The sequence below is a fragment of the Sabethes cyaneus genome, chromosome 2 (assembly GCF_943734655.1).
Source record: "Sabethes cyaneus chromosome 2, idSabCyanKW18_F2, whole genome shotgun sequence".
NCBI classification, from domain to species: domain Eukaryota; kingdom Metazoa; phylum Arthropoda; class Insecta; order Diptera; family Culicidae; genus Sabethes; species Sabethes cyaneus.
The window spans coordinates 163,307,660-163,431,087 of NC_071354.1; the positions used below are offsets into that span (position 1 = coordinate 163,307,660).

General features: G+C 38.4%; 8 protein-coding genes across 10 annotated transcripts; 4 read left to right on the forward strand and 4 right to left on the reverse strand.

The window, feature by feature from the left end:
• Nucleotides 1–205: 205 nt before the first annotated feature.
• Nucleotides 206–3,833, reverse strand: LOC128734268 (DDB1- and CUL4-associated factor 8). Its single transcript, XM_053828352.1, has 8 exons — nucleotides 3,422–3,833; nucleotides 2,668–3,091; nucleotides 2,385–2,614; nucleotides 1,906–2,293; nucleotides 1,519–1,845; nucleotides 1,306–1,451; nucleotides 1,006–1,249; nucleotides 206–948 (listed from the first exon to the last, which is right to left on the reverse strand). Exons 1-8 carry the CDS (start codon nucleotides 3,583–3,585, stop codon nucleotides 673–675), a joined length of 2,199 nt encoding a protein of 732 aa, XP_053684327.1. The 5' UTR covers nucleotides 3,586–3,833; the 3' UTR covers nucleotides 206–672.
• A 2,791-nt stretch (nucleotides 3,834–6,624) lies between these two features.
• On the reverse strand, nucleotides 6,625–7,989 carry LOC128737334 (uncharacterized). Of its 2 annotated transcripts, none has more exons than XM_053831952.1 (2): nucleotides 7,901–7,989; nucleotides 6,625–7,842 (listed from the first exon to the last, which is right to left on the reverse strand). In XM_053831952.1, the coding sequence occupies exon 2, from the start codon at nucleotides 7,800–7,802 to the stop codon at nucleotides 6,651–6,653; it is 1,152 nt and encodes a 383-aa protein (XP_053687927.1). In that variant the 5' UTR covers nucleotides 7,803–7,842; nucleotides 7,901–7,989; the 3' UTR covers nucleotides 6,625–6,650. The 2 variants fall into 2 exon arrangements, with proteins under 2 accessions (XP_053687927.1, XP_053687926.1); XM_053831951.1 differs by having other exon boundaries at nucleotides 6,625–7,900; nucleotides 7,952–7,971.
• Nucleotides 7,990–11,560: 3,571 nt separating this feature from the next.
• LOC128734538 (uncharacterized) lies at nucleotides 11,561–15,798 on the forward strand. The gene is made up of 5 exons (XM_053828788.1): nucleotides 11,561–11,665; nucleotides 11,838–11,924; nucleotides 12,312–12,421; nucleotides 14,669–14,763; nucleotides 14,909–15,798. The coding sequence occupies exons 1-5, from the start codon at nucleotides 11,633–11,635 to the stop codon at nucleotides 15,736–15,738; spliced, it is 1,155 nt and encodes a 384-aa protein (XP_053684763.1). The 5' UTR covers nucleotides 11,561–11,632; the 3' UTR covers nucleotides 15,739–15,798.
• On the reverse strand, nucleotides 15,775–18,423 carry LOC128734539 (copper chaperone for superoxide dismutase). Its single transcript, XM_053828789.1, has 3 exons — nucleotides 18,275–18,423; nucleotides 18,029–18,218; nucleotides 15,775–16,316 (listed from the first exon to the last, which is right to left on the reverse strand). The coding sequence occupies exons 1-3, from the start codon at nucleotides 18,320–18,322 to the stop codon at nucleotides 15,844–15,846; spliced, it is 711 nt and encodes a 236-aa protein (XP_053684764.1). The 5' UTR covers nucleotides 18,323–18,423; the 3' UTR covers nucleotides 15,775–15,843.
• A 3,274-nt stretch (nucleotides 18,424–21,697) lies between these two features.
• LOC128736278 (uncharacterized) lies at nucleotides 21,698–30,278 on the forward strand. Its single transcript, XM_053830751.1, has 5 exons — nucleotides 21,698–21,794; nucleotides 24,103–24,821; nucleotides 24,878–25,506; nucleotides 25,564–25,676; nucleotides 29,298–30,278. The coding sequence occupies exons 1-5, from the start codon at nucleotides 21,698–21,700 to the stop codon at nucleotides 29,528–29,530; spliced, it is 1,791 nt and encodes a 596-aa protein (XP_053686726.1). The 3' UTR covers nucleotides 29,531–30,278.
• A 9,271-nt stretch (nucleotides 30,279–39,549) lies between these two features.
• LOC128734667 (uncharacterized) lies at nucleotides 39,550–48,736 on the reverse strand. The gene is made up of 3 exons (XM_053828963.1): nucleotides 48,569–48,736; nucleotides 47,826–47,984; nucleotides 39,550–42,138 (listed from the first exon to the last, which is right to left on the reverse strand). The coding sequence occupies exon 3, from the start codon at nucleotides 42,123–42,125 to the stop codon at nucleotides 41,049–41,051; it is 1,077 nt and encodes a 358-aa protein (XP_053684938.1). The 5' UTR covers nucleotides 42,126–42,138; nucleotides 47,826–47,984; nucleotides 48,569–48,736; the 3' UTR covers nucleotides 39,550–41,048.
• Nucleotides 48,737–53,975: 5,239 nt separating this feature from the next.
• On the forward strand, nucleotides 53,976–54,772 carry LOC128734671 (nucleoside diphosphate kinase). The gene is made up of 2 exons (XM_053828968.1): nucleotides 53,976–54,189; nucleotides 54,342–54,772. Exons 1-2 carry the CDS (start codon nucleotides 54,016–54,018, stop codon nucleotides 54,672–54,674), a joined length of 507 nt encoding a protein of 168 aa, XP_053684943.1. The 5' UTR covers nucleotides 53,976–54,015; the 3' UTR covers nucleotides 54,675–54,772.
• A 5,956-nt stretch (nucleotides 54,773–60,728) lies between these two features.
• LOC128738187 (UDP-N-acetylglucosamine--peptide N-acetylglucosaminyltransferase 110 kDa subunit) lies at nucleotides 60,729–120,042 on the forward strand. Of its 2 annotated transcripts, none has more exons than XM_053833122.1 (8): nucleotides 60,729–60,900; nucleotides 69,087–69,336; nucleotides 75,721–75,931; nucleotides 76,335–76,518; nucleotides 76,588–76,656; nucleotides 87,513–87,709; nucleotides 116,695–118,797; nucleotides 118,923–120,042. In XM_053833122.1, the coding sequence occupies exons 1-8, from the start codon at nucleotides 60,796–60,798 to the stop codon at nucleotides 119,191–119,193; spliced, it is 3,390 nt and encodes a 1,129-aa protein (XP_053689097.1). In that variant the 5' UTR covers nucleotides 60,729–60,795; the 3' UTR covers nucleotides 119,194–120,042. The 2 variants fall into 2 exon arrangements, with proteins under 2 accessions (XP_053689097.1, XP_053689098.1); XM_053833123.1 differs by lacking the exon at nucleotides 60,729–60,900 and adding an exon at nucleotides 68,796–69,003.
• The last annotated feature ends 3,386 nt before the right edge of the window (nucleotides 120,043–123,428 follow it).

A 123,428-nucleotide genomic window follows, 5' to 3' on the forward strand; every position in this document is an offset into this window, starting at 1 on the left:
TTGCCAAAATCGAGGCACGCCAAAATCGAACCATGCCAAATTCGAAATCCCACTGTACAACTAGGAGGTAAGGATGGAGTTTGTGGGATAAGAGGCTGAGAACCACTGTAGGGTCATTCCGAAGGTACGCGTGGTTAAAAAGATTTTCAGTTTGTTTCAATAAAAAAATTATAAAATAAATTTGACATGTTTTTACATTATGGGTATTTATTTTGCATTGAATCAAATTTATTTGTATCGAAACTACTTCCCTACATCGCCAAATCACAGAATTTGATTATTTCTGAAGAAAATAGCTTCATTTGTATTATCGTGCTATTTCTGACTACTAAATTCATTTTTGTTCAGAATTGATTCTTTCAGAAACTCACAAATAGTATCGATTTGCCCGCTTTTAGAGTTACGCAAATATCTACGAATACATTTGAATTTAGCTTGTAACAATGTAAATTAAAATGAATATCTGTTTAGATAAAACTAACAACTTACAATGTTTTGAAGGGATGGGAAACAACAAAAAAAAGTATGGTGCACCAAAATGAGCAATTCTAATGAAAAGACGATCCTTCCTAACGAGCTTCTTCTGAAGCTCTGCGAATCTTATTAAAATCACATTGTTTCACATTACAATCGCCTTCGTAAAAGCCAGAATCCGCCGATTAGTTTTCGAACTTATGATGGGTTGCATCGCAAAACCACTTCCTCACTATTTGTACGCCGTCGGGAGCGAGGCTCTCCACCACCAGCGCTACCAGCGCCATCCGCTTGATCTTCGCTGTCCGAGGATGTTTGGTGTTGAAAACGACCAATCCCTGAGGCTAAACCTTGACGAAACATAAGAAAATCCAGAATCCGGTCATCGCTAAGCGATCGACTAGATTGTCGAATCCGTAAATTTTTTTGAACGCATTTTTTAAGCGCTTCCCGTGAAAAAACCGGTGGGTCCTTCTGCAATTGAAGCTTGTGGTAATGATTGCGTAATACAGTTCATATACTCTTACTTACCTCGTCGTCGGAACCTTTGGGTACCCATATTTTAACGTCATGGTCTAACCCTGATGTAGCCATAATAGGAAATTCTGGATGAGGCTCTAAGCAATTTACAACGCCGGCATGATCGCCCTTCATCCAGTTAACGATTATTTCGGTTTCTTTATCCCAGAAAAATATATTTCCACAGTCACTGCCACTGACTATAAATTCTGAATTTGGTCCAAAGAAATTTACTCCTTTGATTGTTTTGCGATTACTGCCGAAAAAAAACAGATGTTTTTCTTTTAGGTATCAGTATATGCTGTAACCTACCAGTGTCCAGTATATCTGTGGATATATTTGCCATCTTCGTGTTGCACATTATCGAACAGGAAGACATCTTCATCACTATAACTAGCTAGAATTTCTGTTCCTAGATTATTGTATACGGCACAGGTCACCGTAAATCGTTGTTTGTCCTGAAAAAGAAAAATATTACGAGCATAGTACATTTTCAAGTTATTCAAGATTACGTGCCATACTTACACTTTTAGTATGGTGAGCATAATGGACTTTCATCGGTTTTGAAGTATTACGGCGATCGTACACCCGGACGGACTCATCATTGCCCGAAACACAAAATTCATGATCAAATGGATGCGTAGCGATACTGTAAAGTCGTTGCTTTGTTTTTGTTACCTTTTTGACTACGTTGTCCCGTAGATCAAAGCTTTTCACTAATCCATCCTCACAGGCTGTTAGAAACTCAAACTGAGACCGGGCTGGAATAGCAATCTTATGGATCGGTTGGCTTTGTTTGAACAAAATCGTTCTTTCGATTTCGCCTGCATGGCCAACGCGTGTCAGCCGAACCTGGTACAAAAAACAAACAACATCGTGAACTGTAGACGAACGATCAAAATTATAACTAACCTGACCATCTCTTCCCGTTGAAATTATTTTTATTTCGTTCCGATATCCACTAGCTTCAAAAAATTTGGTTTGAAATATGTTCATTCTGTGTTCGCTTGCGATTGATTGCACCAATTTTCCATTCTGCCAATTCCATAGATTTATTTTTAAATCGTCAGATCCACTAGCCAACAGCGTGCCGGATGAATTAAAATTTAAGCTATTGACACAGCTACCATGTTTACTCAGTTGATGCTGCAGCGTTAATCTTTCAACTATATGCTTCGAACCATAAGCGCGGGACTGAAACTGGTTGGAATTGTACCGCACCCCACCAATGGATGCTTTTTTGTGATACGAAAGGCCAAATGAACGAAGCTGAATCTCACGAAAATAGTTCCAGTTACTTCTGAAAGATTAATTTCCATATAACATATTCTACATTCCGAATAAACCAATTAACAGAAAATACAAATGTGTTTATATAACAAACCACGTACTTCACGTTAGAGGTCTGCATGAATGGAAGGTTTGAGACATCTACGTGCTCATTGGCATTGTTGTCTGACTCATTGTCGGTACTACCATTATCGTCGTCGTCGTCATCGTCATCATCGGAAATCGGCAGAGACGAGTCAGAATCATCTGAGTCTGCTGAGGAAGTATCAGTACTGTTTTCATCGCTGCCATCGTCTTCGTTGTTCTCATTTTCATCATCATCACTCGCATTCTACGTGAAGTGAACGAAATTATTTAGCATATGTCGGACAATGTTCAATTTACCTCATTGTTGATTTCATCTACAAGCCGCCTAACAATTGCTTCAAAATCCTGATTATTTTCTTCTCCATGTTCGTTTGCCGATTCCACAGAATCAGATCTAAGTCTATAGTTTCGACCTCGAAAGCGATTTCTAGGTCGAAGCTCATCAGTGCGAGGTTCAACATTCCCACTTGATACTTCTTCTTCTGACCACGGAGGCATATCGAACATGGTTAACGCAGGAAAGCGTACCTCAGGAGTACTAATAGGATTCTCGATCATTGCTGGCAAATCTTCAACGGTAGACTCGCCGGTCCCGGACGCAACTATGTCATCCTCAACGGTCATGTTAGTCGGTTCGGCCTCCGAACAATTAACACCCTCAGAGACTGTAGCATTGGGAACGTCCTTAACCGGATCTTCTTGCATAGTATCATCGCTTAAACTAAATAGAAAGTGGCTACAATTGTTTGCGCAATAACAGCACAATTTACAGTTTTAGGCAAAGTCAACCGCTTTGATGATTTTAATTTATATTAAACAAGAAATCAGTAATCAGTCCAGTGATATTTTTCAGGAATTTTCTTGCAAATAAATTATGGTCCGAGCTGACAGGGCCAATACAAATTGCGTTGTTAGTTTCAATTAATTTGAAAAACAATTGCAGTGCATTTAGTTTTAATAAGTAGTTACAGGTAGATTCTACCAGGTAAATGCTACGTTCGATTTGTAATACACATTTTTTAAATAGCATAATTGCAAAATGAAACTTTACCTTTCTGATGATTTATCCAACTTCAACTTTGATGACGAAGACAGCTGTTTATCTGATTTGGTTACCGTAGAATCCATTATCATCTCCGTACAATCATGGTCCTCGGACAATTTTGATTTTTTGGCTTGATGATAACATTCTGCTGGTAACTTTTCATCCATCATTCAAATATTCGCACAGGTTTTTCAGTTTTTAAACGAAAGAATTTCCTTAAAGTAAATTTATAACTCAGTTCTCACTGGCCATTGTTTTCTTTACTGACAGCTCATAACAAAAATGGATATCGCCAGCGCACATAACAAATCTAAATCCGGATAAACGAGTAAACTTAGGGGTTAACTGGACAAAATTTTACTGGTGTTACCGGAATACCGAAATTTCTACAATAAATTTAAATATATTTTATTTATATTTAAATATAGATCTAATCTGATTGCTAGAAAAATAATAGAGCTGGAATCACACGGACCGTCAGCAAACATCATCGGCAACGTCTCGTAACGGAACGTCAGCGATGGTTACCGACAGAGCTGCCATAAATACAGATATTTGTGCATGCATAAATTTGGGACCCTACCGTTTTCTCCGGAGTATTTAATTTTCTCGATCTAATCTTTTAAATAACATAAATAGTTTATGGACTACTTTAAAATTCAGGAACATTAGTAGAGCCAGAAATCACAACAACTGAAATAATTGATAGGTCCCAAATTTATGCATGCACAAATATCTGTATTTGTGGCAGCTCTGGTTACCGACTTGGTTACAAAGACTATCCAGCTTTTTACGAGCCATAATGGTGGACGGGTTCGTAATATTTGAACAGCATTTTTGACATTTCCCTAATACATCGCACGTTTTCTTTCCGTACATTCCTTTAGTTTTACGGTGAACGCGCGGAAAGAAAACGTGTGATGTATTAGGGAAATGTCAAAAATGCTGTTAAAATATTACGAACACATGCGCCATTATGGTTCGTAAAAAGCTGGATAGATTACAGAGGCGCCGACCGAGACACTCAAATCCGCTAAATTTTGAAACAAAACAGAGAGTACCATCACTGACGAATTGACATGACACAGAAGAAAATCCTTTAAAAACCATCGTCCTACACATTTTGCTTGCACATGTAAATTTCGCTGAGTGCACTAGCACCCTCTGATGCATGTCGCGGAGTAGCTTGCATTTGCACGGTTTTATGCTGTAGGGTTTTTACATTTGTATGGTTTTAAGCGGGGTACGCTGCTGAAAAGTAATGGGTAAAAAGATAGGACAAGAAATGCTCAAGAAATCGATTTCGTTTACGATTTCTTAAGCAGTACGCACTTCATAAGAAATATTATTTCACGTTCAGATGGCGCAGTTTTACATGCAGGTGAATTAAAACGTCACTTTTCCGTACGGAATAATATCCGGCGCAATTATTACCACAAGAAAAAATGACAGGTGGTTGCTTGCATTGGAGTTGTCAAAATTTCTTCGGTAAATAGCAAGATTTTTTCTTGAGCTGTTTTCTTTTCAGCAGCGTACCCCGCTTTATACTGAAATCTCGAAGCAACACTCGCGCGCCGCGTTGTGGTCATGTTGCGAAACATGCTTTTTTGAAAAATGAGTGGTTTTTGATTGGACGATGGAATTTATGCGAGTGTCTCGTCTGTTTGTCTGTGCTATAGCTATGCTATCTTCAATAATCCATTTAATGTTCGTTGTGGTTTCGATTCCGGCGACTATCCAAATAATATGACAATAACGCCTAGGACACTGGCATTCTATATATATTGATTCTACTACTAAATCCTACCTATTTACAGGTCACGGTGTTCAATACCGGTTCTACGGTTCAATACCGTTATTAAAAAATAAAATAAGTCATTTAAACGGAAAATGCCAGTTGGTTTGTATTTCCATCCTACACCTCTGACCCAATTTTTAAAAAAAAATCGATCGACGAATTTTTGAGTTACGCCCTTTTGAAGTCTTAAAGGGCAAATTGCTCAAAGTAAATGAAAATATTCAATGACACTTCCAAAATAAACGTAAATCACAGCCGGTATTGATTTTTTATGCAACATATGGTGACAATTTTAGGAGTTTTATGCTGTATTGGGACTAACCGGAAATGTTCCGGATTAAGTTATCGCTGTAGAAAATAGCCAGTATCGAACATGAACAAATGCTTACCATGCGACACCTCAAATTACGCCAGAATTAAAAAACTAGACCACTGACAGTTAGATCAACTACCTATAGCACCACGTTGGTTATATCTGGACAAGTTCCGGGGACTTCCGAGAACACCCAGACAAGTGGCCAATTTCGTTCATGAACAAAAACCTATCGTGCGATACCTTAAATGACACTAGAATTCAATAACTGCTATCTAGCTATCTGCTACCTAGGATAAGATTTGGTCATATCTGGACACATTTGAGCGACCCCGGGAACCTCTGGGAAGTCAATAACACAATGTGGTACATTTTTGATAATAAAGACATGTTCGGAATTGGCCATTGTGGTTCTTGGTACTCAATTTGGCTTACTTGGATCTATTTTAAAAGTTTTAGTGTGATTTAAGGTGTCATGATGAGTTTTTGTTCATGTTCGAAATTGGTCATTTCCCAGGGTTTTCCAGAGTCCCCCAAATATGTTCAGGTATGACCAAACTTGAGCCTAGAAAGCAGTTTTGGCTTTCATTGATCTAGTTATTGGATTCTAGTGTGATTTACGATACCGCACGATAAGTTTTTGTTTATGCACAAAACTGGCCACTGGTCTGGGTGTTCCCGGAAGTCCCTGGAACTTGTCCATATATAACCACCGTGGCGTCAGGTAGTGGATCTGACAGTGATCTAATTTTTAAATTCTGGCGTAATTTGAGGTCAAAAAATCAATACCGACTGTGATTTACGTGCATTTTGGAAGTGTCATTGAAGATTTTTATTTACTTTATATGAGCAATTTGGCCTTTAAGACTTCAAAAGGGCGTAACTTAAAAATTCGTCGAGCAATTTTTTTAAAAATTGGTTCAGAGGTGTAGGGTGGCAATACAAACCAACAGGCATTTTCCGTTTAAATGGCCTATTTTATTTTTTTAAAAACGGTATTTTGAACACAGTGCAGGTAGAATCATTTAAGAGTGCGTAGTAAGGCGTGATAAACCAATAAATTCCAAACATATTGACATTGATCTTAAATATCGTTTATTAAGCAATTCAGTATGCACAACTGATTAAAACCCGTATTTGCTTTGGGTTTGCCGTCGACTTTGGCGGTTAGAGGACCACATCGCTTCTAGTTCCTGTGCATTAGCTTGCGCTTTCGTAGCTAGATAGGTAATGTGTGACTTACGCTTACTCGTACAAGTCCAATCTCCTGTTAGATGTCCGGTTGGGACATAGCCAGTTTCTTCCTGCAGTTTGCGACGCAAAAAGTCGTCTTTCGAGGGTACTATGTCGGCGGAATTTATATCAATAATACTAACGTTGTCAGCCCGAGCTCGTTTCGCTTTATTGCCACCAATCAATGTCGCAAGAGCATGTTTATTACCTAGCTGATTACTTTCATATTCGACGGATACCGTTTCTTGCTGAATATCAATTCGACCTGTGTCATGCTCTTGCGGAGTCGGATCATCAAACTTCTTCACTGCTTCAGCCATTTTAGCGGCCTTTTTCGCCACCATTAAAGTAATTTCATTTGCACTTATCTCCGGAAGTTTTTCGTCACTGTTAAATGAGAAGAAATCTGTGTTTTCTTCGTCATCACTGTCTTCACCTACATTACTACTAGTAGATTTTGGTGGATGTTTCATTTTTACCTCTGCGTCGGCATCATTTCCGGCAACACGGCGAGTTCGATTTGCTACTGAATCTGGAACAAGACGATTTACGACGGGCTTGCTGAGAGAAACGGACGTAACATCCACAGACGAAAAAGTTGCAAACTTCGGTTTGGGTAGCATATTGAGGAGACCTGTAGATTTCTTTGGTGCCTGCGCACCAACGAGTTTAGGTTTTCCTTTACTTTTATCCTCATCTATAAAATCACGTAACGATGGTATCGCTATTTGGACTTTACCATTCTGTTTGTTGGCGCGAATTGAATCGAAGGGAGTTGCTGGCGCAGGTTTTGCCTCGGGGATAGCTTTCTTCTGCAGAAATTCATCGTCTTCCTCTTTGATATTCAATTTGTTATAGGCAGTTTTTGGAACAGGCAGAGGAAGGCGTTTAATTTCCTCATTCTCTAGGTCTATATCAGTGTTTAGATAAGGGTCGTCCCGAGCAGTACCTTTATTCAATTCTATATCCGTTGTTTTGGGCTGCTCAACTTCTTCAGACTCGGATCCATCATCACTGCTGTAATCGTAAGCCACTAAAGACATCTTGCACAAATTCTTTATGAACTTGTCATTGACTGCCGAGCTATAATAAAATTATAACTTAGTTCAACGTAGATAATAGGATTTAAGAGTCTGCAAACCTAAAAATAAGCAATTAATTCAGGTCACAATAATCACAATAACAGAAATACCAGGAATAGGACAACAAACATATCAAACACAAAATTAAATGACAACAATTTTAAACGTCACTCAGACGCACACGCACTGACGCAGTTCATATTTTTTCTCGGCAGTGATGCCATATGAACATTATGGAGTAACACGAAAACCGAAAAAACTGCTCGAAAATCGAAATGTGTTGGCTTGGACCAAGGGGCTTCCAACAGCAATGATTACTACGCACCTTTGAAAAAAGTTACTTTTGATTACTTTACTGATTACCTCTGATTACCAGTAATCAAACTCTTGTGATTACTATAAATTAATCATGATTACCAATGATTACTTAAGATTATCATTGATTACTCTAATGATTACCATTGATTACCTAATTAATTCGAAAATGATTACAAAAGTAATCTCTGATTACTACGCACTTACTGGAAACCCTTGGCTTGGACCAATGAGGTTTAAAAAGATGTGGCAGATGAAGACATTTGATGGTATTACACGGTAAAAAATCGTCACGCCCAAATCAAGTGTTCTTGCATTTGAATCAATCTGTTACGCAGCATTGCATATTGAAGTGATTTAGTGTTGATTTTCGAGAGATTTCAATTTTTCGAAGAAGAGATCTTCCATCGAATACTATTCAATGGAAATCACCATCGAATCATAATGCATATCTATTGAATTTGCAACTAATTATTTTTCGCATTTCACAACTGTCAAAAACTCGCGAAGTCTACTTCAGTAATCGAAAAACAAAGTATCCTTTAGTAGGTAATCGAAAAAAAATCATGAACCCAGAAGGTGAAAATATGTTTTCGACTGAAATTAATGCTATTCTGGAGTGTGAGTATAGCTAAATTATGTATGTCGTTAAAATTAATAAACTTTTATCTGTTTTCAGGTTGTTTCTGGTTTCAGGTTGGATTCATTACACCACTACGACAACACTCAACCATATTTGGACATGCCAGCATTAAAACAACAATCCACTTTATTTGTTAACAACTGAGGTTAATTTTTTTTATTTGTATTTTGTTTAAATCAAATAATAAAAAAAAATCAAACATCATTGATTTTAAATCGAATACATTCAATTCATTTGACAGCTCAAAAGTTTAAAACATAGTGCATTGGAAATTGAAGTGATTTTCTATTGATTTCATTTTGCTTTGTGTTGATTCATTTTCAATGGATTTTCGTTTCGAATCGTAATGATAGGCAAGTAGTGCGAATCCAACGGTAAATCACTTTGCTTCAACGTGTTATTTTTTTACCGTGTAGTAGCGAAAAATCAGAAAACGTTCGGACGCGTCGGACAATGGGGTCTGTTTTTGGGAGTTTGACGTCACGCTTCATCGTGATTGGTCGATTTACGATTTCACCCACAGCATGATGAAATTTCTTCATTGCAGTAATACCACTTAACCAACATTGCCACACCTGTATATATCACCTCGGGCTTTGGCTCCCCAGAAGCAGAGCTCAGCGGGGTGCTATCCCTATCCAGCTAACTGGCACCTTTTAGAGTGACTATATACAGAGTGGCGACAATGTCAAAATTGGAATCTTAATTATCTGTCAGTGTCATTCCAATCGAGCAGACGACCTATCCAACGCGTATGCAGGAAAGAGAAAGAAAAACCTTGGAAAAACCGCATTGCATACATTTGGGATGACTTGTCGCCACTCTGTATATAGTCACTCTAGCACCTTTATCTCATTTGCTTTGCGTTGACGAGAGCTAACATCAGGCGGGCTCAGGAGTCGTGGGCCCCACTGACAGCTGAAGAGCTAACTTGTGTGAAGAGTGGCGAATATATGATTTCTCGTTTACGCTGACGCTAACATGTTGGCTTTGAAAACATGGCTGCCTGCCAGCTACTTGTCCCTATCTTAATAACGAACGGTGTTTGACAGTCGACTTAACGAAGGGCGCTATTGCCAAGGGTATGTAATCATGCTATCTCTTTCTCATGTAGGAGTGAAGAGAGCATCTTTCAACTAGTTCGCCGGCAATTAGAGATTCCATTGAATAAAGCGTTAGCTGTCACTCGGACCGAAACGTCAGAAAAAACGGTTACACTGCAATCATATGCAGTTGACGTTCATTTCAAACCCCTGGCTATTGCAGGAAAACAGGGGGCTGATATGACGTCACATTTTCGTTGCTAACATGAAAAGGGCGGCAAACACTAAGCGATTCCACAAAACGAATTTAACTTACCATTTTCACAGTTTCATGTATTTCGCATCAATTGCCTGGCATTGGCTTTGTGATGCTAAAACCTTGGCTAAAATCAAACTAAAACTAACAAAATTTAACAATTTACACATCCGACTCGGTTGTCAGCTTGAGCCCATCTATGAAGCTGTCAGCTTGGGCCCGCTCTTTGTTGGCTACGTTGTTTTTTGTACAGGTTGGTATTGGAAGTGTCATTCCCGTATAGGAAAAGCGCCCGTCTGACAGGTAAATTTGCTGCCAACCTTGTCGAGATGTGCTGAGATGTTGGCAACAAAAACATGGCACCCATCGCAAGCCCCTGGCAGAGCTGCCACAAATACAGATATTTGTGCATACATAAATTTGGGACCCATCAATTCAAACTGAAATACAGTTGATGTGATTTCTGGCTCTACTAATGTTCCCGAGTTTTAAAGTAGTCCATAAACTATTTATGTTATTTAAAAGATTAGATCGAGAAAATTAAATACTCCGGAGAAAACCGTACGGTCCCAAATTTATGCATGCACAAATATCTGTATTTATGGCAGCTCTGCCCATGAAGTAATTTGCTGTTTCGTCACTAACCAGAATGACATTAGCTGAGGATCGGTTATGTAGGAGTGAGAGGGGAGCGAAGAGTGGAGGAGAGGATCCGGGAGTTTGATATTTGATGTTTTTGATATTATTCCTATAGCAAACAGCCTCAGCGAGGGCCTCAGCTAATGTCAAAAAATCTTTATATGTGTGCGTGGTGGAATACTTCATGAAGGATCAAACTAAATAAATATTTATTTATAAATTTTATCGAGCAGTTAAATAACAATATTTTTGCAGAAAAGTTCGGCATCCCTGGAGCATCAACGGAATCAAGAATCAATAAACAACAAAACGAAGGGTCTCTGTAGAGTGACTATATACAGAGTGGCGACAAGTCATCCCAAATGTATGCAATGCGGTTTTTCCAAGGTTTTGCTTTCTCTTTCCTGCATACGCGTTGTGTAGGTCGTCTGCTCGATTGGAATGACACTGACAGATAATTATAATTCCAATTTTGACATTGTCGCCACTCTGTATATAGTCACTCTAGGTCTCTGGTGCTGGTCTCCAGTAATAAATATAGTTACTATATATATAGTTCGGCGGATAGAAAACCAGGCGAATTGGCATCCCTGATTTATGAAATTTAATTTGAAATTATGGTGAAATGTGCAGGTTTTTACGAAAAATAATCACTGGCGGGTGTTGAAAATGACTAGTTCTATGAAAATAAAGTGTGTTTTTTTAACATTATCCCTGCATTTTGGATTTTGAAAAGCTTTTGGCTCCGCTTTTGACGTTTATTTGGCTCCCGATTTTCTATCCGCCGAACTATATATATAGTAACTATAGTAATAAAGAGATAAAGATAAGCTACATATTATGTTTTTTGAAGCCACAGAGCATAAAATTATTGAATGAACACACAAAAACAACAATGATTTATAATAAATTAGAATGTATTTTACAGGTAATTGACATATATCGTTAAACTGCATTGTAGTCAAAGAATCTCAAAACAAAATTATCGTTATACATCGGAATAGTGAATATTTTGAACCAATGCAGCAGTTAATAAAGCCGCAATTAGCATTTTTACATTCAACTTCAACACTTATCTGCAAATCAGGAAATGTTTTTAGGAGACTGTTATAAGGATAGAGAAACTGCATGTGCAGTACGAAGATGAATATCTGATTCAAATACAACATCTTAGTCCGAAGGAAAAAGTAAGTAAAATACGATTTTACGACGTTATGGGTATGGGTTGAATAGAACAAAGATTCCTAATGTAACCATTCAAAAGAAGCAAAGTTTACTTTAAAATTCGAATTTAAATTAACAATCTGTAACAAAAAAATAGTGTCTCAAGCCGATATTGTTAAGTATTTTTAGCACATGTTGGTCCAGGCAATGTCAATAAGTTTTAGTGAATAATTACGAAAAATTCCAAAAAATATAAAACTGATTTTTTGTTCCCTTTTAATTGATCTCAATTAAATGTTTAGTATACTTATACTTATACTAAACTTATATTGATTGGTACTATAAATACATTTAGGAAATTTATCTCATAAAAACTATATGAAATAGATAATATAACTGCACATTTACAGGATGTCCTCAAACAATTTTATAAGCAACATACATGGGGTTTAGGAAGTGCAAAAATACTAGCATTGTACAAAAATGCAGGAATAATTACAGCCACGGAATACGTATTAAGGTAAATCTCAATAAATACCGTCTGCCGAGGTGAGATTGTGCCAAAAAAGTATAGGTTTTGCTTTTGCTTGTTATACACACAATTTAGCGATTAAGTTGATTCAAAGTCTGTCTCTGTCAATATACACTTTAATGTTAAGTTAACTGCCAGAAAGATGGTTCAGTTACAACGTACAATGAACATAGAGATTGCTGATATTTATCTTACGCACACTTCGCCGCGTATACGTATATGCGATTTGTATTCATCGCGAAATTTTTTTTCCATAGCGAAATCGTTCTGCGATGCACACAAACCACCAATACAGTCACACACTAGTAACCCTTATAAATAATATATTGTAATTACTGTGAACTTTGGCACAATCTCACCCCTTCTAGGGGGTGACATATTGTGCCAAAACCATAAAGTTAAATATCTAATAAATAAACAGTATAGTGTATCTATGAACAACACACATGCAGAACAATATGAACTAGTACGTATGGGGTCGACCATGAACCACGTTGGCTATTAGAAATCGGGGGACGACCAAAAACAAACCACCTTACAAATTATAATAAAACGTATGGACGAAAACTACTCGGGGGTCTACAACAATCAATAATAAGTACGCAATATATAGACAGCTACTAAATATATAGTAGCGTCTCCAGGCTTTAGAAAGGGGTAATAAAAGGGACGTATAATCTCAGAAGGCTTATCTATTTGATCATTTAACAAAGTTAATTATTTACTTCATTCAAGATCCTGCAGCTAGAGGACACGCAATCAGCCCCACCTTTATAACTGACACAATATATAAGGTAAAACATATTTGGCTTATATGAAAGTGTTTATTCAGGATCTGAAGGATCTGAAATTTCTAGAAAAAAAGAAAAAAATGAATTTTAATTATTTCGCAGACTTACAATACTGTTTGCTCCTTAAAAGATAATGCAATCTAAATTGTTAAAATTTTGTGTTCCCCAGGAAGCAATGCAAGAGTTTTGATGGACACTGACGTATTCTTGTTGTGTATGTGAATTTTACACACCGAACCGATCGTTATAGTTTGGCACAATCTCACCTCGTGGAGCTCAGAAGTGCAAAATTTAGAAAAAAAAAATCATAGTCAAAAGCCGTCCGACGTTTAAGGGGGGATCCTACTCTGGAAAGTCGGAAAAATCGAATTTTATTTTTAGCATTTTCGAGATGCTTACACCTTCAAAAATGTCATGCCAAGAGGATTTTTTAATATCTGATCTTGGTGAAAACTTACGGCAAATATTGTGAAGTCACCTCAAGCGAAGTCCATCGCTGTACGAAACTTTGAACGCGTTTTCCCCAAAACCATGTTGCTTTAGCTGGCGGTACGAGTATCTAGTGGACCGATTTGGCTGAAATTTTTTTTCAGCATGTAAAAATGAATTATCTAAATTGTTACGATATTGTTTTGATATCTCAATTTTTCAATTGAGCTTTTAATTGGCGATTTTTGATGAAAAAACACCTTTCTTTTGAAAAAATTGTCGCCATATTGGTAATTTTTCGAATTTTCAAAAACTGCTACGAAACAATTTAGGTATTAACCTAAAGCTTCAAAATCATCCTTGAAATCCGTTCTACGATACTCCGTTGGTTCCCGGCACGTACCGCCAGCAAGAAACTATTTTCTAGAGTGCATCCAAGCGCCCACCTGCCACCAGCATAATAATTACTATTCTGGTATCCAAAAAATACAGAATATATCTTCAAATATACCTTAACCAATAATCAAAATACCCCAACACTTAACTATAATTCTAGCATCTGAAAAAAATTTACGAAAATCTATTATTTTTCGGTCTTCCAGAGTAGGGCCCCCCCTTAATAACCTTTCAATACATTAAAAATGAATACTTTATCCATCTTCAGAATAGCAAGTTGATGCAATTTCATGTTTGGGTTCGTTTATATTGGACATTTATTGTCAACGTTTTTTCCCAGTATTTTTAACCCTAAAGTTTGAAACCCTTTTTAAGTCAAACAGTTCGCTAATATTATTTGTGTTCCACTCCACGCCATGAATAAATATTTGAGCCTTCAGTTTGCGTAGATCTAACCTATTTTTATACACAAACATTGTTGGTTTTTGTTGGACAATGTCACCCCGGATGGCGGTCATACAAAAGTCTAATTCAGTACACAACGTAGTTTAAGTCCCCCTAACCAACAAAAGCCTCAACAAACAACTTTCTTTGTACTAATAAAACTGCATTTATTTAGTTTGAGTTCCAGAGAAACAGTACAGCAAGTTATGAACGACTTACTGGAGACTGAACATATATTATTGGCTGAATTGACAATAATTTCTTCTTTAGGTAAGTAAATAATCTTAAAGGCATGATTCAAGATAAACCAGCATTGTATTTAATAATGTTCTGAAAAAGATAGACTAAGCTTTATACATTCTATCATAAAATAGCAAGTATTTGATAAAACTTTTGAAAATAACAATTTTTCTAGATTTTGGTTGCTCGGCAGCAACGCGAGAAATTCTCAAGGACTGTTTCCACTTCGCTTTAGACGACTTACTTGAAAATATCAACGTTATTCCTTGCAATTATTTGCATCGTCTGCGAAACTATCTTCCGGATATAGAACTTAATGCGTTAAGGATCCAACATATACAGTTACTACTAGGCAGAGAATCATTTGTTTCAGCAGAACAAGCTATTGGTATGCAGCAAGACTGGCTGACTGAAATTAATGCGTGCTCCAAAAGCGTTCTATACGAATTGATGTTAGAGATGGTTCAAGATACAACATGTGCCATTGGAAAACTTTTCGATAATATCAAAACTTTGGACAATATCTCATGGAAATATTTTTTGCATCTACTACGTTTGACGTCAATAACGGTTAAAAACGATAAAGTGCAGATACTACGTCTGCGAACAATCATTCGAGAAGTATTTGATCAAGTTGTAAATGAGAGACTGTTCGAAAAGTTTGTGCATTTGATACTAATTGCAAGAGAAATAACCGCAGCTAATGAACATGTGACTGGAGAATATAGCAGTTGGTATAAATCTACCTTGGGGGAAATGAGCTACCGTCTGAGTAAAGAAAACTTCATTCTTGTTATGGAAATGATGACAAAACTAATAACTTTGGAAACGAGTGTAGAATATCTAAAAATTCACATAAAAATTTCCATTTCTTCCCCACCAAAATGTATGGAAATGGTGGTAACTTACAAGCAACTGTGCCGAGCGCAACTGATGAAGCTAAAAAACGAAGCTAGAAATCCGACGGCTAATCAGGAATTCATTGTCATCGTAGATAACGAATAACGATTAGAGTAAGAAAAAAATGTTAGCAATTCACCAATAAAACATAAGATCGTTGTTTAATCCACGACTAATATAACAATTATTTTACTTTTATCTGTTGCTTAATTAAAGTGCTGAGTTTTGTTCCACGCGACGGTTATTTCCAGCTGATGGTCTGTCACGTTCATCCCAAATTGTTACACCGTCACACGCACATATCTTTTTATAATTTTCAAAGATACCGGCCGATCGAGCTATAATTCCGCACGCCAACCTTACATCGTTATGCGTCTTAGCTATTACCACGGATCTTCCAATCAAATCACCTACTGCAATCTTTTCGTTATAAAGCCTTATAGTTGCTCTGCCGTTTTCATCCGACCGAATATCGCTGGAATTATATATTTCGCCCACAGAGGCACATCCTTTCGATAAATCACCACATTCATGTACGTTAAGCTTATATGGCTTATTTTCTTCCAATCCGTCTACTATGCCGTCTACGATAGTTCCCGTATTAGCTGCTGTGCAGAACCGAACTACTCCGCGTATCTTACTATTTTCATTGCCGTAGTTTACGATAGACACTGCGGATTGTCCTAAATAAAAACGATAAAAGTTAGTTTGTGTTGTTTCGTGTAAAGCTTGTAATTTGTAATTTGTTTGTTTATTTGTCACGGTAACCTTTAGTTTACGACTTTATATCAGGTTAAGGAAAACACAAAAACAAAAATAGATACTCGAGATAGATAGAAATCGAACACACAAATTAGTTGTTAATTTCCATTCATGTAAAATTGGGTATGAAATTGGGGAGGCAACAACAAACCGTTCAACATAGCTCTGGCCGTCCCAAAGTGCCTACCTAGCGCCTCCACGCGACCTAACCTGGTAATGCTCCATCTTTGAAATAGAGTAGCCGAGCTAGGAGGTGCGCTGCCGTGTGGCACAGGCTGCCTAATCTTACAAATGTAGTTTAGGCATGCGGAATCACATGAACCATTATTGTATTCATACTGACTTTTTTTTTGTTACAGTTAAGGCGTTTTGGTGTTTGACTGTACTCTGGAACCATCCTTTAACCATAACAAGGAACCATAAGAACTATGGAAAACTCAAGATAAGTACTCTGCTTTCATTTGTGTATTATTGCCAGAGAAAAATTAAACTATTATTATACTGTATATTGTATTGTATATATGTACATATATAATAACAATCAGGGCACTTGTTTGAAGCGGTGCGCTTAGGGAGAGTGGAGCAGCCAACTCTAAGGTTCTAACCTTGGTCCGGTTAACAACATATCATGGATAACGGGCGGGCCCTTCTCCCCACTTGCCGGAACCATTCTGCATTAAGAGGGCTTATTCAACGTTTGGCTCATGGATCTAGTCCCTGGAAGGCGATTCTCAACACCCCTGGTACGTGTAAGTGATGTTGCTTACCGACCAATTTCCCTTTGGCCGTTCCTACAGGATGATGAATATGACCGATCGTTCAATAGGTACAATTCTTTTCGTAATTTGTAATTTGTAATTTATTATCACTAATTTGACGAAAACCTGTCAGCTACATCGCTTTAACTCAAGTCAAGGAAAGTACATTTATAAAATATGGTAAACAAATATTAAATTACAGATTAAAACAAGTATAAAAATATTATTCCTAATTGAGGTGTTTTTTAAATAAGGCTAAGGATGGTAATTGCCTAACGGCCAAAGGTATGCTATTCCACATCGTTTCCCCGCTTATGAGCACGCTTATGTCATGATAGGCCCATTGCTATGAACGGACGTTCCGCTAAAGCAAGTGGTAGTACCCTATATTCATATAGGTATTCATATTAATTTCCATTCATGCAAAATTTAATAATTTCGAGGGCTTGTATGCTTCTCAATAATTGACTGAACAGATGAACCTGAATCGACCTATGTCCATTTGACACTAATTTTTACCTTCAAAAGCTATGGATCAGTATTTCTCATGTAGGAATGATTCAGATTCACATTGTATTTGGGTAAGCGGATTTTCCATGGTACCGATCCTAAATTTTGATACCAATGTTTGGGACATGAAAAATATGAGTTTGACAGCCACTCTTATCCATATAGCTGTGGACGCTTTGCACAATACAAAATTGTAATTGAACATCAAATGAAAAATCTACCGACCTTTTAATCTTTGCTACAAAACTACAAAAGTTCAATTCAATGGACAAAGTAGTCTAAGTCCCCCCTAGCAAAAAAAAAATCTTTGCTAGCAATTAACGTAACGGAATTAAGTTAACAGAGCGGAAAATGTCGCTACTTACCACCAAAGCCTGACAGTACCGCTCGTCTACCAGTAGCTTCGATTCGTCGTTGTATATCAATCCAAGGAAGAACCGTCTCCACTAGTACACTACCTTTCTTTTGATCGATATGCACCTGGCCAACATCCGCGAGTGCTTCGCGTACCTTCTCGACGCATCGATGGTCGACGATTTGCACAGCAAATTCAATCTGTAAGATCTTATTGTTGAGTATCAAAATTATTCAAACACATTTTTTGTGCTTGCCTTTATATCGGTTTTTTTATCCATTCTTATCGGCAAGACATATGTCATCTAAATTTTCAAAGAATCCCGGAAACGCCTAAGATGTTAAAAACACATCACATAACTCATAAAGTGCAATGTTAAACGAGTTAAACCAAAAATATGTGAGATAAGAAATCGTTGAGTGATGCCGGTGGTTAACAAAATTGTGTATGTTTTTGTTTAGGTCGTATAAAAATATAAAAATGATAAAAATACGCGTTTGACAAAAAGGACACAAAGTCAAACCAAGGGGTTTCCAGTAAGACAAATAATTGCGTAGTAATCAGAGATTACTTTTGTAATCTTTATCATAGAGAACAGACTACCAGGTATAATCACAGAGAACAGATTAACAGGCTCGAAGGAAATAATCGATTTTTTGTGTGTAAAATCTGTCGGTGGCGCCCTCCAGAAATAGTTTGCCAAACGCATCAAAAAATATCCATGTACCTTTATCAATATTTCTTTGTGCTGGAGTTACATAGCAGCGATGGCAGCGACATCAAGATTTAGTTTGCCACTTACTGCTCGAGGGGTGCTCTATTGAAGGATTACTCGTAGATTACATAAAAATCTTTTACACATTTTTTGTCGATTACCTGGTAGTCTGTTCTCTGTGGTATAATCGACGAAAAGTGTGTAAAGATTGTATAACAATTCCCGGAAAACTATTCCCCAGAAAATAAAACGCCGAAGCTTTTTTCCTAGAAAACCAAACCCCGGAAAGCACCAATAACCAAAAAACCATTGACCAGAAAGCATTAATCCGCAGAAAATTAATATCTAGAAAGTACTAATTGCCAGAATACTATTCTCCAGAAGAAACTAATCGCCAGAATACTATTTCCCAGAAATAATTATATATTCCTGAAGACGAAATCCGCGAAATAACAGTTACCGTAAGCGCGCCTCATTTAGTTGGAATGAATAACATCTTGACTCTAATGAAGACCCCCAATGAAGGCAGTGTTCGGTTGAATGAAGCTAAGTACAATCCTTTTTAATTCGGAATTTTCCGGATTAGTGAGATCCGAACTATCAAGTCGTCGGATTATTGGGTGTCGGACTAGCGGTATACTGCAGAGTAATACGGGTTATTGGATTTAACTGCTACAGTTGGAAAATTTAAACAGTATGTCATAGAAACCTCCCAGTTGGCTTCGAGGTATGACGCTGGCCTAATAAGCCAGTCATCGAATGTTCGAATCTCGACTGGGAGAGGCTGTTAGAGTCAATAGGATCGTAGCAACTGGCCCTGCAATTGTCCTGCCCTCTAACAGCTGGCTGCGAAGTCTGTCGTTTAAAAAAACAGAAGGTCAAGTTTCGATAACGAAAGCATCTAGGCTTTACTTTGTCATAGAAACCATTCACAACTTTCGGCGTGCTCAGTTGTTGGGTAATTATATGCTGTCCTTACTCGCTACCGCTCGTTCGGACTCAACTAAGGGATAACTCCTACTAGTCAGTAAACCTAGAAAAACGCATGCACCGAAATAGAGGTGATTTCTGCGGGGGGACACACAAAATCTACCCACCATTTCGCGCGCTTAATGGCGGCTAGTGGATACAGTTTTTGACAATTGTTTGTTTTTGGGAACTCCGCTCACGTATGCTTGAAAGTTCTACAATAACAATTAAGGCTGGAAACACAGAGAACAGACTACCAGGTAACTAACAAGAAGTGTGTAAAAGGTTTTCATGTAATCAACAAGTAATCCTTCAATAGAGCACCCCTCGAGCTGTAAGTAGCAAACTAAATCTTGATGTCGCTGCTATCGTTGCTATGTAACTCCAGCACAAAGAAATATTGATAAAGGTACATGGATATTTTTTGATGCGTTTGGCAAACTATTTCTGGAGGGCGCTACCGTCAGATTGTACACACAAAAAATCGATTACTTGCTTCGAGCCTGTTAATCTGTTCTCTGTGACTCCAGCACAAAGAAATATTGATAAAAGTTATTGTCAATTGCAAGGAAAATTGTACCATCCAAAGTGCGATATCGCTCATAAAAGTGCTATTTTGCATTAAATCGTTTCGGTATCTTCGGCGCACTTATTGCTTGGAAGATAACGAAAAAGTGCGCCGAAGATACCGAAACGATTTAATGCAAAATAGCACTTTTATGAGCGATATCGCACTTTGGATGGTACAATTTTCCTTTCAATTGACAATATATGACAAAACAAAACAGCAACATTGCAGTTGACACTCTTTCTCTTTCTCACTCACAGCATTTGCATTGTCGCACTTTTTGTGCCAGTCGCACTTTTAGACTGCGGTATCCAGTAAGGTGCAAAATGCGGGATAATGTTAGGGTATCGCCAGAGTACAAGCGACATGCGACGCGACGCGACATTTGTTGCTCTAGTTATACGCGCAGCCCTTTTTCGCCCAAAGCAGGACTGTGCATTTAGCAACATGAGAGCGAAGTCGTGTCGCGTCGCTGTCGCGTTTACTCTGTACGGGGCCTTACGCGTAACATTACCGCTCAAAGCCCCTCGCCCCAAATTTGCGTAACAGTGTGTAACAGAAATTTAGGAAACCCCTACCCCCTGCTACGTTACGTAATATTCGAACGAGACCTAAAAAGTTAAACATTTCGCGAAATGGTTCACAGCCTTATTTTTCTAATGCATGTACCAATTGGGTAAATACACAAAACTTAGTGTAGATTATGGGTTTCGTGTATTCAGTTATCATCGAGATCGACACGACTGTTGCTGTCAACCACAAACAAAACAGATACAGTTTTTGTGGTTTTCGTCGTATTTTTAAGTATATAAATAAATTATTTAGAAACCAATCAAAATTATCCTTCGATTTACCTTCGTATTGTTTATTAAAAATAGCCAAATAATAAAAGGTTACTAACAACGTGGATCAAATTTGTTTACTGTGCGGCGGACGATTACTGATGTGTTAGCGAATATTTCGAGAAAATTGGAAGTGCTATCTAATTGAATTTCCGTAATATTGCAAATAATCTTAAATTTCCAAGCAATAGTTAAAGTACAACTCAGCAGAAAGGAAGGTAAGTGTTAATTTATTCAAAATGAATATATTAAATGTGTAAAAAGAATAGTCGTATATCAAATTAAATCGTATAAAAATAATAGAACAAGGTACATATACGTAAGCAACCTTGAACGTGTCAGAAAAGGGCAAATGCATACATGGAGATATATTTTTACGACACAGCTTCTTTAAGATTTTGGAGGACGTCGACGCAGTGTAATTAACTTCGTGACTCAAACGTGCAGAATAAAACTCACTTCGGAACAACCTGACTGTTTGAAAATTTATCATTTAACATATTTCTAAAATAGACGTATGTATACTAGAGATTCGAGATTCTAATGGTTGATATTATCGAATAGTGTTTATTTTCTACTTTTATCATGCATACCGATGAGCGCGATTCGGAACGCACTGGACCGGGCGGTAGTAACATGCAGCACGCTACTGCTGGGAATAATGTATCAGGTCACGGTAACGGTTCGTGAACATGATTCATTTTTTATATTCACGTAGAGTTGTTTTGATGCACTTGGTCTTCTATTTCTCGTTCGCCAAATGCTCTTATTTTTCCACCTTATAGGAGGATTTGTTATATAACAAGATTAAATTACAATTTGTATCAACACCTGCAATTTATGTTTATTACTATTGATTATGATGTAGGTATAATACCAGGCATTCATAAGTTATAGTTGATTCATGATTAGAATTCTGATTTTCTTTTCCTTGTTGCACAATACACTCGTCTATCCTATTGATTGTTATCAGTTATCAGATTCAGCTGCATGCTTTATAACTCATATATCTGTAGTGTTCCTAAGAATAAACTTCAAATTTTTTAAATGGAAATAAATAAAATAGTTCATTAAAAAAATGTTTGCTCTAGTTATGTTTCAATTTTTAATAAAACCGTTATGACCCGGCGCACATTGAAATCACGTATTGAATTTAATAGTCTAGGACATAATGGATGTACTGAAATTTGTAGGCCCAAATTTGTTGTAATTTGGGCAACTTGTTCAGAGGCTCATGTTAATTTTTAGCTAAATCGCATATGTCTAATTAGCTGCATATCTACCTTGATGCTCACGTGCTGTGATGTAAAATGTAGGTAAAATAATAACCTTATTTTCACAAGTATCGCAAGATTAAGCTAAAAGTATTTTTTATTAAGAATTTGAAAAGTATTTTATTATGTTAATGGTCGCATCATTGACCAAATCATTAATGCTGCTTATGGGTAATAATTTTATCCATAATTAAGTGTAGAATTTAAACATAGATAGGCAGTTGAAATTAAAATGACCTACAATTGTGTGTGATCCATGATTGTATACTGACTGTAGTTGAAATTTATATAATGAAACTTCAAACATGACCAATCTCTCTGAAAATTTGTGCTGGGCACTATTAAAAATCAAGCATTCACTGAGCTTCTGATGATCGTTTCCATATTTTCTTTGTATCGTGCGTTGTTTAATCTCCGGAGTTGGTTATTGGATCTTTTCGTTGGTTACTAGGATCCCAGTTGGCACCAGCATCTGATAAGGATTTGGTTACTAGAAGGCTAAGGTTCACTAAATGAGAAGCATTGCACCCTGAAGCCAGCTATTCATCAACTCTGGCATTCAAACATATCTGATCTGACCAAGTTGCAAGTATTACAAGTGATTGTCTGAATTTCGACTATTCCACATTGGTTAATAGATCGTCAATCTTGCTCTCCAAAGGTTAATGCATTTATATACTTCTGCTCCAGATAGCTTTCCAGCCAGCATCCATTGAATTTCAAATTTGATTTGAAATTGTGGTCAGAAGCGGGTTGCTAATTCCACCGATGAAATTATTTAGTAGATCATTAAAAGAGAGTAAATTTCCTGAACTGTGAAGTTTTTGTCAGTTCAGATGTCAGGCTGTCAGGTCAGTCAATGTTCACATAACGGACAACGGTGGCCGCATGGTGCTGTTTACACTGATCTCAAGGTAGTATTAGATCGTGTGGACCACGGTATTCTGTTAGGGTAGTTAGAGAATATTGGGGTCTCAGGATTCAGATTTCTTGAATGTTTTCGACGTTTCCTAGAATAGCAAACTTGAATTCCTTTTGTTTTCGCAATTCATAGTCAAGCGCTCTTTTATATTGCCATCTGGATTTCGCTTGTTTTACACCGACGATGTCGAAACATTTATGAATTACTAGATTCGAGATGGTACAAAAATTGATTTCACTGTGTTTCACTAGCTGTAATGGCGTGATGTGATCAACTTGCCTGCTTACCCGTAGTTGACCCTCTAGTACACAGAAGACTCACTGCTTGAGAAATTTTTGCGTGGTGTCTCACCGAGCGATGTTGACATTTCGTTCTTATCTGTTATCATCCAGATATCTTTAACTATTTGTTTACGGTATTCCTTTAACCCACAATTGCGACTGGTAAATGACTATCAAATTTTCACTATCACTAGCGAGCCATCATAAGCTTCATCTTATTTTCTCTCAGAACTTATAGTCTTATAACTTACTTGAAACCGGGCAGTCCACATAAAACCTTCCACAGTTATCTTCGACTTTCATTCAGTTGGTCGAAAACTGCATGAAAATGCATCTCCATCGCAATGTTCCTCAAGTATATGAAATTGAAGGATTAGTGAGATATTTTTTGTCTTCCGAAAGGAAATATCATGAGATAAAAAAGGATTTGAGTATGATTTTTTCACGATTATCTGATCAATGAAAACTATGTCACACACTTGTAATCTACAAATAAGCTATTTAAAATTACAGTTAGATCTCGTGTTCGCTACTGGTTGAACGATATCGTCGATGAGATGCGCAAGAAAAGTCCTGCGTCCGTGCAAAAATGGGTGGACTCAATACAAATTCCGCCAACGGCTGGCACTAGCGTTGATGCCGAACCAGGCCCATCATCTAGCCAGCTAGCAGAGCTGCAGTTATGTGTAGATCGTACGAACCAGGAAGGGTTGGCCGCATCCAGCCTGGAACTAGACAACAGCGAAATCGAAGTTGACATGGAGGCTGCAGCGACCTCCTCTCAAAAGGATTGTGCCACTACTATTGAGCCTCCTGTATCAATCGATGGGAAGTCGAGAACCATAAAAAATCTGCTGTCAATGAAACTTGAGAAATTCAATCGCAGTAATATGAATTTGGAGCAAGAAAATTCATCAATTTCGGATCAAAATAAAATAGCTACAGAAGAAGAACCTCGGAAAAGCACGTCATTAGCATCGATCGGAAAAATCAAGATCAATGAGTTTTATGATAAGCTAAGCATGAACAAGGCAAAGTATAATTTAATTAAGACTAAGAAACTTGATATACGTAATATGATGGGAACGAGTAAAGAGAATCTCACGCATACACTACAAAGGCAGCAACAACCGGAGGAATTACAGTCGGAAGTAAAAGCTAATACAGAGGAAGATGTTGAACACTTACACATAGTTGAAGGCGCCGAAGAATGTAAATTACATCGGTCAGAGGTAAAAGTATATCAGTAATTCTTACCTTTTTGTTATATAAAAGTTTTACCCAACAGGCAAGTGGTAAACTAAGCAGCAGTGATATCTACGAATTCTCCTTTGATGAATCTTTTCCAAAGGATGAGGATATACCAGATCCAAGTGAAGATGAGGAGAAGGAAAACGTCGAAATGCCACCGGATTGCTATGATAATTTTCTGATTCCTCCGAAAAACTGCCACCGAATGGGTATCGGTAGAATCGGTCGCAGCTCCAGTGAAAATCCTCATAGCAATAAGCGCTTCAATTTAATGGAAATTGGACGCAGTTTTAGCGAAATGAATGATGATGACCAATTTGACATCAGTGAAGGTAACAATAGCTGTCCGAACCCGTCGTCCCTAAACACCAGTTCCAGTATCAATAATAGCAATAGTAATATACTTGCAAGATCCGTTCCAGTTAGCCCTATTCCGCACACTTCTAGCAAGCTCAGTATCCACCAGGAAAACTCACTCTCGGAATCCCCACGACGTCGTAGTGCTATGTTGATAAAGGATAGCTCGCTTCAATCTGACTCTAGTCGATGTTCAAGCGTTGAAAGTTTATTGAATGCTCGAAAACCAGATCCGGAAAGAATATTATTAAATCTAGGCTTCGGACCAGCGGCTCACAGTGGAGACGTATTGTCTAAGATTCCTAAAAGGTAAAGTAACCAAATAAAATTTTGATTTTTGTTTTTGTTCAACCCAGAATTCTTTAGGTTTCTTAAGCCATCACAGGTCCGAGGAGTCGACACGGAAGCCTTCTTACGCCAACAACAACTGTCGATGCATATCCATGAAAACAGTGTACTCGGATATCGCGGGCTGGTTGGTAAGTTTATGTCTATCACAATTTCCATCAATGAAACCTAAGACTAAGACTAAGTCATTGGTTGCTAACCACAAGTTACCTATTACACTCATGCTAGAGGAATTGGAATCCTCATTTGGGAAAAGAAAAGTCCTGCATATGTAATTAATACACTGTTTCTCTTGACTTTCTCCGTTCATGCAAAACCACAACCATCTTTGTCAAGCCGACTACGAAAAGTTGCAAATTCTGCAACGCTTTCAATCACGGCCATCGTAAGCTAGAATGTTGTTTCATAGGAAGTTTGTTACAAAGTCGGTCCCTATTACCCGGTAGACTGGTAAACGGTAAATGTTGACGTTATAAAATATGCAATTTAGGTGTACGTTTTTTGTAGCAAAGCAAAACTGATTGTTTGATTGCATGTTTGTTTTTAATTCAGTTAAAACATTATAACGGTAGTGCTAAAATAGGTAGGTTATGCTATAGCAGTAGCGTACAATATTTGTTTGCAAAAATTAGTGATAGTGCATTTCCTTTAAAAATTAGTGTGTTTATGTTTAATTAATTATACTCTGTGTTCAGTGTCCGTGGAAACACTCATCAGTTTGGAATGATGGTTTCACTTCCATTTCTAGTTCGTGCTAACGCAAGAACACTTATCGTTTACATTTTTTTCGTATTGCAAGAAAACCTTGCTGTTTTGCCGTCCTGGTTTCAGGCAAGGTGTTTGTTCCTCAAATGCTATCGGCACGTTTTGAGGCGCTCTCGGGTCCCTTCGAAGTATATCAGTCGAAAACCTGGCCAAAATTTAAAAATCAAAATGTCAATTAACTAGCAGCTATTTATAATTGTTGTATTGTTAGATACTGCATCATATATTGGTCCTTTTGAAAATATCTCGATGGATTACAAAATTGTATAGCTTTTAAAACGTTGTTATAATTTGCAACGCGATTTTTTTGCAAGAGTTCTGACTAACAAACCTAGTTCCTGTTGTGTTTATGGTATATACTAGTAACTGCCGCCTAAAAATTTGAGATTGGATGAGAGCGACGAAAGCAAAAAAACGTAGAAGCTGAGATAAAACGTGCTAGTTGGGGTTTTAAATTAAATAACACAAATGGATCAGAGGTCCGTGTTAAATACGACGGTTTGCAACATCATTAAAGACATCACTGAAAATCCCTCAAAAGCTTCAGAATTACTAAAACGCGTTAACAACTGTACAGTCAAATACTCATCGAAAGCAAATCAGTTTTCATCTATTAAATTCGTCGAAGCTAATCGAAAAAGCAGTACAATATTATAAATACTGCAAGCAAAAACATTTATCCATGTTATTCGTTTTTGAAGAACGTTAGACGAAACTGCTATCCACCAGAAGAATTTTCAGTAACAGATACATATGCTGAGGTGAAGTTGCCATTATTATTTAGATCATACAGCTTCATGGATGTGTAAGTATCTAAATGAAGTATGCTTGCCAGACAACCCGCGAGTTGCGAAAACTACGCGCGCTTACTGTATGAAGGTCTGCCTTCCTCTGTGGAGCTAGATGCTTCGGCCGTCGAAAACGGATGGAGTATGACACACTCGACCGCTTATGAGGCCTGGAAAAACTATCTAAGCATATCCACAAAAGAGAATTTGGCCAAGTATCGGCGAGCGCAGAATGAGTTGACCACGATCCAGAGAAGGAAAAACCGCCATAGGGAGGACAGAGATCGTGAGGAGCTGGAACAACTATTCCGTGTCAATGACACGCGTAAGGTTTACGAAAAGGTAAACCAAACTCGCTAGGGCTACACGTCCAAACCAGATATGTATAGGGACGAGTTAGGGGATCTAATCACAAACGAACGCGAGGTGGTCGATAGGTGTAAGCAATTCTACGACGCGCATCTGAATGAGGGGCTATATTGTTGTAATTACCGCGCCATTACGCTGGTCAACGCCGCCTACAAGGAGCTCTCGCAGATTTTGTTGCGTCGTCTATCCCCAATAGCAAGAGAATTCGTAGGACGGTATCAGGCGGGCTTTATCAAGACAGTATCTGGCGGGGGCCCATGGTACTACGGATCAAATTTTTACTCTCCGACAAATCCTCCAAAAACGTCGGGAGTCGGGAGTACAACGTGCGCACGTATTATATTTTCGTAGGTTTCAGAACAACATGCGATACAGTTGAACGCGAACAGCTATTGCAAATAATGCACGAATACGCTTTTCTGGTCAAACTGACGCTGGTGATGAAAGCTACCCTGGAGCGAGTGATGTGCTACGTGCGCGTTTCGAGTACACTCTCGGGTGCTTTCGAATCGCGCAGAGGATTGCGGCAAGGGATGGACTGTCCTATATGTTACTCAATATCGTTATTGAAGGTGTGATCCGGCGAGTGGGCATCGAAACGAAAGAACCTACTAGAAACCTTGCGACGGCAGAGGCAATCTACGCCAGCCTAAACCCAGAGGTTAAGAGCACAAGGTTACAAATCAATGAGTTGAAAACCAAAAATTTGGTAGAAGGAGGCTCCAGTGAAAGCAACGTTTGCCTCTCATGAACAGCGACTATTGACGGCGATGAACTGGAAATGAGATGAATTCGTACATTTGGGATCTTTGGTCACTGCCTGGTTCGATCAAGGAGCATTCGCCACCGCACAAAACTGACGATGTACAAAACGTTAATCAGACCGGTATAGTCCTCTACGGACTTGAGACAGCAACTTTGTTTACGGAAGACTTACGTGCACTTGCCGTATTTGAACAAAAGGTGTTGCGAATGATTTTTGCCGAAGTAAAAACAGCTAGCGCAGGCACGAAAATTACAAGCTACAGACAGTCTTTGGAATGATATCTATCATATACCTGGCGAAAGTCGGTAGGTTACGATATGCCGACCCCGTCACGAGGATGCCACAATAGTGCAATGAAATTTGTTCCGTTCAAGGACCCCACCGGCATCAGTGGCCCAAAGTGCCAGATAGCTCGAGCAGATCAAAACTTATTGGCGAACGTCGAGGCGCTCAACGAAGTATTCGAAGTGGTGTGAATACGAGTTCTTGATACAGCACTAGCTGTAGTTTTATGCAAGTTTTGTCGTATGCCACGACAGGTTCGTCTTCAAACTCTCAAGTCAATTCTACTAATGCCGAACGAAACGCGAATGACAGCACTGTGTCACGTCACTCGCCTTGCAGAATAGGCCCCAATAGATCGTCAGGTGATTTTGGGATAGCGCCCCGCCTCTATTATTACTTTCGTTTTATCAGTATGATTCTTGAAAAATCTAGCCAACGACACGTTTTCAAATTTTATGACAATCTAACAGACGATTTGCTCATTTTGTTTTGATGCTGCTCATTTTGTTTTGATGTTGCTCATTTGGTTGCTTCACCTCAATTAAGCAGAATTTGGAAAAATATGTATGGGACACATGTAGAGCTTGTTATTATCTGTAATATTTATGAAAATAGAGTACATTTGTGTTGCATATATACGTTCAAACGCTCTTCTAACCAGCTTGTGATTTTGTGGTATTCAGTTTCAAATGCAATGATTGCATCTATCGTTCATGTGCATGCTACAGTTCACGATTTAGAGTTTTACATTACTGAAGGCTTTACATTTTCTCTCTTAGGAAATCCTCACGTCCCTCCTTCAATGATAGTAGCGAAAATAATGGAACGCTTTCAGGAGAACGAGCGCGGTCGGTTAGCCCATGGTAGTAGCTGTAGAAACGCAACTGTCGGAATGTCCATTTCCGCACCAGTCGGACGCATGCCTGAAAGTCATAACTCTTCAGGTCCTCCCTCACCCATTCCAATCCATCGCCACTCTTCTCTTGCCTCCAACGAACGGATAAAGTTCTGAATTGTACAATGACAATCTTGCCGTTTTAATGTTAATCATCCAAATGTGTTGTATTGAAATTTCTGTCCTATAGTTCTATTTGTTTAACTGTCACATATCGAGCTTTAAACCTACTTACAATCAACTCGTCGACAAATTTTTAAACTTTTCTATAATGTTGACATCTATCTACATTCCTATATAAACTTGTTACGCACCTACGTAGTTAATTATCTAATTTTTGATTCTTAGAATTTTACTCAGAAGACAAAAACTCAGTATTCGACATTGTTGAAGATCAGTAAGCATAAGGTACTACAAATATTTTTGATAACGATACTGTAAACATTTTTTCCTATACGTACTTTAAAAAAAACTTAGCGAGCAAAATCTGAATTTCAAATCATACATATCTATACCTGGTACTTTCACTAGTTAAAGATGAGCTGAATGATGCATAAGACTGCCTGCAAAGACAAGATCGTAGAAAACGGCACACCCTTTATTCAGCATAGCTGATTGCCTTATGTGATTGGGAAATAGTTTTTTATACATTTTTCTGCCTTCTCTCTAGTTGGTTCATCTAAATTAGGTAATAAAAAGGGGCCTAAATTGGGAAATGTCTTAGATGCATGATTTTGGGCCTAACACGCCTAAAAATAACTTGGATGACGTTAAAGGAATCTCTATAGGTAAATAAATTGTACAGCTTAAAAGAAGAGACCAACTCAACTGTCGTCGGGAAATACGTCGAAATATAAATCGAATCCTTTTTGACTTAGGAAACTTTCAATCTATATTAATCAAAGCAAGTAATATCACAGCCATTGCAGCCAAAAGAGGAGATCTAGTTCAATATTACTTGATGATCTAATCACCCTATTCACACACTATAATGACGGGTAGGCCTGCAACCACGTAGCACTTATGGAAAAAATCTTAAAATAATAAGTATCATATTTGCGTCTGTAAAGATATGAATGTTCGAAAAAAGTAACACAAAATTACAAGTAACATTCCTAAGGGTACCGCCAGAGTGCAAGCGACATGCGACGCGACGCGACATTCCTTGGTGTAGTTTTACGCGCAGTCCTTTTTCGCTCGAAGCAGGACTGTGCATTTAGCAACATGAGAGCGAAGTCGTGTCGCGTCGCTGTCGCGTTTACTCTGTACGGGGCCTTAGGCTATTCTGGAGGCTCCCGAATTATTCGGGGCAGTAATGAGTAGATGCCTGGAAGCTGGCAACATCCCGGACAGATGGAAGCGACAGAGCCTGGTCCTATTGCCGAAGCCGGGAAAACCTCCGGGTGTCCCCTCGTCATATAGGCCGATCTGTCTGCTCGATTCTGCCGGCAAGGTACTGGAAAGGGTTATCCTTAACAGACTCGTACAGTACACTGAGGGTACAAAGGGTTTGTCAAGGAACCAATTCGGCTTCCGAAAAGGAAAATCTACGGTGGATGCCATCTCGTGTGTCACTAAGACAACCGAGGTGGCGATCCAGCGCAAGAGGACAGGTATTCGCTATTGCGCAGTTGTCACGCTCGACGTGAGAAATGCGTTTAACAGCGCTAGCTGGGACTCCATAGTTAACTCGCTTCGGAACGTCCAAGTGCCGGTATCGCTGTACAGGATCCTGGAAAATTATTTCCAGAATCGTGTGCTATGCTACAACCCGGAGGAGGGTCAGAAGTGCGTTCCAATCACCGCAGGGGTTCCGCAAGGTTCCATACTGGCCCCGGTGTTGTGGAACGTCATGTATGGCGAGGTGTTGAAGCTAAAGTTCCCTGTAGGGGTGGTGATTGTGGGCTTTGCGGATGACATCACCTTGGAAGTCTACGGTGAATCGATCAGAGAGGTCGAGTTGACGGCTGCCCACTCTATAAGCATTGTTGAAGATTGGATGCGATGCAGGAAACTGGACCTAGCGCATCATAAAATGGAGGTTATTGTGGTGACCAATTGTGGTGCGTCAACAGGTGCTACGGCGAAGTCAACTTCCACCTGACGCAAATTTTGTCAGGGCATGGTTATTTTAGACAGTATCTGCACAAGTTTGGGCATGCGGAGTCCCCCGCGTGTCCCGAATGCGTGGACGTTGAGGAAACTGCAGAGCATGCTTTCTTCATATGCCCTCGTTTCGCGGGCGTGAGAAGCAACATGATGGCAGTGCGCGTACAGGACACTACTCCGGATACCTTACTCCAAAGGATGTGTTCTAGCTCGGACGTCTGGGGAGCGGTCAATGCGGCTGCTACCCAGATCGTACTTGAGCTACAAAACCGCTGGAAAGCCGATCAACGGCCAATAAACAGCCTAACTGCCATAGTCCAGTAGTTATCTAAGGGTGGGCGTTAAGCACAGTAGCCCCTCCCTGAAGTAATACCGATAAGGTGGTGTCAGGGGGGATTGAGGCTGGAGACTCGAGTGGGTCTGGATCCTCACGCCGCAGTAGGGGGGTCGGGATACCAAACCCCACTCCCTGAGTTGTCTTCTCAGGTGTCTAATAGCAGATTTCTTTACTCGCTAAAAAAAAGGGGGTTGGGTGGGTCTATAACCAATGTCGCTTATATGATTCCACGGGAATATAAGACACTCTTTCCAGCATAGAATTCCGGTTTCTAGATACATAACTTCGCCGTGCAGACTTATCTTGCGTGATGATTTGTATGCTAGAAGGGCGCATCAAAATCATCTCCGACCTTATATTACTTGGGCTGGTTACCACATCCCTCATCCAGTCTTCGATTCATTCGATACCTGATGCTCCTTCCCCTTTCCAATAATGAAGATATATGGCAATGTAATAAAATATGTGTTATATAAATATACATTGTATGAAGGTATATGGCCAAAAATAGAACCATCTCACCAGCAGTCCTTCGAATGGAATAGAGTTGCATCATTCGAATTTACATGAGTGCTTCCATTATTAATTTATTTTTTTCTTCTGGTATCCATGAGCATTATTTAAACTTTCTTCGGCCAGATTTTTCACTGTACAGTAGGAGGTGCTTGCTTCTTGAACTAAAACGAAACAAATAATTAAAATAACTTATGTTAAGCTTACCTACTAACAATGTCGTGTACCACCCATCATCGCACCTTCTAGCTTGGCTACTCAATAGAGCATTACCGGGTGAGGCCGCGTGGAGGCACTAGGTAGAGGCTTGGGATGGTTGGAGCTATGTTGGACGCTTCCTCATTTGCCTTCCCCATTTCATACCCACGTCAAAACCACCTGTTCTTCCACCAGAACTAGACTTATGCCGAAAAAATAGAAGCAATCGCCTAATGGGCCGAAAATACCCTCCCGTGCCCTATATAGTTTATCTTAGACCTTTGCAACGAAGATTTTCTTTTTTTGCCACTATATGCGCCTATCAAAGTATTGCCAAATTTGCGATGATAACCAATTTAGCGGTTATCGAAGCTAACGTCTTGAATTAGCGGATCAACTGTTAGCGAAGCTAAAATTTCGATTAGTGATGTCCACCGCTGACCTATAGTTTTTGCGTTGACACACCACGTTTCGCCGGCGTATACAACAATAGGAACTTGACGTTTGAGTCGAAAGTTCCGGTTTTGGAATGTAGAGTGATTTAGCATGAGCGCCAAATGTTTCGCAGACCTACAAAGGCACCCCTGACCTTCTTGATCGGAGTAACCATATCAGTATCAGGTCACATCATCGGGCGTTGTCTGGCTACCAAGCTATTGAAAGAGTTCCACCTGCTCGATCTGTTGTTCCGCTATTGTCCGATATTCCGATATTGTCAGTGTTCACTACCATAGACTTAATCAATGTAGCAATTGACTGTGAGGTCTGCTGCCAGGGAGCTCTCGGAGAGGTAATCTAACTTGTTCTGCATATCGATTCGGCGTTGTGCGAGCAAGACAATGTCGTCAGCTAGGTCGAGGTCATTTAGCTGCTCCATCGTTAGAGGATTTCAAGGCAATCCTCGATTTGACTTATGTGCCCTGCATCCAGTCCATCAGAAAATTTGCGATTCCCCATGTATTACTGAAGAATTCATGGATCATCTGGGCTGACAAAGATGAGTCAGCTTTGAATATCTCGGCTGAAATACAGTCTATCCCTGAGGTCACGAATGACCCAAGTTGGTTAAAGTATGACTGTAATCAAAAACACTCCATCAAGAAGACTGGCAACTCTGCCAAAAGCCGAGAAACAGTGACAGCAATGCTATCTGCCGAGTTAAAGTTGAACCAACACATACTAGTGTGTGTAAATTAGAATATGGATGTGCACAAGCTCGTATGCAACGCATTGCCACGCTCGCACACATTTTTTCCCACCAATACATGTATACAAAGCTTCAAGTTTTGTCGGGAAGGGTCCGCCGCTGCTTCTGTTACTCGTCATTTCTTCTTTCTTAATTGGCCTATGACTTATGACAAGGCCTGCGCAGTATAATTTCTCCATCTGTTTCGGTCCATGGCAACTGATCTCCAGTTCGGCGGGCACCCAGTGCTCGCCAGATCTCGCTCCACCTGGTCTTGCCACCTCGCTCGCTGTGCCCCTCTTCGTCTTGTTCCTACCGGATTTGATGCGAAAACCATTTTTGCAGGATAGTTGTCTGGCATTCTAGCAACATGTCCTGCCCAACGTATCCGTCCAGCTTTAACCACTTTCTGAATACTTGGTTCGCCGTAGAGACGCGCGAGCTCGTGGTTCATTCTTCGCCTCCATACACCGTTCTCTTGCACTCCGCCAAAGATGGTTCTTAGCACCCGCCGTTCGAAAACTCCGAGTGCTCGTAGGTCCTCTTTTAGCAGTGTCCACGTTTCGTGCCCGTAGAGGACAACCGGTCTAATTAGCATTTTGTACGGGGGCTCAAATAGTTTGACTGCAAGTGTTTGTGGAGTCCATAGTAGGCCCGACTCCCGCTGATAATACGTCTTTTAATCTCACGGCTGGTATTGTTGTCCTCTGTTGCCAGCGAGCCAGGGTATATAAACTCGTCGACTACCACGAACTCATCCCCGTCGATTACCACGGTACTGCCCAAGCGAGCCCTGTCGCGCTCGGTCCCGCCCGCCAGCATATACTTCGTTTTAGACGTATTTATCTGCAATCCAATCTTCTCTGCTTCGCGTTTCAGTCTGGTGTACTGATCTTTCACCGCCTCAAATGTTCTGCCGACAGCATCCACGTCGTCAGCAAAGCAGATAAATTGAATGGATTTATTGAAAATCGTGCCCCGCATTTCGATCGCCGCTCGCCTTATAACACCTTCAAGCGCAATGTTGAATAGCAGGCAGGAAAGACCATCTCCTTGTCGAAGTCCCCTGCGAGATTCGAATGGGTCCGACAATCCACCCGAGATTCTCACACAGCACTGGATCCCATCCATCGTAGCCATGATAAGTCTAGTAAGCTTACCCGGAAAGTCGTTTTCGTCCAAAATTTTCCATAGCTCTTGTCGGTTTACGCTATCATATGCGGCTTTGAAATCGATGAACAGGTGGTGCGTGGGGACTCGGAATTCGCGGCACTTCTGGAGGATCTGCCGCAGGGTGAAGATTTGGTCTGTTGTAGACCGACCCTCCATGAAGCCGGCCTGGTAACTTCCCACAAATCTATTGGCTATCGGCGATAGTCGATGAAAGAGGACTTGGGACAGCACTTTGTAGGCGGCATTCAGGATAGTGATGGCTCGGTAGTTCTCACAATCCAGCTTATCACCTTTCTTGTAGATAGGGCAGATAACCCCGTCTTTCCACTCCTCCGGCAGTCGTTCCGTATCCCAAATCTTGACAATCAATTGATGCAGACAGCCGGCCAACTTGTCCGGGCCCATTTTAATAAGTTCCGATCCAATGCCATCCTTTCCCGCTGCTTTGTTGTTCTTCAGCTGCTGGATGGCTTCTTTAACTTCCCTTATCGATGGGGGTGGCACATCTTCGTCGCTTGCTGCACCAATGTGGTCACTTCCTCCGCTATCATGGTCTTCCGCCTGCATGCCATTCAGGTGTTCATCGTAGTGCTGCTTCCACCTTTCGATCACCGCACGGTCATCAGTCAAGATACCTTCATCTTTATCTCTGCACATTTCGGCCCGCGGCACGAAGTCTTTGCGAGATCCGTTGAGTCTCTGATAGAACTTCCGTGTGTCGTGAAAGCGGTACAGCTGTTCGAGTTCTTCGCACTCCTTCTCCTCTTGGTGGCGCTTCTTTTCCTTGAAGAGTCGGGTTTGCTGCCTCCGCTTCTGTTTGTATCGCTCCACATTCTGACGGGTGGCTCTACGCAGCATTTGTACCCGCGCTGCGTTCTTCTCATCCAATATCTGCTGGCATTCCTCGTCAAACCATTCGTTACGTCTAGTCGGTGCCACACTGCCTAGGACGTTCTCCGCTACGCTGTTAATGGCTGTTTTCACGGCATTCCAACAGTCTTCAAGAGGGGCTTCATCCAGCTCACCTTCTTCCGGCAGCGCGGTTTCGAGAGATAACGCGTAGTTTTCGGCGACCTCCGGTTGCTTCAGTCGCGCTAGATTATACCGTGGCGGGCGGCGGTATCGTATGTTGTTCACAACAGATAATTTTTGACGTATCCTTACCATCACTAGGTAGTGATCCGAATCAATGTTAGCGCCCGGATAGGTTCTGACGTCGATAATGTCTGAAAAGTGCCGACCATCTATCAGAACGCGGTCGATTTGTGATTCCGTCTGGTTGGGTGATCTCCAGGTGTACCGATGGTAGAGGTTATGCTGGAAGAAGGTACTACGTATGGCCATGTTCTTGGAGGCGGCGAAGTCGACAAGTCTTAGGCCGTTTTCGTTCGTTTGCGGGTTGCGTTTGCGAGCGCTGAACCGTCCAATCACCGGTTTGAATTCCTCCTCCTGACCAACCTGAGCATTACAGTCCCCAATGATAATTTTGACATCATGTCTTGGGCAGCGGTCGTATTCACGCTCCAACTGCGCGTAGAATTCGTCTTTGTCATCATCGGTACTTCCGAGGTGAGGGCTGTGCACGTTAATTATACTTATACAGTCAACTTTCGTTCGTTGGGCTATCTTTAACTGGGCTACGTTTTAATCGGGCTCCCGTTAATTGGGCTATAGCCCATCTAAAACGAAGTCAAACGTCATTTCTGACAGCGTATTTTTTCTTCCGAGGGGCTCTTGAATATAGTTCATTTAAGTGTGGAAAATAATTTATAGAGAAAATATTGAAATTAATTGAATGGAACACAATTGCATCATATCGTTTCTGATCCCTTATGAACTTGACCCTCCTATTTTTAGCATCACGATGAAACAGTTAAATATGCCAATATATATTAACATTGTAGTATGAAATTCAGTTATTATGTTAAACAAGTATGTTAAACAATCTAGAACTAAATTTCAACAATGAAAAAAATGTTCCACTTTGATTCTGTATTTAATATAAGTGTATATTTTTATAAAACTTTCTGCGACGATTTCGACAAAAACAATCAATATATCCCTCGGTTTTGACATCTCAGCCCAATTAACGAAAGTCTTTCACTAAACGGGCTAAGAGCTTAGTGCAATTAGCGAAAGTTGACTGTATTGAAGAATCGGCCCTTGATTCTTAATCTGCACATTCGGGGATTGATCGGCCACCACCCGATCACTCGCTTCTGCATCTCGCCCATCACTATAAAAGCTGTGCCCAGCTCGTGTGTATTGCCGCAGCTCTGGTAGATGGTATGACCATCTCTATACGTACGTACCATCGTTCCTTTCCAGCATACCTCCTGCAGCGCTACTTGCGGCTCTTCACTTCTTTAGAAAGCACGTGGGTACTTCCGAGCAAATTTATTAACCGACAGTTCCATGTTCCTAATTTCCAATCGTTAGTCCGTTTTCGTCGCCTGGGTCTTTGCCGATTGTTCCGATTAGAGTTATTATTATTACTTACGGAGTCCATTACTTTGGTTTTTTAGTGGTTCAGGCTTGCAAAGCCCGCAACCAACCCCACAGTATCGCCGGAGGGCCAACGTAGCTCGAAGGAGCCCTCCTCCCCTGTCAGCATACGACCTTGGTTTCCACCGGGGTTGGTTACCCGATCTCCACCGAGGTTGCTCGTATCCCGGCTGGTACCACGAGGAGGTTGGGGTAGGAGTTGCTAGGTAAGAGGCTGTGAACCACTGTGGGGTCTATTTTATGCCCAGTGCACAAGGCACCGATGGTACGCATTACCAAGCCGTTTACCAGCCTTTACTCGTCATTTATATTTATTTATATTTATATGGGCGCGAGGAAGAGATACCAGTCTTCTTGATGGAATATTTTTGCTATAATCCAGCAAAGAAAAAAAAAAAAGAAACAGTATCCCTGGCGCCCAGGGATGGCACATTCACTTTGACTCAATTCACATTCATTTGTCAGTACCGTCTCAGTTATGCAGGATTTGTAAAAGCTATATATGGGACGATTAAAGAACTAGTTATGAACGTTCATTTAGTAGCGCCGTAACTACAAAAGTACAGCAAAAATTTTTTCAGCAAATTTGTAGATAATAACTAGTTCTATAAATGTCCCATACACTACCATAAGGTCGCCATTCACCGCACAGCTCCATTTACCGCTCATTTCAAACAAAAAATGCTTATATCTTTTTAAAATGGTTCATCATTGTAAAAACGGTTGACAAACAATAATTTTGTATGTTTAATGATACGATAATTAAACATAAATTTCTACTATATTCATAAAAGCTCATTGCCAAAATAAATAATCTTTATAGTGAGGAGCGAAAAACGACATTTTGATCGCGTCTTTATTAAGACCGAGTGCAAATGACTAAATTAATTATTAGCTCAAGCGAACTTGTTGCTTTGGTTATTTAGAAACTATTCTACTTTCTACTAAATAACGTGAAGTAAGTCAACAGTATTTATGTTCTATTCTGCTATAAATGCCAAACCCAATACAAGGGTCAAAACACGGGTTTTATTTATTTGGTAACAGTAAATCATATTTCAAGTGAGCGGTAAAAGGGGTCATAAGATTGCACTACTTTTTTTAAAAGTCACTATTATAAAATATTCAGAAACCAAGAAAGTTTTTCTAATAAACACAATTATTTTCCCTATCTTATGACGCAAATTGGGTTTCGAAGGGCCTCAATTTAGATTTGCTAAGGACAAACTAACTTAGAATCGTTTTTAAATGAGCGGTGAATAGCGACCATACGGTACTTTGTCAAATTTTGCTTGGCTGAGACGGTACTATCAAATGAATGTGAATTTAGTCAAAGTGATCGTGCCATCGCTGCTGGCGCCTACAAGCTTGTTTAACAGTCCTCTTCAGTTCACCGTATCGTTGACAGCCAGCTGTGTTAGTCACTCTGGTACATGATCAATGTGGTTTTCTGTTCGACCGTCGCGTAAAGCCCATCAATGACCATGTTGTTATTACCGCATAACTCTGAAAACAGCTCTTCGTTTTTACTCATCTGTCCTAGGCCATGGTGTCCCATGACTCGTTCAAGGTCCTCGTTGTTTGGGCAAAACTTCGCGTTGAAGTCGCCAAAGTAGATCTTACTGTTCCCGTTCCGCTTCGGGATTTTCTCAACCACTGTCTGAAACTGTCTTTCTCCTGCAGGTCGGCAGCATCTTATGGCGCATAGCGCTGCACTCGATTGCAGTAAGCTTTTTAACCCGTGTGCTAAATCCCGCAACGATTTTTCTTTTGTCTATAGGTTCCCACTCCATCAGGGCCGCATGTGCCCCGGGGAAGTAGGAATGCAATTCCTCTCCCTTGAGTTGTATTTTCATCTCGTATGCCAGAGTAGAGCAAGACTTGCCAAGACAATAGGCCGTACGTATGAATAAAACAGTTTGTTTTGCTTTTCCCGTTTAAATCGTATGGGAGCATTTGCTCTAACTCTTTTATTCATACGACCTAATGTCTAGATTTCGCCAGTATATTTTGTTTAAAAAAAATCCGGTTTACACTTCTACACCGGGTAGTGACTTACCTAGTTAGGATTTTCAATTAATAAGCATATACTAATGTTTTAGTGAAACACTTTTTATTGTAAAATATTTCAATTCAACACGCGTCGGTTATGATGTATTTCGCCTGCATATTGTTTTCATGCTCATCTCACCTTCTGCAATATAATGAAACATTTATTGGTTGTAATTTCGACTACATAGCGCAGTGCTATCGAATCAATAATTGCAAATCGATTCATTACAACACTATTCCTGCCATTCCTTGCCCAATTTACAAACCGTAAAAATTAGTATTATTTTTTTCTAGTTTTTTTTACTATTTATCGATCGTTTTTAATTTTCGATATTTTTGTGTTTTGGAATTACTCTATACATGTTATTATGCTAATTCATTGAGATTTTCTCTTGATCCTTACTATTTTTTTTCAATCTGATTCGTTATATTTTCTACCAAATAACCTAAGGTTATTAGGTCAAATTTTTCCACAAATACACTCGTTCTTTAGAAGGGAAATGAGCTCTTAGCCTATAAAGGAAAATAAAATACGAATTAAAAACATAAAATGGTTTCTTCTGACTAATATAACCATACAAAAGAACAAACCAAAAGTTTGAACACAAAAATTTCAAGCACGGTTTACTATCCTACGCAATGAGAATTGATAGTATAACTTAATGAGAATATTAGTCACGAATCTGTCAACATCTAGCTGGTTTAATAGAATACATGTATGTAGTACGAACATCAATACTTAATACCGGCACAAATATTCAATTTTATTTTATAAATCGTGCCGTATCTATTAGCATCACTTAAGAGACAGAAATCTCCTAACGAATATGGAAAATATGCCCTTTTTCGTAAATTCACAACTCCAAGAATTGTACATCGATGTAGCAAAGACCATGTATTTATTTCATGGTTTCTAAAACAATGTATGATATAATAGACGGAAGTCTATTGGGTAACCCGCGATTATTTTATTCAAAATGATTTATTAAATAAGTGCTTAAACCAATCAATATGAATTGAATATGTATATCGCCCTTTTGGTTCCCATTCAAGATTACATACAAAACAATCTTATTATGATTGAAATAAATACAGAAATAGTACTACACAATTGTGTACGGTGCTATAGGAGAACTGGAAAAAGCTTTCGTAGTTGCGCTACATTAAATTTCAATCAATTGCCGAAATTCCGCAAAAATGATACTCTTGTGATTGGGTTCGAATTTTCAATCTTATAGTGAGGTCATATTTTATATTTCTAGCATATCGTTTGATAAATGATTTTATGCTCCGATAAAAAATATACTAATTGAGGTTTAGAATAAAAATTTGCCTGTTAAAAATATTATAAATTTTCAACATTACACAGAAATATTAGAACACGCCGCCTATTTATACAGTTTCGCATATAAAAAAGTTCGACGAATTATGTTGGAATGCTGCACGTGTCGATATTATTCCAAAAATAGCAACGAGAATTTTTTTCAACGTGAATAAAACAACAAAACAAACTGCATATTGCTCTAATAGCCTCACCCTTAAAGTTTGTTGTAGACTGAATTTTAAATATACATCATCTCTGCCATGCTTGACATTTTCTTCGGAATATGTACCAGCGTTTCGAAGTAGCTGGCCATTTCATCGATGGTGATATCACATGGCATAGCACTGTTGAGACGAGCTTGCGTTGAACATGAAGCGGACGAAGACGAAGGAGAAGAAGACTGCGGAGATTGTTGCTGGCTGGTCGGGTTTGGCTGTTGCTGCTGTAATTGAGCTCCGGTTAGCGTTTGGACGACCGTTCCGGGATGACCCGCTCCCAAAGGACCAAATGGTGCCATGCTACTGGTGCTGCTGCTATCCGACTCTAGCGACGAGGTACTGTTCGATCGTTTCAGTTGTCGTACTCGATTACTTCGACGGGCCACTGCGGTTCTATTGTGCTGAAAAGTGGAAAAATCTGGTGGTTGCCGTAGAGCTTTGAAACTGCTCTGCGAAAAATTCGGACTTTCCAACGTCTTGCTGGCCGACGAAGAGGACAGCGTTAGTTCACTGCATTGAGTTACTAGTAACCTGAAATCTAGGATATCGTCACTGGAACTGTTATTGAAGCATTTTGTGAGATTGTTCTCTGATAGTGATGGTTTTAACAAATTTGGCGTGGCTTGAAAACCATTCGTTGTTATATGCTGCTGTTGGTTAATCATGTCCTTTGTTGGTTGTACCATATTTCGGTGAACGCATTTTCCAATGTTTTTCAACAGTGATTCCCGAACAATAATTTTCTTTTCACCTCTGGCTTTATGCTTGAAGGGAGTCGGGTTGAGAATACCGTGCTGCAGATTCATGCTACTGTTTTGCTTACTGCCCACCCCGTTTACTTTACCGAGATTATTCATAGATGGAACCGACATAGCAAGCATTCTTTCTGCACCGCATTCACAGTGGGTGCCAAAAATTTCTTTAACAGTTGCTTCGTTCTTTCGAATATTTTCCAGTGCAGAAGAACATATTTTAAACGGATTTGCCCCGGTAGTAGCGGTGGTCGACACTGTCACTGACTCTGACGAGAATGAAGTTAGTATCTGTAACTTTTTTATTGTTTCATCGAAACTTGGATCCTCAAAACTCGTTGCCATGCTTTTGACGTTTCTAAAAAATGAAAGAAAATGTTAAAATTAAACTAGAACAAAGGGTTCGTTCAACTCTTTCTTCAATTTTACAAACGCAAACATTATGAGAACCTGAAGCATTAAGTAATTTACAATGCTTGAGTCTTGATGATATGAATGCACTGGATCCAATTTTATGTTCACTAACTTCGTTGGGTATGAAATGGAGAGAGTTACCTAGAAGGAGCACCAAATATAGATCTAGCTCACTCAAGCCTCTACCTAGCACCTTCTCGAAGATGTAAGTCAAACGATAATGATCATATTTTCGTGGATTTCAGGGAAGCGTACGATACAGTTGAACGCGAACAGCTTTGGCAGATAATGCACAAATTCAGTTGTTTCTCTGGCAAACTGACGCATCTGATCAAAGCTACCCTGGAGCGAGTGATGTGCACGTGCGCGTTTCGGGGGCATTCTCGAGTTCTTTCAAATCGTGCAGAGGGTTGCGGCAAGGGGATGGACTGTCCTGTGTGTCATTCAATATCGCTGTTGAAGATGTGAATGCGATCATTCTTCAGCAAGAGTAACTAACTCCTAGCCCACGCAGAGGCAATTTATGCCAGACTAAAAACGGAGGTTAGGAAGATTGGGTTTAAAATCAATGCGTCGAAAACCAAATATATGGTAGGAAAAGGCTATAGAGAAAGCAATGTTTGCCTCTAACGGACGGTGACTATTGATGGCGATAAACTAGAAGTGGTTGATGAATTCGTATATTTGGGATCTCTGGTCACCGCCGACAATAATACTAGTAAGGAGATTCAACGACGCATTCAAGCTGGAAGTCGGGCTTACTTATTCCTCCGCAAGACACTGCGATCAAGGAGCTTGCGCTGCCACACAAAGTACATGGTGTACAAAACGCTAATCGGACCGGTAGTCCTCTACGGACTTGAGACAGTAACTTAGCTTACGCAAGACATACGTGCCCGTGCCTTTTTTGAACGAAAGGTGTTGCGGACTATTCTTGGCGGAGTACAAGCGGATAGCGGGGAGTGGCATAGGCGTATGCATCACGAGTTGCAGGCACTACTTGAAGAGATTCGCATCGCACACCTGGTGAAAGTTGGGAAACTACGGTGGCTGGCCACATCGTGGAGATGCCGGATGTCTGTGGGGTGAAATCTTTCTCTTCGAGAACCCCACCGACACCAGGAATAGAGGGGCCCAACGCGCTAGATGGCTCGACCAGTTTGAAGACGACTTACAACTGTCGAGAGGCGCAACGAATTAGCGACGAGTAGCACTGGGCCGAGTACAGTGAAGAGGAATTCTTGATACGGTAAGAGCCACCCCGCCGCTCGGCTGGTAAAAGTGGAGGAACCTTTTTGATGTCATTGAAACAACTGCGAGAGAGATTGTAAGCGCGATTCGTAGAAAAGAGCGAAACAGCTGGTTTAATGACGAATGCCAGAGAGTGACAGATAAGGAATTTTTCCATGCCTGTGATGTGCAATGATGCCTGCAATCTGCTTACTGATAAAACGGCAGTAGCAGTTAGGCGGAAGGAGCGCCTCCAGACATTGTTGAATAGAAAGATAAACAAGATCAGCAAGAACAGAATAAGTATGGTGAGCAATGACCAACCTGTGGAGCCAGCAGGCAGGGACGTTAAATGTACTGGTTGGTGACAAAAATTTGTTTTTCTCTTGCTACCAGTCTTGCGACATGTTACTGGTACACAAGCACTGAAAAGAAATGCAAAAACAACGAAAACATCTTTTGCTCTACGTGTATTTTCGGTATGGGGGGACAAATGATGTTAGTCTTGGTGACACTTTTTTGTATTCTCTTTTGCTGTCACGCACGTAAGCCAAACATACAGCTTTTTCCCAGCGGGGTGCTATCCCTATCTTAACGAACGGTGTTTGACAGTCGACTTAACGAAGGGCGCTATTGCAGGAAAAGCGCCCGTCTGACAGGTAAATTTGCTGCCAATCCTTGTCGAGATGTGCTGAGATGTTGGCAACAAAAACATGGCACCCATCGCAAGCCCCTGCTTTTTCCCAAACAACTCGGTTTTAAATAAGAAGGTTCCCATGCACCTTATTCTCTATCTATCTCTATACTATTTCAACTGTAACTGTCAGAAAAAAGCGGCAAATGCATGTCATTTCTACACAACGTTTTGATGAATGGTCAGCTCACGTACGAAAATGTTTGCTTATTATCATGTACGTATTCGGGCTAGTCTCGAAACTTGCAAGAGATAGGCACTGCCGATACAGAAACAGTGCTGAGCGATGGTACTGGTTAAGAGTCTAACATGGCATTGTATGCTGGTAAATGTATAGAAAAAGTGTAACCGTTTCGGTCCCTACCAGCAACATAGGAGGAGGTTGAGAAGTCAATCAGGGAGCTGAAAAACGACAAGGCTGCTGGGAAGGACGATATCCTAGATGAACTTCGAAAAACGGGAAGCGAGAAGCTGTACGAAGCAATCCAGGACCTTGGAGGAAGAACAAATGCCGGAGAAGTAGTTAAGTGGAGTTTAATAACTATCGAGCCATTAAATTGCAGATCCTGTTCTATAAAAGACTGAGACCATTAGTGGAGTCCTTCGTCGGCGAGTACCAAGCTTGTTTTCATCAGGGTCGCTCTACGACGGATCAGATGTTTACTCTGCGTTAGTCACTACACAAGCTCCAGAAGTACAGCTTGCATACTCATAATCTATTTGTGGACTTTAAGGCGGCGTACGATTCAGTCAAACGAAATGAGCTGTGGCAGATAATGCTAGAACATGATTTTTTGACGAAACTAGTTACGCTGATTCGTGCAACACTGGATGTGTCAAAATCATGCGTCAGAATAGCGGGTGAGACTTCAGCCGCTTTTATGAAGTTGGATTGACTGAAGCAAGGGGATGCACTCTAACCTTCTATTCAACATTACTTTGAAAAGTTCAATACCAGGTGCAAACTATAGATACACTCAACCCCCGCTAATATGAAAAACATCTCGTTCAGATCAGGCGAATTCATTTTTACGGCGACAACGATGTAAAGACCCAAACAGAATGCTGCGTCAACGCATCCGTCAGCGTCAATTTGATAGTAAATCCATGGGAAAACTGTCAGAATAATGCTGGCGGACGCGTTGGCGCAGCATTCTGTTTGGCCCTTAAGACGCGAAGCGGAACAACGAATTGGAGCCACAATTGATCAAATCTCGATAAACATCTGAAAATGGCCAATTAACCAAATGTGAGCGTCACGTCAATTTCCGGCGAAAGTCGCAAGTTGGAGCTACTAGTCATCCTCGTCGATGCCGTTTGATTAGCCAAATGTGAGCGAACCAAGTTCTGGAAAAGCATTGGAGAATGAACTCTCATTCGGTTTGTTTACATTTTTGGTTATTGACTCGAGAAATTAGGGTTGAAGATTTTTTTAATACGGATATTTATTGTCAATTTCCCACCCTTTCGTACGCGATGAATTATAACCGTCGCGGGGGCAAATATCGTTTATTTTGTCACGTAAATCAATAGCTTACGTGCTAGACAAGCATAATATATACTCATAACTTACATACAGCCAAGCAGATTCTTTCTGCGATGATTTCAAGCTATCAACAAAGTGAGCAGCGCGTTTTGTTTCCAAAGAAACGGGCAATACTACTCGACACCTTTTAACATATTCTTATATCAAATAGGGTAACCAACCTATTTTGGACCCCATCAGCAGCAGTACATAATTTGGATTTGATTTTGCTGTAAGTAGCCAAATTGATTGTATATCATTCCCCCGAAAACCATTCCCCAGAAAGCACCATTTCCCAGAAAATCATTCCCCGAATGTACCACTTTCCAGAATGTACCATTCCTCAGAAAGACACTCCCCAGAACGAACCATTGCCTAGAAAATTATTCTCCAGAACGCTATTCCCCAGAAAGAAAGTTTGAAAGCTTACAATTGGAACCAAAATTAGAAAAAGAAGAATATGTATATTTCACCGTGTCCCCAATACCCCAAACTCCACATACTCGAATGTAACACCAGCGGATTGAAGTGTCTATAACAGCGGCTTTGCCGATTAATAATTTCGGACGGTAAATTATTGCAAGGGGTATGGCTAAAGGATTGTAACTAGAGGCCAATAAACCTAGAAAAATGAATTTTAGACGAGGTATTTAAGTCGGCCTCGTCGTTCGGATTAAACTAAGTGATAACACCTACCAGTCAGTAAGCCTAGGAAAATGCATGCTCCTAAACAGAGGTGGTTTCTGCGGGAGGGCTGCTCTAATGTATTTAGAATAAGCAAGAAGCATAGATCGGGATATGGTGATAAATTTTTCAAGTTGTGCCAAGGCAAACTACACAGGGCCAATCGTATGGACCACCTCTATACATTTCGAAGCTTCCGGTAAAGTTTATGCGGAGCCCAAATTAGGTGCGTATTTTCAAGAAGGGGACCGACTAATGTACAATACAGTAGAGATGGTCGGGTATGAAAATTTGAATACCCGGACCCGACCCGTACCCGATCAAGAAAAAAATTAAAAACCCGTACCCGACCCGAACCCGCAAATTTATTATTTTTGATACCCGAACCCGACCGCAACCCGTCGGGTACGTGACGCGCCCGGGTACCCGACCATCTTTAGTGTTAAATGTGATCAATAGAGATACCCGACCCGAGCCGTACCCTGTTTCAAAAACAAAAATTAAGGACCCGTACCCGACCCGAACCCGCAAATCATTTTTTTTTTAATACCCGAACCCGACCCGAACCCGGCGGGTGCGGGTTTCGGGCAAATTTTTCGCTACCCGACCATCTCTACAATACAGTGCTGGTCTTTAAAATCTCGTTGAATTTTCGCCTTCGAACCGCTAGAATCACAGTCGAGCTAAGTAGTGCAGGGGCGTGAAATTGCCAAAATTTTGCGGACTAAACATCCATGAACGGCGACAATTTGGAGCCAGCCAGTATACCGAAAATAACAGCTAATATTAGTTAAATTATAGCTAAAAGGCTGTGTTTAACTGCTTTCTAATTAGTTTCAGTTGTCTTAAAATGATTCAACCTTTAAGTAGGCACCAGAACCAAAAGTACCAAAACTAATGAGTGGGACATGGACAATGTATGTAGATTGACAGCCACACCACCCCGCGGAAGTAGTGTTATTAGATCTACTCATACTCGGCCTAGTGACGTCCGCCCGAATGATCTATCATAACTTTCTAAGAAGTGGCGTATTCTAGGTCAAAATTTTCAAAGAAATGGTAGGTTCTGGGAACTGGCTTTCTGAGGAATGGTGTTTTCGGGATGACTTTCTGGGGAATGGTTTTCTGGGGAACGGCGTATTCTGGGAAACAATTTTCTGGGGAAAGAGTCATTCTGGGATTTGGAATTCTGGCGAATGGTTTTCGGGGGAATGGCATACAATCGGCCAAATTATGTACGGCTGCTGTTGGGTCCAAAATACGTTGGTTACCCTAAACTGTACACAATCAGCGTTCAACTTTTAAACAAAAATATCAAACGTTTACCATTAGTTTCGTTGATCATCAAATCGAAAGATTCATGATCAATAAAGAATATGTGTCTAGGTTCATGGAGGTATAAATAAACGGTAGTGTCATAATAAAACAGAAAAACATATCCATTTTGGTGAGGAAAGAGTTCACGGATTTGGCAAAAATGATATTGGGTATTACTTACCTTTTGCTATTAACTTGTTTTTGAAAGTCCACTACGCTGCTGGTTGCTTATCTAGCTCGTATAGCTGGGATCTAACAAATGGAAAGAACTAAATAATTTTCAATTGTCCCTTCACATCTCATCGGTGGTAAAGAATTAATTCATCAATTTTTTCGATCTCTGAAAATAAAAAAAAAACGTCTTTTTTCATAACAGATATTTTCAAAACACTGAGAAACAAGACATTGCACGGGAACTTTCCAGAAAGAGACAACAACAAAACAAAATATAATATGGCGTTTTAGAATGCGAAACTTTCCATATTCTAAAAGCTCTCTATAAACACAACCTGAATGAATATATATAGGTATATGTAAGAATTTAATAAGCGGAAGTGTCCTTCAAATTAACTCAGCTACAAGGACCTTTAGCTGTAAAAACTTTACGATAGATACCGTTATTCTAACGTGGTGTCACCTTTTAACAAAATGATAATGTATGATTGTATATATGCAAGGTAGCTCACACACTCTCGAGTATGATTTTGCGTATTTACATTATTTTTTCACATTTCACAACCTATTATCTGGAATAGCAAAATTCATTCAAAGCAACTTCACAAGAATCTCAAATACTGAATATAAAATCAGATAATCTTTTGTGTCATTGATGATTAATCTGCACAATAAAAGTTTTGATTGGTTTCCAAATATCAATACCAAATATTCTAGGTTATATAATTGCCCAAATATAAGAAAATTTACCTCGCTTTGATGATTCTGCTGCTTCCAACAGTTTTCAGTTGTCACAATGTTGAAGTTTATCGCACTAATAATTATTAATTTTTGCTGCAAACTTAAGCCAGGCGCACACCAATAAAATCTACCATATTTACCATGATCAATATTAAGTTATTAACAGCACAACATTTTTTCATTACATTATACCTACGTAGCAAAGAGAACAAAAACAAAACATGGCATTCACACAATCAAGATTATTTATTCATGCAATGATGCCATACATATTATATTTCTGAAAATTATCTGCAACTGCTCGAAAACCGAAAAAATCCCGGATACACCCCTGTTTTGTTTTTTAACCAAGGGGTGTCCAACAGCAATGATTACTACGCACCTTAGAAAAAAGTTACTTTTGACTACTTAACTGATTAGGGTAACCAACGTATTTTGGACCCCCTCAACAGCTGTACATAATTTGGACACTTACAGCAAAATCAAATGGAAGTGTCCAAATTATGTACAGCTGCTGATGGGGCCCATAATAGGTTGGTTGGCTACCAGTAATCAATCTCTTGTGATTACAAAAAATAATCATGATTTCTTAAGATTATCATTGATTACAATACTGATTACATTTGATTACCTAATTAATCCGTAAATAATTACTAAAGTAATCTCTATTTGATGTTTTTGATATTATTCCTACTGCAAACAGCCTCAGCGAGGGCACCAGCTAATGTCAAAAAATCTTTATATGTGTGCGTGGTGGAATACTTCATAGAGCTTTCCAGTTATGTGTGTGTTGGTGCTTGAAAATGAGGCAAACAACAACAGTAAACAAAAGAGATGCATCCTTTTGTCATCAAGATACAAAATGATTTTCGTCCTCCGCTGGCTTAAATGCCAGCAAGTTTTCAAACTGTGTGCTTGGTTATTTTTTGCTTTTGCTTGAGTGCTACCTAAAGCGCCGGGGTATGCTGAAAAGAAAACAGCTCAAGAAAAAATCTTGCTATTTACCGAAGAAGTTTTGACAACTCCAATACAAGCAATCACCTGTCATTTTTTCTTGTGTTAATAATTGCACCGAATATTATTCCGTTCGGAAAAGTGACGTTTTAATTCACTTGCGTGTAAAACTGCGCCATCTGGACGTAAAATAATATTTCTTATAAGGTGCGTACTGCTTAAGAAATCGTAAAAGAAATCGATTTCTTAAGCATTTCTTGTCCCATCTTTTTATTTATTACTTTTCAGCAGCGTACCCCGAAAGAAAACGAAAGCGAAAGAAAACAGCTCAAGAAAAAATCTTGCTATTTACCAAGCAATTTCTTTACTTTGGATTGAAATTGGGTATTTGAGCGGTATATAAATTTTCACATATTATGGTAACATACGATGTCACTGTATTGTCACATGAAGACTTTTTCAAATTTGACGAGTGAAAGTAATAAAAAAAGCATTTTTTTTAATTTAAAATTTTTTTTGAGCTAAGACCATAGCTTAACTTTTCTTCTCAGCTCACCTCAGACAACACAGTGAATAGATAAACTATGGTCATCGGACGATACAGGTTTCATATGGGAGCTGTCAAAAGTTCGGTCAAAATGAAGAGCTCTATCAGAAAGATAGAAGAGAGGGAGAGAACCTCTGACATCATTTCAATCAATCAGCTTCCCAAGCAGCACCATTTGTTGCATGAAGGGTTACGCAACTCTAATTGAAACATTCAAATATGGTAAAAGTTCGCATCAGTTACCTTTATCGAACTGTTAAGTGATTGAAAAAGCGCAAGAGGTGGAGCCTATATGCAACCAATTGTTACACAGATGTTTTATGGAACATCAATGCGCGTTATCTATCCATTCGCGACTACGATACTAAAAGAGATTTTAAGCCTGTTCGCACTCCCACGAAATCCTATGCCGCGTTGTCAAAACTTGCGTGAAAACATAAACAAAAATACTTCCTTCTCTTTTTTTCTCGCACAAAAACCAATGCGCGTTATCTAAATACAATACAATACCTGTATTCGCGACTACGATACTAAAAGAGATTTTATGCCTGTTCGCACTCACGAAATCCTATGTCGCGTTGTCAAAACTTGCGACTACGATACTAAAAGAGATTTTAAGCCTGTTCGCACTCCCACGAAATCCTATGCCGCGTTGTCAAAACTTGCGTGAAAACAAAAACAAAAATACTTTCTTCTCTTTTTTCCTCGCACAAAAACCAAACAATTATGAGCAACTTCATCACGAATTATGTTTAGCGGGAACCGGGATTTCCTCTCAGGGCTCCAAGACGAAAATTATTTATATTAATATTCTTAATGCGACTTTAGTTTTTTGGGCCTATTATGAGCTAATCTCCATGCCATTCAAAATTTATCGTGCAAAATATAATTTTGCTTTGTATTATTTGATGCGCCTCGTGAAAGTTATTAATTTATTTATTTTCAAGTTTAAAGAATTAACCCAGCCAGATTAAGAATTCGTTTACGATGGAAAAATGCGGTGTAAAATCGAACTAGATACTGCAATCAAATAATATTTTAGTAAATGCCATGGATTCCTGATGAATGTTCGTGTAATTTTTGTGGAAATAAAAACATTCCTTCGTTGAAAAATATTTTTTCATAAAAATATGGCAGAATATGATGTTACATTGGTTGTATTTGTTTGGTTACATTTTATTTAACAATATGCCGTAATCAACATGATGCAACATCATGTGACATTATTGTTTAGCAATGGCATTATAATAACACGATGTTGCGATGAAGTTTCATGTTACTAGATATAGACTAATATATTTGTGACAGCCAGTATAAGTATTGGATAACCTGAATCCAACATATTAATAACATGAAGTTGCTTATTTGTTGCGTGTTTCAATACTGTAACCGGTGAAGTTTTTTGCAATTTAAACAAGACTTAATAACCACATGGAAGATGTTGCAAGTGCTGCTTGGGTTGGTTGATATCTGTCAAACAGCAAGTCATTCTATTTTTGATTGTTTTTAATTTTTTCATTAAATATTGACTTTATTGAAATAAAAAAAGAACTGTTAGATTCAGAAAACGACGGGCTATCAAATGAGGTGATAAAACCCACTTTTTTGGAGAAATTAAAATACCCAATTGAGGCACAGAGAACAGACTACCAGGTAATTGACAAAAAGTGTGTAAAAGGTTTTTATGTAATCTACGAGTAATCCTTCAATAGAGCACACCTCGAGCAGTAAGTGGCAAACTAAATCTTGATGTCGCTGCTAATGTAACTCCATCAGCACAAAGAAATCCCGTGGACCCCCGTTCGTTTGACCGTTTTTAATCTGAACGCTTTCTAATTTGAACCCCGTTGGTTTGCACGATGTGCAAATTAAAAATGGTTCAAATATCATTCTCAACATGGCATCATTTCTCGCGTCACTTTTGATTTCGTCCATTGTAACAATTCCACCATATTGAGAAAAACGAGATCGAAGTTCTACGAATTGAACTTTAAACTGTTTCAAAATGAAATAATTTTCAGTCATTCACTCAACGTGGTTGAAGAATAATAACATTCAATATTTAACGGAGATTTGAAAAATCTAATAAAACTAAGCAGTTTTAGTTTATTATGGAAAAAGTTACATTGGACTGTTTACCATCTCATGCTGTACTTTGGACGTTTTTATTTTTCCAGACTATTGCACATAAATTAAGCGAGATCACCGTAAAATACGTGCGTTGCCGTGCTACGCTATTTTCGAGGCTATTTTTCAATATTAGGCCGCTTGTTTCACTTAAAATGCATAAATAATGCGAAAAAAAACTTTCACTTGCTAAACGTCCAACGTACAGATTGGGTTTGTTTTGATTTTTTTTTGCACTTTGGACATGAGATGAGAACGACCGAAGTAACAGTCAGTCATCCGTAATTCGAATGTGCACATTGGACATTTTGATAATGCTAATTTTTTAACCTCAAAATAATTCTATTTGGGCAGGGGTTTTTGTATAACATAGAGTTTAAAAAGAGCAATAATTTGTTATGATAAACCGGATTTGTTTACATTTGTTACATTGGACGAAATGAAAAGTGACGCGAGATCTGCTTTTGCAGACAATGCACATAAACACGATTTGTTTGTACTGATCTAGCATGTTTAATCAGTTTCACACTCCGTTTCCCAACAATTACGATAGAAATTCGATCGGAGAATGAAATATTCGCTGCTTGCCCCGGCCAACTGAATCAAACCACCAAAACAATAACAAAGAGCAGGGCGGCCAGTTCATATGAATTTCAGCATATTTAGGGCGGCCAGTTGTTCAAATTAAAAAGTTACCCCGTTAGTTTGCATGAGGAATCGTTCAAACGAACGGGGGTCCACTGTATTGATAAAGGTATACATGAGTATGTTTTGATGCGTTTGGCAAACTATTTCTGGAGGGCACTACCGACAGATTTGAACACAAAAAATCGATTACACTCAACCCCCGCTAATATGAAAAACACCCCGTTCAGATCAGGCGAATTCATTTTTAATCTGAATATTTGGTAACTCTATTCATTTTCGCATACGCGCAAGGCGCGCAGCCTATGTCCTTGTTGTTTTGATTTAACGAAAACAAACGTTTTGAAAACATGTCGAATATGCGCGAATTCTGAACATCCAGATTGTACAAGAGGAAATTTGCTCGATAAATGGTCTATTTTGGGTGTTGGAGAGAGATAAGTTGCATATGAGCTATATTGCCAAAGCTGCTGAGCAAGAGGAAACGTATTAAGTTTTTTTTTGCTATTTTTCAATTTGCCCGGTCAACTTAACCATCAATTGTGTATGACGCTTGATCAGTTTTTAATGTGAACGCCTTCATACCAACGGGGTTCAGATTAAAAATGTTCAGATTAAGGAAGGTCATTCCAGCGGGGGTACACGGTACTTTCTTCGAGCCTGTTAATCTGTTCTCTGTGATTGAGGATTTTCACAAGGATTTCCACTTTTCACAGTTAGAGTGACTATATACAGAGTGGCGACATGTCATCCCATATGCATATGCAATGCGAATTTTCTTTCTCTTTCCTGCATACGCGTTGGATAGGTCGTTTGCTCGACTGGCCTTGCCAGCGTTGCTGATATTGTTCAGGGTTTTGCGTGAGAAAAAAAGAAAGGGAAGTATTTTTGCTTTTGTCAATACTCACGCGTTGACAGTTCGGCAAGAGATTTCCTGTAAGTGCGAACAGCCTACGAAATCTCTTTCAAGGCTGGCAAGGTCAATTGAAATGACACTGACAGATAATTATCATTCCAATTTTGACATTGTCGCCACTCTATTTCTATATATAGTTACTCTATTCACAGTGTATTTTAAGTTTTCGAGCAGTTTTACAGATAAGTTTAAAAAGTATATGGCATCCCTGGTCAATCGAGTTCCGATTCCGAACCATAGCCAAACATTCCGCGTCGTGCATTTTATATGATCGGTTCGATTCTTGCATTTTTCTCTTTATTTTCAACAGCCATGGCCGCCAACAAAGAACGTACTTTTATCATGGTTAAGCCAGATGGTGTTCAGCGTGGACTTGTTGGCAAAATCATTAAACGTTTTGAGCAAAAAGGTTTCAAACTTGTAGCTCTTAAGTTCATGTGGGTAAGTATATTGATTTTTAATTTGTCATTCACGCTTCCGAAATAAGGTTAAACAACGTGACCTAACCCGCAAACGTGACGAAAACGCAGGCCGCGTGCTTTAAGAAACAACACTCATTAAATTAAATTTTATTTTTTGTTTTCGATTTTCAGGCAGATAAGGCCTTACTGGAGAAGCATTACGCTGATCTGTCAGCTCGCCCATTCTTCCCTGGACTGGTCAATTACATGAACTCCGGACCAGTGGTTCCAATGGTATGGGAAGGACTGAATGTAGTCAAAACAGGGCGACAAATTTTGGGTGCAACCAATCCAGCAGACTCTGCTCCTGGAACGTTTCGGGGAGATCTGTGCATTCAGGTTGGACGCAACATTATTCACGGATCGGATGCTGTTGAATCCGCGAACAAGGAAATCGCCTTGTGGTTTACCGAAAAGGAGCTAGTAGCATGGACCCCTGCCAACGAAGGATGGGTATATGAATAAGCAGTTAGGCGATTTTTGAATTTAAGTAAAAACCGCGAAACTAAGATACTGTTGAAAAAATAAATGAAAGAAGCAAGATTCTTTAAACAGAAAGTTGTTCACTTAGAGAAAAGTATCTTGTCCTTGGTAGAGGTTATTTATGTGTATCGAGTTACCGGTACATAAAAGGCAAATGAGGAAATTATTGATTTTATGTCATGTTTGAATACTAATACAGTCAGTCCACAATTGTGGGTCATTTTAGCTCTAGCTGCTGATTAGTGTTTAAATATCACCTAATGATTGATCAAATTATTAGTGCTACCTACTTATGAGTAACAATTTTATCGATCACTTCGTATAATATTCACGCATTAGTCAGCAGAAACAGCTAAAATGACCCATAATTGTGTGTAACCCATGATTGTGGACTGACTGTAGTTTTCAAATAACGGTTCGAAAATTTCGTCATTTACATAATAGATTTAATTTTGTCAAAATCGGAAATCTGTATTCTTTTTTTTAATCAAATTAACAAAAACCTGGAATGACCATAAAGTCTCGAAAGCTATCAGCCTTACTTTCAATTCCGACAAATCAAGTTTTTAATCAACAGTGAATGATATTCCGATACCGTAAATAAGCTTTAATTATAAATTGTATGTGGTGTGGTGGAGACAGCAGTGACGTGAGGAACTGTTGACCGATGAATAGAAATAAAAAAAATATTCTACCAAGCATATGCACTTTAGTAAAGCAGAATTAGTTCATATCATAATTTTGCTGACGGGAAACTCGAAGTGAATAGCTTAAAAATCATCAACCCATTATTAGCGTATGGAATTTTTCATATAACTTCAATACATCGGGTCATAATGAAAAAATTTGTACAGATGGTCAGATTTTCTGTTACTGTACTGGGTACAAGAACACCTCTGAAGATAGCGTGAGTTTTTGCGCAACGTACCCATTTCTACAATCGTAAGGACCTAGGACTAGGTAAGGACATGGCCAGGTGTATGGTGTATTTACGGGTACATCATATCAGCCATCATGTGTACGGTTGTCTATGCTATGCTATGCTACGGTCAGATTTTCTGTTTGAATAGAAAAGACAAATTAATGGGACATCCTTGGCAATATCAGATAAAAAAACCAACAACGGTCTTCAGTAGAAATACTCAGAGGTGAGAGATGCCATATTTTCTAAAAAAAATGTCTGGAACTGCTCGAAAACCGAAAAAATCGAGCAGTTTTCCGGCTACTCGAATTTTCTGGTTTGAAAATAATCTGCGAAAATCTGCACACTTTTTTAGGAAGTCTGTGAAAGTTTAAAGAGTTTCGAACAAAAATCTGCACCAAAACAATAAAAGTCAGAAAAACTGCAAATATCTGCAAATTTATAATGATCTGCAAGACCGTTCCAAAAATCTGGAATTTGCAGACAAATCTGCAAGTCTGGTATCCCTGCTTTGCATTGAAAGTTGGATTTTGAGCATCCTTGTTCAGTCACACATTTTGTAGGTGAGAAAAGTTGCCAAAATTTCGTGGTAAAAACCCATGAATCTTGGTTGATTCCTATTTGAATTCTAATGCTTACGTAGAGTTGTTATCGACGCTACGAATAATATAAAAATAGTTTCTAAATACATAATTCCGCGCATAATTCATAATTTGAACAAATATGCAGCATATATGAAATAAATGAAAAATTAAATACTATTTGCTTTTCCTACAACTGGTACTGGCGCCACTGCTAAATCAAATGTCAGCTCAGATGGGAGAGTTTAGAGTGACTATATACAGAGTGGCGCCAAGTCATCCCAAATGTATGCAATGCGGTTTATCCTAGGTTTTTCTTTCTCTTTCCTGCATACGCGTTGGATAGGTTGTCTGCTCGATTGGAATGACACTGACAGATAATTATCATTCCAATTTTGACATTGTCGCCACTCTGTATATAGTCACTCTAGGAGAGTTGTATTGATGGGAAATGCCGATCAAAATCCATAACGATTATTGATAAAGTTTTCTTATCGTTAATAATTAATAACGATAATATGACAGTATTGTATGTATAAGTATGTATAAGCAAAAATACGTAAGAAATAGAACAAAAATGTTAAAATAATAACAAGTCAAGAAGAAGATTTCATTTTAAACCCTCCAATTTTCGATACTTTTCCGTGACGATAAAGTTTGATGGTATTATCGATATAAGATTACTAGCGATATTATCAGCAGCACACTTTTCGTCACAGTTTTGAAGGTTGCACTTATTGGCTGAAAGTAACGAGCAACCGTTGACTGGAAAATATAACGCGGTATCGCTTTCAGTGTTGCTGAAACTCATTAGTGGGAATACGCCAATAAGTTATTATTTCCGAATTTTAATTTCTTTTGTTTTCTTTAGTTCAATGCTTGGTTTTATATTAGTTTTGTTTGTACACGAATTTTAATATTCAAAATAAAATGCAAAACATGATTTTGGTCGCATTAACTATGGCGTATTTGGGAGCTGATTTTCGGCAAACGAAGTTATTTTTAAAACAATATGTACAGGCAACAGTGGTGCAGAGTGTACAAAGAATAGGGTAACCAATGTATTTTGGACCCCCTCAACTGCTGTACATAATTTGGACACTTACAGCAAAATCAAATGGAAGTGTCCAAATTATGTACAGCTGCTGAAGGGGTCCAAAATAGGTTGGTTACCCTATTCAATGGGGATGGCGGTCATAATGAAAAGAAGAGTAAGAAGCCAGATGGCACGTCCTGTCCTAGGTGTTTCTGAACGGTCGTAAAATCCTCCTGCTGCGGTGGTGGTAACGCGCTCAGGAGATAACCTCAAAATTAAAATTTAGGTTTTCTGGTTTGTGGTTCGACAAAACATCAGTTTTGTAACGTGTTTGTGGTGAAAAATAAATGATTTGGTAAATTTTCAAATACCTAATTACTATAATAAATCATGCGGTTATCTTTTGATGGTTTGGTTCAGCTGTCAAGATAACCGCAATGTGAGGATTTTTTTTGCAATTTGCAATATATACTTATAACACTGACCGTCTCAATGACCGTCTATGCGTGTTGAGAATTAAGGGCAAATTCTTCAACTACAGTCTGATAAATGTGTACAGTATAATCAATATATATAGAATGCCAGTGTCGCTGCAGTGCGCGTGGTAAACATCACACATGTTCAGATAATGTATTTACATTATATATATGCATATGTGTGTGTGCCTGAGATTCATCAAAAGGGGAATCTCATTGTCAAACTTTGACAACCAGTTTAAAATTTCAAATATGGCTGCCAAGTAATGTGATTGGAAACTTCGCTTGCTTCAAATTTCTGAAAAAACGGCGCAAAAGGGCGCAGTTGTGGGATTCAATAGAGGTTTTCCGTCAAAATTTTTTTTTCCACTAAATGTTCGGTTTTGACTCTTAGAAATTATACCCATATAAAACTTTCTTTATTAAAACCTCTAACTACTGTAAAAATGAAAAACTAAAATACGTATATTTCAACCCGTCACTTCTCGGATGTATTACATGCCTTTTTGTACCAGTGTCCTCTATTTTCATCACTTCGAAACCATTTATGCCACTCTTTACTCTTGTGGCAAGCAACGCACGAAACGAAAAAGAAGGTAATCATTAGCTTCATTCGTTTTGTCCTTTTCACTCAACCGCTGATACACATATATATGTCAATATCTGTTGTGCAATGCTGCCAGAAAATCTGAAAATTTTAATAAACAGTGCAGCCGAAACGAATTTTTTAAAACTCAACATTCGTGATTTGGTGAAAAGAAACTCACCATTCTTGCAATTTACATTGTTTGAAAAATCGTAGTAAATTCTAGAGTCAACGAAAAAAATATATTTTTGCACCATTATCACTCGTATTGGGAGTACTTTCGAGAAAAAATAAGAAAAGAAGGGGTATGATCTGACGGAAAACCTCTATTATCGAGGAATAGAGGTTTTCCGTCAGATCATACCCCTTCTTTTCTTATTTTTTCTCGAAAGTACTCCCAATACGAGTGATAATGGTGCAAAAATATATTTTTTTCGTTGACTCTAGAATTTACTACGATTTTTCAAACAATGTAAATTGCAAGAATGGTGAGTTTCTTTTCACCAAATCACGAATGTTGAGTTTTAAAAAATTCGTTTCGGCTGCACTGTTTATTAAAATTTTCAGATTTTCTGGCAGCATTGCACAACAGATATTGACATATGTGTATCAGCGGTTGAGTGAAAAGGACAAAACGAATGAAGCTAATGATTACCTTCTTTTTCGTTTCGTGCGTTGCTTGCCACAAGACTAAAGAGTGGCATAAATGGTTTCGAAGTGGTGAAAATAGAGGACACTGGTACAAAAAGGCATGTAATACATCCGAGAAGTGACGGGTTGAAATATACGTATTTTAGTTTTTCATTTTTACAGTAGTTAGAGGTTTTAATAAAGAAAGTTTTATATGGGTATAATTTCTAAGAGTCAAAACCGAACATTTAGTGGAAAAAAAAATTTTGACGGAAAACCTCTATTACTCTCCGCAATTCTGCATACAAAATTCTCTCCCGCATCCTGTTTCTCAGACTGAGGCCGTTACAGGAAACCTTTGTTGGCGAATACCAGTGCGGTTTTCGAGAGGGACGCTCCACGACGGACCAAATGTTCACCTTGCGACAGATCCTCGATAAATTCCGGGAATTCAACTTGCAGACTCATCATCTGTTTATAGACTTCAAGGCGGCGTATACAACTCCGTACAAAACTCGCGCTCTATAAGACGCTAATTCTCCCGGTGGTACTCTACGGCCACGAAGCGTGAACGTTGAAAGAGAGCGACCGACGAGCTCTTGGCGTTTTCGAGCGTAAGATCCTGCGATCAATTCTTGGCGGCATATTAGACGAAGGAGTGTGGCGCAGGCGCATGAATCATGAAATATACCAAGTGTACAAAGATGCGGATATTGTGAAGCGACTCAAATACGGCAGGCTACAGCGGGCTGGCCACGTAGCAAGGATGCCGGATGAGAGGCCAGCGAAAACAATATTTAGCAGAGAACCCGACAGAGGCCGACGACTTCGAGGCAGACCCCGTACCCGTTGGATGAGCGCTGTTGACGAGGATGCTAGAACAGCGGGTGTTAGGGGCGACTGGAGAGTGGCAGCCCAAGACCGAGTAATGTGGAGACGGCTCCTGAATTCGGAATTGATTCGATAAGCGGATTGTCGCCGAAAAAGTAAAGTAAGTAAGTACTTATAACACTGACGAACTGACATGCCACTTAGAAGAAAATCCTTTAAAAACCATCGTCCTGCACATTTTGCTTGCACACTAGCACCCTCTGTTATGCATGTTGCGGAGTAGCTTGCATTTGCAGGGTTTTATGCTGTAAGGTTTTGTACATTTGAATGGTTTTATACTGAAAACTCAAAGCAACACTCGCGCGCCGCGGTGTGGCCATGTTGCGAAACATGCTTTTTTGAAAAATGAGTGGTTTTTGATTGGACGATGGAATTATCGCGAGTGTCTCGTCTGTTTGTCTGTGCTTATAACTTACATGCAACCAAGTAGGTTCTTTCTGCGACGATTTCAAGCTACCAAAAAAGTGAGCAGCGCGTTTTGTTACCAAAGAAACGGGCAATATCCAAACAAGCTTTGAAAACGCAATTTTGATATCCCGCATTTTGCACCTTACTGGGCACCGCAGTCTAAAAGTGCGACTGGCACAATAAGTGCGACAATGCGAATGCTGTGATTAAGAAAGAGAAAGACTGACAACTGCAATGTTGCTGTTTTGTTATGTCATATAAATACATTGGTATTAGAGAAAATAATCTGGATTAATCCAGCTACAGCTGCAACGCACAATAAGGAAAAGAAAAAAAATCCTTAACGATATTGAATTATCGATATAATCGATAGATGAATAGGATTTGCTCGTCTTTAACTGAGGGTTTTATGCTTTTGTTTAGACTGACAGTGGAAAGTTTTGCTGGGTCACCAAAGTGTAGTTTTAGCAGTTTTGGAGTATTGTTGCAAAAAAAAATTAGGAAACGGATGGTTTTAGTAGGTTTTAGTATTTAGTTACTGTGGAATTAAAGTCGTGAAAGCTTAACGTAGCGATGTCGTCAGTACCTCTGGCGGAAGTACAAAAAGTATATTCATATCAAACTGTGTACTACTTTATTACTAATAGTGACCAATCGGAAAATTTGGAAGCAGAAACGGTAATAGTAATCCATTATTAATTATCAGTTTTGCATATCTACCTGTATCAATCAAAACTTATCTGAACACTTGCGAGTTGTGATGCTAAATAAAGATGGTGAATGAAAGTGTAACTTTTACATCGGTGCAGTAAAAAAACTGTGATTACTAGACTGATTACTTAGGTAACTACGCATCGACTGCGTTTATCAAAAAATGTAAAATAGAAAAATGTTTATGTATCTCTAGCCAAACAGAGCTGAATATTATGAACTGTAATATTTCGAAAGCTATATTTGATGTTTGGATTTCCAAAGTAACTGTCTGATTGTACTTCGATACCTAACTTATCAAGAAAAATTTCTCAATCATACACTTAACAAATAGTAGAAATAAGACCATCCGTCTCTTTGTAATATGACTTAATAATCGGTAGAAATTGGCCATTAAGGTGTTTATCTGAGGTAAGGGCCATTTACGCCCTATAATTACAAAGTATGCAGTATGTGGGAAATTTATAATTAGGTATTAATCAATTTTTCGTATTAGCGAGACTCAGCCTAAGGCTGATTCGTCTCAAAGCATGTATTGTCAATTGCAAGGAAAATTGTACACTCGAAAGTGCGATATCGCTCATAAAAGGGCTATTTTGCATTAAATCGTTTCGGTATCTTCGGCTCACTTTTTCGTTATTTTCTCAGCAATAAGTGCGGCGAAGAGACCGGAACTATTTAAGCTAAAATAGCACTTTTATGAGCGATTGCGCACTTATTGAATTGGACAATTTACCTTGCAATTGGCAATACACTGAAGTCGCTTTTTACACGGTTTGTTAGTTGCGCGCCTACTTTTACGCGAGCTGGGACCCTCGCTGAGGCTGTTTGCAGTAGGAATAATATCAACAACATCAAATTTCGAACTCCCGGATCCTCTCCTCCCCTCTTTACTCCCCTCTCAATCCTACATAAACGAGCTCCAGCTAATGTCATTCTCATTAGTGACGAAACCGCAAATTGCTTCATACATGTTTCTGAAATTTTTTGACGTAGAACTAACGTCTTTCAGGAAGGGTACTGGGCAATGATAATAAAGCACAGATTAGGCAGATGATTGTTTAATGTTGGACAAAATGTGAAAAGTAGCACGTGCTTCATATATATATATACTAGCTGACCCGACAAACTTCGTATTGCCACAAATTAACCTGTGTTGTACATAAATCATGAATCTCGGATGATCTTTGTCACTTCTCGAGTTTTGCAAGCCCCCCAGTGGGCGGCGTTTCCGACGGCGGGTCACCGGCAACACTCGCGACCGGCTCGTCCTGAATGATCTAGTGTTACTATAGATAGTTTTTGTGGTCTTGTTATTGATTAATGTTTTATGGAAGAGTCTTGAATTTCTCGAGTTGGATTAGTTTTTGAGTTTCGCAAAAATTTCTGTTTTATTTGTATGAGAGTCCATATCCCCCTGCCACAGGGGTGAGAGGTCTCTAACTATCATAAAATAAATTCAAGACTCAAAAATCTCCTACATGCTAAATTTGGTTCCATTTGCTTGATTAGTACTCAAATTATAAGGAAATTTGTATTTCATTTGTATGGGAGCCCACCCTCTTAAAAGGGAAAGGGGTCGTAATACACCACAGAAAAAAAATTCTGCCATCTAAAACTCTCACATGCCAAATTTGGTTCCATTTGCTTGATTAGTTCTAAAGTTATGAGCAAATTTGTATTTCGTTTGAATGGGAGCCCCCCCCCCCTCCTAAAAAGGTAAGAAGTCCTAATTCATCATGGGAAAAATGGTTGCCTCCAAAAACACCCACATGCCAAATATGGTTCCATTTGCTTGATTAGTTCTCGAATTATGAGGAAATTTGTATTTCATTTGTGTAGAAGCCCCCCCTCTTGAAGTGTGGAAGGATCCTAACTCACCGTAGAAAATATTTTTGCCTCCAAAAACCTCCACATACCGAATTTGGTTCTATTTGCTTGATTAGTTCTCGAGTTATGGGGAAATTTGTATTTCATTTGTATTGGAGCCCCCCCTCCTAATGTGGGAAGAGGTCCTAATTCATCACAGAAAAAATTCTTGCCTCCAAAAACACCTACACGCCAAATTTGGTTCCATTTGCTGGATTAGTTCTCGAGTTATGAGGAAATTTGTATTTCGTTTGTATAGGACCCCCCCTCCTAAAGTGGGGAGGGGTCCCAATTCATCATTGAAAAAAAAAATTGTCTCCAAAAACACACACATGCCAAATTTGGTTCAATTCGCTTGATTAGTTCTCGAGTTATGAGGAAATTTGTATTTCATTTGTACAGGAGCCCCTCCTCTTAAAGTGGGGAGGGGTCCTAATTCACCATAGAAAATTTTCTTGCTCTCGAAAACCTTCACATGCCAAATTTGGTTGCATTTGCTTGATTAGTTCTCGAGTTATGAGGAAATTTGTATGGAAGTCCCCCCTCTTAAAGGGGAGAGGAGTTATAATTCCTCTTATAAAGAGGGGAGGGGTCTCAATTCACCATAGAATAAATTCTTGTCACCAAAAAAAACACCCACATGCCAAATGTTGTTCTATTTGCTTGATTAGTTCTCGAGTTAGGAGGAAATTTGTATTTCATTTGTACAGGAGCCCCTCCTCTTAAAGTGGGGAGGGGTCCTAATTCACCGTAGAAAATTTTCTTGCCCTCGAAAACCTTCACATGCCAAAGTTGGTACCATTTGCTTGATTAGTTCTCGAGTTATGAGGAAATTTGTATGGAAGCCCCCCCTCTTAAAGGGGAGAGGAGTTACAATTCCCCTTATAAAGAGGGAGGGGTCTCAATAGAGGTTTTCCGTCAGATCATACCCCTCCTTTTCTTATTTTTTCTCAAAAGTACTCTCAATAGGAGTGACAATGGTGCAAAAATATATTTTTTTCGTTGACTCTAGAATTTACTACGATTTTTTAAACAATGCAAATTGCAAGAATGTTGAGTTTCTTTTCACCAAATCACGAATGTTGAGTTTTAAAAAATTCGTTTCAGCTGCACTGTTTATCAAAATTTTCAGATTTTCTGGCAGCATTGCATAATAGTTTTTGACATATGTGTATCAGCGGTAGAGTGAAAAGGATAAAACGAATGAAAAGCTAATGATTACCTTCTTTTTCATTTCGTTTGTTGCTTGCCACAAGAGTAAAGAGTGGCACAAATGGTTTCGAAGTGGTGAAAATAGGGGACACTGGTACAAAAAGGCATGTAAGACATCCGAGAAGTGACCGGTTGAAATATACGTATTTTAGTTTTTCATTTTTACAGTAGTTAGAGGCTTTAATAAAGAAAGTTTTATATGGGTATCATTTCTAAGAGTCAAAACCGAACATTTAGTGAAAAAAAAATTTTTGACGGAAAACCTCTATTTACCATAGAATAAATTCTTGTCACCGAAAACACCCACATGCCAAATTTGGTTCTATTTGCTTGATTAGTTCTCGAGTTATGAGGAAATTTGTATTTCATGTGTATAGGAGCCCCCCCTCCTAAAGTGGGGAGAGGTTCTTATTCATCATAGTAAACATTCTTGCCTCCAAAAACACCTACATGCCAAATTTGGTTCCATTTGCTGGATTAGCTCTCGAGTTATAAGGAAATTTGTATTTCGTTTGTATAGGAGCCCCCCCCCCCCTCTTAAAGTGGGGAGGGGTCCCAATTCATCATAGAAAAAAATTTTGTCTTCAAAAACACACACATGCCAAATTTGGTTCCATTTGCTTGATTAGTTCTCGAGTTATGAGGAAATTGGTATTTCATTTGTACAGGAGCCCCCCCTCTTAAAGTGAGGAGGGGTCCTAATTCAACATAGAAAATTTTCTTGCCCTCGAAAACCTTCACATGCCAAATTTGGTTCCATTTGCTTGATTAGTTCTCGAATTATGAGGAAATTTGTATGGAAACCCCCCCTCTTAAAGGGGAGAGGAGTTATAAATCCCCTTATAAAGAGGGGAGGGGTCTCAAATTACCCTAGAATAAATTCTTGTCACCGAAAACACCCACATGCCAAATTTGGTTCTATTTGCTTGATTAGTTCTCGAGTTATGCAGAAATTTGTGTTTCATTTGTATGGGAGCCCCCCCTCTTAGTGGGGGGGAGGGGTCTCTAACCATCACTAAAACCTTTCCTGGCCCCAAAAACCTCTACATGCAAATTTTCACGCCGATTGGTTCAGTAGTTTTTGATTCTATAAGGAACACAGGACAGACAGACAGACAGACAGAAATCCTTCTTTATAGGTATATATATATATATATATATATATATATATATATATATATATATATATATATATATACTAGCTGACCCTACAAACTTCGTATTGCCACAAATTAACCTGTGTTGTACATAAATCATGAATCTCGGATGATCTTTGTCACTTCTCGAGTTTTGCAAGCCCCCCAGTGGGCGGCGCTTCCGACGGCGGGTCACCGGCAACACTCGCCACCGGCTCGTCCTGAATGATCTAGTGTTACTATAGATAGTTTTTGTGGTCTTGTTATTGATTAATGTTTTATGGAAGAGTCTCGAATTTCTCGAGTTGGATTAGTTTTTGAGTTTCGCAAAAATTTCTGTTTTATTTGTATGAGAGTCCATATCCCCCTACCACAGGGGTGAGAGGTCTCTAAGTATCATAAAATAAATTCAAGACTCAAAAATCTCCTACATGCTAAATTTGGTTCCATTTGCTTGATTAGTACTCAAATTATAAGGAAATTTGTATTTCATTTGTATGGGAGCCCACCCTCTTAAAAGGGAAAGGGGTCGTAATACACCACAGAAAAAAAATTCTGCCATCTAAAACTCTCACATGCCAAATTTGGTTCCATTTGCTTGATTAGTTCTAAAGTTATGAGCAAATTTGTATTTCGTTTGAATGGGAGCCCCCCCCCCTCCTAAAAAGGTAAGAAGTCCTAATTCATCATGGGAAAAATGGTTGCCTCCAAAAACACCCACATGCCAAATATGGTTCCATTTGCTTGATTAGTTCTCGAATTATGAGGAAATTTGTATTTCATTTGTGTAGAAGCCCCCCCTCTTGAAGTGTGGAAGGATCCTAATTCACCGTAGAAAATATTTTTGCCTCCAAAAACCTCAACATGCCGAATTTGGTTCTATTTGCTTGATTAGTTCTCGAGTTATGGGGAAATTTGTATTTCATTTGTATTGGAGCCCCCCCTCCTAATGTGGGAAGAGGTCCTAATTCATCACAGAAAAAATTCTTGCCTCCAAAAACACCTACACGCCAAATTTGGTTCCATTTGCTGGATTAGTTCTCGAGTTATGAGGAAATTTGTATTTCGTTTGTATAGGACCCCCCCTCCTAAAGTGGGGAGGGGTCCCAATTCATCATTGAAAAAAAAAATGTCTCCAAAAACACACACATGCCAAATTTAGTTCAATTCGCTTGATTAGTTCTCGAGTTATGAGGAAATTTGTATTTCATTTGTACAGGAGCCCCTCCTCTTAAAGTGGGGAGGGGTCCTAATTCACCATAGAAAATTTTCTTGCTCTCGAAAACCTTCACATGCCAAATTTGGTTGCATTTGCTTGATTAGTTCTCGAGTTATGAGGAAATTTGTATGGAAGTCCCCCCTCTTAAAGGGGAGAGGAGTTATAATTCCTCTTATAAAGAGGGGAGGGGTCTCAATTCACCATAGAATAAATTCTTGTCACCAAAAAAAACACCCACATGCCAAATGTTGTTCTATTTGCTTGATTAGTTCTCGAGTTAGGAGGAAATTTGTATTTCATTTGTACAGGAGCCCCCCCTCTTAGAGTGGGGAGGCGTCCTAATTCACCGTAGAAAATTTTCTTGCCCTCGAAAACCTTCACATGCCAAAGTTGGTTCCATTTGCTTGATTAGTTCTCGAGTTATGAGGAAATCTGTATGGAAGCCCCCCCTCTTAAAGGGGAGAGGAGTTACAATTCCCCTTATAAAGAGGGAGGGGTCTCAATTTACCATAGAATAAATTCTTGTCACCGAAAACACCCACATGCCAAATTTGGTTCTATTTGCTTGATTAGTTCTCGAGTTATGAGGAAATTTGTATTTCATGTGTATAGGAGCCCCCCCTCCTAAAGTGGGGAGAGGTTCTTATTCATCATAGAAAACATTCTTGCCTCCAAAAACACCTACATGCCAAATTTGGTTCCATTTGCTGGATTAGCTCTCGAGTTATAAGGAAATTTGTATTTCGTTTGTATAGGAGCCCCCCCCCCTCTTAAAGTGGCGAGGGGCCCCAATTCATCATAGAAAAAAATTTTGTCTTCAAAAACACAGACATGCCAAATTTGGTTCCATTTGCTTGATTAGTTCTCGAGTTATGAGGAAATTGGTATTTCATTTGTACAGGAGCCCCCCCTCTTAAAGTGAGGAGGGGTCCTAATTCAACATAGAAAATTTTCTTGCCCTCGAAAACCTTCACATGCCAAATTTGGTTCCATTTGCTTGATTAGTTCTCGAATTATGAGGAAATTTGTATGGAAACCCCCCCTCTTAAAGGGGAGAGGAGTTATAAATCCCCTTATAAAGAGGGGAGGGGTCTCAAATTACCCTAGAATAAATTCTTGTCACCGAAAACACCCACATGCCAAATTTGGTTCTATTTGCTTGATCAGTTCTAGAGTTATGCAGAAATTTGTGTTTCATTTGTATGGGAGCCCCCCTCTGAGTGGGGGGAGGGGTCTCTAACCATCACTAAAACCTTTCCTGGCCCCAAAAACCTCCACATGCAAATTTTCACGCCGATTGGTTCAGTAGTTTTTGATTCTATAAGAAACACAGGACAGACAGACAGAAATCCTTCTTTATAGGTATAGATATATATATATATATATATATATATATATATATATATATATATATATATATATATATATATATATATATATATATATATATATATATATATATATATATATTGTCTGTTCGTCATATTATCGTTTCTTTTTCGGAACCATTTCCCCGTCTTTTTGTAATCTCCTTATTGCCTTTTCTCCTTATTCGTCATCTCATTTTCATTTCTCTGTTATATTTTTATCGTCCTTTTATGTTTTCTTGCCATCTTTCTATCGTATTTTCGTTTTATGGCATTTTGCCGCCTTCTCTTCGTTTTCATTGTCATTTTTTTATCATCTCTCGTCCTGTTTGTTGCCAAGACAACAAAATTGTTGTATTTTTCTTGTCTTTTCGTTGTTCTTTCGGCGTCTTTTTGATGATGTATATGCGCCATATTTTTGTAAACTTTTTTGTATGTTTTATCGACTGTTTGACAGTTTTTATCGTATTTTTACCATCTTTTCATCACAGTTCCATTGACTTTTCATCGCTTTCTGAAAGTCCAAGAGTTTTTATTTGTCGCGTATTGAAGAGGATATTGAACATTGATGTATATTGAATAAGGATTGCATCTACTTGGTTAAAAAGAACAACCTTATTCGCTTGATTTTGAAGTTCTATCGCAATGCAGAAATTTAATTACGGAGCTGCCAAAATGTGGGAAAAAATAAAAATGAAAATATTTAATAACCATTTTGCCGCACTTCAATCAGGAAAATATCAGTATTACTATAAATATCTGCCGTCAAAGCGAAAAATGCTAGTTTTTATTAACAGCAATAAAGCAAATCTTCCATTTTTAATACATTTATCATTAAAGAAAAGTATTCTATTCACTTCTTTTTCTCAGAAAGAATAAAGTTATGCTTTTCAGGATATTATTCATTTCATATACCCCACACGTACTTTTTGTAACTAAATGAAACTTTCAATCTTTTCCGCAAAGTTCATGAAAATCCGTAGATCTGGCATCACTGGCCTGCAGCTCTGTTTTCAACGTTTTCAACGTCAGTCAGTTCAGTTCAGTACAGTTCGCGGCAGACAAACGAAGCTGAAGTACGTCGGCTACAGTGAACGGCAGTCAGTCAAGACAATTTTTCGATAACATGGCGACTGGCTTTCTTTTCTTGTCTCTATCAGTGTGTGCTCAGTAAATTTTTACTTTTCGGTTTAAAATCAATCGAAAATCTATTATTTTGGCCGTTCTTTCTCTATTATCCAGTGCTGGTGTAATTCGTATTACCTATGTGAGCTTCTTATTATTATGAATGTATTTTCGGAGTTTTATATACTAATTTACATTATTTTTTTACTCGCGTTACTACTTCAGATACTACAAGCCGATAGTGCTAGTGATACTGTAATAAAAAAACGTAGAAAAATCGAGCTGGTACGAAAAATGCAAGGTCAAGTTCCTGGGACTCAAACGGCTCAGCCTCCGCCACAGCAGCAGATCCAAGTGCAAGCTCAGCCTCAAACAGTAGTCATTCAGCAGCAACCACAAGTGCAGGTACAGCAACAACAGCAGGTCGTGCAAAACAATGTCAAAATTGATCAGGCTCAGCAGCTGTCCTCAGTCGGTAAGTTACCCCATTCAATCTATCGCAATCAGTTTTCTAGTAAAAATGCATGCTCTAAACATTGCAAAAATATAGTGCTCGTAACAGCGTATCGATTCTAAATATCACGGAAGGTTCAACCCTACTGTTAGATACATACGTGCCGCGATTGCGCTCAACGAACTTCAATTGTTCGAACGGCAAACCTGTGCACAATTCCTCTGACATAGCATAATTACGTGTAACGTGGCGTTTATAAATAGAAATCATTTTAAGAAGTGCTTGTTATGAAAGGGACGTGCGATACCTACTCTATCAATCGAAACCAGCAGGCTGTCGCAATCGAACCAGTTATCATGCAGAGTTCTGCACGTTTAAAGTTTGTGCATTATAGGTAGCATGTAAAATTTTTCTTCTCAAGGTCAAAAGCAGCATGATGCCTGAAAAAATGAATTTACAATTCGCTTGTATTTTCCTAAAAAAGGAAAAGAACATTTATAGACCCTATTGAAATTGATGTTAAAATATTTTTTTATAACATTATGGATACCTATGTTTTATTTAATAGTCATGTGATTCTCGGTTAACTTCGTTTCGCTGGTATTAACACATATGGTCATAATAGTCTGTCTGATTTATCATAGGTAATTCAAATTAATTATCAAGACTTAAAACTACTAGCATGACATTTTACACTATATGCCTTGTAACACTACACCAGATATAAAGCAAAAATCGATATTCTTTGAATCGCTTACAACGTTTTTACGAGCAAAATTCGCGTTTTTTATTTTCTCGATACATAATTAAAAAATAGGTACGTCGATGGGATATCGAGAAAATTTTTGGACGCGTAGGGTAGATGCTCCAGTAATGGAGGGATTATGTCGGGGGATAGTGTGTAAAGACAATTTGAACGCTCAATTTATCAGTTTCCAATTGAACTACATGATAATATGATGCACCATAGTGTTGGCTTTAAATACATACCAAAATTATACCATTCTGCTGGTTAATATAACTAAAATATTGCTTTTCCTGACATTAGTATGTGCTCCAAAAGTAGTGGTAATGTTCCTATAATAGTGGAAAATTTGCCTATAATAGTGGAATGTTGTTTACCGCCTTAGCAACGCTTGCAATGAGCATGGCAGCAGGTGGATAACAACGTAGGCTTGTTAAAATGCTATGGATTGTTACGAATTTCTTAAGCAATTGCACTCTATTGGACTGCTGAAAAGGAATTTGTAATTTTTGCACCAACATCTTGAATTTTAACTGTGTATCTTAGATAAAGCTGTTAACAAATATATATTTAACAATAGAAAACGGAAATTATCTCGAAATCCGCCAAAATCATGATATATTTCGAGTTTCCACCACTACTGGTACTACCACAACTACTGGAGCATCTACCCTAGTAGAAATAGAAAAATCAAAAACAAATTTAGTAATACCTCGATATTGTACCTTGATGCGTGTCGCCTATGTTGCCAAAATCGAAACCGTGCCAAAATCGAGACCCATTTTCCATATGAAAAAATTGAATGTAAATACTTTAAAAATTGACTAAATATCATTATTCAATGATTACAGCCATTTTATGTTTAAAGAGGCATGCCAAATTCGAAATCCCACTGTATTGCAGTCTGCGTGCTATTTGTACTCCGCAATTGCAGAGTAAGTGTTCCGTGGTTAAATATTCTTGCACGAAACCAAGATTCCGAACATGATATTTACTCGGATAATGTCTTGTCACAAGACCGGTAGCGGTAAGCGTGCTAATATCTCTCTTATTGAGACTAAGCAACTTTTGAGTACCTTAATACTCGACGTTATAGATGGTTAGATTGTTTGAGCGATTGTACGGCCATCCAACTGGCCATGACTGTTCGGCTCTCCTATAGCTTCAGCTCACCCTCCAGGTTTGGAGCCGTCTCGTCGTCAACTCGCTACGAGTCGGTGTATTGGGGATAGACGAGGAACAAGGCTAGATGTTCCTTCCCTATGCTCCTATTCCCCCCTCCATCTCTTTCCTGCCTTTGTTTTTTCGGCAGAGGGAGCATGCACGGTAAGAAATCGTCAACCGCATCAGTGACCGGCTTGATGAAGCAAGGGCAGATTACTGTGGAGGGCGCCCTAGTACTCCACTGGCTCCGTTGCGGCGAGAGAATTTATAGAACCCCCTCCACTATTCATCCCTCGGCGTCACACCTTGCATTAGGGGTTTATCCATTCAAGTTTTTACATAATAGCCATGGATAACAGCTATTAAAACAACCTCCATTAGGGGCTTTGGACCCTCTGCTTTGGTTCCTAGTAGTTTTACAAGAGCCGTCCAGCAAGCGGAGAGTTTACACTCAGCCTTCGCATGAGTGCCCCTTCTCTGTCCTCATACGACCCTAGTTTGTACCGGTTGTCCGATTTCCACTAAGGATCGTATCCCGGATGGTACCACGAGGAGGTAGAAATAGGAGTTGCTGAATAAGAGGCTGTGGAACTTCGTGGTGGTTCTGGAGCGCATTATTCAACCGTCTACCATCCATAGCGCATAGGTAGAGTATTGTTGATCAATACTTCTTTCTTTGTCTTAAGCGGAAATGAGTTACGCTCATTATAAGTGTAACCTTTGGTTACATATGTTATATAGAATTAGCTCTGCTAATTTAGTAAGTTTTTTTTAATCTGCTCATAATTACCAATCCAAAAATTTCCTAAGTCCATTTCTGACCAAGTCGACTGTTTGAAGGATAGCGCTCCAGACCATCGGGTGGACCAGTCACTCACACGGGAAAGCTAGTTCGGTCATATCTAAAACGACCTGAGTAAGCTGTCTACTGAGTGGGTGATACCCAACCCCCGGGCATCAACTATGTTTCCTGAAACCGCCACAAAATGAGGTGGCGCTACAGGCGTTTTGCTTTTAATACGCTGCATTCACACGGCAGCGAAGTGATGCGATCAAGCCAACAAAACATAAACACGTAGAAGTGAAGAATTTTACATGAATCTCAATAACAATTCATCGATAAAAATAATTTACTTCTAATTCAAAACAGTGCCTAATTTTGAACAGTTGCAATTTTTTCTTAAAAATTGACAAAACTCTAGCTATTTAAACCATTTTAATAACAGGAAATAATCAGACGCAGCGATAAAATGTACAATGCTTACCGGGAGAGAAATTGTGTTGCGATCGACGGGATGAGTGATATCCCTCCACGTCTGGGACTTTTGTAATACAATTAGAAGATTCCTCTGTATGTGTGATTACCCTCCATGTTCACGTAGACGGAGGGGTCGCCCCTACAGGGTTGCTCACAGATACCATGAGGCACACAAACGAGGTATTCAAAACCATAGGGTATTATGCAGTAAATAATGGTTGCCAGGACAAAAGGTTGTTAATTAAAAAAATCAAATTTTTAATTGAGCGAAATTATAAAAGGGCTCAGGCACGATAAACTGGAGATCATTTGTTTGGAAAACTTAACGATATCAGTGTGCGTATCGTATTGTGATTTTTTAAATAATTTTTTATCGGTGAGATGAAATGCTGATTATGTTGTCTGTGTGTAATTAAAATCAAAATACTAGGTAATTGTCAGGTTTAAAAAAATTTTATTGTGTAATATAAATAGTCGATGGTAACATTTTAATAATATTTTAGTGCCAAATAATTAAACAACAAAAATAAATAAAAGCCAAGAATCCACAAACACGAAGAAAAAAAGATGAAAGCAATGAATGAAGCAGACGTGAATAAAAAGTTTGTAAAAATAATAGTGTTGTTATACAAAGAAACAAAAGGTAAAAATAATTATCAGATTTTAAAATGTGTAATGGTAGATTAAGGCTGGTGTATGAAAAAGACTTAGATCCCTCGAATAAGTCCTTTTATTCTTGGATTTTATTCCTAAGGCGCAGAAGACCAGCGCTAGCATCTGTGCCAGTCAGCATTCGGCGCAGCGCGATAGAATCGTTCTGCTTTTCCATCGGTTCTATGTACTAGCTCCCATGCTAGCAGCGAGTACTAGCAGCGAAAGTCCCGCTGTGGGTAGTTTTAACGTCGCCTGCAATTAAAACACCTGTGCAATCAGTAGCCTAGCTGTCGATTCAGCAATGACGGATAGAACACGAAACCCCATAGCTATAGTGGTCGAGGCCACTTTGATCGTCGTAATCGTCGTCGTCGAGGATAAGTATGACACACCAGCCTTAGATAAGCGCAAGTAATCTAGTTCTTAGTAAAAACTGTCAGGAAAAGGGTAGTAAATGGTTAAGTTATATGTAGAATCAAGATTTTACGACATCCTCATTACCTATCCTGAAATTTTATCTCCACAAAACTAGTTTTCAATCCTGGTCATTCAGCATTATTTGGATTTGTGACCTTCATATAATTCATTCATATATCGATCCTTGAATTCTTGGCATTATTATTACCTGTTATATAACCCGGATTAGTGGTTCGTGTACGCGGTTTCTATTTGCGACGGAAACACGGATTGAGATTAGCAATTTCTTTTCCCCTGCCCTTCCCACTGAGCAGTTCGGTGGGCAACAATAAGATACATGACCTATCTATCGTTTCACTAGCAAACGTCTCCATATGTGGGCGAGACGACCACAGATCGCGGATGTTTGCCGGCAAGCAGCCGTTGGAAGCACCGGAAAATGTCTCTATTTAGGTGCATGCATTTTCCTAGGTTTACTGACTAGTAACCGTCTTAGTTGAGTCCAAGCGAGCGACAGCGCACATTCGGCCATGTGTTTTTCGGTCATTTGTGGTTCGACCATTCGTGCTTCGGCCATCAGACCCATTATGCCATTTGTTATTTCATCCATTTGTATTTCGGCCATTCGTAGGTAATCCGTTGTACCTGAATCCATTTCTAGTTTCTCAATGCCGAACATGTCATATGGTGAATGCGTTTGCACACTGTAAACGAATCCATCATCAGGACCATCGCTATATTACCGGTGGAAGCATAACTTTTACATATTTACTTTTACATAATTCGAAGCGTATTTTTGTATGGGATAAATGAAACACAAATTTCCTCATAACTCGAGAACTAATAAAGCAAATAGAACCAAATTTGGCATGTGGGGGTTTTTGGAGGCATGAATTTATTTTATGATGGTTTGAGACCTCAGCCCAGTGGTATGATGATAAGGACTCTTATACAAATAAAACAGAAATTTTTGCGTATGTGCCATGTTCTCTGCTATGTAACAAGCGGTAAGCTGTGAAAGTAAACTAATAAAACTTTCTCGGAGCAAGAGACAGTGAATGGACGTCGCTAACTTACGTACCAGTTGCCATTCATGTCAAGAAAAGAAGGACATTCGAATGGCACATATTTGCGATGAACGTGCTTTGGTTTTCATGTTATCTGTAACCATTTGCCCTTTCAAAGGCCACAAGCGAGTTAAAGTAAGATTATTGAAAGCTACGCATAACCATATTTAATACAATAATCTGTGGGCTGGTCATTCATTACTATTTAAACCTTTATGATGCATACCAGTGATTTTTAAAAGAAACCTCTATGTCTCAGAGGTTGCAGGCGTTGTACTTATGAACGTATTTTCAAAGCCACCATTGCATTCAATGAAGAATTTCGCTCTACTCTTTTAATCATTAACTTAAACAATGGCACTTACAGATTCTTGTAAACATACATATACCAGAGATGCAGTTTACATTAGTATTTGATCTAATGATCTGATATAGTCCTACGTCACCCTTTCGTACAACCCTTAGGGCTGTATACCTTGTAGTTTTTTGTGATATGGGACAGATATGCTTCCGGCAGCAGTAAAGAACCATCACATCGGAAGTCGGAACACTTGCTTCTGTATTCTCGCTCAACTACAAAATCCAATTATACTACGTACATCGTACATGGATAAAACTACGTACAGAAATACACGCTTATTATAAGAAATGGGTATTGAACTGAAAAAAGGAAAAACTTATAAATCATTCTTGCATTTGTTTTTGTTGTAGCTGAATGAAATCATAGTCATTACTGATCCAATATTTATGTCCGTGGACTAACAAAACATGTAAAATCAATGCAGGCCAACCGAACAACTCAAATTTTTAAGATGAAATTAGTCGTCATCGATTCTGCCAATTTTTTTTTTTTTTTTGAAACAAAAATTCTGTTTATGAAAATATATTCGCTGTGTTCAGATTGGCAAGAAGAATGCAATATTTTAATTTTTATAAACAGAATCCCGCTTTTGGGCCGAAAAACTGCTTCCGAAATTGGGCTTTCCGACGAAAAGTTAATGACTGCTGGTTTCCCGTTATGTTAAATTAAGATTTGGCATTGATTTCACTCAAAAAAGTGCCCTCCTGTCTGAAGTACATAATTAATTCCTTTTTTGCAGGACTATTGGAACTAGCTCATCGTGAATACCAAGCAGTCGATTATGAAAATGCTGAGCGCCACTGTATGCAACTATGGCGTCAGGAAAGTAACAACACTGGAGTGTTGTTGCTTTTGTCTTCAATCCATTTTCAATGCCGTCGGCTGGACAAATCAGCGCAATTTTCCACATTGGCGATCAAACAAAATCCGTTGTTAGCTGAAGCATACAGGTAATGAAACTCTATGGAAGCGTTCTTTTAATTCCCAAAGATCATCTATCGATTGACAATCCAATGTTACGACTTGAATTTTCATTAGACTTATTATGACATAGCAGACAAATCTAGCAAATGCAACAGACTGTAAATACAGTCAATATTGAATATATTCAATATTGAAAAGCACCTATCACATGGGGGAAGAGATATAAAATGCACCGCCCAATTCCCTTTTTATATAATTATTTTCCTTTTCAAATGCATGTCCTTGGTCATTGTATGTGTTTACCCATTTCACTCTTTTGTTAACCTCATGCCATTTTTCCGAAGTTTCGCATAATACCTATAGTCTTCCAGTTCTTAGTGCTATTTCCCTTCTTACCGAATTACTTCTGTTGCGCTTCTAAACTTTCAGCAATCTGGGAAACGTGTACAAAGAGCGTGGCCAACTGCAGGAAGCCTTAGAAAACTATCGCCATGCCGTTCGTTTGAAGCCCGATTTCATAGATGGCTACATCAACCTGGCTGCAGCATTAGTAGCCGCTCGAGACATGGAACAGGCAGTTCAGGCCTATGTGACCGCTTTGCAGTACAATCCGGTATAGCCAATGCAATTGTGCTAATTTTTGGTAGTTTGGTATATAATATTATTATTTTAATTTATTTAGGATTTGTACTGCGTCAGAAGTGATTTGGGAAACCTGCTGAAAGCGCTAGGGAGGCTAGACGAGGCGAAGGTAAGTTGGGTTACAGATTTCGAAAACAGCGGTAGTTTGTCATTAATCTATCTTTGATTATTGTTTTCGTATTATTTATGTGTGTATAATGTGTATGTGACACGTATAATTCAATTTGTTATTTATTGAGAAAAGAATTCGGATGAAACGGGCCGTTTGGCTATGAGTTTATTTCTAGGCTATCAATATCCTACATGTTATTTAATGATAGTTATCAGTGAAGTTTTGTAATATCTCATAAATATCAGGTCACAAGTTGATCTTCGAGCGATGCAGTTCTATATCAAGCCGAAATAGGGAGGTAGGTTTGTGGCACATAATTTACAGTGTTCTTTTGTTTTTTTATCATTCTCAAGCAATATATTTTGTTAGACTATGGAATGGAATCATAGCCACACGTAACGTTCTCCTAATTTTTGGTAGTAAATCAAAAAACGAGTGAATGTGACAGGCTGAATGTGTAATATATATTTTTGTTTCGTTTGTCACACAAAAACTTGCTTTGAGTTCGTTCACTAATCATTGAAATTATGTTACTAAGAAATCGTTTTTGTTGAAAGCCTTTTGCTATACACACAACGTCACTGATCGAATTCTCGCCTAAATGATTTCAGTGTTTACCGCAGCAACCAAAAGCTAATTTGATTACAGCCTAAAAGCATGGGAGCATCTTTCTCCCCGATCCGAGCTAGACAAGCGGATTTTTCCAGTTGCACTTCAAAGCACCGATACATCCGGATGACTACAGTGATGATCACGAGTTAGTAAATCGCCTTAAACAGCACAGCAACTCTAGATGCATTTAGAAATTATATGACTAAGTTAAGCCTAAGTTGGAGCTGTTTACGTGGCGACAGGTAAAGTAGCATGTTTGGTTGATATTGGCATATATTTAATACATATAAGGTTCTGTAAAAATAAATGTCGATTCTGCTGAAAACGTGAAACATGAATGAGATTTTTACTCGACAGCTTCACATCTAATATTTTTTCGTGTCAAGCGAAACGTGGTATGCGTTTTCAGCAAGATCGACTTTTGTTTCGGTTTGACATGATTTCTGGCATTTCCAGCCAACAAGCTAAGCCCAAACATGATGTAAAATTTTTGTTTTCCTATATCTAATTTTATTCGTCGACGCTAAAGATGTAACCAGGATTCCAACGTCATATCGATGATACTTAGATTGTAAAAAAATGTTTTGATAGTTTCTAGTCGAGATGCGAAGTGTACTAAGAAATCTTTAAAATGGTTGTTTCTTAAAAAACATTAAATAGATGAATGTTTCAAATATGATCGCTATGAAACCTTCAACTATTACTGACATGTCACGTTTAATCTCTTGGGTTGGTCGATTCTAGAAAAACATTCAATCAAATTATTGCAATGTACAATTTTTGTTGTACAAATAATGTTCAAATCCAATTGTATATCCTTCGGTTCGGTTACCCAGTTTTCTGCTAGAACGACGTAGATAAATGACCACAATCATCTTGTAGCTTTATCGTTTATTATGAAATTGGTCAAATTAACCATAGGCGTAGAACTCAACCTCACTAATGAATGTTGTCAATAGTCGTTCTTGTTGAGATTAAACATAGTTTTAAAGAAACAACTAGACTTTTATGAAAATATCAGAAGTGTTAGTATTAAAAATTATCGTTTTCAGTGCAGTAAGGTGTATGCAGCGGTACGAGAAGTAGCAGCTGGCGCGGAAGCTCCTGTATGGCATATTTCATGTAGATATTAGAAAAAAGGTTACTAGAGCACTCAGTCATGAAAATTACGACACCAACTCAAGCTAAATTGGCTTTCAAAATTTCGCGTAAAATTTATATTAACTGTACTCAATTAACTTATCATGACTGTGTGATCGAGCCTTATTTAATAGTATTAGAATACAGTTTCTGTATCTTGGATAGATAATTGTCTTCGGATCTTGAAAACTATAAAATTCCAACATTGGGTGTATTTAAACTCCCATAATTATTACCCAGGATACAAAAACTTACCTTTTATACATGTTTCTGCGGCTTTTATTAAATTATCCAAAATCACAAATCTAAATGTGCTTTAAACAACCTTAATCTTTATTTTTAAAACTTTTAACAAATATTGAAGACTTTAATATGGAATATGGAATTTATTTAATATGGAAAATAACCATTTATTTTATCGTTTGAGGAATTTACGAAAGGATTACGTAAGTAACCAAGCCTTATTGGCATTCATTAATGTTATTCATTTATACAGCTTTTTCATAAACCAATCTAATATATACATGTGTGTGCGGGTGTGGGCTTACCTATTTTTATTGAAAATCGTTCATTAATTACTTGATTCATACAACTACTGTTTTTGCTAGGTATCATAGCACGATTTAGTGCTAATACAATCATAAATAAAACCTATATTGTCTGCATTTTTTTGTATTTTTTATGTTTTATCAAGAGCTGTTAGCAAATTACTACTTAGTTAGCCTAAGCACTATTTAGCTAAACGTTAAGAAAATGTTCGTTAAAATGCGTTTATGTCGCCGTAATAATCAGAAGAGAGGGAGGCCAGAGTGAGTCCATCAATGTTACACAGGTCCTTTTGAAAGGTTACGCGGGATTTATTTGTCTCTTCGGTGACATTCGCCTCGATTGTACAACCTGATTGGACCCGTTCCGGTCGGCATACAGTTTGATTCTGATCGCAGTAAAATTGATCTGATCGGAACAGGTTCGATCGGTAAGCAGAATACCGGCGATTTATAGTTTTTAAAAGATGCTGCAAAACTTGAATGTAACGGAATGCATTGATAAAGAATTCGAACAAAATTTCGGACTGTTTGTAGTCAGCAGTTCGCAGCGGATCAACTGTGTTTGTGTTTATAAGCTGCGCTATTTATCACATTTTACCAATGCTTACCAGTCGGACTTCATGGAGGCTCGCGTAGTTGCGGACCAGATTGATAACATTCGACAGATTTTTCAGACAGAATTTCCCTTCGAAACGCGGCGTGGTTTGAGACAAGGCATACTGTTCAACATCGCTCTTGAGCGGGTAGTACGACAACGAGGTAGAGAGCCGGGGTGGCTCTTGCCGTATCAACAATTCCTCTCCACTGTGCTGGGCTACTCGTCACCTATTCGTTAAGCGTCTCGACACAGGTAAGACGGCTTCAACCTGGTCGAGTCATCTAGCACGTTGGGTTCTTGAAAAGAACGGATTAATTGCACAGTCGTCCGCCATCCTTGCGACGTGGCCGGCCCACCGTACCAACTTTCGCCAGAAGTACGATGGTAAACTCTCGAAGTAGTGCTTGCAACTCGTGGTTCATACGTCCTCGCCACTCTTCGCTATCCGTTTGTACTCCACCAAAAATAGTCCGCAACACCTTTCGTTCAAATACGGCAAGTGCACGTATGTCTTCCGTAAGCAAAGTTACTGTCTCAAGTCTATAAAGGACTACCGGTCTGATTAGCGTTTTGTCATTGTCAACTTTGTGCGACGGTGTGTGCTCTTTGATCTTGCGGAGGGAAAAGTACTTCCTTATTATCTGCATTGACGGGTCTATTAGGCGCCTACCCCGTTTGCTAACGGAACATTTGATTGTTAGAAAAACTTTTTGACGTAGGACTAGTAGTAATCATTACATATTTCCCTAACAAACTTTTAAATAATTGAAAAATGTTACCCATTGTCTAACTAAAAATCCACGCTCGTGATACCTCGGAATAAGTAATGCTGATTTGCCGTAGCGATAAGGATATCTCCACACCACAAGCGGTACGGTTGTATACAATCGTACTTAAATTTACACTCATTCCAGTTTTTACACTTGCATTTAATGGTTCTCGTTACATTTTTCTTTTATTTTTATAAAAAAGTGACAAAGCCTCCTCGTTCCAACTGGCCGAAGATTTATAACGAAGTTCAGCAAAACCTTGGGCTTAAACTTTGGGCATAGAGCCGTGGTGGCTCGTACTGTTTCAAGCACTCGTCTCCATTCAACTCGGTCTTGGGCCACTCGTCGCTAATTCCCTGGTCGTCTTAGAAGTCGCAAATCGCTTTCGACCTGGTCGAGCCATCGTGCACGTTGGGCGTCCCGGTTCCTGGTGCCGGTGGGGTTCTTGAAGAGGACTCGTCGCACTGTCGTCCGGCATCCTTACGACGTGTCCAGCCCACCGTAGCATGCTAACTTTCGCTAGATGTACGATGGGAGTCTCCCCAAGCAGTGCCTGTAGCTCGTGATTCATACGCCTCCGCCACTCTTCGCTTTCAGTTTGTACTCCGCCAAATATCGTTCGCAGCACTTTCCGCTCAAACACGGCAAGGGCGCGTATGTCCTCCGTAAGCAGCGTCACGGCTTTAAGTCCATAAAGAACTACCGGTCTAATAATGGTTTTGTACATTGTTAGCTTCGTGCGGCGGCGTATGCTTCCTGATCGTAGCGTTTTACGAAGGGCAAAGTAGGTCCGATTTCCCGCTTGGATGCGCGGCTGGATCTCCTTACTAGTGTTGTTCTCCGCGGTTACCAGCGATCCCAAATACACGAACTCCTCTGCCACTTCTAGTTCGTCGCCGTCAACGGTTACCGTCCGTGGGAGGCGCGCATTTGTTTCCTTTGAGCCTCTTCCTTTCATGTATTTGGTCTTCGACGCATTTATTTTTAGCCCAATTCTCCTAGACTCCGCTTTCAGTCTGGCGTAGATTGCCTCCGCCGTCGCAAAGTTCCTGGCAATGATATCGAAGTCATCTGCAAAGCCTAGAAGTTGGCTACTCTTGGTAAAAATCGTGCCTCGCGTTTCGATGCCCGCTCGTCGGATCACCCCCTCAAGAGCGATGTTGAACAGCATGCAGGATAGACCGTCACCTTGTCTCAACCCTCGACGCGTCTCGAAGGGACTCGAGCGTACGAAACACATCACTCGATCCAATGTAGCTCTGATCAGTCGCGTCAGTTTGTCCGGAAAACCGTATTCGTGGTGATAAAATCCTCTCGTCCTTAAAAAATTTCTTACCATCGCTATTATACTGCCGCTGGAAGCATATCTGTCCCATGTTACAAAACACGAAAATGAGAAAATCGCACTCAAAGTTGAAAAACTGATTTTTCTAAAATTAGTTAGTTTTGATGTAATTATTTGTTCCTCTTTGAGATAATGTTGAAAAACTTCACTAAATTTTTTATACAACTTGAAAACATTTTATATGAAAAGGTATATGCAGCGAGACAAATATGCATCCATTTTTCCAGTGGGACAAATTGTCCTCAAACTTTTTAGAGTTTTTCTAGTATAAACACCATGTTTTCGATTCATATTGTATTCATAAAAATACATATATAATTATAAAGTTAGACAACAAAATGTCTAACATTGAAAATGAAAATGACAAAATGTAACATGGGACAATTATGCTTCCACCGGCAGTATAAACCTAGACCAATTTGATGTCTGATAGGGAAGTGCGCCAGAAAAAGTGATATCTCCTCATCCTAGCAAGATTTCTTAGGATCGCGATAAACTTAGTCAATTTGATATCCTAAAAGTGAACAATTATAAAAAAGTGAGTGACCAACCTTATCTTTCGCCCGATTGTATCCATATACTAAATGATTTTATTCAAAACTGATGTCTTATATGAAAAAGGGGTTCACGGAATATTCATGCATGTGATGTGCTGTAGCAATTTTCGAAATGATGAAGAAATAGTGACTGTCTGATCTAAGGTCTCGGGCGTTTAATATATTGCTTTAATTTATGATATTTTAACTGTCATAATTTTAACTCGTGGTTCGTATGTTAGTTGAAAATAATTATATTTCAAGTCAACCTGTCACAATAAATGGTGCTAAATATCCATTTGAAAGAAAATTGACGAAAGTGAATCAGTGGCAAATGATAACCCAGATTATTTATTTATTCTTTCCGTTCAACCATAAGTTGTGCGTCCAATGACAAATATTTTGTGTTTTGAGCAAGATCCTTAAACCAGTTAACATTACTTTCAAACTATTACCTAAAGTTGACTAGTCACACCAAAATTTTCAAAATTCGATGTCGTCGACAATCACCAAGGTAGCTAAATCGTGGGTAACTAAATACCAAACGACTCGGTTCTGCTTGCACGTCGATTGTTTACGTAGGCTTCGATCATATTAGCACTTAGCTCTTTTGGACCAATGAAATCTCCAGGTCGGGATAGTATTCTACCCATTTTTTTTACAGAAAATGGACGACGATATAATGTGTGAGCTCAGCACCCTTTTTCAACTTTCACAGATCACAGAAAATCACACATAATTATATCCGTAATGAGTTAAAGAACTCTCTGCTGCATGGAAATCAGAGTGCATACGAACACGGCTAATCTACGGAAACCGCACTGCATTGCTTAGTATAACGTTAATTGAGAAATCGCTCAAGAAGAATCGTTGGGTGATCAAAGGATGTACACAACGAGTTCACTCCCCCTTGCTTTGGATATTGGTTATGAGACTATTGCTTAGGCCGTCGATGTAGAACTTATCGTCAGAGGAAAGTTTGATGCAGTACTGTTAAGTCGCAAGTCACTAGGAGTTCCAAACATTCACAGAAACAGTCGCTATATCATTCACTAGGTGAATGGTAATATACCATTACTCTCCTTATACTGATTGGTCACGCTGAGCTTCAGTAAGGCCATTGCAAATCATTTTTAAAGTTTTTAAAGTTACTAAACTACTGAACGAAACTTATCAATTTATATTTATATGGAAAGATAAAAAGATCAGCAATTTTATGGAGGGGGGCTCCCCGCTTTAGGAGTGGGGGCTCCCATTCAAATAATATACAAATTTTTTCATAACTCGAGAACTAATTAAGCAAATGGAACCAAATTTGGCATGTGGGGGTTCATGAAGGCATAAATTTATTTTATGATAGTTTGAGACTCCTCACCCCTGTGGTAGGAAGATAAGGACTCTCATACAAATAAAACAGAAATTTTTGCGTATGGGCCATATTGTCTGTTATATAACAAGCGGTAAGCTGTGAAAGTAAACTAGTAAAACCTTCTCGGAGCAAAAGACAGTGAATCCACGCCGTTAACTTACGTGCCTGTTGCCATTCATGTCAAAAGAGAAGGACATTCGAATGGCACGTCATATTTATGATGAACGTGCTTTGGCTTTAATGTTATTTGTAACCAATGGCCCTGTTAAAGGTCACAAGTGAGTAAAAGTAAGATTATTGAAACATGTCAACCTACACATAATCATGTTTGATACAATAATCTGGAGGCTGGTCATTCATAACTATTTCAACCTTTATGATGCAGACAAGTGATTTTTAAAAGAAATCTATGTCTCAATGGTTGCAGGCGTTGTACTTATGAACCCCCGTCCACGTATTTTCAAAGCCACCATTGGATTCAGTAAAGAATTGAAGAATGAAGAATATTTCGCTCTCTTTTAAACATTCACTTAAACAATTGCACTCACAGATTCTTATAAACATACATATGCCAGAAATGCAGTTTTCATTAGTCTTTGATCTAATGATCTGATATAGTCCTTCGTCACCCTTTCGTACAACCCTTAGGGCTGTATACCTTGTAGCTTTTTTTTAGAAAATCGATTGTCTGTGGGCTTCTACAGTCCGAAAAACTCGAAAAATGAGTGGACGAGTTGAGTTAATGCTTCTAGCACGAAACAGGAATCGACATTCAAACAATGGAAGCAGCAGAAGCAACAGAAAAAGCTAAAATGACCCATAATTGTTTGTGACCCATGATTGTGGACTGACTGTAATTTGCGGTTTCGTCACTAAACGAGAATGACATTAGCTGGGGCTCGTATGTTTAGGCATTAGAGGGGAGCAAAAAGAGTGGAGGCGAGGATCTGGGAATTTGGAATTTGAAGTTGTTGATATAATTCCTACTGCAAACAGCTTCAGCGAGGGCCTCGGCTAATGTCAAAAAATCTTTATATGTGTGCGTGGTGGAATACATCATAGCGGCGTATATTCCAAATATCGCGAAAATTCCAAAATTTTCATAAAAACCGCGTTAACTCCGAAAATCGTGTAAAATCTCAAAATTTCAAAATTCGCGCAACAAAACAAACTTGTAGTTACTGTTTATTTAACCGTTATGTGTGCGACAAAAAAAACTCTTTTAGCAGGGTGACAAGGGTTACCCGGGTACCCAAAATTGATATTGTTATAACATCAACAATTTTAAACCGATTTTGATGAAATAGGTGTCATTTGATTCATTAATTTGTCTAGTTTTGCAATATTTGGCCATTTGGGGCCTGAGAGTCCGGAATTCCGACAGAGTGTCTGTTGTGAGGTAGAGAACTTTTAGAATTGCAGGAACATCAGTTATACGAATATCAAAACTCTATAAATTCATACAGCGAACTATTTCATATAATGAGCTGAATCCGGTTGGCTATTCCGAAGCAGGTAGGCCGAAGGCGGTAGGCGAAGTTAGGCGAAGTAGGCCAGTCCAGGATAGGAGGTAAAACCTAGCAATATGGGTATCAAAGTTCTTGATATTAGTTCGGTAGGTGATATTTTTTACATTTCGATGTATTTTGATTGGTTATTTCGAAAATGGCTTCTACAGGGTCACTGATGATTTAAGATAATGCTTAGCATTCTCGGAACGGTTCAAAACATAGAACCATCCATTATACATTTAGCGCCAGTTCTAAAAGTATCAATCAGTACTAAACTGGCCATATCGGTTCAGTACTACTGAAAGATCCACTATACCAATTCTTATATTTGCTTAGGATCCCAACTGGCCATCTGTAAACCTACAGAAACCGAATTCTGGAATGGCCAATGCGATCTAAAGTGACTAGTTTATATCATTAGGTGAAAAAGGGTCCACAATGTCAAGTTCACATCTGATAGCTTTGCTGATAGCTGATATTCTTTCAAAACGAGCGGCTTCCCACCTTTTACCGGACGTTGCTCCGGAATTGCCGATTCCCGGGAACTACTTGTCATTTGATGACCAAAGGCTTTATCTAATCAAAACTAGATAAATGACCGAATCGAATGCCACTGGTTTCATCCAAATCGGTTCAAAATAACCAAAGTTATGAAGGGTACCCGGGTACCCTTGTCGCCCTCCTACGTAATAAATTCAAGTGCCTCTCATTGCTAATCCCCTTTATGGATATACCTCAAATTACCTCAGTTACTTAAAATCAACGAGTTTTACGATGTCGCAAAATTTCAATACCTTATGTTTTAAATTGAATGAGTTATAACTATTTTAAAACTGAAAAGGTACCCGGGTGCCCTGTCGCACATATAACGGTTAAACAGATTTCTGTATGACTTAAGTTGATTCTAGTCGAAATTTTAATCAACTTTTGTAAGATGTCTGGTTATGATTATGTTAAAAATTTTCTAAAGTATGGTTTTAAGTTAAAACATTATCTATCAAGATTTATTTCTAATTTTAAATTATTTGTTTCATGTTTCTTGTTGTGTGTTACTACTATAATGAAATAAAATGATTTCGAGATTTTTTCGTACGCAAACAACGGCACTTCAGCAATGTTCTGTTGTTTTAAAATTTCAACTGTTCTTTGAAATCTGCACGATGTCCACATCGAATTGAATAACTGAGGCGTCCATCAAAATTGCTTCGATAATTTAGAAAACCAGCAGAAACTTGTATAATTTTATATTCTTATCTTTCTACAGCCCCATTAGTTACATTCGAAGAAATCTGCCATGCAAGGAGAAAAGCCATTCTGTATCTTCCTTTCCCAAAGCATATATTTTACTGCTTTTTTATTATTAACTATTTCAATGCAATGTGTATTATACTATTTCAGTTTTTATCGGCTTCTGGATATTTTCATGAATTTTTAGCTGTTTCGATTTCTTCGATATACTCGTGATCACCATATATTCGTCTGCTGCTCAACAATCAACATACAACTGTCAATTTGCGTCATAAATATTCTCTCCGATTAATCTTTTGTTGAGGCGATTGTCAGAAAATTGAATTGACAACCATAAGGTCATAATTTGAATGTGAAGCTGAAAGGTTGAGTAGCCTTGTTAAGTTCAAAAGATAGAGAAGGGCAGTGAAAAACAACCGAATTGTAAAAACATCTTGTCGCCCTGTTTTCCAAGAAGGTAGCAGAACAACCCCGCCCACAACACCCTCAACCTTAATACGTCGTCGCGTGTTCGTTACTATTTCATAGCTTTTATGAATTTTTATTTCTACTTTCGTCTGCATCTTTATAGATATACTACTGGACCGAACCCATTCGCTGATTTTTTGGCAAAATATTTTGCTCGTGGGTTGCTCTATTTTTCTTTAGATGGATTCAACTAGATGATGATGAGCGCTTTGAGATACTACGTCTGTGATGTATATTCACAGATAAACAAATTGATTTTCCACTATTTCAATGTCGACATTGACAACTGTATTACGAAAATCAAAAAATTGATTTGATTCATAGGACATGTATTTGCAAACTAGCGCAATTATGCATGCCCGCCGGTGGGTTTGTTTTTTACTCTTTCTCACTTATAGATGAAGTAATTCGGGACAAAAATCAAACTGACAGATTTTCTCTACGTTTTTGAATATTTATAATTGATTAATTGATTGTTTGACTTCGCCGTTAAAAGCTTTCTAATAGCTGATTCGAACTTATCGTTTCATTTCTTCATTTAATTTCATTTCGTAATGCCCAAAACAGTCGGTTCAACTTTACTAATCAATGTTTTCTTGATTTTTCGTTTTTCTTCCTTACTTTTTCCTACCAACCATAATACCGAATCAATTCTGTTATCCACTAACTGGATAAAAATCACACTGTTACGGTAAAAAAAACCTTTAGGCATGCTATCTGAAGGCCATTGAAACCCGGCCAGATTTTGCTGTCGCATGGAGCAATCTAGGATGTGTGTTTAACGCTCAAGGCGAGATTTGGCTTGCAATCCATCATTTCGAGAAAGCAGTAGCGTTGGACCCAAACTTCTTGGATGCGTACATCAACCTGGGAAACGTGTTGAAAGAAGCACGAATTTTTGATCGGTAAGTAGCCCTTTTTAGTATACCATGTTTAAACTTAGTTCTAACCGTTACCGACAGTTTTCAAGCTGTTTAATACACTCTGTACCGATCCTTAAGTGATGAATGTGAATAAAATTGATAACAACAACTGCTGTCAATTTTGACTGTCAGTAAACGAGCTATATTTCGATGGGAAAATCCAAATTTCAATTGTGTTAATAATATTAAGCTCTGTTTATTTAACAATTATCTGCACAGCTGACAAAATTTGTTGACGTAGGACGTCTTCCAAGAAGGTAGCTGGTATAGGCGATCATTCCAAAAAATTTGTCTCGAGAAGTGGTCAGGTTTTAAACGCTTTAACTTTCCAAATCGTTTTTCATATTTATGCACCGATCGATCGGAAAATCTAAGGAAACACTGTTGATTCTTAAGGTGAAATTAGTCGTCATCGATTCTGCCAATTCCAATAGCAGTTTTTTTGTTTGAAACAAAAATTCTGTCCACGAAAATATATTCGCTGTGTTCAGATTTGCAAGAAGAATGCAGTATTTACATTTTCATGAACAGAATCCCGCTTTTGGGCCCAAAAACTGCTTCCGAAATTGGGCTCTCCGGCGAAAAGTTAATGACTGCTAGTTTCCCGTTAAGTGTACCCTAAGAAAAATTAAAAATAATAGCTTTTTCAGATCCTCGCTTCGTGATTGGTTGAAAGACACCATTAAAATTTTAAGATGAAATTAGTCGTCATCGATTCTGCAAATTTCAAGAGCAGTTTTTTGTTTGAAACAAAACTTTTGTTCATAAAAATATATTCACTGTGTTTAGATTGGCAAGAAGAATGCACATTTGTATTGCGACATTTGCCCCTATTTAGACTACCCCGATTTACACGATTATCACAGTCGAATCTCGCACACGATTTCGTTCAAAGAATATGAAGAAAGTGAAAAAGAAGGGGAAGAAGGAAAAAGAAGTCAAACTCATTAGAAGATCAAACTAAAAGCCACTTTAGAGTCAGATTAACAGTACAAAATGCGGTACGTTGCATTAAATGGATATCACAGTAGTCTAAATAGTCATAAAAGGGGTAATAAAAACAGAGCCCCGCTTTTGGGCCCAAAAACTGCTTCCAAAACTGGGCTCTCCGACTCCGAAGTTAATGACTGCTAATTTCCCGTTAACGCGTTTTTTTATAACAAAAAATGACAGAGTCTCCCCGTCCCAACTGGTCGAAGATCTTTTGCAACTAGAGATGTCCGTTAATCGTTCGCTTAATTCAACTAATCGAATAACAAATGAAATATTCCAATAATATTTAGTCGAATATTGCGAGCACGAGTAGTTGAATTAATCGAATAGTTCAAAGGGTATAATATGATGTATTAATAATCTCGTTATTATCGTTCGATCGAATAATCGTTCGATTAATCGAATTAATAAAAGAAAAATTCGGATATTTTCAATCAAATACTACTTGTTGAATTAATCAAAGAAAGATCAAGACTGACCATATGAATCCCTAACATGTCGAAAAGCAAAACCTAAACGGTAATAATATACACTCAAGTCGCTTTTTACGCGCAGGATACGTCCCGCGTAAATCAAAACCACGTTAAAAAACCGCATAAATTCCAAAAACCGCGTAAAAAACCGCGTAAATTCCGAAAAGCGCGTAAAAAAAACCGCGTAAATTCCGAAAACCGCGTAAATTCCAAAATTCGCGAATAAAAAACAAAATTTCGCGAAAAAAAACTGTGGATTTTAACACTACGCGAAAAAATAGACGTTTTGAGCACATCAGCGTAAATTCCGAAAATCGCGTAAAAAAACCACGTAAATTCCGAAAACCGCATAAAAAGAGTCGCGTAAAAAACGCGTAAAAAGCGACTTCAGTGTAATTATAAGTTAGGGCACGGGAGGGTATTTTCAGCCCATTAAACGATGGCATCTGTTTTTTCGGCCAATGGCCTAGTTCTAGTGGAAGAACATGTTTTGATGTTCTTTGAATAAAAAATAGTAGTTTACTTACAGTCTTGAGAAAATAGTTATAACATGAAAATTGTATGTCGGCAAAGTATTTTTATTAGCAAAAGAAAAGGCAAATAGGCTGAATTTAGAAACCTGCTGAAAATATCATTATCCGTCAAACGACAATTATTCCGACTGTATCTATTGCACAGCTTCACATAAATCTCAATAGGATAGCGATTTTGAATTGATTAAACACGCAATGAAAACTGTTAGATTTTTGTTAAATTCTATTCTTTTATGGAAAAATATAAATTCCTGTACTTTTAGTATGAATTTCGAGAGCTCCGTACTACTCACAATTTTTAGAGATTCATACGCGCTTTCTGAAAAACAAGCAGAAGCAGTTACATTTTTTTTTATCAGTTATCTGAACCTAACCTTTAGTTACCTAAAGCCTATTTGAGTTGGAAGAACACTATTTTAGCCGACAATCATTCCACTGATACAAACAAGTTGCAGTAGAGTTGGGCTTATCTTTCTCCAAACAATGCCTGTGGTGCGTAAGTCGGGTGTTCTGAATGACTTAGATTTATACGAACAAGGACATGGACAGTCTGTCTAATAGTGAGCACTGATCGTTTTTAAAAACTGCTATCTGTCCTTTCGTAGAGTTATTCAAATCTATGAAAATATGCACGTAGAAAATAAACGTAAAATACATGGATGACATGGATTGACCATCGATATAGAATTTTATTTTGCACTTGCACTACAAACTGAAATTAACATGGAATCATTCTGTATGAAAATGACAAATAACAAGTCTATCTGAACTGGTTCTGCATTTTTCTGTATTTTTTTAAATTTAATATGAATAAAAATAGGTTCAATATCCAATGTCACAAATTAGTTCTGCTAAGAGGATAATAGTATCACCATTTGTAGAGTACGGGTGGGTATTTCCAGCCCATTAAGCGGTAGCCTGAACAATATTCAGGAATTACATTGAAACTATATTTATTCGAGACAAGAATATTATTTACTGAATATCGGCGTGTATTTTGGTTTTAATGAAACGCTACTGAATTTGAGTTATAGTCGCGAGAAATGATCGATGTAAGACAATTTCGATAAAGGCAACTTTTTGAAATACAGGGATACCTCGATATAAGACAGCCTCGTTATAAAACAACCTCGATATAAGACAATTCGATATAAGACAATTTTTGTCTTATATCGAACAAATCCCTTTGACATAGCTGGTAACGATACCAGAGCTAATTTTCCATTCCGAAATCGGCGCCATGAAGATATTCATTATTTCAAAATCATCCTAAAGATTGTAAAAAACTAATAGTTCAAACAATAATAAGTAGTTTAAAAATGTAAACACACAACACAGAGCAAAATTGGCGACCGCTAATGCAAATTTTTTTGAAAAAAATCATTTTTCGATATAAGACAATTTCGAAATAAGATAATTTTTTGAAATTATAATTTGTCTTATATCGAGGTATCCCTGTAATTGATTGTCTTATATCGAGGTATCCCTGTAGCGGCAAAATTTTTATTTGGGAAAGTGTAGCCAAAAAAGGTAACGTATTAGTAGCCTACTGGGAAATATCCTCCCGTACCCTATTTATTTTTGGATGGATGTGGATGTGTTTTCAATCGATACATGATGCGTTGAATATGAAAATTTGCTAACTGCTAACAGCTGAGTTTCATAAAAAATATTTCAGCAGGAAAGTGTTAATTACGAAGCATATTTATAGTTTAGAGGTGAATTATCGTGTGTTTTGGTTCATATAAACACAAAATTCTTGTCAGCTAAAATCAAATTGTTTTTGATTTAGGGTTAATTTTCTTTTGCAATTTAACATCGCGTACCACTTTTTACATGGTGAAAATATCAGCTTGATCTGGATTGTGTGATGTTGCCTGTTAGAGAGTTTACGATGGAAACAGCTTTCCATTCTTTTCTGAAACCGTTAAACTGAATTAGAATGTGCATTCAGAAAAAAGTTTTGTTGGGAAGCAAACTAAATTTCATTTGTTGGTGTGCTTGTTTTTGAAATTGGGTTTGTACTTTTGTAGCCAGCACAGTCTTTCCAAGTAACTTAGTTGCTAATTTTGTTCGAAAGCATAAATGGATGATTTAAGTATGAAAAAATAGTATTTTTCTGGTAATTACCAATATTGAACATCATTAAAACAACCGGGTAGAATTATAACATTAAGCATCAGCGCGTACATGTCGGAATTCGAGTTCCACAAAAGCTTACAAACTGGTAACGCTTATGGTCATGCAGGCTATCGTGCAGGCCCTCCTAGAGAGGAGAGGGGTCTTAATTCACCATATAAAACCTTCTTGTGTTCTGAAACCCCCACATGCCAAATTTAGTTCCATTGCTTTATAAGTTCTCAAGTTTTGAGGAAATTTGTGTTGCATTTGTACAGGAGCCCCCCCCCCCCTCTTACACCCTCCTTAAAATTGCTTTTTTACCCCCATAAAATTGCTGGTCATTTTATCTATCCAACGACACATAAATTGTTCAATTTCGTTCAGCAGTTTAGTAGTTATCAGCATTTGAAATCTTTCATTCAAACGTTACACTTCTATTTTCGTTTTTATAAAGTGCTACCCAGTCCCAGTATAGTAAACAAAGATGTAGTCCTACGTCAAAATATTTACGATAGATTCAAACTGTTTAAGTACTCACCCATCGATGCCAATGTAGTCAGTTTACTTGGAATCTGCACTGATAAATCATTGAATCGCACTTTTACCCCTATCGCACTTTCATCCCTCCTTACTCTATTATTTTTCTTGTGTGGCTAACGATGAATACTCGATCACGTCGTTGTCAATTGTTAAAAATCAGATACTACCATTGTCTGAAAAAATCTATTATATTCTAAACGTTTGTAAAAATTACTGGTTGCTGGTGCTTATGCCACGAAAAAAAGATTTATACTGCACTATGAAAAATTATGAATAACATGTTAAAATAATTTTATAAGATTACTAGCTGACCCGACAAACTTCGTGTTGCCACAAATTAACCTGTGTTGTACATAAGATCATCATCTGTACATAAATCTCGGATGATCTTTGTCACAATCTCGAGTTTTGCAAGTTTCTGAGGAGTTCAACCTTAGATGATTCATTTTGGCAGTTACGTAACTATGAAAGCATCCCAGGTAACCAATAAGCATCACCAATGCTATTCAAATATAGGCCAAAAAGCTTTTAAGTCGCCTTAAATGCTACTTAAATGCTATTTTGGCAAAATATACAGCAACTTTACTGATAACCTAAGATAAGATAGTGCTGACAATGCCAATTTACAGCTAATTACCGACACGAAGAATTTGAATACAATTTTGGAAGCCAATTTACAACAACTATGCAGTCAAAAAGCTAACATACAATAACGTGCAGTATAAAATGCCAGATACGCTGATTTGCTGCTTACGCTAAGGCTTATTAGTTACCTGGAATGGGTAGTTTAATATACAAATTTGCAATTTTTCCTCACAATAAAGTAGAAAACAACTCCCCTGTCCCCTCATTGCATAGCCAGAAAGCGGATAGTAATACAGTAATGATCCGATTTTATCACCCCCATGATGAATTTAGGGGTGACAAAAACGGGAAAGTGACAAAATCGGGTATTTTTTCAATTTCTATTTTTTTACAGATAACTTAGAACGAACTACATATATTTCATTCTGATCACTTTTAGGACATTTCGCACTTTCATCTACCTCTCTGTGGACATTTGTCACCTGTTCACAGCAGTCCCACAGGTATGAAAACACGCGTTTTTTAATTGCGCCGAAATGGTTGATTATACTGGTTAACTATGTTCACAGAAATTTCATAGCGTAAAAAGCTCTTTCTTATGGTATGAACGATTCTTCGATTAACTCCCCTAAAAGTAAGATAGAAAATTTATTTTTCAAGCAGTAAGAGATAGAGCAAAACAATGTTCTACAAAATTTTTGAGAAGATGATTATAAAGAACTTTGCCAAAGAAAGTGACCTTCTAGCTATTATAGTTGTGGAGATAAGAAACAACTTTTGTGAAAACTCCACGGTAATCAACACAGTTCTTTTCACAGTGCTTTAGCACATTTGACATGTTTCAAAAAAATTTTCAAACGAAGCTTTTGATAAATCAAAAGCGTGACAAAATCGGGTAAAAAACGTGACAAAATCGGGGGTAACAAAATCGGGTCAAAAACGTGACAAAATCGGGGGTGACAAAATCGGGGAGTGATAAAATCGGGGAGTGACAAAATCGGGTTACCACTGTATTCACCATGATTGTACAACATTACGCCGAATGTCATTTTGCGAAAAACCTTAAGCGGAATGTACCATTTCACGGAAAACTTTTTTGTGGAAAGTACCATTTCGCGATCCTCTCCTTAATCGCTGTCGCTCGTTCCAGGAAACCCAGGTAGACCTAGGAAAATAAATGAACCTAGACAGTAGTGAATTCTGCGGGGAGTTGCCTCCCCACAGTGGGCGGCGCTTCCGACGGCGGGTCGCCGGCAACACTCGCGGCCGTCTCGTCCTGAATGATCTAGTGTTACTATTGATAGTTTTTGTGGTCTTGTTATTGATTAATGTTTTATGGTAGAGTCTCGAATTTCTCGAGTTCGATTAGTTTTTGAGTTTCGCAAAAATTTCTGTTTTATTTGTATGAGAGTCCGTATCCCCCTACCACAGGGGTGAGAGGTCTCTAACTATCATAAAATAAATTCAATACTCAAAAATTTCCTACATGCTAAATTTGGTTCCATTGGCTTGATTAGTTCTCAAATTATAAGGAAATTTATATTTCATTTGTATGAGAGCCCCCCTCTTAAAAGGGGAACACCACAGAAAAAAATTCTGCCATCTAAAACTGCCGCATGCCAAATTTGGTTCCATTGACTTGATTAGTACTCAAATTATAAGGAAATTTGTATTTCATTTGTATGGGAACCCCCCCCCCCCCTCTTAAAAGGGGTAGGGGTCGTAATTCACCATAGAAAAAATTTCTGCCATCTAAAACTCTCACATGCCAAATTTGGTTCCATTTGCTTGATTAGTTCTCGAGATAAGAGGAAGTTTGCATTTCATTTGTATGGAAGCCCACCCTCTTAAAGAGGAGAAGGGGTCATAACTCGCTTTCTAAAGAGGAGAGGGGTCCTAATTCACCATAGAAAATATTTTTGCCTCCAAAAACCTCCACATGCCAAATTTGGTTCCATTTGCTTGATTAGTTCTCGAGTTATGAGGAAATTTGTATTTCGTTTGTATGGGAGCCCCCCCTCTTAAAAAGATAAGAAGTCCTAATTCATCATGGAAAAAATGGTTGCCTCCGAAAACACCCACATGCCAAATATTTGCTTGATTAGTTTTCGAATTATGAGGAAATTTGTATTTCATTTGTGTAGAAGCCTCCCTCTTAAAGTGGGGAGGGGTCCTAATTTACCATAGAAAATATTTTTGCCTCCAAAAACCTCCACATGCCAAATTTGGTTCCATTTGCTTGATTAGTTCTCGGGTTATGAGGAAATTTGTATTTCATTTTTACAGGAGCCCTCCCCCCCCTTAAAGGGGAGAGGAGTTATAATTTCCCTTATAAAGAGGGGAGGGGTCTCAATTTACCACAGAATAAATTCTTGTCACCGAAAACACCCACTTGCCAAATTTTGTTCTATTTGCTTGATTAGTTCTCGAGTTATGCAGAAATTTGTGTTTCATTTGTATGGGAGCCCCCCCTCTTAGTGGGGGGAGGGGTCTCTAAAACCTTTCCTGGCCCCAAAAACCTCTACATGCAAATTTTCACGCCGATTGGTTCAGTAGTTTTCGATTCTATAAGGTACATACGGACAGACAGACAGAAATCCTTTTTTATAGGTATAGATAGATAAGTCTTCTGAATTTAAAAAAAATTATTTATTTATTTATTTATTTATTTACTAGTCTTCGAAATTTCGTACAGACAGTTCTTAGTAATTACTTATCCTAAGTTTGAAAGTAGTCCGAGTAACATTAAAATCATAATCGTCAGAAACAGTATTAAATACACGACAACATACGTCAAATGGATTGTTTTGAGCGAACTGAGTACGGTGCAATGGAAGCCTAAAGATAAAGAAATCAGCTCGTCGAGTATGCCTTGGTGGAACGTTAAATCGGACTCGACTTAGGAGCTCCGGTCTGTCGATATTACCTTCTAGCAGATCAAAAATGAATAGTCGTTGCAGCAAACGTTGGCAGGCGTAATAAAGCGCATCGATGATCGATGTTCGTAAGGAGGCAGTCGAATTGGATCATCCCAGAGCAGCAACCGCAGAGCGTCCCGAACGAAGTGACGCTGGATTCGTTCGATCCGGTTGATATGGACGGCGTGGTAGTGCGCCCGTACAAGCGCCCCGTACTCAAGGATACTGCGTACAACCGCACAGTAGAGAGACTTCAAGCAATAAGAGTCGGTAAACTGCTGCGTATTCCTTTTTATGATTGGATGTTGTGCATTGCTGGTGCAAGCAATCACGAACATTCTCTCATCCGATTAATACTAACAATGGTTTTAGAACGAAAATTGATCATTAAAACCACAATAAGAGTGCGATAAAACTCGAATAGTTGTACTTATGTTACCACTATCGTGTACTACGCGTGCTGCACGGTAATTTCGTTTATTTCAAGACATGTTTAATTTTACCTCCACGAAAGTATTTAGGGTAAGGAACGAATTAAGCAGTGTCACCTATTTTAATCAGTTGAAAATAAATGAGCCGAAAATGCACTTTTTTATTCATATTTTCAAAATCTTTTGATAGGAACCATAGATTTAATTCACACAAACATAATTTACTGGGTTTCCGACAAGAAATATGATAAATTAAAAATTGTTGTCCAAAAACGTACATTTTTCAGCTGCTGAAGGCAATCGCCACCTCGCTACTAACCAATCCATCACATTTTCAGCACTGATTACAACCACTCTAAAAGTCAAGCACTCAATTGGCACATACCATATTTATTATTCACTACCCTTTTTTCTATTATCTAAGGCTTTGTTACTAGCCGAAAGAAAGATCAAAATTAGTTCCATCGCTCCAACTTTTAAAGTGAAAAATCAAAAGTTTAGCTCAACAATAATGTCTTCGAATGGTAACAGCTTGAAGAAATAAAGGTAGCAAGAACCCAAGAAGATGGGTATGCTGATATCCCCCACTTAGTCAACCCATCGCTTGTAATAAGGTAAAACAATCAGTGACCCGGTTAGACTGCTTAAAGCCGGTTCTTTACCCTACATTGGTTTGTTTACGAAAATAATTTACATTGCGAATAATGGCTCCTATTCTGTGATAACAAGGGGGAAAGGAAGCATCCATAAATAAATTATGGGAAATCATAATTTAGCCTTCATTTTAAGATACAACTAGCAAAGCAAAGCAAAGGTGCTACATTCCGTTATCGAAACTTGACCTTCTGTTTTTATACGACAAACTTCGCAGCCAGCTGTTAGAGTGCAGGACAACTGCAGGGCCAGTTGCTACGATTCTATTGACTCTAACAACCTCTCCCAGTCAACTATTGAAGGCTTCTATAAAATTAACGTACTAATGGATTTTAAAACAAATAGTTAAATTTTTTGAATGAAAACTCTTTTTAACATATGTATAAACAGGACTCATTTATTCTTCTATGTAGTATGAACTCTCCATTAAGGCTTTACAGAATATGCAGCACATCACTGAAGAGCTGCTTGAGTACCGTCCTGCCTAAAAGAATTTCGCAACCGCAAATAGAAAATTTCCAAAACATTTAGCTAACTATAGTGACTCCGGCAACCGATTTATGCAAAGCTGATGTGTTAAAATGCATTAGTATCGCCGTTAAAAGCGGAAGAGAGGAGACACGAAGAGAATTTTCCATTGTCACATAGGTCTTTTTGAAAAATTACCCGAGTAATAGTCCACTTATTGCTCAAATTACTTTTGTCCTATTTAAAAATTTTAACAATCTTTACACTCAGCAAAGTTCATTAAATACAGAGATAAAGCTCTAATATTTTAGTATTATCATAAAATAAGTGATTAATTGACCGTCGGAAGGCGAAACACGAAAATATTCCTGATAAATTAATTAATTTCTGAAAAATTACGAAACAGTGTCTTCGAATCAACCGTGCTTCATGCATTTTATTCCGAATGGCAACGCTGATGGAAATGAGCATTACAATCGCAAACTGTTACGTTAGAATTCTCTTAGGATCCCAAGCATATGGGTGAGTGAGCATAAATTTCTCTCTTCACTGGCTTGGAAAATTCTTTCGAGGTATTCGTTTTCCTTTGCTGCAACGCACTTGGCTGAATACCTGCTGCCGTGTAAACCAACGACTGAATGCTAGACGAACAGTATCGCACTGGCAGTTGACGCGTTCGGAAGCGAATATTCTAAAATTGCGGAATAAATCATCAACGTGTCCACTCCAAATTCAAACAACCGCGCGCGCTATATTTAGAAGGGCAGTAGTGTCGCAACCATAGGATGCTGAAGTGCGAACCATCTTACGGTTACAGACTAAAAAGGATTAATAACTTTTTTGTGTTTCCACGAAACATAGATGAAAAGAATTTTTTAAGTGCCAGTTAATTACTCTTCCTTAAATTGTGGTATGTGGCATTTTATAGAAATCCTAGTGTGAACATGATAAGCAATGTATTTCCATACGAAATGCTGCATATGAAACGACAAGTGCTTAATGTTTGGATCATTGGTGTGGGCGTTACACAGAAATGTTAGTTGGTGGGTGACATTGATAGATAGACGATAGCAATTGGCTGTAACCTCAAGTTTCAAACCGACAATATTTAACGTATATAAGTTTGCTATTAAATTTTAAGGTGCAAATTTCTCTTTAATGCTAGAAAATAGTTTAACGCATATTATATTGCTAAAACAAATTGCTATTATGTTATCCAGTTTTGTTATCCAACTTCGTAATATACAGGAATTGTTTTTTGTTCCTAAATCTTAAAGCGAGTAGCAATATTCACTAGTTTGCGTAATCCGAATACGTAATTAAAAGCTATATTCGTAAGTTTACGAAACCACTCCCTGTGTTTAAAACAATTCTATTTTGCAGCCACATTCACAAAAGGACTTAAAAAAATGCATGGAAAAATTGTTTTACGGTAGACACATTAATTTTCTTCCGCTACGCCTTTCATCTTATACTTCCGCTAAAAAGTATGGTTAAAATCGTTTGAAATGCAAGCAACAGCTTCATAACATCCAGAAGACAAAAAAGCGGTACTGTGTTCTTTCAACATTTTTGCTCCACTATCCACTCGAACAAGGTGGAAAACGCTACATTGAGTGAAGAATAAGGGCACCCAGTTTCCTGTTTCAAAAACAGGATTTCCTAATGCAGCACTCGTTGCTAAATAAAATTGTCTTCCAATTACTTTAAAGGTTTTGTCCTGACTCAATGCCATGACATTAATGATAAGAAATATTCCACGCATGATTATGAATGAATTTTCACAAGCTGGTAATTTCCTGCGGAACATTTTTTAGCTTTATAAAATAAGTTTTCCTTGATCTAGTTAAGTCTAGCAGCAAACATTGTTTAAAAATCATCATTTAAACTCTTTATATAATTCTTCCGAATGTATTGTCAAACTTCGATTATTCTTAAAGTACATACCTCGAATCAAGAACTAAAACTATAATCTTTTGAAGCATAGAAAAAAATTCCTAATACTGGAGTAAGGGTATCGAATGTAGAACGGGAAGCTTTGCTTTTTTGCCTCAGATGCATGCTATTTTAGGAAAAAACATGATGGTTTCATTAAATCCCGATTTTCTTATCAAAAAGAAATCATAAGCTTTACAGCAAACAGAACCGTGGGTTATATAAAACGAGCATCTAAACGGTTGTGTTTTATTCGGAATAATTTACGATTCTTGTTTTCTTTTGCCGTAAAAATGCATACTTCCTTGCAGCCGCATGTCGCTGCACATTTGACCTTTGAGTTTGTAAGAGTATGACTGTTTCAAATTTATGAGCTTTATGCACACAATAAGTTAGAAGATGTATGACAGACAGCTACTATTATAAACGCCATGGAATATAAATATCAATGTCACTTGTACACCTGTCCTCTTTGTTTAGAAAATGTGTTGAAACAATACATCACGAGTTGTCAAAAAATGCACTTACCAAACGGACTGTTAAATTGCTTTCATCTTCATCCGGGTTAAAGAAAACACAAAAGTGCATCGAAAACGGGACCACTACAAGTTTTACTCACCATCGAGCAATTTAATGTGGCGAAGACTGCACTGGTACTTTCAGATTTATCACATGAACACATTTTCTGGTTGCAGTGCACCGCAATGTGGCTCACTGGTTGCTACTACCATCCTACTCATTATTAGAAACAGGAATTAAACGTCAGATGCAATTACCTATAAATTGTCACACGTGTCTTGCATAGTGCAGTGGGTGTTGTGTGACATGTTGATGAAGGAAAATTCAATTACATGGCGGAGAAAAACTACATCGCCGAGTACTGCCAATAAAGTGAAAGTGTGACTATCTAAAATCTATAGACGAAGTACTCTGCTTTAGCCGGCACTAAGGTGCAAGGAAGATGGATTATCAATGTATCGTGATTTACACAATCGTCAGGATAACACCGTACCATCCCTACAATTCACTATCGGAGCTCAAAGCAGATCAGCATGGATGTGTTGATTGGATTAAGTTCTACATCAAAAGGTTTGCCTTACAGAGTGCGCTTTTTGGAACCGTATTCCGTTTCGTTCAGTGCTCTTTTCTAAAATTAGTATTTCGTTATTATTTTTGAGAATATTAAAAAACTCCCACGTAATACAATGAAGATAGTTATAGCTTTATGATATTTCTTAAAATCCTGATTGTCATGATTCCGTATATTCTTTCAACATATTTATTTGTAGACGTAATCCGTAGGCTTTTAGTAATACAGGGATACCTCGATATAAGACAATTTATGATTTCAAAAAGTTGTCTTATATCGAAATTGTCTTATATCGAAGCAGGATTTAAAAAAAAAATGTCATTAGCGGTCGCCAATTTTGCTCTATGTTGTGTTTTTACATTTTTTGAACTATTTATTATTGTTTGAACTATTAGTTTTTTACAATTTTTAGGGTTATTTTGAAATAATGAACATCTTCATGGCGCCGATATTGGCATGGAAAATTAGCCCTGGTATCGTTACCAGCTGGGTCAAAGGAATTGATTCGATGTAAGACAAAATTGTCTTATATCGAATTGTCTTATATCGAGGTTGTTTTATAACGAGGCTGTCTTATATCGAGGTATCCCTGTACATTATAATAATTTTAATTAGATAATGTGAGGAAAAGAAAACTAATATGTATAATAAAATCATAACCTGCATATAAATGGATGCTTGCATTCTGTGTTGAGTTGAAGCTAGGAATTACTCCTGGCAAGATAAGTGTACCCTTATTACTTTTAGTTTTGATCCATTGAAGAGTTCGCTGAGCGAGCGGATATGTAATAAGCCACAATTTCATTTTATATTTGAATACTAGTAACCTTTTATAAACAGAACTCAGAAAAAATCAGTGCTATACAAGCAGCATGCACTACATTCTTTAGCTTTTGTTTTTGCAAATCAAACGAACTCAAAGTAGAAGAGCGTGCCGGCTGCCACATCGACTGAACAACACATCGCCGATGATCGGCGGAATGTCGATGAGTTAAATTTCGAAGTACAGAGGCCTTACGTTTTGATGGCCTTAATTGATGTATCTTCGAATACTTTGATCGGCTTCTGACCTGTCATTCAGGATCGGCTGGCGCTTTTTTTGATCTCAGTCAGTGTTGGGTACAATTTCGCTAATTAGCGACGCTAAATTCTAATTTGCGAGCTAGCGTTTTCACTAAATTTGGAATAGTGAAACCATTAGCTTCGCTAAAAATAAGCCCTTGAGATCGCTAATCGCTAAAGTTGCATGAAAATTGGAAATGCATGTTTTTATGCATTGGTCAGCAATAGTGTCACACATATCGGCATGCTGTTCAGCTCTTTCTTGGCGTGGGCAATCAGCTGACTTCTCCGTTTTGGCCACGAAATTATTCGTCCAAATATGTTCTATTGTTTGCAACTGGATGACGCTGGGAGAGTTGGCGTTATTCAATACAATGATTATCCTTGGCCGATCCATCTACTCCAGTGATCTTTTGGGATAATGGGTCAGGCCGGCCAAAAAACAACATCCTCAAAGCGGCAACTTCTGGTAAGTCCATCATGCTGCATATTTTCCCGGTAATCGCAAACCCCGAAGGAAAGAACAGTGGCTTGGACATTCGCTTCTCGCTGATCGTCAGATACAGAAGGACCTTCTTTGGGAATTTGGTGTGGGAGACATATCTGACACCATTGCGTAAACGGGGGTGGTGGGGCGTAATGTAAAGCAAAGCAAAGCCTAGGTGCTACAGTCCGTTATCGAAACTTGACCTTATGTTTTTTTTATACGACAGACTTCGCAGCCAGCTGTTAGAGTGCAGGCCAGTTGCTACTATCCTATTGACTTTAACAGCCTCTCCCATTCGGGATTCGAACATATGACGACTGGCTTATTAGGCCAGCATCATACCTCGAGGCCAATTGGGGGCGTAATGTACTCAGTGCTCTATCAGTCGTTGGCGTCCAACATCAAGTAGGTCTCGTCGCCGGAAAGATGTTTTTCAGATGTGAGGTCCTCCTTCACCGGTTGGTTTCCTCCCTAAGGTGCGGAAGGCTGAGGGCACATTGCTCGCGGTGTGCCTTTTCAGCTTCTGCTGCACTTAATCTATCTCCAGCAGGAAGAGGATATTGTATGTGCCGGATTGGCTATATCCGCCGGACACGAAGTGTCTCACAATGTTCAGCTCCTTCACTCCGGGCTGCAGCTAGCAGTACAAATAAAGTATCGAGTGTAATTACTTGACTGTTTTCGTCATAGCTGCTGCAAATCAATTGATAACGCTGTCAACTTATTTCTGTACACAATAAGGCTGCTGCTATTGGCGTGGATTGATCACCAGTTTACTGGATAACCTCATATGTAATTAGTAATTGTCGACAGTTATTTATGATACATGGTATTTTGGGTAATTTAGATTTAGCGATTATTAATATCTATATTCAGACCTGCCAGATGGCCTCGAGATACGATATTGGTCTATCAATCCGGCCGACGCATGTTCCAATCTCCACTGAGAGAAGCAAAACGACAACTTCGAGTTATTAACGTCTTTAAGACTTGACGCTTCTGATTCTAGTTATGAAACTTGCTGCGTGCTTAATATACGATTTTTTTTGTTGCTGTCAAAATGCAAATTAATTATTCAAAAATTCGTCACGGTTGGCACGAGTGTCTATTTTAGAAAACAAGTTGGCAACGTCTAGATTAATGATTAACAGGTTTTCTGACAAACTCGAAAACTCACTCGTTCACAGTTTAGATTACGATTTACCCTTTTCGTCCTGGTTTCACCTTTAAAATGCTGTTGTAGACCAGGATGCACTAGTATCATTTGATCCGCGGAGTAACATCTGTAGGCTCAATAACAGAGTGAAGCTCAGTATCACATTTTAATTAAATAACTGCGAGTTTCAAGTTGCTAATCGAATACTTTTACTTAAACTTTTATTTGTTCTAGTGGATCATTTACTGATTGTATAACATTTCACCGAATATCATTTCGCGGAAACTCAATTCCCAGTTTATCAAAACGCGCTGCAAAATCTCTTCGCGGAAAATACTTTTTGGCAGAAAACATTTTAGCGGAAATACTTATTCGGTTAAAAACTATAACGCAGTAAATACCTTTTTGGAAATTACATTTTCCCGGCAAATCATAAATCCGTTATTGACTTTCGATCTACTCACAAAGAAAGTATGATCCGTCCTTACTCGCTGTCGCTCGTTCGAACCCAACTGAAGGAAAGTACTAGAGAACACCTAGAAAATAACTGTTTGTTTTACTATGCATGGTTTGATGTGAATTTTTGAAGGAAGTAATTTTCAGGAAAATAATTCTTTTTTTTTGGAAAACGTTCCATAAAAATTTCCCGACTTATATTTGGAGTTTTCCATCATCGTGGACAGTTTTGTGGAAAAGTTTTTTCAGATTATATGCAGATGCTTGCATCGCCATAAAATGTTTTTGGTCTTCGATGCTTGACTCATGTGTTCATGTTTTTAAATGAACAGTGTCCACGAATTGTAAAATTTACGTTGGAGTTTTCCAGAAAAATAGCGGACCTTAGAAATATCAAATTCGAAAATTTAAGGCTCCCGAAAACTATTGAATATAAAATAATAAAAATCACGACCGTAATATTTTTGATAGTTATTTTCTGATTTGAATAGTAAGCGCAATTCTTATTGCCTCAGATATAGAAGCATATTATCGTTTTAAATCATCTGAACGAGGGTGCAAAAATTGTCTCTTCAACTTTCTGTACCCTTGGTTAGTGTTGTAGAAGCAGGTAGGTACCATGAAATGACGCATTAAATTGAAATAGGGGCAAGTTTTTTTTCACTGGATTGACTCGGTTGAGCTGTTTTTTACCCTTCTCACAGCATGCGACAGCCGGTAGCGATTCCTGGCATACAGTAGTCATAGAGAGACAGGAAAGTTCGTCAACATTCTGTCGCACTGACTCCCAGTTCTACCTGCTCTATATCCAGCGAAGCTGTACATAATTCTGCTGTATCAATAAATTCTATTTATAGCGCATTCTCGATATTCAATCATCCCGGTACGGTTTCTTGGCTGGCATACGCTTTCAAACGAGAAATTCATTGGTGTCCTCTTCTCTATTTTTCGTGCGAAATGCATGAAAAACCATCAACCATCCCGACTAGTCTTGATCCTTCGCCAAAAATACACGGTAACCACCTTTTAATCACGTTAGAGATTAAAACGGAAATCGATTTTCCAACTTTCGTTATTCAATTTGTGATAGAAACTTGTGCCTGAGTGTAGCCGGCCTGAATTGGTCCGATTTATTCTTTACTTTAGTTTTAGAGTACTAAAGATGATGTTTGAAGTTGCTATTTGGAAACCGTGATACTACCGTGACACCGTGAGACGACATCACTAGACAATCGCAAAGCCGCGGGGACCACAAAATTGCTCACATTGCTAGGATATGTTTTCAATAACATGAAACATCCATCAACAAACATCATCAACGTATCGTTGCGCAGTTTCGAGTATTCCTTGCAGAAAACGGAATAATTTGCATTTACGCATATTTTAGTATTACATATTTTGCTACTATCAACCAGTTCTAATGAAACAAGATTCACGGAAGATACACTGAAGTCGCTTTTTACGCGGTTTTTTACGCGACTATTTTTACGCGGTTTTCGGAATTTACGCGGTTTTTTACGCGGTTTTCGGGATTTACGCGGTTTTCGGAATTTACGCGGATGTGCTCAAAACGTCTATTTTTTCGCGTAGTGTTGAAATCCACAAAGTTTTTTTACGCGAAATTTTGGTTTTTTTACGCGGTTTTCGGAATTTACGCGGTTTTCGGAATTTACGCGGTTTTCGGAATTTACGCGGTTTTGATTTACGCGGGACGTATCCTGCGCGTAAAAAGCGACTTGAGTGTATTTCGCAAAAAATTACACTGCACAGGCAATTGCATCTATCAAAAAAATCTAAACAGTAATCCAATTTATTGGATTGACTATTGACTTGTTTAGATTTGGCTCTGTGCTTTTAGAGCATAGCGAAAGGTTATCAAAAGCTTTTCTCCATAATTTCGTACCGAGTGTTTAAAGATAGGAATTTCACTGTGTGCATGAAAAATAATAATGAAAAATCCTTACAGGAAAAAGCAATAAACACGAGTTTGATTCTGTTGTTTTCAATGGATACAAATGGCTAAACTGATCCATTGCTCCTGTGTTCGTTGATTCCATATAAACTATTCTTCAAGCTTCTATTCAATATAATAAAACCAAGTTAGTGTTTGTATGTAAGGGATAAATTCAATAATGGCTTGAAGAAATTGAATGATTCTTTTTTCGGTTGTTCTGTTTTAGTCTGCGACAGGTTGGTACCCAAAAAAAATAAAAATCCACGCGAAAAGTTGGAAAATAGTAAAAAATCGATATTTTACTTTTCCCGCCATCCATCGTATACGCAATATTTTAGGCTACTACGATTATTGCGCTACTACGACAGTTTTGTCCGATTATTTTTTGTAAAGGTAAACTCGATGGTTTTAGATAACGCCTACTGCAGTTGACCTTTAAAATAACTTCAATACATATTGAAACGAAATCTTGTGAAATTAGAAAATAATACACATTATATATTGAACTCACAATAGTTCAATTTATCAAAGAGCCTAACAGCTTACAGCTAATTCTTTCATCTTATTTAAAAAACGAACTGAAACTTGCAATATTCTACGTTGGATGCGTATACAATGCATGTTTACAAATGTTTTAATGCCATAAAATGACTGATTATTTTACATGAAACTGCGTGTCCGTCAAGTGAAGTATGCACCTACTTTATTTATTAGATATATGACTGGTTTGTATGTTAAAGTATAAGAAGTAAAGTAAAAATAAAGTAGTAAAGGTATATGTATGAAAGCTTTACACAGCCAGTGAACCATTAGTATTTAGTGACGTTAATAATTTTTGGTCCATTTCACATTTTATTGAACTTCTCAGAAGTGATAAAATAATGCTTTTGCATTAAATTGTTTGGCGCATGAAATACCAAAGGAATAACGAAAAAAGACAAAAAAACCTGATTTAATCCACCTAGTGGTGAAAGGAACGTTTGTTATACGGTCTTACTTGCTATTTGAGATAGAAATCGACACGTCTTAACTACATAAACATAATTCATCTATTGGTTAACGTTGCATACTGCGTTGGTTTACATAAAATTTTTGGAAATTGAATAAGTTTACAAAATTTGAACAAAATAGGAGCACTTATAAATTTTGATAGATCCTTTTTCCATGAAATTGCTGAGTAAGTTGTTATTACTGTGAGTAAGTGCTAGTAAAAGTAAGTTGTAACAGGAAATATTATTCTTTGCGTAGTAAAGGTCTAGTTTACAGGTTTTTGAACTATGCATAATTTTCTGTAATACCATTCTTTTTGATTCACATCAAGTTTTCTTGAATAAATTTCATCAATTTGTATTAACCTTCGGTTATTCACATTGTTGTATTTTGTACAACACGTGTGTGTAGGTCTTTGAATGCCATATTGTTATAAAGTTACAAACCGTTGTTTAACTAACGTATATCCTTCAATAAACTTGTTATGAGCAAAATGTCATAATTATTCAATGCATTAATACTTTAAATTGTTAGGAAAAGCGATCTGCATAAACCGACATCACAGAAATGAAGCAAGCAGCATGTGAGCAGCAATTGCGGTACAAATTGACCCCGACCGCAATTTTCTCTCGTTTCTTCATATGGAAAAATGGTGTTTTTATGCTGCAAAACTATCAGCAAATGTAAAATGTTTAAAATGTATCCGTTTGTTGGTAGTCAAGTAATTCGGAGTCAAAATTAGGATATTTTTTATACTCAAAGTTCTACAGTTCTACAGAAAAAATACTATATTCAGCAAAGTTGTAATACATAAAAAAGTCATACAACAATTACAAAAAGAACTAAAATAGAAAAACTAATTTTACAAACTCATATACAATAAATAAGGTTTTTTATCTTCGCTGAAGAGATAAAAGGTTGCTGTCTTCAGCAAAATTTCTTGTAATAATATGCTCGAAAACTTTGCAGAACTCGTCAATGTGTTATATTGAAACTGAAGAAAAATAATTTTTTTATTTCACTTTTATGGGGATTAATCGAAATTTAAATTCTGCCAGACGATAGAGCTTTCAATTTGAAGAAACTTCCAAACGTTCGATAAATCTAAAACCAAGTTTTCCCGGTCAAAACTATAATGCGCACGTTTTTTTGGTTTTGGGTTATTGTGCGCGCGAGTAACCGTGTTACAAAAGTTGGGGGTTGAGTGTTCGATCTTTTGACCGGCAAAACCAATTCTTATGAAATTTTGAAGATACATTCGCAGTGTCAAAAAAACGAAAGGTTCGTTTGATACTAAAATAATGAAACTTGATAAATTGTCTTAGTTAAAATTATTATAAATTATTGTTAATTTTGATGTGTTGTACACGATTGTACATAACTTTCAAATTAAATGTTCAATCAAAAAACAATTCAATAGTTGATCTATTAGGCTATATTACCTTCCAAGTGAGACTCCTAGCGCATAAATCGGTTTGCCCATCTCTGACAAACAGGCGATAATTATTACATACCTTGTTAAAACAGGTTTTTAAACATTAACTTTTAAACTACTCGTTTGTTCTCAATAAAACTTCCTGAAAATTTTTTTGATAGCAAGAGCTTTCATTGGTACTAAGATCATTGAAATCGGTTGTATGGTTCCCGAGAAAAATCGTGTCATGCAGTTTTCAAATTTTTATAACTTTTAAACGAAACATCGAACCACGAAACTATTTAATAGTGGTATACTAGACAATAATACCTTTCAAACGAAAGTAATATCAGACGAATCGGTTCGGCCATCTCCAAAAAACAGGGGATAGAAAATGAGCTGCACACACAGGCATTGCTCAGTTCGTCGAGCTCTATCGATTGGTGTATGTGGGTCAACTTCGTGATATTCGATCAATTTCTAAACCTTGGTTATATCTATACCTATAAAGAAGGATTTCTGTCTGTCTGTCTGTCTGTCTGTCCGTATGTTCCTTATAGAATCGAAAACTACTGAACCAATCGGCATGAAAATGTGCATGTAGAGGTTTTTTGGGGCCAGGAAAGGTTTTAGTGATGGTTAGAAACCCCTCCCTCCACTAAGAGGGGGGGCTCCCATACAAATGAAACACAAATTTCTGCATAACTTGACAATCAAGCAAATAGAACAAAATTTGGCATGTGGGTGTTTTCGGTGACAAGAATTTATTCTATGGTAAATTGAGACTCCTCCCCTCTTTATAAGGGGAATTATAACTCCTCTCCTCTTTAAAAGGGGGGGCTTCCATACATATTTCCTCATAACTCGAGAACTAATCAAGCAAATGGAACCAAATTTGGCATGTGAAGGTTTTCGAGGGCAAGAATATTTTCTATAGTAAATTAGGACCCCTCCCCATTTTAAGAGGGGGGGCTCCTGTACCAAAGAAACAGAATTTTCCTCATAACTCGAGAAGTAATTAAGCAAATGGAACCAAATTTGGCACGTGGGTGTTTTTGGAGACAAATTTTTTTTTCTATGATGAATTGGGACCCCTCCCCACTTTAGGAAGGGGGGCTCCTATACAAATGAAATGCAAATTTCCTCATAACTCGAGAATTAATCAAGCAAATGGAACCAAATTTGGCATGTGAAAGTTTTCGAGGGCAAGAATATTTTCTATGGTGAATTAAGACCCCTCCCAACTTTAAGAGGAGGGGCTCCTATACAAACGAAATACAAATTTCCTCATAACTCGAGAACTAATCAAGCAAATGGAACCAAATTTGGCACGTGGATGTTTTTGGAGACAAAAATTTTTTCTATGATGAATTGGGTCCCCTACCCACTTTAGGAGGGGGGCCTCCTATACAAATGAAATTCAAATTTCCTCATAACTCGAGGACTAATCAAGCAAATAGAACCAAATTTGGCATGTGGAGGTTTCTGGAGGCAAAAATATTTTCTATGGTGAATTAGGACCCCTCCCCACTTTAGGAAGGGGGGCTCCTATACAAATGAAATGCAAATTTCCTCATAACTCGAGAATTAATCAAGCAAATGGAACCAAATTTGGCATGTGAAAGTTTTCGAGGGCAGGAATATTTTCTATGGTGAATTAAGACCGCTCCCAACTTTAAGAGGGGGGGCTCCTATACAAATGAAATTCAAATTTCTTCATAACTCGAGAACTAATCAAGCAAATAGAACCAAATTTGGCATGTAGGTGTTTTTGGAGGCAACCATTTTTTTATGATGAATTAGGACCCCTTACCTTTTTAAGAGGGGGGCTCTCATACAAACGAAATACAAATTTCCTCATAACTCTAGAACTAATCAAGCAAATGGAACCAAATTTATCATGTAAGTGGTTTTGGACGCAAGATTTTTTTCTATGGTGAATTGAGACCCCTCTCTTCTTTAGAAAGCGACTTATGGCCCATCTCCACATTAAGAGGGTGGCCTTCCATACAAATGAAATGCAAATTTCCTCTTATCTCGAGAACTAATCAATCAAATGGAACCAAATTTGGCATGTGGGAGATTTTGGAGTCTTGAATTTATTTTACGATAGTTAGAGACCTCTCACCCCTGTGGTAGGGGGATATGGACTCTCATACAAATAAAACAGAAATTTTTGCGAAACTCAAAAACTAATCGAACTCGAGAAATTCGAGACTTGTATGTATGTATGTATGGGGATAGCCACCATCACCTCAAGGGTTTCCCATTGTATGCAAGTAGAATTACTGCAGAATCGAATTTATCTACCCAGCAACTTTCTTGCCAATGCTGTTCGTGAAGGACTAAAAGGGGTTTGGGTGGATCTGTAATCAAAGTCGCTTACAGGATTCCACGGGAATATAAGACACTCCTTCCAGCATAGACCTCCGGTTTCTAGATACATAACTTCGCCGTGCAAACTTATCTTGCGTGATGATTTGTGTGCTAGAAGGGCGCGTCAAAATCCTCTCCGACCTTATATGACTTGGGCTGGTTACCACATCCCTCCTCCAGTCTTTGATTCATTCGATACCCTGATGCTCCCTCCCCTCCCTTTTACAATGAACATATAGGTTTATATGAATATAGTTATATGAATACGAATGCAGCAATATGAAAAAATAGTATAACGTATATATAATATTGTATAATAATATAATGGTCATATAATAAATATTATAATATTAGATCTATAAAATAATACAATGTATTATGACTAAAGTGAAGTTTGTTGCACTGCTGTATGAATTTCCTTTCAAGTGTTTTAAAAGTTGTAATTTTGAGGTTCACTGTTAATACAACCCTAATTCACATCACACTCACACACAGCATGCACTGCTGCTAAACAAAAACGAAAACGCACACATTGATGGGTACCGGCAAACGCTTATTGCAAAAGTCATCATCGTCATTACCAGCTCGCTCTACCTCAATGCGCATTCCACACGATTCACGAAAAGAAACAACACTAACACACTACCAACATCCGAGGTAGAATCAGATAAAACCTGACACTACCACTGTTTCCTTTTTTTCTTCAGCGTCGCAAACGAATACTAGCGCTATGCAAACCTTACGATACAATTGGGTCCTAAAGCCCTATGTCGTTTTTAGCTTGAATCGATGAGGTTAGGGTTAGGAACAAATATTTTGATATTCAATTTTATATTTTTAGGCTATTGCCGTTAAAAACCTTTTTTTTTTTAATTTTGTGAAATTTTGAACAAAAAATAAACATTTGGGCAACCTTATATAGACAAACTATAGTTGTGCATGGTTGTGTCAAGCGGTGTTTAGACAACATGAATTATAAAAAGAAACCATAGTATATCTTGAAATGTCACGGAAAACTTTTTGTTTACCTTCACGCTCATGTGATAGTGTGTCAAAAAGTCAAAAGTTGCAAAGTCAGGAAATGGCTTGGCAATCGCGACCTAAAACATTTTCTGAGTTTACAGCTCATTTTCCGGTTCCGGTCATCTCAGTTTAATTAAGGCCTTTGTCAAAATCAGCAATAAGCGTAGTGACTGCACTTGGTCACAGCGTGGATGGCTTCAGTTTTCGGATGCAACACTCGCCATCGAGATGCGACCGTGTTTGGTTAGAAACGCACAGAAATTTTTGGTCTGCCGTTCGCCCTACTGCTGATTCACATCGGAGTAGCAGAACATACCAATCTGATTGATAATACGGTGCCAGTTTCGGTTGGCGTTTTTTTTTCATACTGTTCTGCGGGGTCGATTGTACCGAGATTATACTGTTGGCCATCAGTTTGACATCGTTTAGTCATTAGCACAAACTAGATTTGGGCAAAGTCTAGCACCGTGAATCGATGGATTGAAATACATTGCCCGAATCAAAACTTTTATCCGATAACTAGTACAAATTTGATGTTCCACTTCCTCACGACCAGCAAAACGCAGACAAGAACAAGAGACAACTGCGAAGCTGTAACTGTCAAAACGATCAGCTGCTCTAATGTCAAACCAGAGTTGCCAGTGAGAAAAAGTTATCATTGTTGCCAGAAACGTGTTATTTTCGTTATGTCAAGGAAGATCTATAATGTCAAGGGAGAATAAATTACAATATTTTTGTTTTTTAATTTTTTAGTGCTCTGCATCTTTTTAAAAAAGAAAAAACTATACTCTGGTAGTCATAATGGAAAGCTTTATCGTTCCTTCTAAAAAAATCATCTTTTTATCACAAATTTTAGGACCCAATTTCTTTCCGTAAGCATTCACATTGCAAATTCGGCTCTACAGAAACCACCAAATGACAATACTAGTATTCTGAGACAACAACTTAGCTGATATTTTCTGCTTCTACACCAAACACCGAACGATCTAAAACAACCGACACCATTTTGGTGAACAGCACCGTTTCATCACTTCTCATAATAATTGGATAAACAGCACACATATTTTTGAAGTTTCTTAATCATCTTAAAATCACTTTCTACCAATTAGCCCACCACAATCACGCGATACACGACTTAATTTAACCAGGATAAATTCCACAATTTGTGCTATCAAATAAACACGACTGCACCGGCTCACACTTCGGAGCGAACTGAACTCGAGAAATTCGAGACTTTTCCATAAAACATTAGTCAATACAAGACCACAAAAACTATCTATAGTAACACTAGATCATTCAGGCCGAGACGGTCGCGAGTGTTGCCGGTGACCCGCCGTCGGTAGCGCCGCCCACTGGGGGGCTTGCAAAACTCGACATTGTGACAAAGATCATCCGAGATTCATGATTTATGTACAACACAGGTTAATTTGTGGCAATACGAAGTTTGTCGGGTCAGCTAGTAGTATAATAAAAGTAAAAAGAACTAAACGTAAAGACGTCCTTCATTTATTTGGATTTTCGCATGTTTTAGAAACCTAGTTAGAAATGAAATTAGCAATATAACATTTAATTCTTAAGATGATAGATTCTTTCGGATCAGTAATAAATTAATAATATTATACTAACACAGCTAGTTCCCTACGATAAAACTGAACCTTGTCGTGGTGTAGGGCTTTTTAACTAATCAGTAAATGAACAGCGGTCACGTTTACTTCTGAATGTGGGTATATATCAAAATACTTTTGTGATTTCAAGTGGGACTCGGGGTAAAAATTTACCAAATGTGATTGTTGCGTTGTTCAGAAAGTGCTTTTATTCCGCTTAAGAATAAGGCCAGCATGGGGATCTCTGACAATAGATGAAGTTTTCTGGGATTCATCCTTATTTATCACAACTGTCACAAATATCTCCGAAAAATGTCGGATTGATTGAGTTGGTCGGGGGCTTAGGGTTAGTAAGGGGATGTAAGCGGGATACCAGATCCGATTGGATGCCGAAGGACCACTCTGTAATGATTACGGGTAATAGCACTTCTTAGGTAGCAGATGGGAAAATTAGGTCAATTCGTGTCGCGTGTTCGAGTTTCGGCTAGGCGGTGCTGCTAGATAGAGTAGGATTTTTGCACTGGCCCCGTGGCTGTCCTGAGCTCTGATGGCCGCCCGCGGGCTCTGTCGATGAGAAGGGGTCGAGTCTTAAAGAGACGTTTAAGCCCAGAGCTTTACAGCACTTTGGTCTAGAGGGTTGGAAGGCGGGCGAGTCTCTATATTTTGAAGCTTCTGTCGACTACCGCGAACGTCCAGCTTGTGCTGCGCTCAATTTACTTTGTATCGTGGGAATGCACTGTGAATACTAAGGGGATGAAAGATTAAATTTGCCCTGATAAGTTGATAACCACTAATGCTCCGAAATTTGTTTTACCTATTGGTTCATTTGTGGTTGTTTGTGTTGGAAAACTGAAAGCGGGCGCGCGGTTGAAGACCGGTGTCAGGCGGGGCTGACGAATTCTCCACTTCTTCACTATACCACATATTGCAACTCGAGTGGTACAAAAAGTCCAAAGCACATTTACAAATTCGATCTATTATTTTTCTTCTCATCATCATCATTATCATCATCATCGTCATCATCATCATTATATTTAAAATATGACATTCCGGCCTTTGGCAGAGAGATCTTAGAGTCAGTTCGTGGAGTCCGCGCAGGGCCGAAACGCCTCCGCCTGTGGGTATAGGCGTGACGGCTATGCTTGGGGCTCTACCTGTGTTTTAGTGGGCGCCAGTGCCTGTCTCGTCAGGTAGAACTGATGTTTGAGGTCTCCCTGACACTTTGTTGACAACACAAAAGGGCCCAGCGCAGAGTTTTATACGCTATTAAGCGACCAGTTGGATAACCCGAAAAAAAGGAAAAAAAAATATTATACTAACACAGCTAGTTATTGAAACCCGGCGCAATTAACCAATCGATTAATGAATCAAATAAAATTAACGATCTGATGACTACATCAGATATATATGAGAATGTCGAATTTTGACTTAATTGAAGTTTTTGGAGCGTCTTAGTAGAGTGCCAAATCTGGAAATTAAATAAAAAAAATCCAGGAGTTTTGACTTAAAAATTACTTTTAAAATCAAAACCAAGCTTTGATTGTGATAGAGGAAATATGCTCAAAGATGTCAAAAAATTATTGGCTGAATAATTTTAAAACCTACAAATTGTAAACTAATAATGAAGCACAGAGGCAAATAAAATAAATTTTTCTAGCTTACTTACTCCTGGTGCGCTGTCCCTCAGGATTTGACCTGCGTTATAATGTTCTGCCAACAAACTCGGTCCATGACTGTCAGTCTTTAATTTCTCGATTGTCCCACACTTTCCACGTTATGGTCCACTTGATCTAACCATCCAGTACGCTCCGTACCTCTGCGTCTGGCACTAACCGAATTCGAAGCGAAAACCATTTTTGCGAGATTGTTGTCCGGCATTCTCACAACATGTCCCGCCCATTCTACCCTTCCAGCTTTAGCAACTTTCTGGATACTGGATTCACCGAAAGCTGCGCCTGCTCGTGGTTCATCCTCCTCCTCCATACACCGTCCTCAAATATACCACGAAATATGGTCCAGTGCTTTCAAGTCCCCGTCGAGCATTTTCCATGTTTCGTGTCCGTAGAGGACTACCGGTCTTATTAGCGTTTTGTACAAGGTGCGGAGGAGAAGCTTATCAGACCTTTAGGGTCTTGTGGAATATGTAGTAAGCACTACTTCCGGCAAGAAATTTTGATAGCACAGATTTAATTATCACATCATTTCGGCGGCAATTAGAATATGATTGGTGGAACTAATGATTGTGTTCTCAGAAAGTTTTGAATGCATATCGCATATCATTTAACGGCGAACTGCAGCAGTTGGATGGAACCAGGCTTTTCCAAAAGCTTTGACGAAAACTAACCTAACAACCAGCTGCAACAACTGTTCGGTACTGGGAAGTGAAAAATCAAGATTTTCACATTTTTCCGCCGAATATTTGGCAATAAATTTTAGGATTTCGAAACTTGTGGCAGTACGAAGTTGTCCGGTTAAGCTAGTAAAGCATAAAACCGAGGAATAGCATTCATATTTGCATTCTATATCGTTAAAAAACACCATCTACATGTACATAAATAAAAATGTGACAAGCAGGTGATTGGTAATTGGTAATTTTTATTAGGCGAATCTATTCAACGGTCATTGAGATATTAATTCAAATTTAGCAGAGAAAGAGAGCGAGTTGTTTACTCATGCAGCTGTTATAATTTCTAAATGAAAACATTTCAAATGAAAGAAAAATTCAGAAGAGTTTTTACCACTTTTTAATAATAGCGTTGTTTTGTTTTGATAAAAAAGACTCCGTTCGAGAGAGAGAGAGAGAGAGAGAGAGAGAGAGAGAGAGAGAGAGAGAGAGAGATGAAATTCACCCTTCGAATTTTTCCAAAAAAGCTTTTCTTTTATTACTTGAAATTTCTTGTTCAGTGACGCAGCAGCACTCTTCTGGCATCTCACAAGCCCATCGATAGAAAAATTTTCTTTTAAATCCCTAACAATTCATGATTGCATAATTCATCATAAGAAAAATGATGATCAATCAATTGATAAATTTCATCATTCTATAAAAAAACGTGTTTATTTTATAAATTGGCAAAAAGCTGCAAAAATTTCATTCACAACGCTTTTCCTGGGATTCTAAGCTATCAAATGGCTTCAAAAATAACGATAAGAACATATTTGGGATAAGAAGCCGTTTTGCAGCTGGTCGATAGGAAACCTATAGCCTCAAAAATGTGAATGGAAACGTCCTTACCTACACTACCGAAAATACCTATAATGCACATTTTTTACTTGATGTTTAACAGCTCTTGCTGTTCAAGTATGCGCGATTTTAATGGAAGGGATTGAAAGACTTCATTTGTCTCGTTTTGGTCATCTTTTCGGCCCGAATACTCCTCTGTGCAACGGCTTATAAATTCTTAGTACAACTGGACTATCAAATACTTTAACTTTGAACATACGCCCCATGTGGGTATCATTATTTCTTGTATTTTTCTTTCCTTACAAAAATATCCCGAACCAACCAACTAGCTTTGCCATTCCTAGTGAATAATTGTGGCTTTAGTTTTCAAAAGGTCGCATAATCAACCCTTTTGCATTCATTATGCGACCTTCTGAAAACTAAAGCCAGAATGGTCGATCACACAAAAAAAAACTCGTTTTTAGTTTAGTTTTGATTTAAAAATTTACTAATCCACCTTTTTCCTTTTCTTTCCTACTTTCAGAGCTGTTGCCGCCTATTTGCGTGCTCTCAACCTTTCGCCATATAATGCTGTCGTCCATGGAAATTTGGCTTGCGTTTACTACGAGCAAGGTCTCATCGATCTGGCTATCGATACTTACAGGCGCGCCATCGAACTGCAACCAAATTTTCCCGATGCATACTGCAATCTGGCGAACGCCCTCAAGGAAAAGGGTCAGGTACAGGAAGCAGAGGACTGCTACAATACCGCACTGCGACTGTGTCCAAACCACGCAGATTCGCTCAACAATCTGGCCAATATCAAGCGGGAACAAGGCTACATCGAAGAAGCCACAAGGCTATACTTGAAGGCCTTAGAAGTGTTTCCAGAATTTGCTGCAGCTCACTCGAATCTAGCATCTGTGCTGCAACAGCAGGGAAAATTAAATGAAGCTTTGCTACATTACAAAGAGGCAATTCGCATTCAGCCTACATTTGCTGATGCATACTCTAATATGGGTAATACGTTGAAGGAGATGCAGGATGTAGCCGGCGCTCTTCAATGTTACACACGAGCCATCCAAATTAATCCAGCTTTCGCGGATGCTCACAGTAATCTGGCTAGCATTCACAAAGATTCCGGCAACATTCCGGACGCGATTCAGTCTTACAGAACAGCCCTAAAACTCAAGCCGGACTTTCCCGATGCATATTGCAATCTGGCACATTGTTTACAGATCGTCTGTGATTGGACTGATTACGAGGCGCGCATGAAGAAACTTGTGGCTATTGTAGCTGATCAGTTGGAAAAGAACCGTTTACCTTCGGTTCACCCACATCATTCAATGTTGTATCCACTATCGCATGATTTCCGTAAAGCGATTGCCGCACGGCACGCAAACCTCTGCTTGGAGAAAATAAATATCCTACACAAACCGCCGTATAAATTCTCTCGTGATCTAACCGGACGCTTAAGAATCGGTTATGTAAGCAGTGATTTTGGTAATCATCCTACATCGCATTTAATGCAGTCGATACCTGGAATGCACGATCGTTCCCAAGTAGAGGTATTTTGCTACGCGCTTAGCCCAGACGATGGAACCACTTTCAGAAGCAAAATTTCTCGGGAAGCCGAACATTTTATTGAACTGTCACAAATAGCTTGCAACGGAAAAGCAGCTGATCGCATCCACGCTGACGGTATACACATTTTAGTTAATATGAATGGATACACTAAAGGTGCCCGCAATGAAATATTCGCCCTGCGTCCTGCACCCATTCAGGTCATGTGGCTTGGGTATCCCGGAACAAGCGGCGCCAGTTTTATGGATTATATTATAACGGACATTGTGACGTCACCGATGGAATTAACCGATCAGTACAGCGAGAAATTAGCATATATGCCACATACTTATTTCATTGGTGATCACCGCCAAATGTTTCCTCACTTGAAGGAACGCTTAATAGTCAGCGGTAAACAGCAAAATAATCAATTAGTAGACAACGTCGCAGTTATTAACGCGACCGATCTTTCCCCATTAGTCGAAAATACTGACGTGAAAACCGTTCGTGAAGTTGTTATTGCAAACAAGCCGATGGAAATCCAACATAAAGTTGTGGAACTTCCAACGACAACTCCGGTTGAAACAATGATCGCATCTGGTCAAATCCAGACTTCGTTAAACGGCGTCGTTGTTCAAAATGGATTGGCGACTACGCAAACCAATAACAAAGCAGCTACGGGCGAAGAAGTTCCACAAAATATTGTCGTTACAACGCGGCAACAGTATGGCCTACCGGACGATGCTGTCGTTTACTGCAATTTCAATCAATTGTACAAAATTGACCCACATACACTGACATCCTGGGTTAATATACTGAAGCATGTTCCAAATTCGGTACTATGGTTACTTCGTTTCCCAGCCGTCGGTGAAACCAACATTCAAGCCGCCGCCCAGCAACTGGGTGTTGCACCTGGAAGAATTATTTTCTCCAATGTAGCCGCTAAGGAAGAACATGTTCGACGAGGTCAGCTGGCTGATGTATGCTTAGACACACCACTGTGTAATGGACATACCACCTCAATGGATGTTCTTTGGACCGGAACACCCGTGGTTACACTTCCTGCTGAAACACTAGCTTCCAGGTAATTGCAATTTCAAATATAATGATTTTATGAATGAACATAATCGATATCCATTATTCACTTTTAATAGATCGAAATAAATCAATAAGCAAGTACGAATAACGATCTTTTTTCTGTTATTTCAGAGTGGCCGCTTCGCAACTAGCCACACTTGGTTGTCCCGAACTAATTGCACGAACTCGACAGGAGTATCAGGACATTGCCATTAAGCTAGGCACCGATAAAGAATACCTTCGTGCAATCCGCGCAAAGGTTTGGGTGGCTCGATGCGAGAGTCCTCTGTTCGACTGCAAACAATATGCACAAGGATTGGAAACGCTGTTTTACAAAATGTGGGAACGGTTCTCTCGTGGCGACCGGCCTGATCACATCTCGGCCAAGGAAACTTCCAAGTAAAAGCAAAACGGCAGGGCCCGTATTGTGAAGATACAAAAAAAAAACAACCAAATCGTTTCCAGAAAGGGCATGTAAACTTTCAGTAACTATGCATACTATTTTGTTTAAATGAAGTGGATTTTTGAATAGTAGACTTAGTCTAAGACGGAAATTTTGATTTTTATCTGAACATAGGCAATTTTCAAAATTGACAAAAATGTAACCTTCTAACGTTTTATTTAATTTATAATTATCTACACCCTTTTTAGCTGGTGAAAATTTGTATAAAGTATATTAGCAATAGTACAGTCAAGCAAGATTGATTATTACTACTAAAAGAGCTGGAGTTGAATAAAAACAAATTGTTTGAAATATATTCTTTCAATTGTAAAATGCAATAAATTTCCACATTCGTTTGAGTTTTTGAACGAATTGATTGATAACAAACATAATGAGGCATCCGAAATGTTCAATACTTGTAATAATTTCAAGGGTACGTCAATAGGAACAATCGATATTTTTATAGATAGCGTCATTTCTTTTATCTTATTATATAGAGTTGAATAAATTATGTAATGACGTTCTAGTTATAAAAGCTATATAAACCGCACAAATGCTATCTTTATCAGCAAAGTTTGATTGTCGGAATTGAAGCCAATACGATGTAAATCATAAAACTTTAGGATATTTTCGATTGCCAGCACGGATAAGCATATGTGCTACCTTCAACTCCTGTTATTAAACGAACATGGGCGATTATGTACATAGAAAACCTTTTTTTTTTTTGCTTAAAGGACTACTATAGTGACAGCTAAACAATAGCAGAAAGTTATAGTTTCTGTATAGGAAATTAACAACTTTATTGGTAATAGAGTGTAATAAATTCATGTTACTTATGTGCGTGTTATTCTATTGAGATGTCACAATTCTTTAATCGTGTGATGTTTGACGTTTCTATGCCTGCAATACATCTATGTTTATTTTAATCGTATCATCTCATCGTATATTTTATCACTCACATAAATGGACGTCGTTTTTAATTAAATTAATGTTTTTGTTTCTGTAGACTCGTCCATATATTTTGTTACGGCTTTTCAAACGATCTGGTTCCAAAAAATAACGAAATCTAAAAGAAAAAAAATGACGGATATGCCCTTCTAAGCTTAACAAAAGTTTGGTCGATTTCCTGCTGCTGATTACCTAAATGGTAATGATCAAGGTAAATGATACGGCCTTCGGCGACGTACAGGAGAACGGAGTATGGAGGCCGAGGATGAAACACGAACTCGCACAGTTCTATGGTGAACCCAGTATCCAGAAGGTGTCTAAAGCTATACGGATACGATGGGCAGAGCATGTTGCAAGAATGTCGGACAACTACCCTGCAGAGATGGTGTTTGCCTCAAATCCGGTAGGAACAAGACGATCAGGAGCACAGCGAGCAAGATGGTTAGGCCAGGTGGAGCAAGATCTGGCGGAGAGTACTTGGTGTCCGAGGAACAGGAGAGCGGTAGCCCACAACCGAGTTAACTGGAGAAACTTAGCTCAACAGGTAAATGGCAACGTGGTATACGATTTAGATAAAACAATTAAAGAAAATTAATTGAACTCTGTCCAATCCGCTATGGTTTAAAGGTTTATCACTACCAGTGAATTATAACTGGCTTCAGTTATAGGTTGGTTCGATCCGTGGATCCCCAGCTTGGATAAAAAGTAGCGGTATACAACTTCTTAAGCATTGCTTCAATGTCCCTCCCTTACCTAATTTTCTGCTCTTTCCCCTTCACGCCTGATCCTATTCTGTTGGAAGCTATCAACAACTTTGTTTCATGACTTTCTTCTACCGTCCCTTGCGTTAATTCAAAAAACTAAAATTTAATGGAACTGGTACGAATGACATTGGAGGAAGGAGTCAAATGTGGGACCTCAGACACTTTCGTCATGTTGGATTGACTGCAGCACAGGGTGGGTCAAGCTGATTGTTTTCTTAAAAATGTTCAACAAATGAAGCATTGCCAAGATTGACTGCACATCATTCCTGCGCACTTTTAAAATAAACCGCCTTAAATATGTTCAAATATTGGACAAAAATTGTAATAACTCAAAACATTTTAAACTTTGTAAAGCATAAAAATTGCTTAGAAATGAAAGGAACAAGAAAAATTAGGTAAACTGATATTAATGATAGCCCAATGACTTCTTTTTCTGAAGAGATAAAAAGTTTCTTCTTTGACTTCAATGTTTATTTTTGACTTTAAATAAAAGAGTTAATATTTCTATATATTGACCCACATCTACTGTGTAACCTGACTCATAACGAACCCCTATTTCCGAAAATCTTACATCTCTCATGCTTTTATTTTTGGAGTAAACATGTAATTTCTTATGTTATATAGTTGATATTTGTATGCTCTATTCGAATTTATGATCAATTAAACGTTATGAGTTACGAGACACTCCCCCGTATATAACGTATATTTGTTATGAGTTAGGTAACACAGTAGTCTTTAATATCGTTTTGTTAGTATAACAAAAAAGTCACGTTCATACACCTCCCCAACAGTTTGACAGTACCCCCAAGATTGTTGGGGAGTTCCGACCATTTTTTTAGCAGCGTCGCAGATATGTTTGACGGAATGGAATCGTTCTTTCTCTAATAGCGTTTTTGTTTTTTAACCTGGGTTTATTCCAACCGACCACTAAATAAACAAACATTTTCGCGAGCATAAACAAACGTTTTCGGATTGTCAGTGAAACTGTGAAAAAACTCAGTGCGAACCCGTCGTCTAAAAAGTGCAACCCAGCGCGAAACTAATTCAACCTGAGTTAAAAAACAAACGTTTTAACAGCCGTTCGATTGGAACTAGTGTTAACCTAGATTGGACCTAAGCAAAAACAAAAAGGAATTAAATTCGAGAGTTTGGCGTGAACTAGCCACATCCCTGATAGCAGTGTTGGGCACCGCTAATTCGCTAACCGATACAATTTGTTCGATAATCGTGGAAATTTCGCTAATCACTAATCGCAAACTGCAAATTAACAGTTACTGTTTATTTTTGAACAGATCGCAATGACTTGCATTGTAATCTATCACTGTACAAATTATTTGTAATTTACATTTATAAAAGCCATGTAATGCTTAATTTACCTAAGATCAAAACCTATTATAATGGATAAAATGATTACAGTTTATTAATTTTTAAAATAAACAGCGGCACTTCATTTAGAATCATGGCCCAGCAGCAATTCGGCTAGTTTGAGTATAAATTATAAAGTATAACTAGCGTTTCTCGATTAGTCGGTTAGCGAATTAACGAATTAGCGGTGCCCAACACATCAGTGATACGAAAGAACGTCATTCTCATACATTTTTCTTGAAACCGTTTGAGCCGCATAAGAAAGGAACAATTCTGACTTCGGGGCTTATTTTTTACGATAAACGAAAGAGAGGACACAACACGCTGCATTCGTCATACTGCGCTGCATAAAATAAATGCGTTTTCTCGCATATTTAAATTTTGTTTCAAAATTTGTTGTCTACCTCTATTACCGCCACTATTGGAGGCGGCTTCAACTGACAGCTGTCGTGACAGGGATCTGGGCGCTATCCCTATTCGCTATGACGGCGCCGCAGTGGAGACACCTACATTAGTTTCGAGTTTGCGTGAAGCAGAATAGCGATTTGTTAAAGAGGGCAAAAGACAGAATATATCGAAAATAATTTTCACGCATTCAGCTACGGGCAGTTCGGTAGGTGGAAAAGAGGTCGTGCGGTGCCGTCATAGCGAATAGAGCATTACACGGGAGCTCCTAACCTCACTTTTTTGACAGCACTTGGTGGTTTGTTTACATGGTGCTAAAGTTTGAATTGAGTTTTCTACGTGATTTTCTATCTATGTCCGGCAGATAATGATAAAATCTCTTAGTTTTTATTTAAGAGAAAGTGCCTTACTTGCATTTTAAAGCAACTGATGCAGTAATCCTTCACAAAATTTCAAATCGAAACCGCTGGATGTGACAAAAACATGTAAACAAACCACCAAGTGGTGTCATTTGAAGGCAAAATGACGTCATCGCAAAATGATCTATATCTTAGGCCCTGTACAGAGTAAACGCAACAGCGACGCGACACGACTTCGCTCTCATGTTGCTAAATGCACAGTCCTGCTTCGGGCGAATAAGGGCTGCGCGTATAACTACAGCAAGAAATGTCTATATTGAGCTTGCTCAAAGTAAATTGATATATACCAGGTATG

Coding starts and splice junctions, on each gene's coding strand:
- LOC128734268 (XM_053828352.1), bottom strand. CDS start 3,585: ATGATGGATGAAAAGTTACCAGCAGAATGTTATCATCAAGCCAAAAAA. Junction 2,294..2,384: donor ATGCAGACCTCTAACGTGAA/GTACGTGGTTTG, acceptor TTAATCTTTCAG/AAGTAACTGGAACTATTTTC. Junction 1,452..1,518: donor ATGCTCACCATACTAAAAGT/GTAAGTATGGCA, acceptor TTTCTTTTTCAG/GACAAACAACGATTTACGGT.
- LOC128734667 (XM_053828963.1), bottom strand. CDS start 42,125: ATGGCAACGAGTTTTGAGGATCCAAGTTTCGATGAAACAATAAAAAAG.
- LOC128734671 (XM_053828968.1), top strand. CDS start 54,016: ATGATCGGTTCGATTCTTGCATTTTTCTCTTTATTTTCAACAGCCATG. Junction 54,190..54,341: donor TAGCTCTTAAGTTCATGTGG/GTAAGTATATTG, acceptor TTCGATTTTCAG/GCAGATAAGGCCTTACTGGA.
- LOC128736278 (XM_053830751.1), top strand. CDS start 21,698: ATGCATACCGATGAGCGCGATTCGGAACGCACTGGACCGGGCGGTAGT. Junction 21,795..24,102: donor TGTATCAGGTCACGGTAACG/GTTCGTGAACAT, acceptor TTAAAATTACAG/TTAGATCTCGTGTTCGCTAC. Junction 25,507..25,563: donor TTGTCTAAGATTCCTAAAAG/GTAAAGTAACCA, acceptor AGAATTCTTTAG/GTTTCTTAAGCCATCACAGG.
- LOC128734539 (XM_053828789.1), bottom strand. CDS start 18,322: ATGACATATGTCTTGCCGATAAGAATGGATAAAAAAACCGATATAAAG. Junction 18,219..18,274: donor ATAAAAAAACCGATATAAAG/GCAAGCACAAAA, acceptor AAGATCTTACAG/ATTGAATTTGCTGTGCAAAT. Junction 16,317..18,028: donor GGTACTGTCAGGCTTTGGTG/GTAAGTAGCGAC, acceptor GTTTTTATTTAG/GACAATCCGCAGTGTCTATC.
- LOC128738187 (XM_053833122.1), top strand. CDS start 60,796: ATGTCGTCAGTACCTCTGGCGGAAGTACAAAAAGTATATTCATATCAA. Junction 69,337..75,720: donor TCAGCAGCTGTCCTCAGTCG/GTAAGTTACCCC, acceptor CCTTTTTTGCAG/GACTATTGGAACTAGCTCAT. Junction 87,710..116,694: donor GAAGCACGAATTTTTGATCG/GTAAGTAGCCCT, acceptor TCCTACTTTCAG/AGCTGTTGCCGCCTATTTGC.
- LOC128737334 (XM_053831952.1), bottom strand. CDS start 7,802: ATGTCTTTAGTGGCTTACGATTACAGCAGTGATGATGGATCCGAGTCT.
- LOC128734538 (XM_053828788.1), top strand. CDS start 11,633: ATGATTTATAATAAATTAGAATGTATTTTACAG. Junction 11,925..12,311: donor ATCTTAGTCCGAAGGAAAAA/GTAAGTAAAATA, acceptor GCACATTTACAG/GATGTCCTCAAACAATTTTA. Junction 12,422..14,668: donor GCCACGGAATACGTATTAAG/GTAAATCTCAAT, acceptor GCATTTATTTAG/TTTGAGTTCCAGAGAAACAG.